General features: G+C 36.5%; 2 protein-coding genes across 2 annotated transcripts; both read left to right on the plus strand.

The window, feature by feature from the left end:
- Positions 1-6,263: 6,263 nt before the first annotated feature.
- Positions 6,264-28,201, plus strand: dusp3a (dual specificity phosphatase 3a). Its single transcript, XM_056470027.1, has 3 exons — positions 6,264-6,722; positions 17,486-17,712; positions 24,119-28,201. Exons 1-3 carry the CDS (start codon positions 6,556-6,558, stop codon positions 24,325-24,327), a joined length of 603 nt encoding a protein of 200 aa, XP_056326002.1. The 5' UTR covers positions 6,264-6,555; the 3' UTR covers positions 24,328-28,201.
- Positions 28,202-37,150: 8,949 nt separating this feature from the next.
- sost (sclerostin) lies at positions 37,151-53,555 on the plus strand. The gene is given in 4 exon segments (XM_056469004.1): positions 37,151-37,277; positions 49,273-49,304; positions 49,306-49,519; positions 51,691-53,555. Coding segments are annotated over 4 exon segments (765 nt in total). The 3' UTR covers positions 52,083-53,555.
- The last annotated feature ends 90,624 nt before the right edge of the window (positions 53,556-144,179 follow it).

Raw genomic sequence — 144,179 nt, forward strand, 5'->3', positions numbered from 1 at the left:
AACTATGAAAGTCGCATTCTTCAAAATATCTTCTTTTGTGTTCAACAGAAGAAAGAAACTCATAAAGGTTTAAAACCACATGAGTGAAGGTAAATGAGGAGTTAACTGATATTTTTTAAGGTGAACTAACCCTTTAAATCTCTGCATTTATTTGATCAAAAACTATTGTAAAGCAGAAATATTGTGAAATATGATTACAATTTATAAAATCATGCAATAATAAAAGATTAACTTATAATAATAACAACTATTTTTGTTGTAATATGATATTTGATTTATTCTTGTGATTCAACTAAAACTTGCTCCCTTTTTCAGTGTCACAAGATTCTTCAGAAATAATTTTGACATAACGATTTGGTGCTCTAGTAACATGTAATATCTTTCATCATTTATTCATTTTCTTTTCGGCTTAGTCCCTTTATTAATCCGGGGTCGCCACAGCGGAATGAACCGCCAACTTATCTAGCACATGTTTTACGCAGATGCCCTTTCAGCTGCAACCCATCACTGGGAAACATCCATACACACTCACTCACACTACGGACAATTTAGCCTACCCAATTCACCTGTCTTTGGACTGTGGGGGAAACCAGAGCACCCGGAGGAAACCCACGCGAACGCAGGGACAACATGCAAACTCCAGAAACGCCAACTGACCCAGCCGAGGCTTGAACCAGCGACCTTCCTGCTGTGAGGCGACAGCACTACCTACTGCGCCACTTAGTGTTTTTGTGAAAAAATATGGTTCCTCTAGGGCTGATGATTTTGAAGTTCAAAGAAATTGATACACAATACATTTATATTAGTTTATATAGAATATATAGATTTATGCACTGAAAATAGATGATCTAATAAATATGTAAAAAAACATTTATAAATATTAATACATTATTGTAAATGGCAAATAAATATGATCCATTGTGTGAGATCTTGAGGATATTAAGAGATTCTGTCCTGTATTTAGGTTAGAAAATGTCCTGCTGTTTAGCTATGCACCAGTGGAGCAGGAGAGGGAATGCAGGGGGTTCAGAGAAAGTGCAGATCTGCACAGATTAAAATTACAAATCATATAACCACATGTACTGGGGAGGGGACAAAAAAACCTTCTATGTTGGTTTTAAAAAATATTGACTGCTTTTGATTGGCTAGTCAAACACCAACACAAGCAAAAATATGCTTCAATTCCTGAAAAACTGTAAGCTCAAAAAAGCAAACAAACTAACAAAGCAAGCGTTATGATCCTCAGGTCTAATGCAGACAACAAAACAAAACGTCTGAGCTGCTGTGGAGCAGATGACCTCATCTCAATGACAAACATGAGTGTCATGACCTCATTTCTCAAGTCTTAGCCATTATACAGCCACCCACAACTGCTGACAATGGTCAAGGAGGTCAGTCCGAGTGTCTCTGAAACTCTGAACACCTCAGTTTCTTCTGTCATGATCCTGACTCTGCAGGTGCTTCAGCAAGCAGATGGTTAGATTATGCACGAGTCCCTATAGTGCAGCTCTGTCTCAAGAGGCTTTATTGTCTTGAAGGTCATTAGTCAAATGTTCTGCCATGAATATCTGACAGCGATGACGAACGCAAAATGCCATGGTCACAAGCAGAATGAGCGTTGTGTTATGCAGGTAATATTTATCCAAACATAATTTTCTATGATAATAACATGCTCAGTTCTTGTCCTCGGAGCTGTGGTGGCATCTGTTAAAAACATCTATTAGAAATGCAGAGCTGAGTGCCACCCACTGGCTCATATATGGTACTGATTACTGCAGTAAGATTTGATCTCAATTTTTGTATTTTTCTCTTTAAACAGCAGGGTCAGATACAATTCTGCAGGAGACAGAATGCTTTATAAATGTGCCTCCAAAATATCCATCGCTCCAACTAATCAGAATGCAAATTGTATAGGCACAAATTCCCTGTGGATATAGAGAAACATGCTGATTTGGTACATTGCTCCCTGGGGTAATGTGTATTTTATATCCCTCTAACAAACATGTACAGAACTCAACATATCATTAAAACTATACATTTTAATGTTTTTTTTGAAAAAAGATTGTAGCTGAATAATAAATACATAAGATTTAATTTGGCTCCATAACATTTGTTTTATTATTTATTATGAATTAGCAAGTAGTTTGGCATAACACAAGTTATAACTAACGGCAATAATTAATTTTCCTTCAGCTTAGTCCCCGATTATCATTATATTATTGCGACATACATTTTACGCAGCAGATGCCCTTCCAGCTGCAACCCAGTACTGAGAAACACACATACACTCGCACATTCACACACACTCATACACTATGGCCAATTTAGTTAATCTAGTTTACAGTATCTATAGCGCGTAGGGGAAACAGGAACACCCGCGCGAACACCTGCAGAACATTCAAACTGCACACAGAAATGCCAACTGGCCCAGGCGGGACTCGAACCAGCTACATTCATGCTCAGAGGTGAACGTGCTAACCACTGAGCCACTTTACCGCCTTAACTGCAAAATGTATAATTATTTTATACCTGATAGAAATAATGGTTTAATATATATTTCTAATGATTTTGTTCTTAAAAAAAGGAATTGAATAAAAAGCTTTGGCATTATACCACTTTAATATCCAGTAATTCCATATTTTACAAAATTAGGAAATGTAAAGAATTGAAAAATATGGCAAATCAAATTCTGTAGAGATTCAATTTAAAATTAAACATTAAAAACATCAAAAATTAAATAAAATTTACAATAACTGAACAAAAAACAAGCTGGGACTTGTATATAATTGATACAAAATTAGCAGTCAAAAAGTATACGCCACACACAATAACTGTATTATTGTATTCTCTTTTCAATACATTTGAAATGTACAAGTTGCTCTTTCTTGGCAATAAATATTATTTGTTTTCTTAGCTCTTACCGCTTTTTTTATTTTTTAAAGGGCTAGTTTATCCAAAAATGAAAATTGTCATCATTTACTCACCCTTGGCTTGTTTCAAACAGTTTGAGATTTTGTGTACTGCTTAACACAGAAGAAGACATTTTGAAGCATAACTTAGAAACTATAACCACTGGCTTCAATAATGTTTGTTTTTACTATTGATGTCAGTGGTTACAGGTTTCCAACATTTTTCAAAACAAAATACATTCTTTACACACACACAAACACGCAAGCACGCACGCACACACACAAAAATATTGTTTTATTTGCTAATTTCCTAAATAAATGAAAGGGTACATTTCTTTTATTTGGATTTGCTGTCAGGGTCTCAGGTGGTTTAGTTTGCTCCTGGATTAATTGCATGGACATACAGAGTCCCAAGTTGTCAATAAAAGGGCCATTAAACTGATGCAGCCCCCCCTCCAAGTCCATCTAACCCTACATGTCCTCCAGATATTCAAATCATGCCCTTGGCTACATTTAGAGAAATCCACATAAGCACTCTCTCAGTAAAAAGCAAAATAAATGAAAGAAATGGTAATTTCCGACTTCTTATTTTGATAATGTTATGGTCAGATAATAACATGCAGCTACCTTTTTCTTCCAATTATTACAATAACATGTCATTCAAAGAAGGTAACAAGTCACAAAGGGTGTGCAGACCAAACATTTGGGCTTGATATACAAATAAAGAAGCGTGTTTACTGCATCTTTAAGCTGTATAATCAGAGTAAGCAGTCAGATTGATTGTATGTATGCAACCGAGGAACAGAAGTCATAGCAGAGGTCAACTATTATTGGACACAAGAGCAGCTCTAATCACTCTTCTAGCATTGATCTGCTGTTCGCTCAAACTCATCAATGCGACAAGCTGAGTCTCTTACATAAAACAGCTGGAATAAGACTTCTGCTCAATAAAAAAAAGAAACGATTTTTGTTTAGTTTAATGTGATCGTTTTATTAAAGAAATGCCTTTAAAGAGTCACCAAAGAAGCTTAAAAAGAAGTTATTAAAATCATTAAAAAAGTAGTATAGTATTTTTAGAAAAAAATCATTCAACTGTGAGGAAAGCCTACATGGGCATTAGGGTAAAAATAACATGACTGAATGCTGTCAAACAAGCTAGAGTAAACATGCATGACCAAGCAGGCAGAGTAAACATCGTTTCTGTCATTGTGTTTTGACCTTTAATCCAATTTGCTTTTCAGAGATTTTTTTTTTTTTGGTAAACACGCTGTCTTGTACAGATTTGTTTACAATGGAATAAAATGTACTGTACCTCCCTCTAGTGGTTAAAGTGATAATTGCAAATTTGGGTTTATGATGTTTTGTTTGCGTGCTCATGAAACAGTCCATTAATATTTATTTTCATGTTACTGATACACCTGAATGTGTAGTATTTAGCTATATTAATAAACATAAATGAAACTGACATATGAGGTGAGGTGATAAACACTGAGAAGTACACATTTCTTTCATTTAAAAACTTACTAGTTATTATGGATTGGTCACACTATCGATACAAATCTGTGATATAGGCCAGGGATGGGCAGTATTTATGATACATGTATTTCAAATACAAAATTGTATTTTGTAGTTTGTATTTGATAGGGTTTATGAAAATATTTGTATCAAAATACTTTAGCGTCTTGTATTTTTTAAAATACTGTAAAATACTTTGTAAGAAATCTACATCAATTTTACATCATATAAATGCACCCTCTGATTGGTGCTTTGGATGTTATTGACTCTACCATTTAATGAAGAACTGAAAACATCTTAGGAGTAATAATGGTAATTTTGGATGGATTGCTGATGCCAAATGTTTGTTGTTGAAACAAACAATATAAAAATAAGTCCTACAGTGGTGATTCCAACAATACTTCTTTGGCTGTTTCAAATGCCAGTAGTTGATCAATAGGTCCACTATATAGTTAATGAAGAGGAAAGATGTAAGCCTTAAGATGTCACAAGAAACACAAATATTTAATAATCAAAAAGTCCTAGATATAGTTTTTACATTGAGGATTGAAGAGTTCAATAGCAAAAAAAATGTTTTCTGAAAAGTTCTGTGAACAAAATGTTTTAATTAACTCCTTATTTAACACCCTTTTAAAATATTACGAGGTTAAAAAATCATTGTACAGAGATGATGGCAGTTTTACTGGCCACATTCGCTATCAAACATTGTTTACTTCCCTAGATCAGTTTAATGGGGAAGGGATTGATCAAATAGGTCTATTGATGGAAGATTTTCAAAGAAATGCTCCTTTGTAAAAGTATTTTGTTGTATTTTTAAAATAAAAAATACTGTATTTTATTTTGATACATTTGTGGCTGCTGTATTTTGTAGTTTATTTTGATACAACTAAAATTAAGGTATTTAGTATTTTATTTTAAAATACATTTCAAAGTATTTTTGCCCAGCACTGATTTAGGCTATTTCGGAGACAAATTAGACCCATATAAAAAAAACAGCTTTGACTTTCTCCACTTGGCCAGAATCACTACCCTAAAAGCTCATAGACCACAAGTTTGTCTTTCAAATCATTATACAGCTCCAATAACATTCTGTTTATGTTTACTTTTGCAGAAATCGAAATGCCTACATACCTACATTTAATATTACGATCAATGAGTTTGTTTGGGTATGACATAATCAAGAACTAACCTCAATATGAATTCATTTATGAGTCAAGATCACCTTATTTCAGTAATTTTTTATTAATTTAGTAATTTATTATCCATTAAATGTTAATTAACACTTCATTCTTGTGTTTTCACCCATGAATTATTATAGTTAAGTTAGTTCTTGATAATGCATGCCATAACTCATCATTAGTTCATTAACAGTAACATTCAGGCATCACATTATAGTTTTCATATATTATTATTGTAAATCTTTTATTCTGTTTTACAGTAGGCCAAATACACATTTGACAAGATAAAAACAAATTCATTTATGAGAAATAATCACAAGTAGGTGGACTATTTAGAGAAGTTGAATTGAAATGGGAGAGAAAAGTAAAACAAACAAACAAACAAACAAACAAACAAACAAACAAGCAAACAAACAAACGTAATCACTTTCAATAAGCCTGCCTGTCACAACGTCAATTAACACACAAATCTACCCGTACGTGAAGGGAGGGGTTGATGCTCGGGAACAGGCTCGTGTTTCTAAATGAATGGTTATTATGAATCGGTTTCCGTGTACAGCCTAATCGTTGCGGATCATGTTTAATAAACAACAGTCGACAATAGTGCGTAAACGCTGTCTAACCTGACAAGAACCGTTCTTGCATCCGAGAAGCCAGAGCCTTTCCCTTTAACGCCTCCCATTGACTAGTGTCTCGGTCCGTTGTCGCCATCTTCCGCCAGTTCTGTTACCGAGCTCACCGGAGCATCGCATCAGACCGCCGGTGGGCGAGTCCGGGTGTGTCTGTCTGCCTGCAAAGAGAGAGAGCCTTCACGAAAACACGCAAAATAACACAGAGAGGAGAAGGAAATAAAATGCCGGGAAGCCGAAAGCCGTCGCATCTTCATCTCTAGACACTTGTTGTGTTTTTTTTTTTTTTTTTTGCTTTTGGAGGAGGAGGAGGAGGACTGAAGCATGAAGAAACACCACAGCCCCGCGAAGGCACCACTGGAAGTCACCGTAACAGACACCGAGGCGACTGTACAACAACTCAACAAGCTGCTGTCCAACGGCAGCGGTTTCTACAGCCTCCCTGCACAACATTTCAACGAGGTCTTTCCCAGGATTTACATCGGCAATGCGTAAGTTCAGCGACTTGTGTTTGTGATGGCAGGAAGACACTGACAGGTAGCGCCTTTCTGCTGGTTGTGGTGAATTGAGGTGGCTCAGGTAGGCTAATTGATTTGTAGCAGATCTGTCAAATGTCAATAAAACCTCACAGAAAATATTATTACCCGAAGCTTTTGCATTGCCCAGGTGGAAATGGGAACACGTGAATTGAGCACGTCACATCTCCATACAACGTTACGAGAACAATCCCGAAAGAACGGGAGAGAAATAGCGATCATTTTGAGTCAGACTGCAAGGGAAGCTGATTTTGTCCACGACCGTCCTCTGTCGGTAAAATCTCGCTATCTCTCCGAGATCACTGCTTACAAAATAGCTTCTTTTCGACATCTCTGACTTGTTTTATGTCTTAATTCACTGGAACCATATTAGGACTATATTTCCCGTTATACAAAGAGAAAATTACCAAAACGTGTTCTTCATCTTGAAAGTTGACTTTTGAAAACCCTTCACTCTCTTTTAAATAAAGATACAAAACCTGTCACTGGGGCGGTACTTTTTCTAAATATACACTTTGTACCAAAAAAAAAAAAATAAAATAAAAAAATGTGTACAAAAGTGTATGGTTAAAGTACCAATGTGGACCTGATAGGTACAAAAGTGTACATTTTGAAAAGGTACCGCCCCAGTGACAGATTTTGTACCTTTAATGTTTGTTTACAACTTCCTAATGTGAAAAGGCCCTTCCTCACTATTCTTGAGCTAATCAAATATTCTGTAGAGGTTTTCAGATTACATTACTTAATTACATGTTTTAATATTTGCATGAGATTTTTGATTAAAAGTTTTTTTTTTTTTTTAAGTAACTTGCATAAACATTTCATTTCATATTCGTGCTTTTCGCGTTGCTTTGTGTGTACTGTATTGCTGTAGTAAACTAGGAAATACATTCTAGTTTTTCATTGTCTAATAGAAGATAATACGAATTTAAATGTTCATCAAATTCATGTCAAATTCTGAGGAGAATTGAAGCACTCAACATTCAATCAAATTTCAGGGCATTCATGCTTGTGGTTTAATTCTATCCGAGCTCCCAAACAAAAACTAAAATAATGCATGTATTCTGTTTGTGAGCATTCATAACATCATTTTTTTTCAAACTGAACTTAAGGATTTAAAGAAAATTATATTTTTTAGCAAAAGAACTATAACTTAGCCAACGCAATGCTGGCTATGCTTGTTGTATGCACATGTGATGATATTTTAATTAGATAAGAGCTTACAAAATGTGTAAGGAGGTCAGAACAGTGTGAGGAACAGTGTCAGTTCTTCTGTTTCTCAAGAACAAAATCTCCTAATGCCTGAAATTTCCTGAATTTTTCCAGAAATATATGGCATGATTTTTCACACCAGAGATTTTTTAATGAATCCAAACCTGGCAAGTGTGAACACACACTTAATCATTGATGAAAAAAACAGTATACTTTTGAATCACTCAAATTTATCTTAAATTCAAATGAGTACGAACCAAAATGGTTCAAAAGTAATGTACCAAAATACTAGACAGATCCATACATTTTTTGACATTTGGCCATTTATAAACAAATTGTCAACATTAGCTGAGAGTTGTGCCTAACTGTCAGAAAGAGAATTCAATAATTACAACTGAAGGCAAAATTATATTATTAGCCCTCCTGAGAAAATTTTATTCTTTTTAAATGTTTCACGTGATGTTTAACAGAGCAAGCATATTTTCACAGCTTTTCCTATAATATTTTTCTTCTGGAGAAAGTCTTATTTTTTTAGTTGGTCTGAAATAAAAAGTTTTAACATAAAAAACTAAATTAATAGCCTCCAAAAAAAACAACTTTTTTTTTCTCTTATTGGCTAAAGAATAAATCATTTAAGTTCAAAAACTAATCCTAATGAGTACTGTGAACTTAATACATTTGAGTAGACGAAGCAATTTGAGCACAGTAAAACCCAATAAATAAAGAGAACTCAAACCAATTAAGTACTGTAAAACCCAATAAGTAAAGGCAACTCAAACCGTTTGAGGAAACTGATTGCTACAAACCATTTGAGTTAAAAAACTAATCTATATGAGTACTGTGAACTTACTCCATTTAAATTGAAGTAATGAGGTATTTAATTAACTCAATACCTTCAAAACTCTTTTCAAATGAGTAGAATTAACCTTCAGTAAGTTTTGAGTTAACTACACTCATTTCATTTGATAAAGTTGACAGTTGGGTTTTACAGTGTAACATTGCCTATTAACCAATTAACCTGAATACTAGTATATTGCAAAATCACTAGATTGTTAATAACTAGTCTAAATTATGTACTGTCATCACTGCATAAACAAAATAAATTATTCATTATAAATTAGTTATTAAAACTAATTAGTTTAAAAATGTGTTAAAACAAATACCTCATTAAATAGCACTTGGTAAATGTTTGAGTAAATCTTGGACAGTGGTTAGCACTTTTGCCTCACAGGAAGAAGGTCACTGGTTCCAGTCCCGGCTGGGCCAGTTGGCATTTTTGTGTGGAGTTCGCATGTTCTCCCTGTGTTTGTCTGGGTTTCCTTCGGGTGCTCCGGTTTCCCCCACAGTCCAAAGACATGCGCCATCGGTGAATTGAATAAAAACTAAATTGAGTTTGTGTGTGAATGTGAGAGTGTATGGGTGTTTCCCAATACTGGATTGCAGCTGGAAGGACATCCGATGCGTAAAACATATGCTGAAATAATCGGCGGTCATTCCGCTGTGGTGACACTGATAAATAAGGCACTAAGCTGAAGGAAAATGAATGAATGAGTGAATCTTTTTCTAACAGTGTCACTTTAAAAAAAAACTCAGCTCACACAAGCATCACTGTATTGGATAACTAGAACAAGCCCATTATCTCCATATAACAAGCAATCAATTTAAGCATAAAACCACAGCCTGATTTGCAAGGCTATGAACAGCAGGAATTTACACATGGTCATTTGTAGATATTGACAAAAAATTGGCACTGAGCTGCTTATGTGTGTGTACCCTCTCATTAGCTTCCAGATTACTTTATATATAATTCTGATATCACAGATAGATAGATATATGGGATCTAAGTCTAGATTTTAAAGACAATCAACATTTACAACAAATAGACAACTTTACAAGAATATACTTTTTATAAGTACACCCTGCACAACAACTTCTGCTCATATTCACACAGTATGCACTAAAAGTATTGCAGTTGTATTATATTGCATAGTGATTTACAAGGTATTGTATTCGGACTAATTTTACAATCTTATCCATAATTATTAGCCATTTAGATAAGATTGAATGTCCACATTGTGTTCAGCATGCACTGTTGTTGTTTGATCAGATTCTTGTCAGTACAGCAGAGCACATCAATAAACTAAATGCAGATATAACAGTGAGCCAGACCTTTGGGATTATTATTCAGCTCAGATAGGATATGAGACTGTCTTTAGTATACAAAGTCCTTCTGATTATTTGCCATAAACAAAATCTTGATTTTACAAGCACCGCTTTGTGGCATTTTCAATATTTATGCATTTTTGTCACCACTTAAAAATACTTCAAAAAATGTGTCAGTTTACATGAGAAGAAAGCTCCCAGAGCATTTTGGACTTTTTATTTCATGTAAAGGTGCAGTATGGGGCAATGGGCCACTTTCTTCATAGCACACCTCTCTTTGTAAGACTTGCATTAATAATGCATGTGAAGGGACTGCAGTGAACAGAGTCCAGGACAGGTGCACTTCTCTCTCTCTCTCTCTCACGCACATGCATACACATACACAAACACAGGGAGAAATATGACCACTCTCTGCAAAGGCTCCATATACTGTAGACAGGATCTTTGTGGTTGGGGGGTGGTGGGTGGGGTTGAATTATGGGTGTTGGGCGGCGCATCAGAGTCCATCAGTTCATCACCACGGAAGAGCCTCTGTGCTGGCAGACACAGAGACTGATGGGACACTACATCTTCCTGTTATAAACCAGAAGAGCTGCAGATTTGATCTTTATTTAGGGTTTTCTTAAATGTAAATAAATGAGCTTATTATTTATAGATAGGTATTTTAATTTCATACTATTATACTTGTGTACTGTCAGTAGTGGAAAGAGTACTGAAAAATCATACTCAAGTAAAAGTACCATTACTTGCCCAAAAATGTAGCGCAAGTAGAGTAAAAGTATCTGTTGTAAATATTACTCAAAGTATGAGTAAAAAGTAGCCCTTAAAAGAACTCAAGAGTACTGAGTAGTGAGTATTACAGTGTGAAAAGTTGATGCGTTTACATGCAGTTTGTGCAGGGATGTGTAAATGTAACATTCTGTATTGCATGAACAAGGAATGTTCGTTCCTTCCAACCTTCCTTCAATTGTTTGCTCGTTTCTTCCTTCATTCACTTGTTCGTTCCTTCGTTCCTCCCTTCACTGGTCCGTTCAGTCATTCATTTGTTAGTTCATATTTTTGTTTGACATTAGGTCTTTTGTTCATTCATTCGTTTGTTTGTTCGTTCCTTCCTTTCTTCCTTCCTTCCTTCGATTGTTCAGTCTTTCCTTGAATCCTTCCTTCATTTATTTAGTACTTCCTTCCTTCATTAGTTCGGTCCTTCCTTTCTTTGGTCCTTCCTTCCATTCCTTGTTCAGTCCTTCCTTCCATTCTTAATTCGTTCCATTTACTGATTGTTTAAGGCTGTTTGGTAATTTCAGTCATCATACAGTCGACATCCTTTATTTTTTCATCAGTGACTTGAATTCTATAAATAGTCTCTGGGTCAATGCGTGTAAAGATTTTGGACACTTTCTTGGACATTTTGATTGCTTCCAAAAGATTTGCTTCATTTATAAAGCACCCATGTCTTTAGGTAGTTCAGTTTGGTGCGATTTACTTTCAATGTGCGATTTGATTGGACAGGAATCGCAGGACTGATTTTTCTACTTCAGCCAATCACCATTGACAAGAAAGTAGTGACTGCAGTTTAAAGGAAAGTAGTGGAATAAAAGTACCGATACCGATAAAAGTACCGTACTAAAAATACTCAAAGGAAAGTAAAAGTAAAAATTTTTAAAACTACTTAGTAAATTACAATTCCTGAGAAAAACAGTAATTTGAGTATTTGCTATTTGTTACTTTACACCACTGTGTAGTGTATATTTTCCATTGCCCATATGTGCAGTCTTTCCTCTACTACTCCTCTACAAGAGATGGCGCTGAGAGGTGGACAAGAGAGACGTAAAGAGGTTGGATTTTTAGCAGACAGAGATGAAAGACTTCCAGGTGCTCAAGCAAAATAGAGACAATGCAACTACATGGCAGAGCATTCTGCTCAGCTCACTTCTCATCTCTTGTTTTCTCTCTCCGTGGACTCAAAGTCCTATTTTGGGCACTACGCTGGACGCCTATGGCTCTTTGTATGCCTCTGGGCAGCAGCCAAGATCTCCTTGGTGTGTCTGTTCTGGTTTAGAACACTGCTGTCCCCAGGGGCCCTCTGACATCAGCCAACATCCCTGCCAACTAAAAGCGGCTCCACAATTCACTCCAATCAATCTCAAACTAGACACAGCAGACCGATCCATAGCTGAGGCTTCTGGGTGGGGTTGGCAGGGTCTTGAGCTGGTTTGAACTATAAACTGAGAGCATTTCAGAAAGCATGTACCTAACACAAGCATTACATAACTTTATCAAGAATTAATGATTACAGGGTATTCAGGAGCGAGAGAAAAGAACTTGAGAAAACTTGTTCAATTTTAATTTACTTCAAGAGCTAACAGCAATTTAAGGAATGAGACTATTTCCATTACACACTTTTCCATGTAGTTTTATACTGGATTTATAGAAAGACACAAATTTGATAGAACAGTGTCTTCACTCTTATTGGTAGACACTCTGTGACGGGCACTGCTCATTTGTATAAAATTGTCCTATCATTGTCATATTGCTGAACACATCCACATTGCAACATCAACAGCAGCTGTCACTGATGTTCCTGTGGTCAGTAACTCACAATTGCAATCAGTCAGAGGTAACAGGTATTTAGCTTGGGCAACCTGAAAAAGATGTTGATTTTTTTTGTTCGATTTGAATGTTTAGATAGGGGTGGCTTGATGGCTCAGTGGTTAGCACTGTCGCCTCACAGCAAGAATGCCACTGGTTCGAGTCCCTGCTGGGCTAGGAGGTATTTCTGTTTGGAGTTTGCATGTTCTCCCCATCTCTGCTCTAGTTTCCCCCATAGTCTAAGAGTGTTTTCACACCTGCCTTATTTAGTTCGGTTGAATTGCACTAGAGTTTGTTTTCCCTCTTGGTGTGGTTCGTTTGACCAGGTGTGAATGTAGCAATCGTACTCGATTGTGCACCAAAAAAGCGTACCTCCTTGAAGAGTTGGTCTCGGTATGCTTTCAAATGAACCCTGGAGCGGTTTGTTTGTGGTGAGAACATAATCCGAACTAGAACAGACCCAAACCGCAAAAAGTACTGCACTTTTTTGGACTTATTCAGCTGCTGCAGTCTGATGCACTGTGCATTATGGGATGTGGAGGAAAAATATTTGTTGACAGCGCTTTACCAACAATTTTAAACAGAGAGAAAGAGAGGGAAAAACATTGCCTGATGGATCATTGGTAGTATTTCCAGAAGATGACCAATGTCACAGTTATTAAAAAAATAATTCACGCCTCATCCTGAAGTGACTTGTGATGCGCCTTCGCCTTTTGCAATGCATTAAAACATTGTTTTTCAGCTGCAGCCATGCTTCATTCTCGAAATGTATAGTTTGTCTAAAGGGATGTATACAAACTATAAAGTATACTATGACCAGGGATACAATCAGCCAGCGCAATTGAAGAGCAGTTTAGGAAATACGTTCAATAACATCTAGCCAATGAGTGATGTGGATTTTGTCACATGACTGCGTTTTTCTTCTTGTCAACTGGTTCGGACCAAAGCAATCAGTGTGGTATGAAAAGGATCCAACAACAGCAGATAAATGCTACAGTGTATCATTTGTTGCCCTTGGTCAGGACCAAATGAACTGAACCACAGATAAACCACGATTATAGGTGAATTGGGTACAGTAAATTTTCAATAGTGTATTGGATAAACAAAATTGGCTGTAGTGTATGGGTGTTTCTCAGCACTGGGGGTTCACGAGTTATAAGGTCATCTACTATATAAAAACATATTCCAGAGTAATTGGTGGTTCATTTTGCTGTGGCGACTCCTTATAAATCAGGGATTAAGTTGAAGGAGAGTGAGTGACTACAAAATTTAGACACTAATTTAAAAAAAACGTCCTCGGTAATTCCAAACATGAAATTTAATTGTAAGCTTGGCAAACAGTTTTGGATAATTTGATGTTTCCCTGTTCAAAAATAGAGAGGCACTTGCATGTTTAAGAGTGGCCACCGAGTGAAATGACTTGCCTTAAAGGTGAGGTAGGTGATCTGTCACAATGCTAGCCTGTTAGCATAAATCTCTGAAACACCGTCCCTCCCCTGCCGTCCAAAGCCACGCGAGCGTGCGTACCTTAAAGACGACAGCAGAACCCTCACTCATGTGTTGAGCTAAAGCTAAAGCTTGGCTGGCGGCGTGCAGAAATTACACTCATTATTACACTCATTTCTAAGCCATACTTAAATGCTATTTCTGACCGAAAATTCAGAGTTGCGGTAAACAATATAAGGAACGTGTCACAGGTTGTCATTGTTCAAAAATGAACCAATGTGAATATTAAACCATCTTCAGCTCAGTAAAGCAGGCTAGGTGGAATAGCGCTGTTTATTCATGTTTTGTTGTTAAACTAAATAAAAATCTACATTATCGATGCTGTAAAAGGACCTTATGAAATTGGAAATAGTCACATCATTCTTTCACGGGAAGATTTCAGTGGCTGAACAACACTTCTGTGCATATAACCCATTCATAACAACCCAATCTACATTAGCTCTGCGTGACAAAATTTTTTTTAAAACAACATTACCTGTCTAAGAGAAATACTTCCGCCATGGTGGCATCCTTCCTCCAGCATGCAAAAGTAACTCCAATATTGATTCAGGATTTGAAAAAGTTGATTCAGCATGTTTTACTATTCGCTCTCTCTCTCTCTCTCTTGTGAACGCGCAGCACGTGTATGCACAAACGGCAGAGCTGCATACAAACAGGTGCGCAGTAGCTCAAATCTGCATTTGCTGACAGACAGTTTGAGCTACGTATCAGAATTATGGGAGATGTTGGCCCGACACTATTTTAATTGAATGAACATTTTTTAGTCTTATGCCTTACCCAGAATATAAAAAGACATAAAATACATTTAGATCATTTACTAATCAGTACTATAGGAATGTGAAGAGACTTTTAACCAGAACAACAAAAAATGGGTCTGAAGACCATCCCCTACTGCACCCTTAAAGCGACTTCGGAATGAAGGCTCCGGCAACGTGTCACTTCACTGATTTTTATGGTTACTACTAATGTTTGGGGGTAGCACCTTTATTTAGAACTGTGAACAAACTGACTGGAACTACCTTTGTGTTAAACAATTTGATTACACGCCAGAATCAAGAAATTCAACAGACAATGGAATAAATCAAATTATGACTAAACATTTTTACATAACAATTTTATTTCTATTAATAACTTCTGTCTACATGTTGAAAACCACTGTAATCGATATTCCAGGAACAGGTTAGTACATTTTCTGAATGTAGTTGTGTTACTTAATATACCTACATCTACATATTACTAATCTAAAGTACGCTTTTGCAGTATAAAGAACCTTTTATTATGGAAATTGTACATGGAGCTTATTTATATAAAGAACCTTTCAATTTCAATGGCCAGTTCAACCTGCACTGACAGATGCTGACCAATGCACACAATCTCTAGATTGTAGTATGTCAGTTTGCAAACATTTCACAGTCCAACGAAAGCCAACTGAACATTTTCAGTCAGCAAAAAACATTGCTAGCCAATGCTAATAGATGCTAACAAAGATCTGACTATTGCTGTTTGTCATCTATGCAGTATGAATTGATCTTAAAATTGTAAAGAACAGATTTTAACAAGGCAACGCAGTGGTGCAGTAGGTAGTGCTGTTGCCTCACAGTTGGCATTGCTGTGTGGAGTTTGCATGTTCTCCCTGCGTTCGCGTGGGTTTCCTCCGGGTGCTCCGATTTCCCCCACAGTCCAAAGACATGAGGTACAGGTGAATTGGGTAGGCTAAATTGTCCGTAGTGTTTGAGTGTGTGTTTGGATGTTTCCCAGAGATGGGTTGTGGCTGGAAGGGCATCTGCTGCGTAAAAACGTGCTGAATAAGTTGGCGGTTCATTCCGCTGTGGCGACCCCGGATTAATAAAGGGACAAAGCCGACAAGAAAATAAATGAATGAATGAATTTATAACAAACTTTTGTCCATTAAAAAGATGCCATGAATGTTAAAGGTTGTTTTGATGCCAGTATAGAACATTGTATTTTTAAAGGCAGATTCAAATCACACAAATAAAATACGCAAAACAGCACAATCCTGGGTTAAAACAGTAGGTGAAAATAACTATCTAATGTCAACAAGAAAAGAACACTGATATGACCAAAACTGACTAAGTGTTTGATGTTGTTGGTCAGCATCTGCTGTTGTGGTGTGAATTTAATAATTGGGTTTAGGATGCTTTGTTACTCCAAATTTACTCAGTTGTTCCAATGATAAGATCAAAAAGATGAAAATATTTTGATGGTCTTTCTTTCACTTGCTTTGCTTCCACCCAACTATTTTTAATGCACATTTGGAATATCACAAGATATTCAAGATGATATACAAGATGTGCATCCATTTTGAAAATACACATAAGAATTTATAAGAACAACTGAGTAGGATAAACTTTTTATCCAATAAAAAAACAAGCATAAACTATGATGGACGTGTATTGAATAAATTCCAGAAAGCACATTACGTGATATCATCTGATAACAAAAATTGGTGTGATAAGACAGCATGGACAAACCAACGGACTGACCACATTGTAAAACATCTAAATTGTTGTTTGGTCATTCTACAATGCATTAGCCAAAGTCTGTCATCAAAGTGGTTCATTATTACCTGACCCGCTAACCTGATTTTGCCAAGTAGGACATGCTCATGGATTAACATCTATGTTGATCCTAGAACAACATTCCATTCAGCCAATCAGAAATAAGGGACATGTTTACTATTTATGTTAAGTTTAGTCTCACGGTTTAGTTTATGCACTTCAAGATGATCCCGCTAGTATCCAACTATTACCCTCTTCTGATTTTGGAAATAATTTACAGTTATGTATGGGTTTAGGGATAGGGAATAGGTATTGATTACATTTTCAAACAAAAATGATGTTCCAGGATCAACATAGATGTTAATCCAGGATCGCATCGTACTTGGCAAAATCATGACCTGCATTATTACCTCCTAAAACATCTTCTTGAGTGGCTGTACTCTTCTTGAGTTTCTTGCGCCTCTAAAACCTTCAGCGCTTTCATTGCATTTCATCTTTGTCTTCTGAGATGCAAGTAATTTATTATAGAAGAAAATAGTAGCTTCTCCTACATGTCTTTGCGCATAAATCAAATTCGCATCTTTGGATGGAAATCTTTGACTCACTCAACAGTCTTCTGGGCTCCCGCTTGACTTTAATGAGCTGATCTTGACAGCAACATTGCCTTAAGCCATTACAAAATTACTTAGTTTGGTCCAGGTGTCTCACAAGTGCTCTGCTTCTGCTCCCCAGGTTTGTGGCCCAGAATGTGATGCGTCTGCAGCGTCTGGGTGTGACACACATACTGAATGTCGCAGAGGGAAACTCTTTCATGCACGTGAACACCAACGCAGAGTTCTACGCAGGAACTGGGATCACATACCATGGCATACAGGCCAATGACACTGAGCAGTTCAACATCAGTGCCTTCTTTGAGGACGCAGCAGACTTCATAGACAAGGCGCTGGCACATGGAAAAGGTTGGCTGATCTTTTTGCTTTTGTTCCTAAATCAAATATCCATTCACAGACAGGAATATTCCAAGATATTAAATTCGAATCATGTAGCCAGAAGTATGTATGGCTGCATTTCGTCTTTAAAATGAATGGTACGGGGCGGTATGCCGTTCCTTTTTGCGCTTACCAGCTGACCGATTACCTCCGTGTGGACGGCTTTCCTGCTGTTACCAGTTTGTCCAGTTAGATTGCCATGTACGTCAGCGGACTTGAGACGCAGCGAGGAGTTGATCACGATGACGTGGTACGAATCTGGTGAAGAACGGTTCCAGAAAGCGGGTACGACAAAAACAGAAGCCAAACAATAAAATAAACAGGGTGAGAATGTAGTAAAATCTGAAAACGTGGTAAAAATCAGGCTTTTATTTTTCATGATTGCTTTTTAAAACTGTCGGTTGGGTTTAGGGAAGTGGATAGGTGGGTCAATCAGTGCTTTTGAAAACACTATTGGTTGGGTTTAGGCAGTGCTTAATTTGTAAATTGCAAGATCCCTGAACAGATCGGGGTAAACCTGTGTTATGAGAAATTGAGTCCCCCCTAAGAATTGAGTCCGCCTATGGACCCCGAGTGATCCTATTGTTTTACTGGGGTTGTAATAGGTAGTTTGGAGTGCCTTATAAATTAAAATATATGAAATCACGTTCATATAATGTAAAGCATGACAATTAAAATGGCATGTATAAGCGTTATATTGACCCTTTCGTATACTTATGTATAATTAAAGGCATGCATGGGTTATGAAATTGAGCATTTACCTTTTTTTTCTCCAATTCCTTTTAAATATATTTTAACATGTACATACACATTTCCATGTGTCAGATTTAACATAAACCAACAAACAAACAAATGAACAAACAAAACAAAAGGCTTCTTAGTATTTTACATCAGCATTCAATATCATCTCTGTTACTAATCTTCTAGTAAAAAAAATTCAAATCCACCACCTTTTAAAAACAGCAGAAAAGGTCCCCAAACTCTATCAAAAATTATTTCTTATCATATAAGTAATTTTTTTTCACTGACATGTTTGTTACCATCTCTTTAAGCCAACAGCCTATATTTGGTGCACATATACTATTCCAGTTTAAAGAAATAAGTCGTTTCGCTAGTAGAATACATATATTCATAAATGTTTGCTCCGTCTTTTTTAACTTGATCACCTTGTAAATTGGAAGCTTGGAGATTAGCTCTTAAGGAGGATATTTCTACAGAGGACTGGATGAAGGCATGCGAGGAAACTCAATCACTAACAATAAACATTCGTCTGAAACTGTTACAATATAAATGGTTGATGAGGATTTACATAACTCCAGTTTTATTGCATAAATATAACGAAAATATTTCCTATACTTATAAAGAAATTATAGAAAATATTCTTAAGGTTAATATACAAACGTCTCCTTTAATTTTTTTATTTCATTTATATCCCAAGGAGATCAAGCATTTACCTTTTTATAGATTTTAGACGCACAAATTAAGCCCTGGGTTTAGGGAAGGAGGGTGGGTCAGTCGATCGGTCAATCAGTCAAACAGTCAATCGACAGTGGCCTCTGGTGGATTTACGCAAGAACAGCAGGCGCGAATGGCACTCGCGAGAGAAATTTGAGATCTCAAAAAGCATACACAGTGGCCTCTGGTGGATTACGCAAGAACAGCAGGCGCGAATGGCACTCGCGAGAGACATTTGAGATCTCAAAAAGCATACACAGTGGCCTCTGGTGGATTTACGCAAGAACAGCAGGCGTGAATGGCACTTGGCAAATAGATTGAATGTAAATTGTGCTGTGGTTTTCAAAGCTTGACCTTTCTTTAACAAGCTAAGCTACTTATTTTTTACTACAACACAATTTCCCTTATGCCAGCTTTCTTAAATTCATTCCTTTTTAATGCTTTGCTTGCACAAACAACAAACACATGTCAGGATATAAAAACAAATACAGGGGATTTATTGAAATGCTATATATGTATCCATGGATAATAATATATTCCAAAATGGATCTGGTCGCCCCTACACACAAATTTTATCCCTAGATATCTCACACCAGTCGTTTTAATTGGATCATTGAAACCCATCTTTTATGGCATAGATTTTATGCCATCTCTAACACAGAGGAGCAATTATAAAGCATCTTAATTGCAAGTCATCTTGGCAGCAGGAGCCCAGTAAGCGGTAAATCAGACGCCAAGCCTGGGTCGAGGGAGGACACTAATCTTTTCAGCGAGAGCTTAAGCTGAAACAAAACCTCTAGAATATATGCTGCCACTTCACAGCCTGGCTGAGCTCAGCTGTGACATTTGCGACAGCCATGCTTACAGTGGGCTTGATGTCATCTGGTGAATTTGCAGGCTGAATCACAATGAGCAGTGGGAGGGATGAAGGTCTGAGTGCTCCCGCTGCCTCTGAGTCACACTAAATCTTTAAAAAATATGCTCTGCGTATGGATGGGTCACGATGGCTGATATGTCGACTGGTTTTAGATTAATTCTTCTATTCTTCTTTTATTATATATCTTTTATTCCACTGTGAAGGATTTAAAAATAATTGTTCTTTTGCAAGGATTTAAAGTATGTTTTTGAGATAAATTATTTTGAGCAATATGGTTGGATTTTGGGTAAAATGTCCAATTTAAATTCAATTCATCTTTATTTTTATAGCGCTTTTTAGTTCAGTTCAGTGTGGTTTAATTTTCACTGCTAAAACTCCAAACACTGAAGAGCAAATCCATCGATGCGCAGCTCCACAAGTCCCGCAAGCCAGTGAATTTCAAATATCAATGAAAATTCATTTCAGTTTGAGGTTTTAATCCAATCTAAAGCTGAAAGTAGAGCTAAAGTCCAAGTGTTAATGCTTCAAAACATGAGATGCAGAGTAGTGGAATAAAATAAAAAAGTTCAGTAAAAAAGTTTATTCTTCTTTAGCTGTACTATGAACATTTGTTTGGATAAAAATTTGATCCCCTTGATTTGATAACACGAGAATCCTCTGTTAGCCAAAAGAATCTCCCACCCATAGATTGACTACACTGCCCAATAAAAGATATTGGGTTGTCGTAACCCAAAGATGGGTTCATTTTTTATAATAAATTGAAATAACACTTTTGAACCCATCTGTTGGATTTGTCCTTAGCCCCTTTCACACTGTCATAGCAGTAAATATCCGGAAAATTTCCGGAATTACTTTACCGGTAAATTGAAATACGTGCTGTTCACACAGGCAAGGACATTCCAGAATTTTTCTGGAAAACACCATTCACACATCCATTCCAAAATACCAGTACATTCTGACATCATTAACCATAAATAAGCTCTAAACGGCTGCACTTAAAAACATTAAGGGAGTCACACGGTTAATGGTTTCGATTTTTATTTTAAACTTTAGCATTCATATACCTGCTTTTGCCACAGAGATGGAAAAAATAACTATAGAAAAAAATTTACCGTCCGAAGAGGTTCTAAACGCAGCTAAAAACAGCTTTGTTTACACATTTGATTACATTATAAGTGCTGATGATATAAAGGAACACTTTCACATGTCGACGTGTAGGCTACATTTGAGTGTGTGCTGCAGCTTGTGAGAAACGTTACCTGACTAAAGCCGCCTTTCCACTGCACACAACATTTGGACACGACTGTTGTTCTGATGTGCACAATGGAAGAAAAGCTGTTCTCGCAGTGTCCAAAATAAAGGAGTGCAAAAGCAAGAGCCATTATTCTCTGTGCGTTCACAGTGGTTGAATGAATGAATGAATACTAGAAACTCATAGACTGCTAAAAATATTGGAGGGAATGTAGAGACAAGATTAAAAAATGATATTTTTATTACTTTATTACTTACATTTATGAACAGAAGTTTTTTTTGTTAATAAAGACTTTCTAATTAAAAAAATAACCCCCCCAAAAATAGTATTTCTCATCTTGCACGCACGGACCTGCTTGTACAACACTGGAATACATCACATCTGGTCGGCTGGTCGAATACGGTCTAGTTGCAGGAGTTCAAATATTTCAACGCATTCGCAGCTCAGTTCAGATCCAAATTTTCCGCATACGGAGATGATCGGAACTGCACGGAGCTTCCGGACTACTCTCCATTGGAAAAGAATGACTTCCGGTCTGTAGTTTGTCATGTGCAGTGGAAAGGAGGCTTAACAAGCAGCAGCTAAATGTCTGGAGAAGTAAACAAAGGTATTTATTTTCATAAACAGCGCGGATGTGAATGCGTCTGATTGACCTCAGGTAGACATCTCACATCAGCGCGTTCTAAACGTGAACACGCTCTTTCCAGCAATTTTCCTTCTGTGTTCACACAGAGCCGCATTCTGGGAAACTACTGGTAACCTTCTTTTTCCGGAAAATTGCCGGAACGAATTTACCAGTATTTTCAAAAAGGACTTGTTCACACATGATCCCTTGATCCCAAATGAAAATTCTGTATGTGTGAAAGGGGCTTTTAACTGCCCCAACGTTGGGTTATAACAACCTAGTGTTGTTTAGAGTGTAGAGTTGGGACTTTTGTAGGGTTTGAATTTTATCTTATCCAATTCTGAGAAGCAGTGATTTTTGAGAGGTGGTGACAACTCAGAGAAATAAAGGGATTAAAGACTTTTAAGTGATAATTTATGTGTGTTACACATTGATTGGCTGTACACCTTTTATATCACTGGAGCACTCCCCACCATTACTTGTTCTTTTATAAGAAATAAAAGCCATTTAGTTGAGATGAATAATGGATGCTAAAACTCTAAACTAAATGGCCGTGTGGACATTGGACTACACACACACACACAAGTTCTATTCAAGATCGCCCTCCTCCCCCACCAGTGTTGAGTAATAATGGTGTCATTGCATGCATATGCATTGTATGTACTGTGACAGCTCTGTAAAGTGCATCTGTTTAGCTTATGCTTACATAGAAAACAATGGAAATCAGTGTAAAAAACAAAGAAATGCAAAAAATGCATTCTGTGTGGACCGCCAGATCCGTAGCTCTGCATTGATCCACAGGGAGCAGATATTTAGGAATCAATGAAGGTTATCTCCTTGACAAACAAACAGGACAAAGACTCGAGGGAGAACATAAGTAAGCAAGGCTGTTGGTTGGAAGGAGGCATCATGTTTCAGATCCTCTGCAGCATCTGCCAAATAAGCACAGAAGAGTCTGGCAAGGTGAATTCCTCCAGGAGAGCCGGCAGGTCAATAATGATTGTGTACGTGTGTGTATGCATGTTTGGAGGGAAGTTGATTTGAAAAGGTTGATTTGAAAAGATTTGAAATGAAAGGAGATGCATGTAGATTTATAAACAACTTGTTTCTCAAAATGCGTTCTTCAGCAATCTTGCGTCCTCGTATTCTTGTGTAACGTCATAAAACAATAAGTCATTGTATGAATGCTGTAATGTTTAAATAATTTTTAGTTAAAAATGCGTGAAGGTCATGTGACCATCAGGAAGAGCGCAGCGTCTCATTTCTCACAGGATGTGTTCTCCGTTTTTGCAGTCTTCCTAGGTAACTAGGAGCAAGGGAGTAAGGGAGCAAGACTGCTTTCAACGAGACCGCAAGTCCATTCTCAGCGTTTTTGCATTTAAGAAACAGCCATTATTTTTGGTAACACCAGTGGCCGTTAAGTGAACTGCAGCCAACAACTTATTGCTTTTAAGGGTGCTTTCACACCTGTGGATCGATTCTTTTGTTTCGAAACAGGGACTAAAACATACCTGCCAACACTCCCGTTTTTCCCAGGAGTCTGTATTTCAGACCCATCTCCCGGCCATCTCCCGTATTGTTCTATCTCCCGGAAAACTCCCGGAATTCCACAATACACTGTGATATAGCCTGGTTCGGGTCGTATTGCTTTCTCACTACAATCGACTCATTCACTACTCATTCAGGCTATCTCGGAGCGATTGTTTTGCCGCGGATCCGAGTGCGATTGCGGGTTTCACATATGCCAAACGGACCGCACCAACTGGGGAAATGCGCCAGGTTCTGAAACAACAGTCTACATGTGAAAGGACCCTAAGTGTGATTCAATGCCCCGATAAACTCACAGCAAAGATCTTTTGTTTGTTTTTTGAATAAAATAAAAAATGGAAATACCTTTACAGTGATTTACTTATAATGAACATTTAAATTGCATCCACGTTGACGAGAGCAACAGTTTGATGAATATTTAAATATGTGGTGTCTCTTTCCTCTCAATAAAAAAATAACACAAGAAAACACAAGAAAAATGAAATGATTGAGAAAACAGTAGTTAAGAAAGCATCTGATTATAATAGCAATTCAGCAGCGTCTTGTTGGAGTAATAACACTCTAATGCAAGTTTTATTATAAATTATATTTCAGACATTCTTTTTTATTTCCCTTCTAGGAAAGGTGTACGTTCACTGCCGTGAGGGCTACAGCCGCTCGCCCACTATTGTTATTGCTTACCTCATGCTCCGTCACAAGATGGATGTACGAGTTGCCACTGCTACAGTAAGACACAAGCGAGAGATCGGCCCAAATGATGGATTCCTGTGCCAGCTGTGCCAACTCAATGAAAAGCTGGCAAAGGAGGGCAAGTTGAAGACCAAATGATCTAGAGAATGTACTCTACCCCCACATATACTCACAAATGCATTATGCACATCATCAAACTAGTGTGCACAGTATTTCCCTTCCACGTATATAAACAGAATGTATGCATACAGTACATCCCAAGCATATGCATGGAGGCATACAAAGTGTATTCCGACACACACTTAATCACATACACGCTCACACGAGGTGTTGTCAGTGTACTGAATAATTACTCCTGCTTCCAGCTGGCTGGTAAAGGGAAATTTACTGGCATATCTGAATAATTAAGGCTGTAGAAGGAGCAAGGGCAGCGTTTTCTATGTCATCACAGGTATTTTGCTTTTGCATCATTTCCCATGACAATTGGAGTTTGTTTTTTCCATCAGGTGCACCTAAAGCATTCCAGTAGCCAACTGTTTGTGCAGTATCTCTCACATATTCCACTTTTGGAGCATATTGGCCCAATTGTCATGTGTAAAGATTGTAAAATAGAGCACAATCGTACTACGCTCCTGTTTGCCAGAAATATTACAATTGTTTCTTTCTATTTGTACGTGGAGGATAGTTATATTTAGGTATAAAAACACAAAGATATACCTTTTAACCCATTCACAGACAGCCAGATTTTTTGATGGCTTTCCAGCATTTTAAATCAGGACTAAACATGAGGACAAAACTGTTGTGTACCAGCACGCAATCCATTCGCTCACGTTACACGAGATAAATTAACATTCCACAATGTACCAAACGGTAGCATACAATCAACACGATATATCCACAACAAGCCAACCGTGTGTTGTAGCTCGGATTCATCAGACGCTACAAACAGGTTCAACCCGGTTCTATGCAGCAGTGATAATGCATCAGCCCCATTAGATGTCTTTACTCTGGAACCACTGTCTCTCACTGCCAAACGCCATACCACAGTTTGTCCACCACAAGATCACAGTCAGCCTTGACTAGAAAGACTCATCTGATAGGTGCCATGCTAACTGCCTAATGATGTGCCCTTACACAAGGTTTGTTACCCTGAGGCCCCTTCATAAAACTGCTGGTTCCGAGACCGCAGAATGGAGTGCAAAAATGTGTAAGTAGAGCATAGATTGGATAGTGAATTAGATGAGGTTTACTTCGGGTTCAGCTTTGTCCTTAAAACAGCATCACTTTAGCACTGGAATTAACTCATTTTGCTGCACTGCTGGCTTGTTTCAGGTTTTAAAGGGGTCATATTGTACATATTTTTATCATTTAATTATTTCCCCTGAGGTCCACTTATAATGTTAGTCCAATTAAACAGGCCATTTTTTTTTGCTGCTGTGCCTTTAAGACTTCTTGTCTTTGCATGTGGAATTAGCTAGATTGATGAGTTACTCAGCTTGTGCTGTTCATCATTTAATAGCAGCACCTTTATGGCAGGTACATAAAATGTTCAGATCAAACTGAAATACAGACAGCAACAGCATTTGTCCCACATTTTACTCTTAATGTTAGTTATTCTAGTGTTTAGGTATGACATAATCTATCCTACTTTCTCTTTTTAACTTCACTGGGACCAGTTTGGCCACATTGAAATGTAAGGGTATACTTACCCAACACTGTTTTCAACTAAAAGTGTAATGCTGTTTTGGCTATTATGAGAAAATGGTAGTATCAGAGTGCAATTTAAAAACAACAGGAACGTGTTCAGTCTATAGACATGCTCCCAACACAATCAAAACAACACTCATGGCCTACAGGACTGTTCAAGATACTACTGAAATCGCCAAATACTGGCATCCATGCTAATAGGGATCATTTTGAAATCATTGCCATCTGTATATGGAAGTTTTTTTTCCATTTATATAATATTGTTTTTGTGTAAACATGCCATAAATGTGGGTGCTCAATGTGTTTTTAGCACTAATACAATTCAGAAAGAGACATTTAGTAGCTTAGCTTCCGTAAATAGACTTTTTGGAACGTAGATGAAATGTAGATTTCTTAAAGTTAACCCCAAAAATCAGATTTCTCAGAATATGACCCTCTTAAAGGAAAACCAGCAGCGTTTCTTTTGGAATAAGTGCATGCGACAGTTTTTCAGAACACGTAGCTTTTTGAATAATCTAATTTCTCTTATCAGATTTGATTGACCTAATATTACTAGCCCCTGGGCCTCTGGATATTTATTACTGAGGGAATATACTATAGTACATAGGCTAGATTATAACAAAGCACTACTTATGCCTCTTTTTTATATTTCTATATTCCAGATATATATACTTGTATGTAAATATTTAGATGTTGACATATATGAATGTATATGAACTGTCCATAATATTTGTGTATGACCAGTATCTATTAACAATCGAAATAGCTATCACGTTGTAGTCAACATTCACTCATTTTGAAATGCCAAGAATGGCACATTTACCCAAAGACCACCTTTGTATCACACACGCACCTGTATTTCTTTTCACTGTGAAGTAGAGAGGCGTATTTTCCTAGTTTCTTCATGGTTTCAGAGGATCAAAGTCTGTTTTCACAGCTAACACTGTTTGCAGGCTACCTCACATTACCTTAGCTAATTATCAGATTCATAATCATTTCATCTTTAGGTTTTTTCAAACGTGAGTAAGGATATTTAAAATTGACAAAACCTATATGTATGAAAATATTCAAACTATAAACATTCCTTTATTATAATCTGGAGACCTAGGCTTTATACAACCTAACCAACTGTAGCTATGGAAACCTGTGTGCCGTCACAAAAACGTGAACCAATGAGGATGGTCTGTGCCACCGGCACCAAGTCTGGACTGAAATCTGCCTGTGCTTTTCAGAGTTTTTAATCGCAACTTTTAACCTCAAAAGCAACAACGCATTTTGAATAAGCATATTTGGAAACTGCGACGTGTTTTGCCGGCTCTAATATGCCTCAGATGAAGACGAACACACCCTTTTCTGAAAGAAGGAGAAACACTGCCATCTGCTGTTGATAACCCGTGTGGTTTGCACAAACTGTCCTGCTTTGTATTGCCTTTTATTCATACAGTATGTATCCGATTGTATGTAACACGGTGTATAGAAACTGTAAACGGTGTAATTATATACAGGGACGATTATATGAAAATGGTTGTACCACTTTATGGCTTAATGATGTCAATAGTATTTAACAATGAATCACAATGCTGCTTGGTCATTTTGTATTTATGTCTTGTCGTTATTATGTGTTTTTGTTTCAAATACACGGATGTTAAAGGGATGGTTACTCCAAAAATGAAGTTATACTAATTTACATGTGTTCCAAATGTCTCAGAACAAAATAAGACATATTGAAGAATGTTACTAACCAAAAAATAAATAAATAAAAATACTATTGAAGTCAATTAGGTTTGGTTATCAACATTCTAAAAAAAAAAGAAACTGAATGAGCAAACTGACTCACTATTTATTACAAGCTTCCATTAGCCTATTGTGGACGTTAATGGATTTACTAACATGAAATAAGAATAAACTTGTACAGCATTAAATAATCATAATTCCAACATTTTACTAATTCGTTATTAAAATCCAAAGTTGTGCTGGGTAAGTAGCCTAATGGAAAATACAGTACACATTTAGGCAGTTGTGCTCACAGAATAAAGCCTGACAACTTTTAAAGTATAATATCCTTATTACACAGCTACGGCTGAATGCAACTTAACTTTAACCAATGTAATATTCAGTCACAAGACCCTGCTGAAAAGAAACAGCCTAAACCAGCCTAAACTGGTTGGTTGATCGACCACTGATATTAACTGTAGTAACATAGTAACTGATATTAAAAAATATGAATAAATGCTGAATGGTAATGTTTGTAAGTAAGTACATTAATAACAACTAATGGAACCTTATTGTAAAATGTTAATAGAAAGGTGAGTAAATAATTATATTAATTATAATATATATATATATATATATATATATATATATATATATATATATATATATATATATATATATATATATATATATATATATATATATATATACTGTATATATTTCTGGGTGAACTATCTCTTTAAGCAAACACTACCCAAGACTAAACACATTTTGTCTAAGGTGTATATTTACATCTTCATATGCCTAATTAATGCAAATTTGCAGTGCGAAGTATTGCCCGTGCAATTTTTTTTATTTCAAATTAGTTTTGTCCTTGCGTACAAACACTTGCTGAAACACGGCTGACTACATGTTACTCTATATGGTCTCTTTCTCCTGTGTGCTTTGTGTTGTTGCTGTAATGTGAAACTGTAAATGATTGACTTGTTTGTTGTAAAGGACATGGAAACCTCAGCAGTTGTGAATTTGGCAGGAGGGTTTGGCACAAATGTTCACGCTCTCTAATTATGTTAAACATTTTGAGTTGGGGAGTTATCTGATGTGGCTAAATGACAGATTTTTATTCTTATTTTTAATCAGGAAAGGATTTACAGAATGCTTGAAACGCAGGTCAAATGAACGCGTTCACATGACACAGGCTGTCTGAACATCCCACCTTAAGCCTTATCCTGAAGATGGATTATATATTTTTGATTCATGTCTTCACTTCACAGAGCCAGGTGTACAGCTTCTACAGACACTTTGTTGAAGTGCACTTGATTAGATCACAGTTATTTTTCTTACATTGGAGAAATGTTCTTTTGCTTTATGATGTCAGCAAATAAATGGCTAAAATCTTGATTTTGTCTGTCATCTTGGTTAGTGATTCACAAACAAGATTAGATACTCTTAAAACTGAATTAAATGTGTGTGTGTGTGTGTGTGTGTGTGTGTGTGTGTGTGTGTGTGTGTGTGTGTGTGTGTTTGCATGTGTGTTTTTAAATAATAGAAATAATCATTCTTTATATAAATATTTTTATTGGCCACACAATTTGTTTCATTTTTTTTGTTTTATCACTTTAAATGTTTAGCAGTGTAATAGTGACTTAAGTAATATTTAATAGGTTTATACTTTGTACCTTAATGTCAGGACAGATCCACACATCGCCGCTAGATATCGCCACTAACTCGGTTAGATCTCTTGTGTCCACAGAATATAACTTTCCCTGTAATTTAGTGGATTTTTACTTCAACGTAATAAATAAACTACTAGTCAGTCAACACTTCGAACTGTAAAAATATTAAGTCCAGTTGAATTGAGTAGCCTAATATACTTCCACTCCTCACTAAAAACTGTTTATCACTTTTCTTCGGCTTAGTCCCTGTTTTTAATCAGTGGCAGTTCTAGACCACAGTAACTGGGGGGGCCGGGCAGATGCCACTTGTACTTTTAGGGGGCACACTTTAATATACATCACAAACTACTTAAACAATTATTCGAAGTCATTGATTTATGCATCACTCTGAAGTCTTCAAACATTCATTTTCTTTTCGGCTTAGTCCCTTAAATAATCTGGTGTCACCACAGCGGAATGAACCACCAACTTATCCGGCATATGTTTTACGCAGCTGCAACTCATCACTGGGAAAAACTCATACACCACGGACAATTTAGCTTACCCAATTCACCTATACCACATGTTTTTGGACTTGTGGGGAAAACCAGAGCACCAGGAGGAAACCTACGCAAACACGGGGAGAACATGCAAACTCCACACAGAAATGCCAACTGACCCAGCCGAGGCTCGAACCAGCGACCTTCTTGCTGTGAGGCGAATGTGCTACCCACTGCGCCACTGTGCTGCCCTATCTACATAAATAAGCTAATTAAATAACTTAGACAAGAATTTAGTTGTTTCAGCTCATTTTATACACGTTGTTTGAACAAGCAGCAATAATCATGTTTTTGAGTGTAATTGCAAACAGTTTTGTACAAAAATGTTACTTTAATTACATTAATATTAATTACATTAATAGTTTTTACTTTAAATAACATTTAAACCATGTACATATGTACATTTTATACATTTATAAATGTAAATTGTGTATATTTATATATTACACATATATATTTATATGTTTTATGTATATTAAAATGAAATCAAAACAAAAAATACTTATACAAATAAAAATAATAAACAAAACATAATGCAATGTTAAAAAACACTATTTTAAATGAAATACTGTTTTAGAAGCCTCGGCTTGGTCAGTTGGCCATTTCTGTGTGGTGTATGAGTCCGTAGTGTATGAAAGGGCATCCGCTGCCTAAAACATGTGCTGCATACGTTGGCGGTTCATTCCGCTGTGGCGACCCCAGATTAATAAACTAAGCTGAACAGAAAATGAATGTTTGATCAAATAAATGCAGTCTTGGTGAGACTTCATTCAAAAACATAAAAAGGTAAAGGTAAGGTTAAATGTTTATATTTAATCATAAAAATGTTCTAATCACATAAAAGTGTGTGTTTGTGTGTAAACAATATTACATTACAATAAAATGTGTCATATAATATAAATAAAATTAAATATAAACAGTATGAAGAGAAGCTTTCAAAAATATCCTCCATCTTAATTACATGACTTTTCCCTTCTCTTTTATAGCCAAGTTCATAATTCCAAATCCAGAAAAACAAAACTTTATTATTGCATTTCAATGTTTCATATTCCTCATGCTCAATGTTTCGTAATAAATGATTTAACATTTCCTCCTAGAAGCATGAGAGGGATTCATTTCTCATGTACAAGGGTAGTTTGCATGACAATACACTATTAGTTCTCCTTGTGTGTTGCAAGCAGTTCATGTCTGCGGTCTTTGATTACAACAGAACAGGGCACATGAAAAGTGCTTCTAACAAACGCTAATTACTCACGTTAGGTAACACAGATAAGTAGAGAAGAACGTTCAGCTGCGTACAGACTTGAATGCTACTTTTGCCTTGCCTCAGCAAATCTCCAGAGACTGAGGAGCAAATGGATGACCACTATAACCAAAAGATTAATGTGTACGCCAGCATATTTAATATAAAAAGAAAAACATTTTACAATACATTTTTTACTACATTAAATAATTTATAAAAATTCTGTTCTATATTAGTACTTTATTCAAGCTTGTAGAATTATTAAATGTTACACTTTTAAGTATATTTATATATTTTTAATTGCAATTGTTTGATTACAACACTGTAAAACCCAACAGTCAACTTTATCAAATGAAATGAGAGTATTTAACTCAAAATTTACTGAAAGTTAAATCTGAAAAGAGTTTTGAATTCAATGTTGAAGGTAATGAGTTAATTAAATATCTAATTAATTCAACTTAAATGGATTAAGTTCACAGTACTCATTAGGATTAGTTTTTGAACTTAAATTTTTTTGTTGCAATCGGTTTCCTCAAGCGGTTTGAGTTGCTTTAACTTATTGGGTTTTACATTGAATGATTCTGTGAGGAAAAATAGAGTAATAAATTTAAGCATACCCAATGCAACTTTCTGAGACTGCAGTTCCCATCATGCACTGGGGAATTTAGCTAAATATTTTGAGCCGTTTTTTAGTTGTATTAGCACCATTTTGTTGTTGCTAGGTGTAGTAACTTGCTGACATCTGGAGCTCATTTTCTACTCAAAATGACACATTCATACAACATTTTATCATTGTTGTGTATTTGAAGTCTTCTTGTTCAAATCACATTACCTCTGTTGTGTAAGTATATTATCATATAGATTATGACAAGAAATCTACTATTGTTTACTTAAAGGTTTTAAGTAAAGCATACACTTTAAAATCTATGTTGTTAAAGTGAAACTTATAAAGAGAGAGAGAGAGAGAGAGAGAGAGAGAGAGAGAGAGAGAGAGAGAGAGAGAGAGAGAGAGAGAGAGAGTATCATACTTGAATAAGAATACTGCAAAATAAACTACTTAAAAAGCTACTTAATGTAAAAAAATGATGGTATTAACAAATCATTAGCTAACACTACTAGCTTATTAAACTACTAATTAGCTGTTTACTAATAGTAAGATAGAAGTTGGCTTTAAGTATTGGGTAGAATTAGGGATGAAGAATAAGATAATACTTTATAACTACTACTGAACACTTAATATCTTAATAATAGGCAGGTAATAAGCCAGTAGATAATAGCATGGATTGTGACCTAAACTAAAGGTTTACCAAATAATCTTACTTTTACACAACTCAATTAGGGAAATTTTTGCAAAATTTCATAAATTACACTGTAAAAGATAACCAGAAATGAACAGTTTTTAAAAATCATTTTTAATTTTCCCTGTTTATTTGTGCTTTTGAATTACAGTATGAGACATTGATCTTTCTTCCAACAACTTTAAACATTGAAATATTAGAAAAAGTGACTTTTATTTCCATTTTAATAGTTTAAAGTGATATATTGTGTAGGTTTGTTTTGTATATTACGGTACAAAAACCTTGTAATAAACTGTAATACATTTTCTGTCATTTTACAGACTTCTTTACTTTCTATATTATTTGTGATACATTATATTATTTTAAACTACTAAAATGTCAATAAAAGTCACTTTGTTAAACTGTAGAGTTGAAATTTTAACATCAAAAGTCGACAGAGCTGAGGTGAAACTCCCATAATACAATTCACAACCGTAAATAAACAGAAAACACCCGTGAATCACAAAATACTGTTGTACGAAACTGTTAATAAACAGATATTTTTACAGTGTATATTTATTTTAAAAACCTAAGTGCAAAAACTTAAAAAAATACTGTGTATTTGCTGAAGAGATTGATATAAAATATGAGTGTCGTGTTAAGGTTTTGGTCAGAATATTTATGCAGAAGTACAGTTTGCACATTATTTATGCAGAAACATTTCCAAAAGATGCTTTATGGAAGGAGTTTATAGTCAGCTTCCAACAGATGGAGACAAACGCCTCCATAAATCTGTGTCTCTCCTGGGTCCTGTGCTGCTTGTGTTATGACCCGAACACTAACATAATACTCTCTTTTAAGACATCCACATACTCATATCCAGCACTCTGTCACAGAACCACAAACCACAATGGTCTTTGAGGCACTTCGGCACACCTGGCGCAGCGGGACGACCCGCTCAGACTTCATGCATCCACGAGGATCATTGAAAATGCTCAAATCAATTGCTCTGACACTGCAGCCGATCTCTTTCCATGAGTTTGCATGTGCACAGTGCAATTACCCGAGGCCAGCTGTGGGGTCCAGAGAGACCCTGTCCACCAGCTCCTCCCTGTCAAACCGAACACTGAACCAGACTACACACACCAGGAGGAAAACACACACCTTTAGACCCACAGGAGAAACAGCAGCTGTGGGACAGAGCAGACTGGGACATTCACTACTTCTGTTTATACACGGCTAGATAGATATATAAAATTGAAATATGAATGAAAATTATATCGAAAAAATATTATGCTGTTGAACTGTTGAACATCACATCTGTAGCAATGCGATATGGCTGTATATCAGCACTGCGTAGTAGCCGTGTGCCGCAGTAAATGACACCAGTGCTGATATACAGCCGGCCATATCACATTTCTAAGGGTGTGATATTGTGTTTATACAAAAGTTCAACAGCATAATAGTCTAACTAAAAATAACATCAATCCATGAAGTGCCACAAAAACCCTTCATAAATCTTTTGTTTAGCAGTTTAGTATAATATCCCTACAGGAAAACATTTACTAACTTAAAGACTGTAGGACTGCACAGATCACACCACATAGGTACCAATCACACCAAAAAGTTGGGACAGTATGGAAAGCACAAATAAAAAAGAAAGTAGTAATTTCCGAATTCTCTTGGACTTGTATTTCATTGAAGACAATATAAACCACAATTTAAACCACACTGAACTGAGCTAAACTGAACTGATTTTAAACACTAAAAACTGAACTACACTGTTCCTATTTACTATGACCTTTTATGTGAAGCTGCTTTGACACAATCTACATTGTAAAAGTGCTATACAAATAAAGGTGAATTGAATTGAGTTGAATATAAACACTAAATATTTCATGTTTTGTCTGGTCGACTTCATTTCATTTGTAAATATACACCCTTTCCTGTCATTCAGATCTGCAACACATTCCAAAATAAGTTGGGACAGGAGAAATTTAGGGTTGGTAATCAGGTAAAATAGTTGGCACTGTGTCTCAGTGGTTAACACTGTTGCCTCACAGCAGGAAGGTCACTGGTTTGAGTCCCGAATGGGCTAGTTGGCATTTCTATGTTCTCCCAGTGTCTGCGTGGGTTTCCTCAGGTTGGTTTCTTCCACAGTCTAAAGACATGCGCTATAGCTGAATTGGATAAGCTAAATTGGCTGTAGTGTATGAGTGGGTGAGTGTATGGGTGTTTCCCAGTACTGAAGTCTGGCTGGAAGGGCATCCACTGTGTAAAACATAAGCTGGAATAGTTGGCGGTTCATTCCGCTGTGGTGACCCCTGATAAATAAGGGACTAAGCTAAAGGAAAATGAATGAATAATCAGGTAAATTGGTTAAATAATGATGTGATTTGAAACAGGTGATGTCAACATGTGACTGTAATTATGATTTAGTACAAAAGCATCCAAGAAAGGTCTGGTCCTTTACGATCAAAGATAGGAGAAAGATCACCAGTTTACCAACAAATGTGTGAGAAAATTATTGAAGTGTTTAAAAACAATGTTCCTCAAAGAAAGATAGAAAGACATTTGGATATTTCATCTTCAACAGTGCATAAAACATCTGGAGGAATTTTACTGCGTAAAGGACAAGGGCGTAAGCCTAAGCTGAACAACCGTTTAGGTGGCACTGCATCAAGTATCATCATTCATCTATAAGCGATATCACCACATGGCTTTTGGACTACTTTGGCAAACCCTTGTCAAGTACCACAATACATAGTTACATCCTCAAATGCCAGTTAAAACTGTACTGTGCCAAAAAGAAGGCCTATGTTAACAGTGTCCAAAAGTGCATTGACTACTTTGGGCTCAGAGGCATCTGGGATGGACCATCATGCAGTGAAACATGTACTGTGGCAATATGAATCCGTATTTCAGGAATTATTGGGAGAAATGGATGCTGTGTGCTCTGAACCAAGAAAGAAAAGGATCATCCAGACTGTTACAGCAATAAGTCCAAAAGCCAGAATCTGTCATAGTTTGGGGTTGTGTCAGTGCCATTGGCAAAGGTAACTTTCACTTCTGTGATGGCACCATTACTGCTTTAAAGTACATAGAGATTTTGGAGCACAATATGCTGTCTATTTTTCCAGGGACGCCCATGCATATTTCAACAAGACAATGCAAAACCACATTCTACACACATTAAAAAGGTCTGGCTGCGAAGGAAGAGGATACAGGTAGTTGATTGGCCTGTCTGCAGTCCAGACCTTCCTCCAATAGAGAATGTGATTTGCATTTTGAAGAGCAAAATGCGGCAACGAAGACCCCATACTGTTACCCACCCTAAGACTTCTTTGCAGGAAGAATGGAACTAAATTACACCTGAAACACTTCATTACTTGGTGTCTTCAGTCCCTAAATGTCTTTTAAGTGTTGTGAAAAGGAATGGCAACATTACAAAGTGGTAAATGCTTTATTTTTCAAACTTTTTTAAATGTGTTGCAAGAAACAAGATTGGAATATGTGTTTACTTTGCAACCCCCCCCCCCCCCCCCCCCCAATAAAAATCACGAGGAACACATTAAATAGTGTTTGTTGTATTGTCTGCAATGAAATACAAGTCAAAATAAATTTAGAAATCGCTTCTTTCTTTTTTTATTGCGTTTTCCACACTTTTTCTGATTTGGGGTTATATATATATTTAAGCCAATTAAATGAATTTAGGTGTATAAAAATAAAATAAATATATTCTGTCCAATGGCAATAATAATATGCAACTGATATCCAAATAGTATGTATGTACGTATGTATGTACTTTATTTGTGTGTTTTATTTTAATAAGAAATATTGGGATATATTGAATATAACTAATATGTAAATTATCTTTTTTACAAATAAATAACAACCTAAAAATTATGTGTAGAATTTGTATATAAGAACTTTTAAATTACTTTTATGCATATAACAAACTGGAAGACACTTTACATGATAGAAAACAGACTGAAAAGTTTTTATTATATATACACTGTAAAACCAAATAAGTTTGAGTAAACAAAGCAATATGAGCACAGTAAAACCCAGTAAATGAAGATAACTCAAACCAACTGAGTACTGTAAAACCCAATAAGTTAAGGCAACTCAAACTGTTTGAGAAAACAGATTGCTACAAACCATTTGAGTTATAAAAACTAATCTATATGAGTACTATGAACTTACTTCATTTAAGTTGATGTAATGAGGTATTTAATTAACTCAATACCTTCAACACTGAGTTCAATTCTTTTAAAGGGTCTATGGTAATATCCATAGACTTCTGTTCTTGGAACATAAAAGGACTGAGATGATGTGAGTGGGAATAAATGATGACAGAATTAAACTGTTTTGAACTAATTCTTGAAGGTCATGCATGTTATGTCCATGTTAATTAGTCGAATTAATACATTACACGTTCAGCTAATTGTGTTTGATATTGTTAGAAACATCGCCTGACACATTTTATTATCACGAAAACACTGGAGAAAGTTTCTCAGATGGGCTCGACCACAATACGGCTAGATAATTTGGCAGAAGATCTCAATTGTAGTAACAACTAATTTAAGAAGGAATCTTTCACAAATGGCATTATTAATGGCACTTCTCGTGATTGATATCCTCCCTTTTTTCTTTGTCGTTTTCCTTAATGACCGGCTTAAATGAAAAGCACATGATGTTTCCCCTTTTCAACTTTTTTGTCCCATTTCACTGCATGCTCCCATAATGAAAACTTAAGACAAAAAAAGGAGAACATCTGCGGAGCAGCACTAATTATTGGGAAATATGGGAGAGAACATTCTTGGAATGGATGGGCTTCAGATCCTCTTCCAAGCACTTGTGCCCGCAGTGGTGTTGCTCGTTTCATCTTCCTGCGCTCTGCTGTTGTGTCGTTCCTGCAGGCCTTTGCCAAGTGCGTCTGATATTTATTAAAGAACTGTCATGTAAAGAACAGCAGAATATGGCTGTACGCCTCCTACGGGTTTTAGTCAGATTGCCGCTGAGATACTGGCGGGACTGTTTGAGTTGGAAGCAAAAAGGAAGGAAGTTATAGCTGGATGAGATGTTATGTTTTGAAAGCATTGTTTGATTTCCCTGTGAAATATGCACACAACACTTGTTTCTAGCTGTGAAGAACAACAAATTAGACACATCTAAAGCACAACTTTATTATTGTGAGAGATCAACCGTAATGATCTTTAATTATGCACAGACACAGAAACCACATGAAAAAGGAGCTTCAGCTGTGTTATTGATGCACAAATAAAGCAGAGCAAAGATAAAACAGAGAAATGCGAGCTAATGAAGGACAGGCTTTACTGTTGACCCGTATTCGCAAGGTCAATTATTCATCTTTTTGTTGGTGTTGGAAGTTTTTTCAGTCTCAGTGTGAGGAAAAAACTACAACATTTACAACTATAAATGTTGATTAAAGGGATAGTTCTAAAAGTTTACTCATCTTCTGGCCTTTAAAAGATGTAGTTGACTAGATGGCTCAGTAAAACATATATAAAAAAATATGTTAGCTAAAACTTTACTCTTTGGTGATTCATAAACTTCAAGTTGATGGCTACTGACACTTTGAGAGTCCAGTCAGGGAGAGTCTACAGTTATAAAGACTCACTGATTCAAATGACCCAGTCAGACCAAGTCTGAAGTTAAAACCTAACCTTCAAATGAAGTAGTTGAAGGTGCATTTAAAGAGATTATCCGGTCAGTATGAAACTGCAATTAAAGACTCAATAATTCAAATGATTAAGTCAGAGTGTGTCTGCAGTTAAACACTCACGGATTCTGATTCAGATGATCTAGTCAGAGCGAGTCTGCAGTTGAAGACTCACTGATTGTGATTCAGATGATCTAGTCAGAGTGAGTCTGCAGTTAAAGACTCACTGATTGTGATTCAGATAATCTAGTCAGAGCGAGTCTGCAGTTAAAGACTCACTGATTGTGATTCAGATAATCTAGTCAGAGCGAGTCTGCAGTTAAAGACTCACTGATTCTGATTCAGATGATCTAGTCAGAGCGAGTCTGCAGTTAAAGACTCACTGATTGTGATTCAGATAATCTAGTCAGAGCAAGTCTGCAGTTAAAGACTCACTGATTCTGATTCAGATGATCTAGTCAGAACGAGTGTGCAGTTAAATACTCACTGATTCTGATTTAGATGATCTAGTCAGAGCGAGTTTGCAGTTAAAGACTCAATGATTAAAATAATCTAGTCAGAGCAAGTCTGCAGTTAAAGACTTATTGATTTAAATGATTCAGTGAGAGCAAGTCTGCAGTTAAAGACTCACTGATTCAAATGATCAAGTCAGAGCGAGTCTGTAGTTAAAGACTCACTGATTCAAATGATCCAGTCAAAGTGAATCTCCGGTTAATGAGTCACTGATTCAAATGTTCCAGTGAGAGTTAGTCTTCAATTTAACACTCACTGATTCTGATTCAGATGATCTATTCAGAGCGAGTCTCCAGTTAATGACTCACTGATTCCAATAATCTATTAATAGTGAGTGTCCAGAAAACACTTCACTGTATTTGAGTTCAGATGGAGATGCTCTCAGCTTGAGTGCTCAAAACTGATGTGAAAATTGTAGGTTACTAATGCAGATTTTTGGATTTATTACTGTAACTGAAAAACACATGTAGATCATGACTGTCATTTGTTGGTGAAGTTGATCTGCTTAAGCCCATTCTATCAAATGCTGGAATGTGGACATGTCCATTGATTTAAATACTAAACATAATGTTAAAAGAGCATAAATAAAGCTCAAGTATCTTCCTCTTTGTTGTAGCACAGTCCTATACTGCTCTTTTTTAAATTGTATCAGGGCTATATGGTAGCCTCAGTAGCAGTTAGTATATATATATATGAGATGTTTTGGTAAGAAAATGAAACCAGGTGTATTAAATATTATCACTGCAGTAATGTTTTAATAGAATAGCTGCACTTTTACTCAAGTTTTTAACTTGCCTACTTTAGATTAACAGCCTGCATTTTTGTATAACACACTAAAATAACACTCTTGCATGAGCATTTTTAAATAATGCCGTATGATGACAGTAGAAATGACCTTTTCGAGTGACCTCTGACTTAAAGGAAACTGAAAGAAGAAGGTTGCAACAATATATGAGTGCAAAGCTAGATTTACGTACACATCTGTCGTCTTTGGCAGTCCATGACAAATGGACACCATGGACAAAAACAGACGGAAGGAAAGTCCACACTGTGAGGTGTCCGAAACCTGTCCCTTCCCAAAGCAGGTTTATTTTCTCTTCGGTGTGGGTGGCCAGAGGGAATATCTTTCCTGCTACTCCATCATCAGCTACCTTCACATGACAGCCAGTGGCATGACCCTGTTTATTAGTCCTGCTTATAATTAGTCTTTATTGGATTAGATACCAGAGAGCAAGATTATTTTCACATGCTTGTTATCTGGTTTTATTGATCCCATAAAAAAGCAAACTTGCGGAGCTTTTTGAAACGTCCTCTTGAAATAACTTCCTTTTTTTCCCCTCCCTCTCTTAGAAGCCAAATAAATTCCTGCATGCTCAGCAGCTGAGCCTTTTTATACGTTCATGGCCAATTAACGCACCTTCCTGAAGCATTCTGGGAAATGATGACGCTCAAGAGCACATTGTCGAACTGCATGTTCATGCACTTAAAGTCTGTTTTAGATTTCAACAGTCACTTGCAGTTTCCAAATAAATCCACAGACAATTTTACTCTGAAAATGAACACCTTATGAAAAAGTGATTCATGTACAAAGGAAATGGCAACAAAAACTTGCAAAATATCATGTAAATTACTGATCCACAATCTTTGGACATTCCAGAAAAAAAAAGATTAAAGCTGCAATCACACTAGAGTTTGAGCTTGCAAAAATCTGTCGTATGACAAAACAAAATGATTAGACACTGATAAAGCAAGCGATTGCTCCATATTTAACATTTCTGTACAGAGCGGTCATGTTTTGATCTTCTTTGTGTGTTTCAAGAAATCACATATTGTGATTTTGCAGGTCAGAGTACTTTCGCATGCGTATAAATGGAAGTCCACAGGGCAAAAAGTGCAGTGTGACTGCGGCTTTACATAGATTATGGGCCCATTCATACACCCAGCGCAATAAGGCACAAGACGTGTTTGGCATTATTTGTTGCTATTTTCAGACCAGCGCAACCGTAATTTTCACATTTTGCGCCATGTTGTTTAAAAAGCAAATCCATTTGTGCCACTTTGTGGACTCATGGGTGTTCTGGTCTAAAAAGGAGATGTGTTAAGGTGCATTGTTGACCCGTTGCTATTTTGAGGAACTGAATTGCGCCACTGACCAGCTAAACGTTGGTCTAAAGGCCAGGGCAGAGTGCGTTAGTTATGCACCTATGTGGGTTCAAACACTTACAAATTGCTTAATACACACAGGATGTACAGCAATACACAAATATCTTCACAAAGGAAAAAAAAAATAAGATTAAAATGTTACAAAAATGATTATTTTCCACATAAATATAAAAACACTGCCTCCATGCCTTTATGTGTTTTTTTTTCAGTTTCATTCATTTCTTTTTGGCTTACTGGCTTAATTAATCAGGGGTCGCCACAGCAAAATGAACCGTCAACTTATCCAGCGCATGTTTTACGCAGCAGATGCCCTTCCAGCTGCAACCCATCACTGGGAAACACTCTCATTCACACCCATACACTACTAACAATTTAGTACACCTGTACCGCATGTCTTTGGACTTATGAAGGAAACCGCAGCACCCGGAGGAAACCCCGCGTAAACGCAGGTAAAACATGCAAAACTCCAAACAGAAATGCCAACTGACCCAGCCGAGGCTCAAACCACCGACCTTCTTGCTGTGAGGCGAGAGCACTACCCTCTGCGCCGCCGCATCACCCTTTTTTCAGTTTATTAATGACAACTTGCATTTGTATGATGTTATTATTATATTAGTATTATTTATTATATGCAAATTTCTACTGGTTTTAATGAAACCAATTTTAGATTTGTCCACCTGTCAGTTTTGGAGATGTATGCGAGGTCCCGGAACAGATTGGGGGTAACGGATCCGGCTTGGGGGTGTATGGGGTGTTTGCCGCGGACGAAAGTGAAGAGTGGGGGGGATTTGTCGCAGACAAAAGTTTAGGGGGGGGGGTTGGGTTGTGGTTAAGAGGGCTGGGCGTTGGATGGCGGAGGGGTTTTGCGGATAAAAGTGAAGAGTGGGGGGATTTGTTGCAGATAAAAAGTAAAGAGGGTTGGGGGGTCACAGAAGAAAGTGAAAGTGAACAGCGGATGGCGGAGGAGGGCGGTTGAGGAGGGGGATCAGTAAAATGAGGTGCTGGATCAGATTTCAGATGTTGCGGATCCGGTGTGTTCCGACACAAATTAAGTTCTGCTCAAAGGGAATGGGAGATGGGACTGGTTTAATGGATGTTTTGCTCAAAACACACCCATAAATCATTAAGAAAATAAGCACAACCCTTTTAGACCATACGTCGTGGCGCAAACCATATTTTTCCATTATTAAATAGCAAAAGTGGATTCAATATGCCTTTGATGCTTTTGCACCATGAGCTTTAGATTCTTTCAAACAAAATCAAACAAAGTATGACCGCAAGTGTAATACTGTTGTAATATTCAATAAAATGAGATAACAAATTACCACAATAGCAACAATCCACAGCACGTGACAACTAAGGGGCTACCTACTGAAAAAAAATGACCATAGTTTCAAGAGTAAAAACTGTAATAATGCTACAGTAAATATCAAGTTAACATTATGATCCCTTATTATATACAGTTAATAACTGTTCATTGACTAGCCCAGAATTCCCTGCATGACACTTCACTTTTTATGCACTTTTGTTTACATTGCTGTTTTCTGGGTTTTGAGTAATGTACATTAGAGTTTGTGTTTACATTACATTTTGATAAACAATGTTTATAGCTTTAATTTTATGTGTTACCATGATGGTGTTTAGTAGTTGTGTGAATGACACAGAGCATCTTCTATATGTTATTGTGTTTGGGAAAAGTTGTTTGTGATGAGCTTTGGTTCAGCATATGACTTCTTCAGGAGATGAAGATGTTACAATTGAAAAAACACTGGTGTATAATCAGTGATGGGAATAACGTCGCTCTAAATAAACGGTGTTACAAACAGTAATACTTTTTAAAGTAACAAGCAATGAAATAAATTACTGTTTCCCCCATTACAATGCTGTTGCTCTTACTGACAATAAAATGTGTGTTACTTTAATTGAGAAAACTGAAACGGTTTTCATCTGAGCAGCATCTCTTTTGCCATAGGACCTCTCTTTCTCTTGGATGGATCTGTGTGTTCAGCGATAGTAATTAGTGTGTCTGTGAATGTGGTGTACCTGAGAACGTGATGATTGGCTTAGAGTACATTTCCGTCATTTGCCAATCAGAGGCAGAGTAGTGCAGGTGTTCACACACAAGCACAAGCAGTCAGTCGCGCACACCAGGAGTAAGAATGATGGCAAATCCAACAAGTTCAAAAATAGCTTTTGCAAACTGTAAATATAAGCACTACTTTACAACCTTAAAATAGTGTAGATTAGTGAACAATGTTTTATATTTATTTTATAGTCATTTCACTAATTAGATTTGTTTTAAAGAAACACAGTAGTTACTTTCCCTGGTAATTAGTTACTTTATAATTATGTAACTCGGTTACTGTTAATATATTACTATACATTAATGAATTATTATAGTTTACCATTAAATGTAGAAAATTATTTGTAAAGTTCAGGCAACTACAGCTGCTGTTTTTTTACTATCAATTTTACGTATTTATTCACAGTGTGGTCAGTGGAGGAAAATAAACATTTCATATTAGTCAGTATTCTTTTAGCTAAACATTTTTTTAATCTGACATCTAATAGGATTCATTTGGGACTTTTCAAACAAAGGCATGTTATACCTAATGAGAGAAACCTTTGAATGTCACAACAGCTACAATGGTGCAAGATTACGCCATACTGAACGGTCAAACCTAAAGTTTAAAACAAACATGGTATCTATAATTGCGCATTGTGCACATGACAAAGCCAAATCACTTGAAAATGTCAAGATGTGTGATGCTGTTCTGCTAAATCTCACTTCCAGTAATCCTGGACCTGATTTGATTATATAAATAAATAATTGAAATTTAGCAATCTGGATTGTAACAAATCACAGCACAATGACACACTACATTTCTCAATACAATTCTACTGAAGTTGTAAGCAATGTTCAATGTTCTCTCCAAATCCCTTTCCTTCATAACCTAGCTATAGTTTATTTTTCTCACCATACTACAGTGCACAGACCATCAATGGATAAATGGACTCATGAAGCACTAAGTGACGAATGTTTACAAGTGCCACTTGTGGCAGCACTGCTAATACTCTACAACTCCACATATAGTGGTTACAGAGTGGTTAACAACACATGAACCCAGCGGTCAGCAAAGTTTGCCGAGATGCACAGAGAAACCGCAGCTGAGGTTTTGCACGGCTCTTAACTCAAATGACTCTTAAAACACATGATTTGGACTTCAGAATGATTCAGCTAGTCATGGCTTATTTAACACCCTAATGTGCTTCTATTTCTGTTAAATCATCAGACTATTCTTTTCCAGTATGAAAAATGCGCTACTAATGACAAATGCAAATGACTGGGCAGACCGAGATGTGAGGTATGACTATAAGACTGCGGGTTCACATGCTACGGGGAGCTGTGCTTTATAAATATGATCCATAAAATTTTCTTTGGTAACACTGCGCAGATGCCTCATTTATAATAATATTTGCAGGGCTATATTTCTAAATGAGGCATTAGATCCCAGGACAGCTGAAATAATGTAATCTGCACATCTGAATGTAGAAATCACTGATGCTTTTAGAGCAAAGCTACAGTATCTCATTTTTTTTTTCAATCCAGAGACACTAATAATATACCATTAGCAAGCTTTTGTGAAATGTTATTATGACATTCTTAATAGATTATCACCTAAGCGGTTTGATGACTTAAATTCGGTCGGTAAAACAAAGTGCCCTGATTATCACAGACTCAAATTGTTAACAGTTTATTATGACATAAGTAAAATTGATTGGACTGTAAGCCTAAATATACGCTATTTAGATACTAGAGACACAAGTTACAATTTATACAAGGGCTAAATATGCATAGATTTTAGTTTTTACCTTGTTAATAGTGTTATTTACCTTGTGTAATAGTGTTTGTTAAGTGAACTGCAGTCAGCAAGTTATACTCAGGCTCGCACTAGTGCTCATGTAATGCACAACGTTTTAAAAATTATATTTTTTTGATTAGAAGTAAGCAGTTGTAAATACCTTTACCGGCGGTGGTATCTAACATCCAGATGCAGTCCCTTTTTTTCACAGTCCATGGTTTTCTATTAATAACAAAATAAACACACAAACAAAAAATGACAGTATTAGTGAGAAAACAGCAGTTAAGTAAACATCTCATCACAGTTGTGTTTCACTTTTCTGCCAATTTCATAATAATGTATATGTTAATATATGTATGTTTTTGACATTTTCTGGCATTATGTTGACAGATAAGGTAAAAAGTTGCCATTTATTACAGGGTTTCTACATTTTCATCAAGTCAAATTTAAGACTTTAAAGACCTTTTTAAGACCATAATGAATGAGATTTCAGACCTTACACAAGGCTAAACATTAAAGTTTTTTTATAGCCAAGTTAAAACCTTTAAAAAAGGTCACACTTTTTTTGATGGTCCGTTGAATTTAAATTACACTGCATCTAAATGCCAACTAATTTTCATTAGATAATAATACTTTGCAAGTACATGTCAACTTACACTAACCCTAACCCCAACCTAACAATTGGATTATCTAATGAAAAATTAGTCAGTTTAAATGTCAGTTAAACATAGTCTGTTAAATGTTTGTTGAACGAGCATATCAACAGATATAAAGCAGACAGTCTACTAATACTCAAATAAACCATCAAAATAAAGTGTTACCAACATTAAAACAAATGTTATTGCAAGGAAGATAATTAAACCATACTAATACGTAAATAGAGTTTCTTAAAACTTTTATTGAAATATATTGTGATTGGATGGATGTTGGCCCAATTGGGTATAGCTTTACATGGACATAGGGAAATTAAGACCCGTTTAAAATTATTTAAGACCTACAACACAATATTTCAGTAGATTTAAGAATTTAAGGCCTAAAATTTGGCTTTTGAAATTTAAGACTTTTTAAGACCATGTAGATACCCTAAATTATAAACTGCATTTGATTTTCTGAGACTAGTTTGAATCAGGCGCATATACAAACATCACACCATTTTTATTGTCCTGCAAAAATATTCTAATTATATTCACATAAATATTAGGGATGAACCAATATGGAAATTTTGACCAATACTGACACTGATAGGCTCATGAATACAAATTTTGATACAATATTTATGATACTGTTGCCTCACAGCAAAAAGGTCGCTGGTCAAAAAGACATGTGGTATAGTCCAAAGAAATGCGGTATAGGTGAATTGAATAAATTAAATTGGCCATGGTGAATGAGTGTGTCTGAGTGTGTATGGATGTTTCCCAGTACTGGGTTGCAGCTAGAAGGGCATCCGCTGTGTAAAACATATGCTGGATAAGTTGGTGGTTCATTCAAGCTGTGGCGACTGCTGATGTATAAGGAACTAAGCCGAAAAGAAAATAAATGAATGATTTTTTCTGAGCGTCATTACAAAAAAATGAAATGCAAACAATTTAGCAGATGACTGATATTATTTAAAAACTTTATGGAAGAGTTAAACTGAGTATAACAACATGAACTGAAAATTCTATCGTCATTTTTCACCTATTCGTCAATGTTCACCTGTTTCACCTGTTCAAACCTGTTTGAGTTTCATTTTCTGATGAACAGTACACAAAATAAGTTCTTATTTTAAGAAAAATGAAAAACTTAAGAAAATGAATGAATGGTTAACTGTTTCTAACATTCTTCTAAATATCTTCTTTTTGTGTTTAACAGAAAAAAAATAAAGGATAAAAAAATAAAGGAGTGGAAACTCAACTCATTTTTGGGTGAACTTAGCCTTTAAGAGTTTAAATCAAAGAAAACAACAAGCAGAGATTAAGACATTTCTCAAAATCATTTATAAATTGCATTTCTGAAAGCTTTTTCACAGTGACAATTTTTCAGAAGAGGCTCAGCCAGAGGAAATACTCTATAATTTATTAGATGATAATGTTTCATATTGATAAAAATATAATAAAAAAAATGTGATCAAGCCAATATATTGTGCATCACCAATAAACATCTGTGTCTGGTAGCAAAAAGTTGTTCGCAGGGCGATATCACTTTTTGTTTTTGCACGGGTAACTATTCTGCTCAACTTTGACCTAGTTCTTATCTTAAAACTTTTAATGCTCGGCTGCAAGTATGTTTGCATTTCATATGCATTAAGAGTCAAGGCCTGTCAGTCCACGATGAGTTAAACGCTTTGTTTATGTGGGTTTGACACAGTGTAACTTTTCTTATTCTTTATAAAAATATCTTTTGCTGGCAGCCCTTGTAAATCTGGAACACATCTAAGTGTTATTTATGCTCAGGCTGCTATCTTGATAAAGCAAGCCTGGAGACTGTGTTTTCTGTGCACAAACCCAAAGAGATATAAAAACAGCCAGTGAATGACAGGGAAAAGAGCGTAGGCTACAATCTGTGGTGGACATTGTGATCTTTCTTTTTCTTCATGATGACAGGACGAAGAGTTACAATAGATCTCAGAAGAATTCCATCTTTCCTGCTTTTTTTCTCTCTGCTGGTGGTTCTAAGCTTAAATGATCGGTGTACTCAACGTATAGCATTAGAAGATCTTTTCAGCCAGTCTCATGCTTGGCTATCCTAGTGTTTTGATGCAGAATTAAATAATGCAATAAAATAGACAGGAGGAGCACAGCCTTTAGTGCAGTATGCCAGAGGAGAAGACATTATAAGCTGTTCAATGTATTTGGTTGTTGAGCTCCCCTCAAGAGGGCAGTGTTTGTACAAGACGATTAATTTAATGCTGAAATGATGACATAAAGCATCAGCATCTTGTGTGGGTTCCACTTCTTATTTATAATAGTCCTTAATTGGCCGGACCAAATAAAAAAATAAATTAAATAAAATTAACACACACTCATTCAAAATGTTTTTAGTCACACTTTATTTTGCTGGTCCATTTGTTGAATTTAAGTTACATTGAAACTAATTCTCATTAGAATTTAAGTAGGCAGATGGGTTGGGGTTGGGGTTAGTGTAAGTTGACATGTACTTGCAAAGTTTTTTAAATAGGCAATAATGTCTGTTGAAAGAGCAGTATCAGCAGATATTAAGCAGACAGTCTACTAATACTCAATGGACCATCAAAACAAAGTGTTACCTGTTTATTTTACAGCCCCATAAAATATGTTTATTTTATTAATAACTAACAGTAAAACTGGGGAAAACATCATCTTTTTTTTCATTATACAATCAAATTGTGTTTATAATTAATTGTTATATTATTATTGTTGTTATTATTATATACACTGAAAAAAATTATTCAAAGATGATTCCTTGGATTTACTCAATTTTTTTTTACGTTAAGTGGTTGTAAACAATTTATTTGGGCTGAATTTAAACAAACAAATTAAATTGAACATTGCTCAATTTAATTTTTTTGTTTAAATTCAAACACAAATAATTGTTTGCAACCAGTTTGCATGCATCACTTTTTTCAGTGTAGTAGCAGCAGAAGTAACTATTATTAAGCATCATTATAATTGTTATTATTATTATATAGTAGCAGCAGAAGTTATTATTATTAAGCATTATTATTATTGTTATTAGTATTATTATATAGTAGCAGCAAAAGAAAGACTCGAAAGACTCACCCCCCACTGACAAAGGTCCTGAATTTGTCCCATACATGAGCTCATTTGTCCTATTTTGACTGCTATGCCATCATAAATTGTGTAAATAGCTCATCGAAGATTATTATTTGCCCAATAACTGACATTAGGCTACTTGACCTTAATAGGCAGTTTTCAATTACTTTAACAGATCATTTGTTTTTCTAATGATATATGATATGATAAATTTGTATTTTAAAAATAATACATATAAATAAGTTTTTTTTCATATTTCTTTATTCTAAATATTTAGGAAATGTTTTTGGTACATCAAAAAGTGTGTTTAAGATTATCATCCAACAGCTATCCAGCTAAAATGTCCTAAAATGCAGTATTTAAACTCAACTTCATATTTAAATACACAAATGAGTTAAATAACTGCAAAAGGTCCAGTGTTTTGAGAAAAAGAACCACCCCCTTTCACCAGCCAGGCTACAGGGGCCGGCACTGTATAATATGTTGAGAAAAAAAAAAAAGTTTTAAATTGTAACTTTTTAATTTTGTAATGTATTCATACATGTATTGATATAATGTATTCTGCTAACTGCTTTAGACTGCTAAAAAAACCTACAACAATCTGTTTAAAAGGACAAAATTCTTTAAAAAATTAAAAAGTAACTTTTTTCTAAAAAAGTCAGACATATGCTATACAAATAGCACTGCAATCATATCCTAACCTCTGATTATTAACACTTCATGTGATCCTCAGTATTTAACGACTCAAATAAATGATTTTCTCTCTCCAAATTGACTTCCACTTCTGCCGCGTGCCCTTCCTCCCTATCAGTTTCTAATGAGCTGCTCTGCCTAAATCCCTCCCACTTCGTGTAACGCTAAATTATCTGGGTTTTTTGCGAACCTGTGGTAGTTTAAAAAGGCAAGCCTCTCACGGAGAGAAGAAAAACCGGTCGAAGTTTGCCCGCTGAACGGCTCGTTCTTGGTGGTTAGTATTGCAGGTGTCTCTGGCGCTCGTGCACTGCCGGCGCGCGGCTGTTGCTGCTGCTGCTGCTGCTTCAGGAATGTTTCACAGCTGCGCACGGATGGAGGCCTTTAAAAAATGATGCCACAGAAATTATACCAGAATACACGGAGGACACAAACAAACCCGAGGAGCAGATACAACTGTCTGACAATAACACAATGAACCGGGCGAAAAACGGTGGAAGGCGGTCGTCAGCAAACTCACGGACTTATGGTAAGTAACGTGAAGCTGATAGATTTAATCATTAGAAGCGCAACGAAGTAGATCAACACCAGCACAAATAATGCTTTATGTACTTGTTTCAATTTTAGAACATGTTTTTTCTTTTTTAATATCATTCACTGGGTGGTTATAACACGCTATACATGCTTAGATTATTTTAAATCATTTTTTAATCAAACACAGTTATAAAGTTTATATTTTAAATTAATCTGGTGTTAGAAATTATATTATAAAAATGTTAAACTTACTTATTTGCACTTTTATACTTTAAATTATTCCAGGTATTAGATTATAACATTAATGTAAAACGTTTATGATTATATACTTTTGTTATGTACAGCTTGTAAACATCTCTGTTAAATTATATTTGATCACTTTTTAAAAGAAAATAGGCATTTGTGAGTTAAAGAAATAAGGGAAATGTGTTTAGATAAGAATGCAAAAGTGTGAAAATGTAATAAATTAATTTAAAAATCTGTGTCAAGTATAACACAAATATTACAAAAATGCCATTATACAGATCTTGAGACATACTTGTTATTAAAATAGGATAGACAGCAGCAAGTTATACATTTACAGGATAACTGAAACAATCAGTGTATAATAATAATAATAAAAAATTTGCTAAATTAACCAACAATGTTGCATATTTATCCTACTTTATAATGTGATGTAGGCTATATATGAAGGCTACACAAAATAATAATAAAAACAGGATATTGATTCGATTTAAAAGTTCTGAAATTCTGCCGTTCCATCTTTTCTACAGCCCAAGCGATGCACTAACTTTGATAAGCCTTTTTTTGTTGTTGCTGCATCCCCAATTTTATATAATTAGACAAGGTATGCCTTCCCATAACCATCTAATTGCAACAGTATGGTTTCAGGGTAGTTGAAAATGTGAGAAGTTATTCTAAGGGGTCATTTCTTCAGGGTATTGCCATGATAGGGAATGACTTCCACCTGTGGAAAGTAAAACTACTGTGAATTCTAATACTGCACAATGTGTGTGTGTGTGTGTGTGAGAGAGTGTTTATGTATGTCGGATTTAACAAAAAAGTAAACCACAGCATGTTTCCAGAACACAAATCAAGACTTTGTATGAAAGTCTTGGAAAGTGTGTTTGAGAAATTGCAACATCTAAATTTATTGCTAAGTAAATACACATAATACATCCAAAAATAATAACAACAAGTGTTCCTTCGTGAACAGAATAATGAAGTTATCACAAAAATAATAAACAGTAAAAATACTTAAGGCTTGAGCAATCCGAAGAAGATCATTTCCAACCTCTAATTATGTCACTGAACAGTCCTATGATGTTTCGTTTCTCCATAAGGAAACAGTTATCAAGCCAAGGATGTACATTTAACTGGCTCATTAGGGGGTGGAGAGAGATCTCACACCGTCCTGTGGTGCTCTGGAAGGGGTGACGTGTGTAGTTTCTCTGGTGGTCAGTGTGGGGTCATGTTGAGATATGTTCATCTTCCTCTGGCTCTCGCCCAGCTCCTCATAAAACATCAGATCAGGTTTTCTGAGAATCAGGGGAGGCAGAACCTGAACTCATCACACACATAAATCCTTTGTTCTCCTCTATGAGGGGAGCCCGTTCCACTCTCGGTTTCATCTCTTTAAATGACAATTAATGAAAACATTGTTGATGTAGTTTGGGGGAGTTAAGCGAGCGTGCGCTAAATTCAAAGCTTACAAAAACAACAAGCTTACCAAGACACCCAGAAGTCTCTCATTGTCTTTCAGGACATTCAGTGCTTTTTTGCACTTCTCAACTTATCAGAACAATCTGGTACATGGTTTAGCGTCTGTGGGTTTATAATGGATTGGCTTCTCATCGATTCCAGCCTCAATAAAGAGTTCATCTTCTACAAATTGTCGGCCAAATCCAAAGCAGATTTAAAATAAATAAATAAATAAAAAGCATATTTTGTGCTGATATAAAAAGATTTTATCATGCATTTCCTCTCTAGTTTGACATACAACATTTGTCTGGGAAACTTGTCAAAAGAACAACAAAGTCAAGTTCAGGAAATCTACTTAATGCCTGTGTATATATAACAAAACATGAAAAATTTGTTTCGTGCATGGTGGGTAGCTGTGTTTTATTAAAGATGCACTCCTTAAACCATTTCTGCTCTCTTTCCCAGGAGCCTCAGAACTCAGCTGTCGGGAGTTGCGTTCGACTCGCTATGTTACCGATGGATCTTGCCGCAGCGTCAAACCCGTGAAGGAACTTGTGTGTTCTGGTCAGTGCCTTCCAGCTCACCTGATGCCAAACTCAATTCTACGGGGAAAATGGTGGAGAAGCAGTTCCTCCGATTACCGTTGCATCCCTGCTCACTCTCGCACCCAGCGGATACAGCTCCAGTGTCCAAACGGACCAAATCGGACATACAAAATCAGAGTTGTCACATCTTGCAAGTGCAAACGCTACACTCGACAACACAACCAATCGGATGTCAAAGAGTCATCCAAGAAACCACGGCGCAATAAGAAGCACCGCAGCAAAGTGCCGTCCATCAACAGCAATTCATACTGAGAGGAAAGGACACAGATTCAGAAAACACTCTCTTGCACACATACAAAAAAAGAAAATACACCTATACATATGCACACATATTTCAGAAACCTACAAGGGAAGGAATAAACGCATTAGCATTTACCAAACTTGTTGGCATGCTAACAAGTTTCCAATGTATTTCAGATGTCTCGCTGTTTGTATGTGCTCTTGAGCCTAAATCGTCCCAGTTTGATCACAAAATGCCAGCGGACTGAGTGTAAAGACGTCTGCTGTTATGCGAGATTAGATCAGGCAATGTGATTTTTTGTGAGGGAGGAGGAATATTCCTGCTCAAGCGGTTCATTTCAAGTTCACTGAAGTTCATTGAAAGGCTAACTTACGGGCAGACATACTGAGCACTCCACCAATCCAGCAAGTGCTCATGTGAATGTTTGTGCACCAGATTTGTCCTCTTTTGGGACTTGGTTCAGTGTATGATTTGAGCGCTCAGCCATGTCGGGCCCAAAAGACACGCTGCCGCTGACAGACCACTGAGGCCCAGAATTCTTAACCTTGGTCACTTTTACCAGGCCACGAGTCCTTTTTGACAGGCTGGGGAGTCCATGTGTGTGTCTGCAAATTCACAATTCCACAAGAAACTGATCAACACTGGCAGCTAGAGCCGCCTTACGGAGAGTTCGGAAAGTTGTGTCAGCCCTCCACGGTCCAAGTCCCTGGAGGTCGAGAACCGCAAACGGTATTCCTGTGACTTGTCCTAATTACCAAATAGTTCCATTCCTGTGTTTAGGATTTGAGTCATAAAAAGCCATTTCCTCTAGACATGGTCAGTTCCTGTTTGTTCGAACACCCGAAAAAGAGGCCCACATGTGTGCACGAATCTGCAGCAATTCCTCGCGGGCAAATAACCTTTCCGCACCCTCCTTCAATGGAAACCATTTGGAGATATTCAGCTATCTGCAATCGCTAGCAGGTTACCTACATCCATTACTGAAGTCTTCAGCGAAGATGTCATCCATCCTGTCTCCACACGTGACCGGAAAAGAACAGACAAATAAGTGAACCAAACTCTGAAATCGTGGGCTGGATGTTGATTCTACACAGGATACAGAGATAAGAGAATGCCAATTGTTCAACTTTTTTTTTTCTGCCCACCTCGATGATATTTGCTCATTTTTTCAATTGTGTGTTTGAAATAGCAACTGGAAGAGATTTCTTATAATGTAAGCAGACTTGTCGTGAATAGTAACTTGTACATACTATACCTGTGTGGTCTCATTGAGCGGTATCCTCCTTCAACCAGTAGATCCTCTCTCAGACCAAAAGACTGTTACAAAGAATGAACTGTGTATTTATTTTTTTATTTTTATCATTTAAATTATTTATGCAATTTTTTTTGTAGAAAATAATAGCCATTATTGTACTATATGTAATTATAGTGAATTTCATACCGAAAAAGAGTACATGAATAAAGTTAAGCAACTTATATATGTGAAAAAAGAAGTGTGTTTTGTTATCATTCTTGTCAGACTGCCTTGACAGATCCTTTCTCCTTTTGGGCCGTGCCCGCACTCTAAATCCGTCCCTCAATGAGCCCTCTGTAAACAATATTCTGCAATTAGGAAGTAGAGGCTTTGTAACACTTCGGAATGTCTAAAACACCTTTACAAAAGGCGAGAAAAGGAAAGAATCCCCTCGTCAGACATGAACAGTACAGTCACAACAGAAACAGCTCTTTATGTCCGGTATGTTGAACTCAACCCACAGGCTTCCATTCATCTGTTTGTTTGTTTAAGCTTGCACAGTCTGAGCCATAGATTGACAAGGAAATGTGGACTGCTTGACTTGTTTTAGTCTTTCTAATCTTGTTTGTTGCACACTTGAGTGCTGGCTCATGATGAAACATATTACTATATTAGTCTAACTGGATCCAGGTTGCTGTAAACCAAACAAAATGATCATATACTCGTTCAATGTGACTAAAAAAATATTCATTTATTCATTTTCTTTTCGGCTTAGTCCCTTTATTCATCAGGGGTCGCCACAGTGGAATGAACCACCAATTTATCAGCATATGTTTTACACAGCGGATGCCCTTCCAGCCACAACCCAACACTGAGAAAACACCCATACACTCTGCATTCACACACATACACTACGGCCAATTTAGCTTATTCAATTTAATGTCTTTGGACTTGTGGGGAAAATCTGAGCACCCAGAGGAAACCCACACGAACACTGGGAGAACATGCAAACTCCACACAGAAAAGCCAACTGACCTAGCCGCAGCTTGAACCAGAGATCTACTTGCTGTGAGGCGATCGTGTTACCCATTGCGCCACCCTTAGAATACAATAGTGTTACAGATGTGAAAACTTACCTAATTTTCACAGATTTATTTTTTACAATAAAACCTCTGATAGCTTCAGTTGTAGAGGAAGTTGTTGATCCCATTTCCTTGCATCTATTCAACTTATTTTTTAAACCAATTGTGTTTATTGGTTGAATTGGTATTTTGTGTTTAATAGACATCTAAATGTAGACAGCTCGACTAAAACAAGACTAAACATTGGCTGTCAGTGAAAATCTTATAGTCATCTAAGAACTTTATTTGTGTACTTTATATGTGTAGTCATTCATTTCTGTTTACTTGAAGACTAGTTTGGGCCTATTTTTAGAAGTCTATTAGATTTTCACTGACAGCCCAAATTTAGCCTTGTTTTAGCCAAGACAAATATGTTTAGACGTCTATTAGACATCTATTAGACATCTTTTAAAAACAAAAAATGCTTGCTGGGAGATAAGAGGAGAGTCCCATGAAGCACTACCAATTATGTGATCAAGTTGATCTCTCTACTGTCTAAAAGTACTAAAATACTTGAATATACCAACCCAGGCTCATTCTAAAAACGTTCCTCTATATACAATCTTGAGAGAGCAAAATATGTCCCAGGAGCTAAGTTTGTGTTTGTTTTGATTTCGTGAAGCCGCTGTGTATGCTTTTTCAAATCTTAAATTTCTCTCGCGAGTGTCATTCTCACCTGCTGTTCTCGCATTAATTGAACTGAGACCACTGTAGACTGACTGACTTACTAGCTGACCAACCGACTGATCCCTCCACCCTCCCCCTTCCCCAAACCCAACCAATAGTATTTTAAAAAGCACAGATTGACCCGCCCACCCACTTCCTTACACCCAACCGCAGTGTTTTGAAAAGCAATCCAGAAAAAGAAACGCCCTCTGATTTTTACAAAGGTTTTAGATTTTACCACATTCTCACCCTGGTATTTACTTATTTTATTTTTTTGTTTTTGTCCTACCTGATTTCTAGAACTGTTTCTTCACCAAACTCAAACCCCGTTGTTGCGGTCAACTCTGCTCATCTCAACTCATCTCAAGTCTGCCGACATACGTGTCGAGCTACTAGACAAACTGTTAACAGTGGAAAAGTAGTCCATATGAAGGTAAGTGGTTAGCTGGTAAGTGCGAAAAGGAATGGCGTCATACCACCACGTAGTGTCGTTTTAAAGATGAAATGCAACCATACGTAGCTCCATAATTCATAATTCCTGGCTACATAATTCGCGATCTCCAGAAACGTGTATAGGGGTACGTTTTCAGAATGAGCCTATGTTGGTATATACACACATATTTTGCAATATACTTGAAATATAATGTTTCTAGATTTAACCAACGACTTTAAATAAATAGTTGAATTCTTTTGCTTAATGGGATTGTTTTCCTTTGCCCCACTCAAGCCACTGAGTTCACAGATTGCACTTTTTGTACTGTTTTGTCCAATTTTCCTAATACGTCCATGCTTCAAAACAAACTGTGTTATGTTGCGACTCTCCTCATAGCTGTTTGGTTTGGTTCATGGCTTATAACACTCTAAACAAGGACATTTTTTAAAATCCCTTTGGGTAAAATCAATTGCAAAAATACTTCCGGAACCAGTGCTGATGAAAAAGTGGACGGGCACTAATGCGCTCTATTAGGAACATATTTTCCCGTAATTCTAATGTAATCGTTCCAAATTCGTGGCCACTTGACATGCCATGCTTTTGTTCAAAAGTAGCTGGCAGGCAGAATCATTTCCAAGTAATTCAAGAACAAGTGCTTGAATGTGTCACATGAGCAGCTCCTATATAAATTGATGCTGACAAAGCATCTGACCTCAGTTATGGCCCCTGTTTGCAGTGGTTACTCGGCAGGGACCTGGCACAGACCTCCACAGCCACAGGGAAAGCAGGAGTGTGTGAGAGAGGTCAGCTGGGACTCACTCCTCAGTGTGTGTTTAACACTTTTGTGCCTGCTCCACAGTCTCTCAGACACACAACTCCTGCAGAGACCCTGTCAGCCAGAGCAGGCAATAGCTCAGTTAAGCTTAAAGGTATGTTTATGACTTTAGCTGATATCACATAACCCACATAACTAAAAGAGAAGATTGCATTATGGGACAACCTTTATCCAGCTACTTTTGATGTTACAAAATGTAACTTTTTTGGTATTTATAGTAGTTTTAAACAATATATTGTATAATTAATGATGGATATAGAAAAAAAACACAAAACAGAAAAAGTACTTACAACTCATTACCTGATTTTTGTATAGTAATTTAAATGACCAACCAGGCAATAAATCTAGATTTCAACAAAACATTAACAATAATTAATTATACATTGTAAAACCCAAAAAGTTAAAGTAACTCAAACCATTTGAGGAAACCGATTGCAACAAACCATTTAAGTTCAAAAGCTAATCCTAATGAGTACTGTGAACTCAATCCATTTGAGTAAACAAAGCAATTTAAGCACTGTAAAACCCAATAGATGTAGAAAACTCAAACCAGCTGAGTACTGTAAAAAAACCAATAAGTTAAAGCAACTCAAACCGTTTGAGGAAACCGATTGCTAAAACCATTTGAGTTAAAAAACTAATCAATATGAGTACTGTGAACTTACTCCATTTAAGTTGAAGTAATGAGATATTTAATTAACTCATTACCTTCAACACGGAGTTCAAAACTCCTTTCAAATAAGTAGAACTAACTTTCAGTAAACTTTGAGTTCACTACACTCATTTTATTTGATAAAGTTGACTGTTGGGTTTTACAGTATAACTAACCACTATGAGTAAATATTAAAAAAAGATTGGACCGAGGAGAAATTTTTAGATTTTTTAAAAATATACTTTGGGACAAAAATTAACAAACAAACAAACAAACAAACACAACAACAACAACAACAAAAAAAAAAACAACAACCTAAAATTTAGATCAGCTTCAATTTGGGCTAAATGTGTGGAGCCTTAGGAAAAAGAGGAGGCTGTAGGACTCTAAAAGCGTAATTTAACCCTGTTATCCACTTGACTTTTACCACAGTATATTAAAGGTAGTCACTGTTGAATAAGTCATAGCTTAACCTAAAATGACATATTTACCTTCCAGTGTCTAAGCACACAGGTTGACCTCTTCAATGGTACACAACGGACCTCCAACACATGACAGCGATTAAAGAAATCTCACTGAACCACTCCAGAATGTCACTTCCTTCTGGTCAGGCTATAAGCATCTAAAATTAAAGACACTGCCTTTGTAAATGAAAGGTTATGGAGCTGGTGTGCACTTTTCTATGAAACTCAGTTAGAATTGCTTAAGGTTTCATTGTAACAAATTCAATATATTGGAAACTATATCATCACTAAACTATTAGACATTAATATTAAATGTTGTTTTTTTTAATGTAGACTACAGAAAAAAAAGCACACACTGAAAACCCTAATAAGTTGACTGAACTAAATTAATTGAGTAAACTCGTTGCAGGAGTCTCACAAAACTTGCATATTTAAGTTTATTTAACTTGCCGGTTTTGTAGACTAGACCTAAGACTAGTCTTGTAGACTAGACTAGACTCAGTTCACCAAACTTAGTACTGAGTTTGTTGAACTGAACAATTTAAGTATAGTCTACAAAACAGGCAAGTTAAACAAACTTAAATATGCAAGTTTGGGAGACTCCATTACTTAGTTAAATTAAGGCAACAAGTTTACTCAATTAATTTAGTTCAGTCAACTTATTAGGGTTTTCAGTCTGTGTAATCATGTACTATGAAAAAATGTTTAAACAAATTTTAAACAAAAAATAAGCAGCCATTTATTCACATTATGATGAATAATTATACCTGAAGCCATTTGTTTTCTGATTTAAAAAAAGACCTTGCCCTTAAAAGGTTGCACATATTAGAAGTTTAGAGTCAAGACTACATTTGTGAAAATGACCTATTTTTCAAAGGATTAATTAGGATTTTAATCTCACTACACTTGAAATCTTAAGTTTATGCATTTTCATGGTACATAAGTTAAATTAACTCATATTTTTAAGTGATTGGAGCAAAATACAAAATTTTATGTTATGTTCAGTCACCTTTACTTAATTGTTTAAGTAAAGACAACATTAGGGTTTACATATGATCAGCTGATTTTTACATGGTATAGACTGATCCTCTTGCCAAAATGCATCATCATCCTGTGATGATTGCTCTGTTAGTTGGGAATATGCTGTATGTTTTGGCTCAGTCAAAAAAAAAGGAAAGGTCATATTCTCACAAATAATTGTTTGAATCTTAAGTTTCCTTCTCAACTTGCATAATGGCCCAACTATTGTCGTCAGCATCCAAGTTTTCCTAGGGTGTGTATGTTTACTGAGCGTGATGTTATACAAAAGAAGCAGGAGTTTGTCAGGAGCCCAAATTCATGAAACTTTACAAGATCTACAACATATCGTGAGTCCCAGAGGTTTAAGGAAACTGGGATTCAAAATCTAATTTAAGTCTGAAAATAAACACGAAATGTTAAAGCGAAGGGGAAGTGAAGTGTTTTCCGTTTTTCAAAATGCTTAAAAGAAATGTTTTGACTTCAGTGTCACGATAACATTATTAGAATAAGCTGATTTAGTGCTCACACAACATTTCGCGTCCATATTAAAGAGCCCCTATTAAGGGTTTTTGAAAATGACCTTCCATGCAGTGTGTAACACAGCACTAAGTGAATGGAAACATCCAGCTGAGGTTTAAATCTGATAGTGCACATTGTTTAAAATTATTAATTCTTTAATGAAACAGTCAAATCAGAGTTAAATAAATGAATCGTGCTGGGTTCAGATGTTTTGCCTGAATGCGTCAATGTCGATACGGTACATCACCAAATATGTAGTACCGGATCCGGTAAAACGTGAACAGGCCTTTCCCTTCAGACACTAGCAGAGCACGGAAGAACACGCGACTGATCATGACATGAAGATGACGTTCACTGACAGATGGAGATTTGGCTGTGGGGAATTAAAGATTTTCACAACAATACCACAGTACAGTCAACCGTGTTTTTTGATATAATAATCTACGCTGCAACGCAGGATTTGTCGGCCGCTTGCTATTAAAGGAAAGAGCAGCAGAGATTGTGTATAGGACTTTGTCAGACTTAGACAGGGACTTTGTTAGTAACTGTTACAGTTCATATGAACCAGCTTCTTCTTCCTCCAGATCATAACATGTAAGTGTAATTAAAATTGTTGCCTCGTTTTGTGTAGTTTGCAAAATATGTGTTTAATTATGTGAGTTGTAACTTGTAATCGCTCCATATGGCTTGTAATCACTTATCTATTCTAGATCAGTGCTTGTAATATATCTTTCAGGTTTAATCTTTATGGGGCTGTTCATGTATTGTGTTTCAAAACCACCGTGAAAACGTGACATGCATTTCTTCCTTTACTGATTTAAATGCGTTTCTGAACTCGCGATGCTTTGTTCTTTGTCTTTGCTATGACAAATGAATCGCTGACTAAATCATATGGGAGTCGTTGGGATAATTTGGTAGAAATAAATGCATATCATAAGACAATGAAAGTGTTTTTTACCTTGCATGCATATCAGCCTGTTGTTAAAGACCCCCAAAACCAAAATATGCCCTTTTATAATGCAAAATAGGGCATCTTTAATATTGAAAATAATTTTTCTGCTAAATACTTTTTGTGTAAAGCCTTAAAAATATTTTTGAGGATTCTATGATGAACAGAAAGTTAAAGTATACAACATTTATCTTTTGATATGAACTTTACTTACTAAAATACTTACTTTTTTGTGTGAAACTTATTACACTGTTACAGAATGAAAAAAAAAATGAATCCCAGACTTTTTATAGTGTATAAAAGTGCATCTGTACAAGACAACCAAACATAGGAAGTTAAACAATCAACAACATGACATATTAGTCCCAATAATGAAATTCCTTAACAAAACACACCTGGAAACGATAAAACCAACGGCAAATGAAACAAAGGACAGAACCCAAGACCATTATATAAAAGGGCACGGACACAATATACATGCTATTGAAGACAATACTGGAGATTATCTTAACTCAAAATGTTTAATGCACCAGTCAGTTTGCCTAAATACTCAATTCAAGCGCTCCAGACAAGAATCTAATTTCCGAAGTCAAACACACGTGGGCTTTGACGGATGCATTTGGATACGGATGTTTGTTCTCCATCAGCCACTCCCTTATCAGGTCATAACAACTAACGGCTTCTAACAAATCCAAAGCAGAGCAACACTTGGCCCAAACCTGGGAACATGGGAAGTGTTAAAGAGGACGGAGAGCGGGATCTGGAGGCGTCTGAAGGGAAAAACCAGGGTCAGTGTAGGAAAAAAAAAGCCACTCAGCATGTCCTCCATCACACCCCCCCTCTAAAAGGCTTTTAAGTGTCCACTGCTCACTGGATTCAAAGAACGGATCCTGGGACTAAGAGTGGAAAAAGGGCCACCTATCAATGATCCATGAAGGATGGCTCAGTGGGAAATTGGGGTCGGGGGGAAGAACGGATGTGTCCAGGGGTGGATGGTTGCATCATGGGTCAGCAGCGTTCGATGAGCCTTGACCGTCCAAACCAAGTGGCGGCATCCGATTTAGGCCAAAGATAAGCAGCGGGAAAGAAAACCGGATAGTCAATAAACATTTACAATACTAGCTCAAAACAAATATGCACCGGGAGACATTTATGCGCCTCAATTGTCACCAATATGGCAAAAAACCTGGATGCTTCTTGTAGAAACCCACCAAGTTGAGACTCTGTGCAGTGTAGTTTGTGTGGGAAGCGAGGTAACATTCGTATCAGTGTTAACCGCAGACCTTGCCAGCTGGGTGTCGAGTCTTGGCTCTGGTTTGCAGTTTGTTTGTTTAAAAGATTACAATCCATCCAAGTCAAACAGACACCTTGAACATAACCCAGCTCAGCCAATAAACACATGCCAAATGGTGTGAGTGCAGGCACTTGCATTAGAGGATAAAGGCCAGGTAAAGGCCATCGTCCGCATGTGTGACATCAACATATGATGTCATGGCTACCAATACACACAAAGCTGAACTGATTATACATAATAATTCCACAGCTTAGTCAGTTACATAAGCACAGTCTGATGTTTGTGGAAAGTCTCGTATAGTCTTCATCATGTTTGGATTTTTGCATGACATATTCTGGAATGGCAGGTCTTGTGAAGCAACATAGAATTGTGGTCAAAATTATTATGAGAAAAGGATGGGCTTTAAAACAGTGGTTCACCAGGGGGGCCTCGTCGAAGCTTTTAAAGGTACGTATGTGAAGTAATTGTGAATGCATGCAATTAATTCAAAACCCTTAACTTGTTAAACAATTTATTGCATCATTACCGCAATTTACGTCATGCAGTTGCAGGGTCTTGGGAGTCGTTCATCACACTGAACATTTACAAATGGTGCAAGTACCTGTAACCCTGGTAAATGGAAATGTAAGCCATTTCAAGTCATTTAAGCCATTTGAGATCATTTAAGCTTCTAAACTCCTGGAAAGTTCCAGTCAAGTATGATCCAGTAAATAAATACGTTTAAAGAATCAATCCAAAACAGCACTACAGAAAACCAGGCTGATTACCTCAGATGGCAGAGAAGAATGACTTAGTTTTCAGCAAAGTATTCTGTGTGTGCTTAGCTTTAAATAGAACTGCCTTTCATTTTGAATTGTTCGTTCAGGTCCACTTATAATGTAATCAAGATTTAGTAATGATTTAATATCAAGAATACAAAGTACATATTAAATTATCTTTGATAACAGGCAAAGCATTTGTTCACACTTTTGTGGTACAACATTCAATCTCTCTGAATATCAAGCCTCAAATTGTACCTTGTGAATGAATCTGTGGCAATATGAAGTAATCAAAGGATCAAGTTCTTACGGACATGCTCAGAACTACATTAAAAGTACAGTTCATCCACTCTTTCCTAATGTTATATTAGAAGAGTGTTTGGAAAATGTGCAGAGCTTCTGCTCATAGCTTCTTTTTCATTTGGTTTCTGCCTAGACCTGTGTTTGCTCTTGTGTGCATAATGTCAATCTAGGGCCATATATACTTGCAAAATAAAAAAGTTTTGCAAACAAAAAGTAAAGTATTGAGCAAAAAAAAAAAAAAATTTATCGAATAAAAAAAAAATAAAAAATCGTATTATTAATTTTTGAGAAATAGTAATGATTTTTGCAAAGAAAAATAAAAAGCTGCAAAGGGAAATTAAGTTTTAAAAAATAAAAATGAAATTTGCAAACAACTTTGTGATGCTGTTTTCACCTTGCACTTCACATGTCTGCCATTTCACTTTGTGGTCCTGATTTGACAAGGGGACGGAGTCAAAACTGCTGCATTTACGGCAGTTTACGGACTTAAGCTACGCTCACACCGGGCTTTGGGTGTGCGAAATTCTGCCGTGCGGTGCAGCGAAAAGAGGCGGGATTAAACAGGATGATTAGACATTAAAAAAAGCGAGCGATTGCTCCATTTCTGTCCAGAGAGGTCCTGTTTTGATCCTCGAATGGTCTCACGCAGTCAAGTGATGCGATTTTGCAGGTCAGAGTTCATCAAGCTTGAACTTTGCACCGCAGAGAACTGCCAAAACTCAACGCATGACCCTGCGTTTCCGTTCTGACGCATTCGCGTGCGGTTGAATGGAAGTCTATGGGAGGAAAAGCCCAGTGTGACCGCAGCTTCATTTATTGGAGGCTAGAATTCATCTGATTGGTCTATCAATGATATCTGATTGGACAAGCAAACATTATTAACGTGATGCCAGCCGTGATCAATCATATCATATTCTCCTTTGGAAATTAGTCTATAAATAATTTAAAAGACACAATACATTTTCTTGAAAAATATGAACGCTAGCAGAAAATTCAGTTTTGTGAGAATAATTACTCATTAATATACAAAACATAGCAAAACCAACATGTTAAAAAGATGGAATGTTAGATAAAATGTTTAATTAAAATAAGTTTGATTGTTATTGAAAAGACAGCCCTAATTTAAAAGTATTCATTTTAAACGGAACTCTAAGCTTGATGTTCCTCTTGGAAGCTAGTTAAGAACAAGTAATTAAATATTTGCAATCATAAAGTTTCTACAAATATGAAAAAACATAATTTGAGAAATATTTAAATAACAAAAACACAGAAAGATTCCTTTAATATTATGTTGGCGAACTTTGAATTAAAAAGTCAGAAAAACGATGTGCACAAAAACATCTAAATACACTCATGCCATAAATCATTTTCTTTCATCTTAGGAAACAAATACATACAATAAAATGCAGAGTGCAGAAAAACAAAATTCAAAATTGGATATTAAGCAAAATCTACAAGCAAACCCTTACTGTATCCATCCAGGCCCATGGTTTCAATTTGAAAATAGTTGGAAAAATCACTGTCTGCATAATGTCTATCCATTTGCTGACAAAGGAGAATCCGACTGGTCTATATAAAATATGGTACCAACCATAGAGTCTCATGTGAGTCACACCCACCTCTCATCACCCAGATGTGCACCACAGCGGGTTTTGATCATGATAGAGCTAGAGGCTTCTTTTTTTGCCATGAGCTTTCATATGTCTCTATAGCATTACCTCACCACTCAACACAGGGGCTGACAGCTCTAATGGTAGTTTCACTAGGTCTCTGTAAAAATGCCACTCCACTACTTCAACGTATCAAAAAAGGCTAAAGAAATGCAGAAACCTGGGAACCACAAATAAGACATCACCTTATCATTGCCATGTGGATTCCTTTTATTCACAACTTCATTATTTCCAATAGAGGTGCGTGGCTTGTGTGCGCATATTGGGAATGACGCGCGCTAGTGGCGCAACATGCCACTTCTTGCCACGAGTGCACTGTGAGTCACGTGACAAGAACTGATCAATCAGCTTCATATTTTGTATGGAATATACACATTTCCGCAGACAAACACTGCAGTGTTTTTTAATATCCTCCATTAATAAAACTTGTATCAGAGTTACAGCAATGTTTTGTCAGCTTGTCATCATCTGAGAAAACGGTCGCCTAACAATCTTCGTATACCCACCCCCCCCCGAGTCAGTAAATTTGTCAATCATCGACTAGTCCGTGGTGATAAAAAGGTTGGGGACCACTGATGTATAGTGATGTATAGCGAGTAAGTACAATTTCTGCTATGAAACTGTATGCGCACACAGGCTGATAGGTCACCTAATCTGTGGTCCTAAGTGTCCTGCGCTCTGCAGGAGATTGGTTGCTGTTGCCTTGGCAGCCAATGATCTCGCTCCTCAGCATTAATACTACGCTCTAGTGTTTTGTGCTATTCAACTCTGAGTTGTAGTATTTTGTCATTCTACACTGTTATGCTGCAGCTTGTTTTCGAAGTCGAAGTTCCCCCTTCACCCCAGCACCCATATTTTTTTTTTGCAGCAGCGAGTTATATTCTCAGACGGCATGTCTGTGAATATACTGGCAGTAGCAGGTTTCGATTCACTGAAAAAAAATATTCAAAGATAATTCCTTCCATTTACTTTTTGTTTTGTTCTTTTACATTAAATGATTGTAAACAATTTATTTAGGCTGCATTTAAACAAACAAATTAAGTTGAACAATATTACATTTAATTTGTTTGTTTAAATTCAACCCATATAAATTGTTTGCAAAACATTTGCAGAAATCAATTTTTTTCAGTGTACTTGCTGTCATAACCAAAGCAGCAGCAGCATAGCAGATCTATACCACCAAGACCAAACACATCAACATTGCCATATAATGTACAGATTCATTACCACTAAATCCTGAGAAAATGACATCCATCCATCCATCCATCCATCTATCATCTATCATCTATCTATCTATCTAGATAGCACTTGTATTTAAATTTGTTAGAAATGTTATTAGACCTTCATAAAATAGATCAAATCTATACCTAATAAATGTAGTAAATACAAAAAAACTGAGAATTTCCAAGTGGCGTTTTAATTAATGTCATAACTATAAATATATGGGTCTGGGATAAACATATGCACTGTAACTAATCAATTTTTACAGTGAAAACAAAAACATCTAAATATGATTGGGTTTTAAAAAGTACCATATTGAAAACACAGATTTAACGTCACCTTCATTTAACAAAAATATAAAGGCATAAAAAAAGTCAAATTCGTAAATCCACCCCAAGGACACGAAAAAGCACAAAAAACTAAAAAGATGTCATTGTTTGAGACATGTGCCCTCCGTTTGATTGTGTTACAGATGGGAACTGTTTTGATTTTTTGGTATTTTGAGTGCTCTGATTAATCAGCCTCTTTTGAATCCTTAAAAAAAGGGGAAAAAGCAATCAGTAAAAAGGCAGTGAAAATTGTTTCCTAGCCGTGTGGCCTGGTGAATAGCCCAAGAGGGGGTTAGCAGATATCTTTTGGATCTCTGAAGCTTAGAGGGATTTGAATGCAGTGATCAATTCAGCTTTCTAGTCTTATCAGATAACATAGAGCCTCTGGGAATAGCCACGCAAACACACTCACTTCAAATACCAAACAGAGGTGTGTAAACTTTGATTCAAAAACATCCAAATCCCTGTAAGAGAATAGCCAATACAGAATGTAGCAGGACTCAGAAGAGAAAAACGCTTTTAAGTTGACGAATATGTAATATGCATTGACATGGCCAGAGTTTGACTCTTCGGAGTTTGCCCTAAAGATATTCAAAGGTGATCTGATTCTCTTCGGAAGTACTCAGATAAGAGATATATAAATTGTTGTCCATTTTTCCACTCAGCTAAGCTTGTTTTTAAAGATGGATGGGCAAACAGCCTATTTTAACCTCCAACGGAGGAGACTTGCAGCGATATGATTTCAACAGATGCATATCCATCAATAAAAACTGTTTAGAAGAGAATCGTGCAGGAAAAACATAAAAAATATGGAAGTTGGCATGTCATTCTTCCACATAAATAAGCCTTGGTCCAAAGAATTGGAGCGGCTCAAACCCTAAACAAAATATTATGTACAAGAATCTGATTAAATTCACGTTATTTTTCACTAAACTTCAACGTCAAACGTCTTCCAGGGAACAAAGCAGACATACGCCCGATATTTCTTTCTAATAAGAAAATTTGTCAAAGCATCAAGCCAGACGGAAAAGAAATGTGGTGGAAATCACATGCATCCTAACTATGTGTTTTCAATATTTTTTCTTCAAGCATATGCAAAGCACATTATCAATCTGAGACCATCTGAGATTTCTGACAAGAGCGTGTAAGAGATGAAGACAGATGGAGAAGGGGGAGAGAGATTATTATAATTGCACAATAATACTTTTCTAGCCGCCAACAAATTGAATGTAAATGTTTATGCAGAAATAAAATTACATTTCATCATATAATGGCATGCAATTGTTTCCCACTATCTAATAAGCAGATGATAATAGTTTAGAATACGTGAGCGCAAGTAATTCAAGGGTCAGCTGCCTTATGATCTGTGAACTACATTACCAGACATTGGCTAAAATTACAGTTTGTAAATCCCACTAGATCCAGAGTGACGCTAAAGCTGAGTTCAGACTGACAGGTATCAAACACATCTACAAAGCTCGTAGCACAACATCTTCGGAAAAGTTGAATCGAAATACGTAAATCAGGAATGTCACTTTCTCCAATGACGCTCTGACTTGAAACCTCCATCGTCACCAAAACCTTAGAGAAATCATTATTAATCCCACCAGATGAGTGAAGGGAGACCTTTTTTTCTGTACTTCTCTCAAGCAGGATGTCAAGTTCTTTTTATTATTAAAGGCAAAAGCCTGTTTTCTTTTCTCACTTTGCCTGGGTTATCATCACTTTTCACTCATAAAATGCTTCATATGAAATTCCTGATATTAACGGACAACTTCAAAACAGCTTTAAGCCATTTCTAGCTTCATAAATGAGCATGCAAAATAACAATTGCTACATTATTGTTATTACTTGAATAGCAAATTTCCCAACTGTCTTATTTAAACCATTATTTTTCCCTTCATAAAAATTAATAGTTTAAATGCTTCAGTGTATTAGTACAGTTTTGAGGCCCTGCTGAAACATTAGGGTCTTGGTAAATCAAGTCAAGTCAAGTTGAGGTAATCTAACTATACATATACTATGAATAGATAACTATACACATAACCCAAGACAGACTATACAATTACTTTATGTAAAAAGAACTTGTTGACCGATTTGTCAGCTGTTTGCTATTAGAGTAAAGAGCAGCAGAAACTATCATGTATGGGACTTTGTCAGTAACTGTTACAGTTCATATAAACTAGTTTCTTCTACCTCCGGATCATAACATGTAAGTGTTATTAAAATTGTTTCTTCATTTTGTGTAGTTTGCAAAATATGTGTTTAATTGTGTGTTATAAGTTGTAATCGCCCTGCGTGGCTTGTAATCGCTTATCTACTATAGATCAGTGCTTGTACTGTATCTCACAGGTTAAACCTTCATAGGGCTATACACATATTGTGTCCAAAGCCACTTTGAAAACACACCGCGTGCTTCTTCCTTTACCGATTTAAATGGGTTTCTGAACTTACGATCCTCTGCCATTTCTTATTGCTATGGCCACCATCAGCTGTTCTTCACAAGCGCGACATGGTCAATTTTCAAAATAGTTCAACTTCAAGTTTTTCTTTTGGTTAACGTTTTGTTCCTGTTCTGTTTGTTTGCATTGGTAATTTGTTAAATTGGTTGAATAAAATACATAATTCTCAATAAAGTAAAAGAAACAAATGGTAAAATATTACATATATATTATCCATGCAATGATTTTATTACTAAGTTTAAGGAAGGTAAAATGGAATCTGAAACATTTCTTTTCAATTGCAGTTATACAAAACGGTTTTGGTCTCAAGTTTCCTTATTACTTTTTGAAGTGTGTTATAAAGAGATGATCCCAAGGTTTCCATATTCCCGGACAAGGCCGTAGCAACTGCTGTGGTGATCATGGAGGAGTAGAGAGCACGCGTTTGATTCCGGTGAGATGGACTGACGAGTCTTCGCTGAGCTCCAGAGTTCTCCAGGCTCTGGTGCCTAGACTGCAGCTCTGCACAAGCTCCTCTGTCGCCACTGGCTTGCATAGTTTGGGACTTGTAGAGCTGCGCATCGATGTATTACTCTTCAGTGTTTGGACTCAGCAGTGAATATTAAAACACACTGAACAGAACTAAACTAAACTGAACTTAAACTCTGAAAACTGAACTGACACTGTTTTAATTCACTATAATCTTCTATGTGAAGCTGCTTTGACACAATCTACATTGTAAAAGCGCTATAAAAATAAAAATGAATTTAATACATTTATCAATATAACTGATAAAATAGTTTTATTTATGGATTGCAACTCTGTATTATTGGAAATGGACAAAATAACAAAAATTCTAATTTTATTTGGAAAGTACCACATGCACAAAACTAAATGTATGTGTGAGTACCAAATTGTAAATAATTTTTTATATATATAAAAAAAAATAATAAAAAACATATATATATATATATTAATATTATGATTCCCTGACTTCTATACAGAGTAATCCCAAAGCTCTTAAGACATCCCAACTGCTGAAAAAAATACTTAATGCACATGATTAATTTTTGCTGTAAATTCCCTTGTATACTGTTTTATGTATTATTCTGTACCCTCCTGTTTAATCAATAATAATAATAATAATAATAAAAAAACCTCAACGGAAAAAAATAAATAAATTGGTTGAATAATTATGTTCACCAGTGTCTGGTTTGGTTTCACATTTAGTAATGTATTTATTCCCTCAGTTATCCCCCTTTGTCTTTTATTGTCTTTACATGTGTTGTAATTATTTAGACTGTACTATTTACAGTATTTACAGTAATTATAATTATTAGAGTAATTACTAATTATTTACAGTAATTATTTTTGTTGCAATTATTTAGGCTGTTAATTATTTATTTTTTGCTTTTATTTTTTCTCTTTTTCTGGCGTATCATCACTTTTCACTTGAAAAATTGTTCAGAGAAAATTCACAATATTTACAGACAACTTCAGACATACTAGTCTAGTGTAGTTTAGTCTGGCTCCTCATTAAGCCATGTACTATGTTTACTGTATGTTTATTTCACAATGCAGATTGTGTCAAAGCAGCTTAACATAAAAGTTCTAGTAGATTGAAACGGTGTCAGTCCAGTTTTACAGCTGAAGTTCAGTTTAGTTCAGTGTGGTTAAATTTCACTGCTGAAAGTCCAATCACTGAAGAGCAAATCCATCGATGTGCGGCTCCACAAGTCTAACCATGAAAGCCAGTGGCGACATTGGCGAAGAACAAACTTCACCAATTGATAAAAGTGAAGGGAAAAAACCTTGAGAGAAACCAGGCTCAATTGAGCACGACCATTTCTCTTATGGCTGCAGTCTAGGCTGTACCCTGTACGTCCATCGTGGAGAAGCTGCAGGTGATTTAGATTTATTTATTTAAATATTTAGATTTATATCAATGCAATTAGATTTTTTTCTGTTCGATTAGAGTGCCTGATCCCCTATCATGAAAAAACAACTCATGTTTTATGGTTTCTTTTTTGCACAACTCGCTATTCAAGTTCAAATGTGACAAAAGCCACAGCCTTGTATCACTCCGGTGAACACTCAATTTTTTAAATCCTTTCGTTTGTACTTTCTCTGTCCTGTATTGTTTTTACATGTGTGAAGCAGTTACTTTTTTATACATATTAAAGTTTTCTTTTCTCGCTTTCCCTTGGTTATCATCACATTCCAGCCATAAAACACTTCATATGAAATATTCCCAATGTTAACAGACGACTTCAAACATCTTTAAACTATTGCAAACATCAAAAGCAAGCTGACACATAATTATTATTTGAAAAGCAAAATTCCTAAATGCACAATTCCACTTTAAATCATTAAGTCATTCCTTTCAAAAAGTAAATAGTTTGAATGCTTCAGAATAGCTCTGAGGCGCCGCTGAAACATTAGAGTCCTCTGGAAAGCTCAGCAATGGTAAATCCTGGACATACAGTACACATGTACTGTTGAATATAAATTATCCTGAGACTCGTGAGACCCAGGGCTGGAGTCATCAGGGGAAGCATCAGCGCTCTACCCAACATCCCCTACGGTCACCTCTCTAAATGAGCTGTTTCACTTTTATGGGTGAACGCAAGTGTTGAAATCTGTGAAGCATGTTGCAGGTTCCCTTGGCGTCAGCGCATCCATCTGGACAATAAACTCCACAGCAGCAGACCAGGGAGACGTGCAAATAACAAACAAAGGGAGTGAGGCGATCGCTTACCACTTAATGAAAAATCGGATCATCTGAGCATAAAAGATACATCTGCAAGCGAGCACATTTTTCCCATAAAAGGACACATCCAGAAATGGCCCTGATATTTCTAACGGCCAAGATGGGAGATTACGGTTGTTTAATCTAGTTTGGGTCTGATAAACGATACCAGAAAGTGGTAAACTCACAGTTGCTGTGGAGATGAAGCAGTAATCGTTCAGCAGGTGCTTTTCCCCTAAAGCCAAAATGTGGATGGAGCAACACATATGCAGAAGAGGTGGCGGCGTTTTACACTCCCTTTAAACCACAACACACATACTTCACATTTTCCACACTAAAGAGGCACAAGCAAAGGGTGAAATCATACATGCCATGACCAACATTACATAATTCCTAAATATTTTGAGGGTCAACAAACGTCTCTATTTCATTAATCTTGCATAAGACATTTTGCTTGAAATAACAAAATCGATTCCAAAGACAAGTTAGCGAGCTCCATAGGTAGCATTTTAAGGGGTCATAGGCATGATGAAAACACAAAGACTTTTTGAGTCAAAGAATAATCTATTTTTGTACCCCTACCCCTACGCCCTTAAAACCGAGGGTGAAGGGATTCAAAATTTACCCCTAAGAATTGGGACAGCACTACAGCACCTGCACACGTCATCATATGTCATCACGATCTCTTGCTTCATATGAGATCAGACGATCGCGACTGCTCTAGTTATTCCAGTTGCTTTACTTCTTGGTATTTATCTTCAGGAAATCACTGAAGACATATATTATGTTATCATAACGATCTAATGTGGAAAAAGATCGTAGCTATACTGCGCATTTACACAGTGGCCATATTCATGTAAACACACGAACACAACATTAACATAGCAGACACTGAAAAGCTCATTCCCAGCCACTAGACTTTTCTGACAGGGTATTCGAGTGTCATTGAGTGTCAGTATGTTGTGGGACTGCTCTACAGGAGTTATTAATATGGATCATAGATCACAAAATTTTATGGGTTTTTTTTAGCGTTCTTTTTTAAAGACGATAAAAGACGAACGCAGTTATGAATATATTAAAACATGTGTTTGATGTTGTTAAAATTCGTAGTAATGACAAAACATACTAATTTGTGGATCTCCTTATATCCGGGTTCAGCAATACTGCCGTTGTGGCTGGTGTACCCCTTCTTACCCCTTGGTTTCGTGTGTTGTCCTGAAAAATCTTTGTTCAAAGGGCTATTCACCCCTTCTCCTTAGCCCTATGCCTTCAAGTTAAAGAGAATTGGGACACCCCTACCCCTTGACGTAAATGCGCAAAAAGAGGGCTAAGGGGTAGAATTGGGATTGGGCCATAAAGATATGAGAGCTGTCACTGGGGTGATAACTTTACAAAAGATCCCTACAGAAACTTCAAAAGTACATAAAAAGTCAAATTTGAAAAGTTAAACCTGACATATACTTTTGAGCTACCAATATGGACTCTTAAGATACATGTTGACCTTTTGAAAAATGTACTGCATCAGTGATTGCTGATATAACTTTCTTCATTTTTGCAAAATGCTAATGCTGTTTTCTACACAATTCTCCCAGCTACTGCTTACAATTAATGACTGGATTAACTTGTGTAGTCAAATGGGTGAGTTCTGTAATTCTCAAAATGCCAAAAAGTCAACCTTTCTTTTGTTAATTAATTTTAAGATTATGTATGATTTTCCATTCAAGAAACACCTGTTACGGTGGCCGAGAGAGCTTAACGTGCTGCAATTTAAGAAAACAACTGCAATTACGAAAAAAAAAAAAAAAACGGCAGCAAATTGAGAAAATATCTTCATCCATTTGACATCTGCAAATCCATCTGCAAATCCTCACAACACAAACATTTTTATTAAATAAACTTGGTGCATTTTCTCACAATGCAAACAAATGAATAAAGCATGCTGCATTTTCTCACAAGACTTTCAAATAGCACGGAACACAATGGAAATGTTTCAAGGGCACTGTATAACGTGACAGACCTGGCTATTTAGGTTTTGGTTATTTAGACTAATAAAATACAAGACAGGAGAATCAGGATGTTAAAATAAACTTACAAAAATCTCACTTTTCAAAGATAACCTACAACTTCACTGAGCAATTGTAATGACACAGCAGCGTCTGTCATGTTTTAGGGTCCACTTAAAAACATTTCCATTGTGTTCCTAAGTGTTGTGAGAAAATGCAGTGTTTTTGAAAATTGTTTGTGTTGTGAGAAAATGCAGTGCATTTTTTTTTTGTGTATGGATTGTGAGGATTTGCAGCATGTTGTCAGGATTCTGCCACTTTGGTCTTGATAATTCTTGTGTTGGTGGTAGAGTCCAGACACTAGTCCTGTCATGTCTTGTATGCTGTGCTCAGCTCGATTTTTCTCAGGTCGAGCACTAATTTTCTGTCATTGTGTGTCTTTTTATGAGCGCCACCTTGGCCGCGCTTGGGCTGTGCGCACTCCCGCTTAATGCAGGTGTGTGAGGCCTGGGCGTGCTTGGGATGCTTGCTCTTGTCCTGGTGTTGTGTTTGTTCTGTCTGCAGGATGGTGTTTCATTCTTAGCGTCTCAGTCTAGTTAGTAGGCGCTGGGATGAAACATGCACATTTCATGTGTGAGTGCACGTTAAAAGTTTTTATTTATCATGTACTCGTGTCTTGCGTCCTGTTTGTGTTGGTGTTGTTAAAGCATCTGGTCTGGTGTTTACATTGTGGCCGCGTGCTTTAGTGTCAGGTTCATGTGAACACAGTTAATGAGTTCTCTCATTGGGTGTGTGTTCTAGTCTCATTTTATGTGAGCACATGGCTTGTGTTGTTTGTTTGTGTCATGTACTTACCTGTCTATTGTCTAGTCCAGGGGTGCGCAAACTCTGTCCTGGAGGGCCAGTGTCCTGCACAGTTTACCTACAACTCTAATCAAACACACCTGCTTATAGATTTCTTGGGATCTTGAAGACACTGATTAGCATGTTCAGGTGTGTTTAATTAGTGTTGCAGCTAAACTATGCAGGACACCGACCCTCCAGGACCGTGTTTGCCCACCCCTGGTCTAGTCCCCCCCTCCTTGTTAAGCCATTATTAGTTTATTATGTTCACCTGTTTGTTTGTTAATTATTTCTGCTTATATTCTCCCCATACCTGCTGTCCTGTGTCAGTTCGTCGTTGTATGTTGCCTTGTTCCATCCTGTCATGTTTAGCTCTGTCCAGCCCTGCTCTTCCCTGCCAGCCCAATTTGTTTGTTTATTTGTTTTTTTAATGTTTCCCACCTCAGGGTTGTTTTTGTTGCCTTTTTGCTTTATTTTTATAATGAATAAACTCATCTGAGTTCCTGCACTTGAGTCACATGTGACCGGTGTGCTGTCAAACGGATGAAGAGCTTTTCTTAACTTGCTGGTGTTTTTTGTAATTGCATGTGATTTCTCAAATTGCAGCATGGTAAGCTTTCTCGGCCATTGTAAAATGTAGATAATACCCATGTAAGAATTTTTTTCAATAGCTGGATACATAATAATATATTAATGCATTTATATTATATTCATGTCAAAAAGACATTTGACACCAAATTGGTTCAACTCTAAAATACCTAAGAATCACCTTATCTAACACCACCATATCTAGATGGCAAACCTTGATGACCTACAAAGTGTTATCATTGTAAAAAAATAAATAAATAAATTGGAAGGGAAATAAATAAGCTTTCCATTGATTTGTTAGGATAGGAAAAGATTTGGCCGAGATACAACCTTTAGAAAATTTTGAATCTGAGGGTTAAAGAAATACTGAGAAAAATGCCTTTAGAGTTGTTTAAATGAAGAGCAAAGCAGTTTACGTCGCTAATCAAAAATTTAGTTTTAGTTTATTTATATTTATATTAGAACATGTACTGTGGAACATGACCTTCACGTCATCATTTTGACCAATACAATGCATTTTTGGCTATTGTAAGTCAAAAGTGAAAACCAGGACACCAAAAGAAATTCTCCTCTAAACAATCATGTCTGCTAACGTTCTAGGAGACAAGCAGCACAGGAAAAATCCTGCTGACCCAACCTGAAGTTCACACAAATCATCCTTGTGAACCTGGCCAAGCTCATGGGGGTCGGTCGCCCGAGAGCCGGACAGCCTCATTTGGTTCCCTCGTCCTGGGATCCATCAGGATACGTGACAGACGGATTGTGGCCCCACTGTTCTGACAGCACCAATAAGTCCAGATGAAGGGAAAGCCCTTGACTAGCCCTGCCCCCACTTGCCTTGCCTCATTACCCTCCACAGGTGCCTCCTGCGTCAGGACGGATTCAATCTCCCAAAAACTTGGACTCAACCTGCGGACCATTACTGTAACGCTCCCCAGAGCCCAGGTTCTCCGCTCTTACATGCTGTGGAAGTGTCATACAATTCAAGAGTGATTAAATGAAATAGGTGTTCAAAGTATATCAGGTGTCACAACAAATGAAAGCCAAGTCAAAGAGAACAGACCAGACAGAGGCATCGTCAGTGTTGATCTGAGCACCATATTTAGGCATCTGCCAAGTTACACAAACGCTCTCATTTTTTATTAGGGAGTCTGAGAGATGTGTCATCTTTCATCACACACTACGGACGTGCTCGAGATAAAGATGGTTTCATGTGTTCCGTGTTGTCATGCATTCTTTCCAATTTCAGAAAAACAGGTTCGCTCGTTCCAAATGAACGTACCGTGCGCATATTTTTTCATCACGAGGCCTGGAAGGCCCAATCCTCCAGACTGTAGAATGAATTCTGTATGAACTTCATATGACAGAGGAAAAACAGCCTCCAGTCTAAACAGTCAGAACACCTCTATGGGCCGCGGTAGAGATCAGCCTTTCAAAAGCAATGTTTTCACAATGAGACACATCCGGTGCTATCAAACATCGCTAAAATCAGAGGAATAAAGGCTTTTTCTTCCTATTTATTGTTGTTATTGTAGATAAACGAATACCTAGTGTGTGTATTTCATGCGCATTGATATCATCTGTTGGTTCCCTGAAATGTTAGCACATATTTTAAGTTAAATATCTGGTATGTCGGTTTTGCATGCTGATAGTGTATATTCTCCTGTGATACACTGCCAGAGCGCAGCCATCAGGGATGAGTAACTGGATATTGCATGCTGGGATGTATTTGATAACCAGACAGGCTTCTTTCTGTTGCCTTTTTTTCTTAGTATGCAGTTCACTCGTGGTTTTCATGAAATTCAGCTATTTTTTTTTGGTTAGAATTTGCTACAGATCAAAGTCTCTTTAAGGCCAGTCATTTCACTTGAACGCCTCTCAGGCAGTATGCTCGGGCATTCTGTCTGAATGCGGAAACATCAAATTCTTCAAAATTGCTTCCCAAGCCTATCAATAAATTTCATTTTAGGAATCACCAATAAAATTAAACAACAATTGTCTTTAGTTTCACTTCTAAACGTTTTTATCACACAAAATCTGTGGAAACTCAAGGCTGGTCTGAGCCTCTCCACCGGAGATTCGTCAGTCTATAGCGATCGCTGACTGGCTGCTGTACTAGAAGGTGGGGCTTCATTCACCATGTTGAGTTACACTTTTCAAAACTATATGAGCGACACATCTTGTGCATTTCATAGTCCTTGTACATATTTGTTTTTAATTTAAAAATCAACATTTAATTCAAATGTGTTTTTTTTTTTAAATTTTTAACCAATGGCTAGGCCCACACGGAATCAGATTTTCCACAGAATTTCGCAGATTTTTAGTCCATCATTAATTCTGTTTATTTCCTTGTGTAAATGTGTGTAAATCTATATTTATTCAGTTTTTAAATTATTTACAGCAATATTATTGACTAAAATATTTATCTGATTTATTTATAATGCAGTTTGTACAGTAATATTTTCTGTCTTTTAGTAGATCTATTATATGAGACTTGCTTTGTTTACCAAATGAAGTGAATCTAATTGGATTTGCATTTTAAACATTAAATAAAAGTTAAAAAGATATTATTTTTTATTTCACATATTAAGTTTTTAGTTATGATACTCCCAAAATAATTCCACAGAAATCCGCAGATTTTTAGCAAAATTCTCCACATAAATAGCAAAAAATGTCCGCAGATTCCATCTGGTCCTACCAATGGCTTATTTGAACAGTCAACATGATAAACTATGTTCCTTCACTACAACAGCACAGGCAAGGGCAAAGATGTATATAACTCAGAACTTTTCACCTGAACCCCACCACACTTTTCCAAATCATATTTAAATAAAAATAGAGTATTTAGAAAGTGTAAATAAAATGCCTGATGGATATTAATTATGAACGTGTTTCTGGTCAAGGGCTTTCACTATTTGCACGACTGCCTTTTTATACATATTTTGCACAAGGTGAAACAGAAAAGTGCATTATAGTTATACTAAAAATATCCAATAAATGTTAATAATTTCATTCATTTTCCTTTGGTTTAGTCTCTTATTTATCAGTGATCACCACAGTGGAATGAACCGCAAACTATTCTGGCATATTTTTTTATGCAGCGGATGCCATTCCAGCCACAATCCAGTACTGGTAAACATCCCTACACACTCATACACTACGACCAATTTAGTTTAATCGATTCATTTATATTGCATATCTTTGGACTGTGGGGAAAACCAGAGCACCCAGAGGAAACCCACAGGAACAAGGTGAAAACCTGCAAACTCCACACAGAAATGCCAGCCGGGACTTAAACCAGCAACCTTCTTGCTGTTAGCCGACAGTGCTAACAACTGAGCCACCGTGACACCCCCCTCCCCCCATAAATAATTATCACATTTATTTTCAACTATTTTGTCAGATACTAAAATAAGATACTGTTTTAGTCAGTCTACAGCTAATTCTTTACAACTTAATTTATCGAGTAATTAATTATTATTCTTTACAACTAAATGATTGGAAATGACAACAAAACACAACCAAGTGCACTTTTATATGACACCATACTACAAAATGACAGAAAAGAAGCACAAAAATGACTAATCATGATTGCTTGGTCATTAGTTGGCAATGCCACTTTGTAAAGAAACGCTAGTCCTAGACGCTTCCATTGACATCAAGTCAACATCAAGCATGGTGGAATGTGAAAAATTATATTTTTGTCGTTTACCTAAATAAAATCCGCTTTGAACCTTGATTTTAAGTGAAGTAATATAAAACAGTCAAAAACATATTTTTTTGTTTAAAACTAAAGCTGCTTAGACACCTCCCCATCCCACCCCCCATTTTAAAACGAAAGGAATTAACGTAGGTTGATTTTAATAGTCATTTGTGAGTTGCGCAAGATAGTACAGTAAATCTAAACGAAACGAGAAATATGCATGCGCTATAAATACAACAGCACAAAATGTCTCAAGATAATCCTCCCTGAAATTACTATCAGTAGGTCACTAAAACTTTCTATGTGCTCTTTGTTAGCAGTGCTGGGAAGTAATTGTTAAGTGCTGTGATATCCATTAAGATTGAAGGCACTTGTGGAGAGTTACAGCTCTGTGTCTCTGAGGTGCTGATTGAGCAGACAGATGGTACATAAATTATGATGAAAAGGCATCAGCAGGTTGACCCACCCCATCGGATGCTTAATCTGCCGCCAGAAGAGATTTTATTTTCCTTGAAAGGCTAGGGAAATAGGCACAGACTGGACCGAAAAAGAAAAAGAAAAACACCAAAAAATTGTGAGAGTCACTGCAAATAAACCAGCGGTTGGCAATCACGCATCTGGAAAGCTTCAGCATCTGTTGCTTGATTTTCCAAAAGAGAGTTCTGATTTTCCAGAATGCTCACATGAATCACGATAAATCATTTAACCTCTGTAGGTGGTTAAGAGGGATCATGCACTCCTACGTCCGGTTCACTTGTCGACTTTGAAATGCAGCATAAAAATTTACATACTCTGTCTTCCTAACAACCGTCGTGGCCAGAAAGAGCATCTCAGATCTTACGTCAAAGGCAAACAGTGAATTTAGAGACTGACTGAGCAGATAAAACATTCCTCTCGTCAATGGCGAACGCAGAGCTCGTTCAGCCTGAATGAACTCCCAGAACCTGTTCGCACACTCGTTCTGCAAGGATCCCCAGGAGTCGTTGAGAGGGGGGCTTGTGTGTGTAACCCTTTACCCCACTTGTCCCGGATACACATCTGCACCTGCACTTTACGCAGGTCCCCATTAGCCTCACGCGGTCACTCTCTGTCCTGTCTCTGCAGTCTCAGAACTTTTTAAGTGTCTCTGTGTCTCGTTGCGCCTCTTCCTCCAGGGAGGCGATTAGAACAGGCCGCTCTCTCAGCTGTGTTCTCCGCATGTCAGAACGGGCCTGCTTTATTGTTTCATTATGAGGGGGGGGGTGACATTCGGGGAGTGTGTTTTACTGCCACTGGCTGTTTGTTAAGTCCAGGGATCACGACTCGTCCAACACTCACTAAATCATAAAAAAGCTGATTGCTTTCAGAAACACAACTGCAAGCCAGACTGATACACAGCCGAAACTGTGAAAACAGCTTTTGCAGATCATAGTGACTGAGTTCTTCTTTAAGGACCAAAAAGTTGATCGATACACTTTTTTCTGTGGGTCATACTTTGAAGAACATCAGTTCAAGTCAAGTGAAATTTCATTGTCACACTGAGGACATAAAGTAGAACAAAATGTCACATCCAAGTGCAGCAAACTAATTAATTACTATCACAAAGAAACTCTATTGTTTATATACAATTATAAACCTACTGTATAAGCATGTAATAACAATTTAACTGTATACACACTGTTAAAAATATACTAATCTAAATTCATACAATTTTTGGAGAAAATCAGCAGCTGTTGTTACAGAACTTTCTCATTAAACATACTATAGAATACATAACACATTTTCAAGAGTTCACACTTAGATAATGCTTGACTATGTTAGCAGGTTTGGCATGCAGTCCGGTGAGAGAACCCTGAAGCTCCAAGGCTCCCTCCTGATCAATTAACATTAGGAGGGATATTAGGACAAGTATTTCTCCATAGCTCTCCCAATTCGTTTAGCCTATACCTTAATTAATAAGATGGCTCTATGGGAATAGACCGCCAACCACACCAGTGTGTATGCATTAAGTGCTTGTGATTATTACTATTATTTAATTCACTTGTGTCACATGTCTTTAGGCTGTGGGAGGAAACCGGAGTACCTGGGGAAAATCCACGCGAACAGGGGGAGAACATGTAAACTCCGCACAGAAAGTGCCGACTGGTTCAGATAAGACTAGAACCAGCTACCTTCTTGCTGTGAGGCGGCAGTGCTAGCCACTGAGCCCCCGTGTTGCCCGATCCTAGAATTGAGGAGGGCGGAGAAGGGATGGATGCGAGGAGGTCTTCCAAAACGAAGATATGGAAAGGAGTTAAGCTATGGTCACACTAGGCTTTGTGTGTGCGAAATTCTGTCGTACGGCGCTGCGAAAAGGGGCAGGATTAAACAAGATTATTAGACCAGTGTTTCCCAACCCTGTTACTGAAGGCACAGCAACAGTACACATTTTCAATATCTCCCTAATCACCTAATTAGAACACAAGAAGAGACTCCAAAACCTGAAGTTAATTAGTCAGGTAAGGGAGACATTCAAAATATGTACTGTTGGTGTGCCTCCAGGAAAAGGGTTGGGAAACACTGGATTAGACATTAAAAAAGCCAGCGATTTGCTCCATGTTTTAAATTTCTGTCCAAAGAGGTCCTGTTTTGATCCTCGATTGGTCTCACACAGTCAAGTGATGCGATTTCGCAGGTCAGAGTTTACCAAGCTTGAACAGCGAACTGCGAAACTTAACGCATGACCCCGCGTTTCCGGTCTGACAGATTCGTGTGCGTATGAATGGAAGTCTATAGGAGGAAAAGCCCAGTGTGACTGCAGCTTTAGGCTGGATATTTGTTAATTTTGGAATAATCCGATTAGCTAGCTAATGATTAGCAATAGGGATCAGCTGCAGTCGATCATATCACGTGCTCCTCTCGAAATTAGATTGTGAAACTTCACTTAAAATTTTATGGTAAACTTACTGAACTACCGCATTTCATTCATTTACACTAACATCTACCACATTGTACCTTTGCAACAGACTCAAACACAACCATGTGGTAATGAGAGCCATGATACCACAATCAATGTAATACATGAAACTAAAGTTACGCAATTAACACTATTTATTAACATTCCCAGCAGGCACATAACATTATAAAACATTAATATTAGGTTAGATTTAGGTTGGATGTCAGGTGACCGAAATTCTATATCTAGTCAGCATCTAAGGACAACATTATTTTGATGTCTAATAACGATGTCAAATGACGTTGATATTTGGTTGATTTTATGGTGTGTTGGAAAGTGACCTAAATCCAACATCGAGCCAACATCTTAAACCAACGTCATATTGACGACAAATGCTGATATTAATTCGTCAGGTATGGCAACCAAATTTCAACATCTGATAGACATCATATTGGTAATGTCCACACAATGTCAAGCTGTCACATATTTAGATGTTGATATTTGGTTGTGGTTAGGTTGCTTTGGAAAGTGACCAAAATTAAACATCTGTCTGACGTTGGACACTGACATCGGTCTGACGCTGGATTCTGCATCAACCCAATTTTCATTTCCACTAAAAATGTAACATTCCACGATGTTGGGCTACAACATCAATCTGGCGTCATGTTGACGTCCTGTGCCTGCTGGGTTAAATGTAATTTAAAACTGTAATGTACAAAACTGGGCGACGCAGTAGGTAGTGCTGTCGCCTCACAGCAAGAAGGTCGCTGGTTCGAGCCTCGGCTAGGTCTGTTGGCGTTTTTGTGTGGAGTTTGCATGTTTTCCCTGCGTTCGCGTGGGTTTCCTCCGGGTGCTCCAGTTTCCACCACAGTCCAAAGACATGCGGTACAGGTGAATTGGGAAGACTAAATTGTCTGTAGTGTATTAGTGTGAGTGAGCGTGTATGGATGTTTCCCAGAGATGGGTTGCGGCTGGAAGGGCATCCGCTGCGTAAAACATGTGCTGGATAAGTTGGCGGTTCATTCTGCTGTGGCAACCCCAGTATAATAAAGGGACTAAGCCAAAAAGAAAATGAATGAATGTACAAAACTGATTATGGGAAAGTCAATGTATGTTATTTCCCATATATTAAGGATTTTTTACAATTAAAATCACTGCCATTCTTTCAGTGTACTGTGTGTAATACATGAGGTTTACATACATAATATATAGGAGATTGCACAAAAGAGATATTTGAGGGTGAGTAGTGTAAAGTGCAAGATAACTTGTTGAGTAAGAGTACAGTGTGTACTTATTATTGAGTCTTTGCAATCTTTGGTAATTGTCGTGTTCTCACCAGCCATTGCATATAAGCTCTGTTAAGCTTATTCAAATTGGTTTCCAGCTCTTGAAGGACATCGAACACTCCTGAGCTTTAACCAAGGCTGTCTCTCGATCCCGGCCTACGTAAGTCTCCAGCATGCCAACGAGTGACTACATGAGAGCATATAAATTTATGTTTTATTGGGGATTTGGTAAGCGTAACACTATACTTTGAGCTGTTTGCTTAGGAGGAGAATGGAGGTAAGGAAAGGGAGAAGATGGGTAATGGAAGATTAAACTTTCGAGGCCCCCACCAGGACGCAGTCTTGGCTCTGACAGAGAGGATGTGTGTAAGCTGCCAAATGTAATGTTCAAATCAGTCAAAGTGAACTAGTTGTGCTTTAATTTGACATTTTTCACATTTGGATGATGCTTTTATCCAAAATGACTTACAATGCACTCAAGGTTTACATTTACCAAGATGTGTTCTCTGGGAATCAAACCCACAACTGTGCAACAGAGCCAAACTCTGATAGTTACAGAAACATTTTCTGAAATTATTATATCAAAATGAGGTAAGAGAAGGACAAAATTGGACATATTTCTTACAAAGCAAACAGCAAATGTAAACTACAGCATTAAAAAAAGAAAAAATGTTGTTTCTTCCAACAAACAATAAAATTAATAAGTTGCACATTGCACAGTGTTAAAGAAGACATTTAAATGTACAGTAAAAAAACAGTACTAAACATTTATATTTTATATACAATATACATTTGGCTATAAATCAAAAATGTATGTCTGACCAAATTAAGTACATTATTATATATTATTTTCAACACAAATTAATACATTTCTGTTGCAAAAATAGAAAATAAAATAGTAAATTCTATAATATGAAACTTGACACGGTACTGTATATAGTGTTAGGAGTTTGCTAAACAATCATTTATTCATTCAGTCATTCATTCATTTCCTTCAGCTTAGTCGCTTAAATATCAGGGGTTTCCACAGTGGAATGAATCACCAACTATTCTGGCATATGTTTTACAAAGTGGATGACCTTCCAGCCACAACTCAGGACTGGGAAACACCCATACACTCTTACATCCACACACATTCATACACTATGGCCAATTTAGCTCATACAATTCACCTATAGCACATGTCTTGGGACCGTGGGGGACACCAGAGCACCCGGAGGAAACCCATGCCAACACGAAAGAACATGCAAATTCCACACAGAAATGCCAACGGGACCAGCCGGGACTCAAACCAGCGACCTTCTTGCTGTGAGGTGACAGTGCTAACCACTGAGCTACCATGCCATCATGCTGAATAATTAAGAAAACCTAAATTTACCTACTCAAGACATCTTTATTTTTATAGTGCTTTTTACAATGTAGATTGTGTCAAAGCTGCTTTAACATAGATTAAATAAATGGTCAATTTCCACTGAGTGGTACGGTACGGTACGATTTTATGGCGTTTCCACCATGCAAAGTTACCAAAAACAAACCGAACTGTACCACTTTTTGGGTACCCTTTCGGAAGGGTACATAGCACAACAAAAGGGTACCAAAATGCGGAGCAAGACGCACAGCTAAACACTAATGGTTTGCAGAGAAATGTTACCAGCGCGTTCACAAGCAGGAGAATGAAAACAAAGGAAGCGCCATATTTAAACACAAAGCAGAGACATTACATCGTAATTCTATATGCATATAATAATGAGCCATGGTTGACCAGAGCTCAAACAAACCTTGTCGTTGTCTTGATGAACAGCAGAATCCACCCTGTGCCCTGTAGTAGTTTACAAGGCTGTCTAAAGGGCAGCGGGTTCACTTTTTTTGCGTATACAAGCCGCGCATATACATTTTAAATATAGAACTTCTTGAGCTGTTGATAATAGTGTGCGTGTTATTATTGAGGTGCTTCTGACATCCGATCCTTTCAGAAACAGACAAATGCAAGAGTGAAGTGTGAAAAAACAAAGGAGAAGCCAGAAAAAACAAAGGTGCCAATGATTCTTTCAGCAAACTAAAACATGAACAAACTGCCATGTTTAACTATTATCATCACCTTTTGGACTATTACGAACTCGGAATGACCGAAGTACTGTTTAACAGAGATTACATGTGCTGGCGAAGATTAAGATACAGATGAGAGGTTACCATTGGTACCCTTTTGGCAGTGGAAACACAAGCCTCATAAAGACACCCTGTACAGTACCTTACTGTACCACTCGGTGGAAACGGGCCAAAAGAGAATGAAAAGCCATGACAATATTTCAGATTTCAATTGAACTTCATGGTAAACATGTAGCGCTCAATGTGACGACTAGCTGCAGTCTCCCTTATACTAGCCTGTACAACTCACACAAAGGTAATTGCATGAACTTCTCATCTGTTTTTGCAGTCAGGTTTATCCAAGGTCTCCTTAACAGATGAGTCTACAGGGACAGAGTAACGAGAGTTTGATTAAACTACAGTTAATTTGGCTATTGTAATTTTTCAGAAACGCTGTATGAACACCTTACTGACAGCACAACATCTGCGTCCAGGTGTCCTATAAAAGACTGCAGACTATTCTGTCTCTTATCCCTCTCTTCTCCTGCCTCTTTTGTATTCCACTCCCTAATAAAAGTGTCTGCGTTTCCCCACCAGCAGATGTGTGGCGCTGAATTATGCATTGCAGCTAAAGGATACATTCCCGTCATGCCGCTGTTCTATAAAAACAAATCCCATAAGAGCATCATACTGACAGCGGCTGTACTCACCTGGGCCTCTTTTAAGTCCCGTCCGTCAACCTCAAACATCCGAAAGTATCTCCTCTCAAAGATAAAACTTTATCCTGTGTGAGCAGTGAGAGTTTTTACCCTGAACTTTACTATAAGTGTGCAATGTGGACTCAACTTTAAACTTTATAGGAGAGAAAAGTGCATATTCTCAGTGATCTTTTTATAGCAAAATAATAAATGAAAAAAGTAATATGCGGCATATTGGTGTTTTGAAACTTTAATGCTGCTATATTTATACTGTTTAGGGTGCAAAACAGTAAAAGATAGGTGACTTTTAGTAAATATATGGTTGTACTTTACTAGGGGCGATTTTAGGATTTTCATTTTAGGGGGGCTCAGCTCCATATGAGGAGGAAAGAAAAAAATATATATATATACACATACTGTATAAGCCTAATGTATTTATAGGTAATAATTTAATAGTAATACACTTAAAAATGTTTAACTAATATGGTAGGGTTGTATGCTAAACTAGCAGTATTCCACTGTATTGTATAGACATGCATAGTCATTTGAGTTCTGAATGAGCCAACTAGGCTCAACAAACCTGTTTATTGTAGTAGAAGTCACTTAATATGTTAAAGTATAATTTTTGTTTCCATGTATTTAATAAATAAAACAGCCACTTTTTTTAAATGGCATTCAAAAAAAAAAAACAAAAAACAAAAATAAAATAAATAAATAAATAAATAAATAAATAATATATATATATATATATATATATATATATATATATATATATATATATATATATATATATATATATATATATATATTTTTTTTTTTTTTTTACCTACAGGCTAATTCTCTTACTTCACAAACTAAATCATAATATTACAATAGGAAATATTTTTAATACAGGACAACACATGATGTTTCTATCTCTTGTCAGTGATTCTGACAGTTAAAATTAGTACATTCACTAAGTGCTTTTGTCACTGTGTTCAGTAGTTTCTGTGAATGACTGTGGTATAGATAATGCCACATGTACTGTAATGTGTTTTATAATGGTTGTTCATTTTGAAATAAAAATATTAAAATGTTCATTAAGAGTTACATTTTGCTGGAGGAAACAGCTGTGATTATGAGGTGAGCACTAAGGAAACAGTAGATTGGAAACCCGATTGCTCCTATCTGACTTTGGGGTATAAGTGATACACGTACATCCATAGCAAAGAACTGCAAATAAGCATATTTTATAACAATATCGATAAACACACACTTTTTTCTCTCGCTCCGCACAGCTGTAGTTTACTGATCAAATGAAAAACATACCGCCGTCTTCAAATCATATTTAAAGGGGGCAGAGACGATAATTTGGTCTACAGTTTATGAGCTAATCGGAAAAGTTTTAGGGGGGCTGAGTAGAAATATAGGGGGGCTACAGCCTCCCTAAAATAGGCCTAGCGATGGTCATGTACTTTACTATCAATCAAGGAATCATACAGCTAAGCTTAAGGTCATGCAATTTCAAAGTTGAAGTACATTTATGATTTATTAATATATGATTTATTTAACGCTGTGTCCCAGAGAACACAAGTAATCTCATATAAACCATGTCTTGCAAATGGTATATAAATCAGAACACCCATAACGTTATTCTAAATTACTAGAAAATTATATATTTATATACAAATGTCAACATCCCAAATCACTGGACTATTAACATTTTTTTTATAAATGGCCTTAAAGGGATAGTTGACCCTAAAATGAATATGTACTTGTGATTTACTGACTCATACATTGTTCCAAACCTGCATGAGTTGTGTTCTGCTGAACACAAAAGAATATACAGTACACTGAAGAATGCTGGTAGCCAAACAGCTGATGGTCCCCAATGACTTACATAGTATTTTTTCTACTATGGAAGTGGTCTGAAACAACCTAAAGGTTAGTAAATGGTGGCTAAAGTTACACTTTTAAGCGAGCTATCCGTTTCATATAATGCCACATGGAACATCTTTAGGTTCTGCAAACAACCTTTCAGTGGTTATTTCTTGAACCAAACTTTTTATATTAAGGTTACTGCACACTGAATCAGAAATTGTGTTTATAATTTTTTTGATTTGATGTCACGTTGTGTTAATGTCATCATTGCTTCCTTGTCCTCATTTGTAAGTCGCTTTGGATAAAAGCGTCTGCTAAATGACTAAATGTAAATGTATATTGACACACTAACTTCAAACATCCTAAAAATATTCAAACTGGATAAGATTTTTTCAGTTTTTCCCATCCAAAAAGGTGTTTTGAGAGTGTTTTGACAATTTAGGGCCGTCTATAATAATTACATTGTAATATAATACACTTATAATATACACGCACTAGCCACTTTATTGGGTACACCTTAGTAGTACTGAGTTGGACCCCCTTTTGCTTCAGAACTGCCTTAATTCTTCGTGGCATAGATTCAAAAAGCTACTGGAAATATTCCTGAGATTTTGGTCAATATTGACATGATAGCATCATATAGTTGCTGCAGACTTGTTGGCTGCATATCCATTAGGCAAATCTCCTGTTCCTCCACATCCCAAAGGTGCTCTACTGGATTGAGATCTGGTGACTGTGGAGGCCATTTGAGTACTGTGAACTCATTGTCATGTTCAAGAAACCAGTCTGAGATGATTCACGCTTTATGACATGGCGCATTATCCTGCTGGAAGTAGCCATCAGAAGATGTGTACACTGTGGTCATAAAGGAATGGACATGGTCCGCAACAATATTCAGATAGGCTGTGGAGTTGACACAATGCTCAATTGGTACTAATGGGCCAAGAAAATATCCCCACACCATTACACCACCACCAGCAGCCTGAACCGTTGATACAAGGCAAGATGGATCCTTGCTTTCATGTTGTTGATGCCAAATTCTGACCCTACCATCCGAATGTCACTGCAGAAATCAAGACTCATCAGACCAGGCAACATTTTTCCAATCTTCTTTTGTCCACTTTTGGTGAGCCTGTGCAAGTTGTAGCCTCAGTTTTGTTCTTAGCTGACAGGAGTGGCACCTGGTGTGGTCTTCTGCTGCTGTAGCCCATCTGCCTCAAGGTTGGACATGTTGTGTGTTCAGAGATGCTCTTCTGCATACCTTGGTTGTAACAAGCGGTTATTTGAATTACAGTTGCCTTTCTATCAGCTTCTCCTCTGACATCAAGGCATCTGTGCCCACAGAACTGCTGCTCTCTGGACATTTTCTCTTTTTCGGACCATTCTCTGTAAACCCTAGAGATGGTTGTGCATGAAAATCCCAGTAGATCAGCAGTTTCTGAAATACTCAGACCAGCCCGTCTGGCACCAACAACCATGCCATGTTTAACGTCACTTAAATCACCTTTCTTCCCCATTCTGATGCTCGCTTTGAACTGCAGCAGATCGTCTTGACCATGTATACATACCTAAATGCATTGAGTTGCTGCTATGTGATTGCCTGATTAGAAATTTGCGTTAACGAGCAGTTGGACAGGTGTGTCTAATAAAGTGGCTGGTGAGTGTAAAATGCTTTGTGTTTTAATGTATGCTAGTTTGTTGGCACCGTTTGGTGTGTGGGCACGCATGTGTCTGTCTGTATCTCCATACATTTGACCAACTGGCAGGCTCAGTTCTAAAAAAACAAAAAAAACATTTGAATAATCTAAAGAACCATTTTACACCATAAGAACTGTAACATAAAGGTTCTTTATGGAACCACAAATGTCATTAAAAGCCTTTATTTTTAAGACAAAAAAGTGACTTAATATTAGACCATTATTGTGGAGAAAAACATTTACAGGAATATAAAAATGGTTGCCAATCTAGTAGGCAGAGAGTTAAATCAACAACTTGAAGTAATGAACAGGAATCAGACAAAAAGGTTTTCATTTGGAGCATTTAAAAGTTACAATAAAAAAAAAAGAGTGACATTTTAACTTTCTGAACATCCATAAATGTTACTTTCATTTGTTTCAAATGTTTCATTTTACAACAGTAATTGTTTACAGATCAATTGTGTTACTTAGAATTTGAAATCTGTTTGAAGTCTTATGGTACTTCGCACTGCAGCTGGTGAACACAAAAGGTTTCCTCCATAAAAACAAAATAAGAACCAGTGTATGGAAGTCATATACCAAATCTCACAAAAAGAGAGAAGAGGTCCCAACTTCTTTATGTTAACCTGACTGTTTTACAATTCTTTGACAAAAACAGTATGACCTTTCCTTTTTTGTCTTTCCAAGCCAGGCTTCATTAAAGTGAAGGGGCCTGGCTCCAGATACTAGATGGCAGGTGACAAAAGATTTCACTTGGAACCATTGATAAAAGAGATATAAAATAATGGTTGACAATCTACGGTGACATCAAAGAAAACAGTCAAGCTTATGTAAAAGTACAAGTAATGTAGCTGAAGGTTTCAAGAGTTCACACTGATTGTAAAATGTGTTTGGCATGCTGTCCCAGGAGAGACCCAGGGCTCCCTCCCGTTTGCAGGGTGAGAGGGGAGTTTGAGCTCAGGTAGGTCTCGAGAACTCCCCTGCTTGTTAATGGCGAATACAAATTATGAATAGCTATGGAGAGAAATTTTGCTGATTAATCGTTCATCTATGGTGTAAATTTGGTTTGGTCAATTTACTTATGTTACATGTCTTTGGCCTGTGGGAGGAAACCGAAGAGCCCAGGGGAAACCAGCGCAAACACGGGGAGAACATGTAAACTCTGCACAAAAACATCTACTGGCCAGGTAAAGACTTAAACCAGTGATATTCTTGCTTTGAAGCAACAGTGCTAACCTCTGGGCTTCCGTGCCGCCCTGTCATGGAAAGAGGAGGAGTAGGGGTGGAAGGAGGGACTCTTCAAGACGAAGATGGCTAAGGTAAGATACTCTAGTTATTTATAGCAATTTCGGAATCATCTGATTGGTGAATCATGCATTAGCTAATGCGGGACCAGGCACAGTCAATCATAAGCACGTGCTTCTCTTAAAATTAGTTTATAAATAAACTTCACTTAGTTACTTCACCTCTGAGAAAGAAATATATATGGGTTATATAGGGGTCTGATATGGATAGAACTGGGGAATCTAATCATACAGTACAAATCTAATTGAGTGTATATTGCAGAATAGAAAGGAATTAGACACATTTTTGACAAATAAAAAATGTTCAGAAAATTTTCTGTTGAATTAAAATGCTGTTGAATTGATTATTTCAATAAATTGGATTGATCTGATTGTAAAAATATATTTGAACAATTAAGCCAAGACACCACAGAGAACAAAATAAATGCCATTAGAACACAAGCATGTGCTGTAGAGTCAAGTAGATTCAGACTGACTGCCAATATTTGCCAAGTTCTACAATACTGTTCTTACTTTTTGTCATAATCATAACTGTGGGGTGAACTTTTCAATTTGCACAAAATTTGAATCATTATTAAAAACTTTGTATTAAAATTTTATTTATTTATAATTATTGTTAGTTACAAAAATGAGCCGAGTTAAGTTGACTTTATTGGTACCCGTAGGTAGATTCTTTTTGCAGCAAAGTTTGGCATTTGATACAAACAATTAAATCACACCCATATACGCAAACCTACATTATAAAATATTAAAATTTATTCAGAGCGACAATAGATGATGGGACAAATCTATTCCTATAACATTTTTTCCTACTAAAAACATATGAAACCTTCGACCCGAAGGAAGTAGGTTAAACTCCTCAGACAGAGGATGAGAGCTACAGCTACTAATATTCTAAGCAATCCATAAAAGCTGCCTACTATACAGGGATTCTATAGGGTATATGCAGAGCTAGTGCTTCTTCCCATTCTGATAAACTTCTGGTGAACGGTTAATGTGACTTTTTTCCATTTAATAAGGTTCCTTTTACAGCATCAATGTTGTAATGTAATTAAAATATAATCAGTTAAACAGACTTTGGCATTCATTCAGTTGCTCAAGCAAGAAATAAGATGAAAAGCAGTTTACTCTCACGCGCCCGACAGGATTAGGAGGCTAACACAGAAGCTCCATTGAATACTGGAGTAAAATGTTCATATTTTAAAGACATGGTGGAGAAAAATGTAATTTAATTCAGTGCTTCTTGTACATTCTGAGATCCACTTTATATCGGATATCACTCAGCCAGTGAAGACCACTGATTTATAAAGAAAGCAGACCTTAAACGTGCCGATTTTGTAACAGCACGCAATTCACCGGAAGCGCTTGACCCAGGTTACTGACAAATTAAAAGTCCTTTTGCATAGTTCTGCATTCACTGTATACTCAGCTGTGATTCACCAAACCTGCTAGACCACCTAATTTTGCAGCTAATTCTTTTTAAAGGACAGACTGCCAAACCATGCCACCTGAGCAAAGAATAGAATAGGCTCAACAAAAGCATGATAGCAAAGAGTAAGCATATTGGGGCCAATGTCAAATCCTGATTGTTCCCTGATACAAAAAAGGCGGTGATGCCCTTTCAAATCACAAAGCATTACAAAGTTAAAGTCCTTGGTGAGAATGGGCTTTAAAACCCTAACACACAATTCGCAACCTACCAAAGGAGATTCTGTATTTCTGCACACTGTTTATTTTTTCCTATGGTCTTTCCAGCATTTCTATCTCTTATTACATGCATTTGCAGCTAAAGTGCAATATTGTTTTTTTATTTAAATCTTATTATTCAGAAACCCCACCAACGTCATTCAATTGCAGTAAATAAAACTGCTCTGCTTTCAAAATCTTAGAAACAACAGGACATGCCTCAAGCAAACCAAACAGTTGCTAACTTTGGCTTAGCCAAATTATAAACTATACTCAAGGCTCTTCCAAAGAATATCTGAGACATGTACATGCAGAGACATGGTATGTTTACTTCTTAACAAATAATCCCTTTCAAAAGCTTCTGAGGAAAAGCAGGACGGTAGATGTATTTACAAAAGGGCATATTATGGTAATTCAACTGGCAGTGGCCCATGTTCCCATAACCATACGTCTAAAATGGTCGGCATGACTGGAGACAGATATGTGATTTATTATAAACCGCTGCTTCCATTTATGGCCAAGGCCTGCACACAAGCCTACGGGTGTGAAATAAGGCTTTTACAGGCATATAAAAGCATGCCGGCTTATTGTTACATAGTGCGCGAAATGATGGACCCACACTCGTCTTAATGGCAGATTTCCACCAAACCCCTGAAACCTCAGCCCATAATGCCTGTTCTTGTTCACACAAAAAGGCAGCGTGCCACGGAGCCCATGAGGATTGCTGGCTGAACATGATCTGTGGAGCTTGTTTGATTCACCAGGCGGGGTATCATTTATTAAAATCAATACCAGGTGAGGGCAAAAATGAAACCAGACAAACGGCAAATGATACAAGACGTCTCAATATAAATGTGCAAACACTAGTGAACGATAATGGCGTATTAGGGCCCACCCAAAAAACAAAAAATGCAATCAGCTGAATGTGAATGATATCATGGCACATGTGTGTGTGTGTGTCATGTTTTCTTTTGAATGGCACGCCCTAATCATGCCCGACACGTCCAGCGTGTTGGCATGCCTCTGATCTTTGTTCCAGCTGAGCTCTGATTAGATCCGCCGAGTGCTCTCTCTTAATTGTCCTGGGTTTAACTACTTTCATGTGTCGTGTGGAGGGAGAGCAGGTACAGCCTTAATCTAATAAAGGCCAAAGAGACTTTAGGAAGTGGTAGGCGTGGATGGGATGAGCTCGGCCTCTCCATATGTGAGAGTTAAACTCATGCCGCTTTGACAACATCATAATGAAAACATGTGTAGAGCCTGGGATGGTATAAAACAATAAAACAGGATAGATGGAGTTGGGAGATAGTAATGTGATAGCATTATAGAGGTACGTGGTGATTAATCCCCATATTGCCGCAATATTTTTTAGGAAACCAAATCACATGTTCAGTGTGAATATGATATGCTAGCATGTAACTATGCTTACTTGCATGGGATTTCCTTCCCTTTGATTGTAAACGGTCGCTTTGAAGAGTCTGAATCATTTACAGCGGATCACAGCTTTGAGTCATTCCTCCTTGTAGTGATTGTGGGTTTACTGGGATCCCTTGGCCCCCTACAGGCATGGGAATCTGGGAAGAGGAATATGACTCTGGAGTGGCATATGAATACAGGCTGGACTATCCGAATTGACCCAGGGTGAAGGGTGAGTGCCAAATATGCACTGGTCACTGAAAGTAACAGTGACCAGTGCCTATCTGTAACATCAACTGCTACGATACTACTTGCGCACTAGTAAATATGTGAACTGTGCACCTTTCAACTGAAAGTGTAACTCTTTAGATTTAAAATAAGAATAATAATAATACAATAATTATGGTAGTGGCAGTTCATTCCATTGTGGCAACCCCTGATAAAGCACGGACTAAGCTACTGACCAAAAATGACAGTGGGAATAAAATGAGTCACTATTTAATTAATAATTTAACAGCAAATATCTCATGTTTGTGCATGTTGATTCAGAGACATGATGCTCTGATCTATTCACATTTACCCACACTGTGTAAACCTTCATTTTATTTGTCAAGTAAGGAAACAAGGCTTTCAATGGAACGTATAAATGTCCTAAGTCTTTAACATAAAAATAATTTGATATGCTTTCATAGACCTTTAAATAAAACAGGAAGGCAATATATAAAGCAGGGATAAATACATGGGAATTTATGCATAAAGTCCCTTTAAACAGTAGTTGCCAAAAATTACTTAGCAGATGCTGTAACTTTTTTCCCTCTCATAATTACTATGTATTTATTGTTCACACTTTTATTTCCGCTTTTTAGAAAATAATCTGATTACAGTTTGATTGTGTGTAGAGGCTGAGCTTTAAAATTAAATACTGATTTAAGTGATGAATGATTTTTGAAGGTCTGACAGTAATCAGTGTTGAGTCCTGCTGTAAGCTTAAACCTGCCTGCCTTAAAAGTTTGAAAACTTTGAACACTTTAAAACATTTGTTAGAAATTTAGAAAAGTCATCAAAAATGATCACATTAATAAAGTAATTGAAATAGATACGCTTATTACATTACATTGAAATATATTACATTACATTTCATATCATTTATTCATTTATTTTCTTTTTGGCTTAGTCCCTTTATTAATCTTGGGTCGCCACAGTGCAATGAACCGCTAACTTATCCAGCATATGTTCTACGCAGCAGCGTATATTCTTTCAGCTGCAACCCATCACTGGGTAAACACCTATACACTCTCATTCACACACATACACTAGGGACAATTTAGCTTACCCAATTCACCTATGCCGCATGTCTTTGGACTTGTGGGGGAAACCGGAGCATCCGGAGGAAACCCACACGGACACAGTGAGAACGTGCAAACTCCACACAGAAACTCCACCGAGCTGCCCTCATTTAATTTAGTAATTAAAATCAAATATCGAAACTTGTGTATTAAATAAATCCAATGCACAGACTGAAGTAGTTTAAGTCAAATTAGAATAAATAAATTAGTTTATGATTACATGCCAATAAGCTAATCGACTCTAATCAACTGTTGCATCAAAGCATGTTAACAGAATGTTTCGTGTAAGAAAAAGTGTGGAAGAAAAAGATGCATAACCAACTGAGAGAACTGCCGCCTTATGAGGACTGTCAAGCAAAGTCAACTCAAGAATTGGGTGAACTTCAGATAGACTGAGGCTAGGATCAAGGCATCAATAGCCACAAGGAATTTGCCTAGAGTGGTCGTTTTCCTCTTAAGCCACTCCTGAACAGCAGACAATGTCTTATCTGGGCTAAGAGGAAGAACTGGACTGTTGCTCAGTGGTCCAAAGTCCTCTTTTCAGATCAGAGCAAATTTTTTATTTCATATGGAAACCAAGGTCCTAGAGTCTGTAGGAAGGGTGGATAAGTTTATAGAACAAGTTGCATGAAGTTCAGTGTTAGGTTTCCAGTCAATGATGATTTAGTGTGCAATATCATCTGCAGTTGAAATCACTGTACCCACTTAGCAAAAAATTTTGGAGCACTTCATGCATTATTCTACTGACCAGCATTGCAAAGATGCAGATTTCATTTCTCCAGCAGGATTTGGCTTCTGCTTCACTGCCAAAAGCAGCAAATGTTGATTAAATGGTGTTGGTGTGCGTGACTGGCCAGCAAGCTCACCAGATCTGAAGCCCATAGAGAATGTGTGGGCATTGTCAAGAGAAAAATGAGAAATAAGAGTGCAAAAAATGCAGATAAGCTGAACCTGGTCTTCCATACGACCTCAACAGTGCCACAAACTCACCACGTCCATGCCATTCCACACTGAGGCAGTAATTAAAGCAAAAGGAGCCTCTACCAAGTACTGAGTACAAACAACAATTCAACACACTAGTTTCACAATTAGAGTTGAAATATTGAAATAAATAAAACTTTTCCGGCGATGCACCTGTACCTATTCATCTCATCAACAATATTGTTTTTGTGACACTATTAGAGCTTGCTATTACATTAAATCTGTTATTTAAATCTTAATGATTTATTAATTCCAATTAAAAATATAAAATTCTAACCTAAGAAACAAAAATCTACATGGAAATAATCAGCGTTATTATTGATAATTATCATAAGATATTTAATATAAATTGTTATATCTACATTAAGTATATTTAATATGATTGCATTTTGTGGTATTATTATTACTACTAGGCATGTGCCAGTATAAGAACGTTATGATAACCTCGGATAAAAATATCACGGTTTCCCTGTATTGTGATCACTGCTCTAAAATATAGTGTTTTCAAATGTCTGGGTTAAAAACAAGAACTTTTTTTTGCTACTTTGAACACAATGGCTGCATCCCAAAACACATTCATCCATACTATATAGTCCGCTAAATACAGTATGTGAGCCAAATAGTACGCCTGAACTTATTAAATTAAAAAAAACAGTACGCGAGAATTACCCGGATGATCAGCTACTTCCGGTGTCATGAGAAATCGGGTCCTATCTGACAATTGGGTCCACCTTGGATCCTATTGGGTCACTGGAGTTGTAATGGGTATAGTTTGAAGCACTATTAAAAAAAAAAAAAAATGAAATATATAAATAAATGCAGTGAAATCTCGTATAAATTTAATTTAAAAGAACATTATAATGACATTAAACTATTTTAAATGAGGTATTTCGTATACCGATGTACAACTAAAGGCATGTGTAAAGCTTTTATTTTAGATATTATTTTATTTTAGCACCTACGACGTGCTACAACTTCTTTTGTAAATATATAATGTTACATATAAATACATACAAACAAAATTCTTAAGTGTGCATCCCATGATGCACCGCGAGAGAATTTATGAACGGGAGTGAAGCGGGTATGTCACGTGATGATAACAAAATGCCATTCGTAGTATGTTTGATCTCATTCATACTACTCAAATTCATACTGTATAGAACATACTTTTCTCTTGATCAAATAGTAAATTCAAATTTAAATGCTGTACCTACTGAGTAGTAACCAATATATTTTATTTTGAGAAACATTTATAATATTTTAGAATAATAAACATGTCAGGCTAAACAATTCAAATGAATCATTGACTTCTGGTTTCTTGATTTGTTTCAAATGCGCCGATTTCTTCACAATTTAAAATGCAATCTTTGGATACGTTTTCTGCAGGAGAAAAAAGTCAAATTAAATGTTAAATGTAGCGTAGAAACGGTATAACAGAACAGTCGGTTTTAAATCCTTGACTATTCCAAATTGCCGAATACCTTGAAAACGGTTATAGTCCCATGCCTAATTACTACTACAACTGTATGAAATATTACAACTTCTTAAGAAAAGGATTTTATAGCATTCTACTTCTTTTTACAAATCTGAAGACACTTCACTGGTAAAAAGACAGTTCATGAAGGTAAATATAATTTTATGCAACTGAACTTTACTTCAAAGAGATCTTCACCAACTTGTAAAGCCCGTCCTTAAAATCTAAATATAGGGTTATTTCTAAACCAGCTCGCATTTCCTAAGCCCCTAGTGTGAATATTACATTCCTATTTAATTAATACCTCATGAACGGCTGGTGCAACTACACCATCAACTCTGAAATCTCACCACTGATCTTTGCATTTAAAAAAAAAAACAAAAGGAGGGTGGTGGGCATAGCAGAGTCATAAAACTCCTTATCACAGCCTGATCTCTGACCTCTTGTGGGAATCACGGGACCCTGGAAACATGGAGGTCAAGGGCAAATCAATAAACCTTGTCTATCTGTCAGCTCCCCACATCCCTTCTCTCTTTCTCACACTCGCACTGCTTTCCTAAATATGGGCATGTTGAGACTATCTCTATTCAGGAATATTCAAGTCTGTAAATCAGGGGAGCGAGGAAAGTATTCCTGGCAAGCGGTTTTATCTGATAAAAGGAAGTGCAACTGAAATTCCTCCATGATTTGTTTTTCGAGTGCACAGGCAGTTTACAGTCTGCCGACACCAGAGCAATGCCCATAAGTCAGAGCCTACTGAAACAGCATAAGGAGATCTGCGTTGCCATCTCCTCTTTTTGTTTCCTCCTGCATTTATCTCAATGTCTTTGTGACGCTTTAGTTAGAGACGTGTTAAAGTAATGGCATGCTAACAGGGCCAAAAGCTCTTTAATGTCTATCAGTACAACTGCAGGGCCAATGCTGGCCATCAATCTCACAGCATTTCTTCCCAGAGGGCCATCGCTCATGTGGTGCTTTGATGAGTGATAGATGAGCTGCTAAAGTGCTTAGATTCCTCTAGTAATGATTGTAATTGACATGGCAACCCTGGAGCTTTCTCACCCGACTCTCTCTCCTTAGCATCAGTAAATACTTTATCATTAAAGATGACCACTGAGGCTAGTGATACAGACTTGCAGAACATCACTAAATGTCTCGTCTCTTTTTTATTTAACACAAAAATGCAATATTGATAAATAATATTACCCCCTGGATGAATTCATGTGGTTATTAAGTGCTCAAAAAATTCTGTACAGTAATGTGTTGTGCAGAGAAAGTGATTCAAACTGTAATCTCACATAATCAGACGTATATAGCATATAGTCTAAAATAAACATTGTATATCATAACAGTGAGTGCGACTCAAGCTGCTAAGCTAGCTCAAGCTCCCTAGTCACTAATAGAAGAGTCAGCTAAAAAAAAACTTCCAGTGTACAGAAATATTCACTCCCAGAAAAATCCCACATTGCACTCTGAAAATCTTAACACACTTTCTAGAGCCTGAAACATGAATCACACTAACCAATTCACCAAATATAGTGACGTATATAATACATATTCATATTGTGGTGGACATTTTACATTGATGATTGACAATTATATATTGATTAGGGTTAAGGTTAAGTAGTTTTCTGGTGGCACTAAAATATTGTTTTTATTGTTTGTCACACTGCACAATCTCTAATATAAACGAACACACAAAATGAGAAGATACTGTGGACAGTGTTTCAGTGCTGGCAGTGTGACTTCTTCATGAATGCGTGAAAAATAAACACAGAAATACTCAAACACAAAAATACACAATTTACAAATATACAATGGCAATGAACAGACACTATAAGTCACTGTTTTTCTCCACAAAATAATATACATTACCACAAATCAATAGCAGTTATAAAACTCATACTGTATAAACAATAAACACAGTAACTAATCATTTTAAATTACTATTATTACTTTTTTGACATTGTCATTATGAAAATGTCATAACCCACAGTACTATCTCAAACTGTATACTCCCACTAGATAAATGTTATATTAGGTTATATGAATATATAATTTATATAATCACACGCGGCCTCTGTCACCGCGACGTCGGCGGCCTTCACTCACACGTGCGCGCGCTCCGCATTTCAGCCGCGAGTACGCTGAAACGGTTATTTCGTTCATATGAACATACATACGACCCTCAAACACATTATTTACACTGTTAAACACATACTAAACCTGACACTCGATTCCACGTCATCCATCTTACCTGTAATATAAACAAACTCACACAATGAGAAGATACCGTGGACGTTTCAGTGCTGGCAGTGTGACTTCTTCATGAATGCGTGAAACCTCCTGCGGCTCACGTATCGCTCACTAATCGCCCCCTAGCGTCACTCGCCAGGACATACATGTTGATATGATGAGCATCAACACATTATAACTAACCTGAACTTATAGGAACACTAATACTAAGTGATGACTAATCAATGCATAACAGCTATAAAGAATAGAATAAAACACAGGACTGTCATGACTCTATGCCTCTACATAAATTTAAAATGCTTTATAATCATAGGGCTATTACAACCATGTGTAATCTACTGGTTGTTTTAGCAACCCAGACTCACTCTGAAAACGTACCTCTATATGCATTTCTGGAGAGTGCCAAATACATCCCAGGAGCTATGTTTTTTTTTGCAGTCTTTGTTTTCACGAATCCACCAGAGGTCACTATGTACGGTTTTACAGATCTCAAATTTACCATTCGCAAGTGCTTTTCTCGGTCAAATCCACCAGAGGCCACTGTTTATTGACTTATTTTAAAAACCAATCCAGAAAAACAAAAGCCCTCATCTGATTTTTACCCAAGCGGCAACCTGACGCTCTCCCTCGTGAAACAAATACAGAAGTAACTGAAACTGCAATTCATCGAAATTCCGCTAGTCCACAATAAAGCACATTTATATTGAGCCCAGTGTTAAAATGGACAACTTAACAGCAGAAAAAAAGGTGTTTACAGCCTGGTACAAAGAACGATTTTGGTTCATATAGCTTATATTAGCCTTCTTGACAACTGTGAGGTGGTGAATTTTTTTTATAACTCATTTGTTTCCTTTATATTAAGTTTTATTAATTCTGCATAATTAAGGGCGTGGCCTCTTGAGTGACAGCTAGGTCTTGCTGGTCGCCATCGCTCCACCTCAGCTGATTCCGGCTGATTAGCCACTGAACTCGCTATATACATCGTATTTCTGTTTTGTTTATGTGGCTTTACACAGTCAATTGCCTTTTGGAACTATTTCTTACAATTATCAGGTAATATGGCTTGATTTGTGCACTTAATTGCGCTCACACCATTCACGTGGCCTCCATTTACCAGGTGAGTAAAATTATACACTTATGTACCTATAAATATCTATAAATGTATTTATTTTATTTAAGATCATTTATCTTTTTTATTTTTCTTTAGACCTGTAATGCACTTCAGAATCTGACAGATTGATTAGCTGTAGCTATAAAACCGAAACTACATATAGCTGTAGCTATATCATCTGAAACGTTGTCACACAGTGTAATGCCTGGATTTAGCCTTGCGTTTACTAACACAGACTATATTTGAGGTATTTGGAAGTAATTTGCGTTTTCCTTCTGTAGAGAAATGTCATAAGAACAATGCTTAGTGGCCCAATGTATTACAACAGTGTTTTTAAAAGACTAAACACTTTATTGATATGGTGTACAACCAAGCACATGTGAACATGTCAGAGCACAAACGAGTCACAGGTAATAAAATATTAAATATTCTCCCAAAGAAAAGCCTGTCTAAGCAAAATACTCGCAGGCATTTGTAGCGCCGCTCACGCTCCGCCTCTTTGCCCTTGTTTGGTATCCCCCGGTCAGTGCAATGACCCGAACAAAATGGCGACAGTTGGCCACGCCTACTTGTAGCTTCTTTTGCCTTCTTCAGAAACCTATGGGTGATGTCACAGATACTACGTCTATACCTTTTACAGTCTATGTTTTTACCATGTATTCAGATTTTACCACATTCTCATTCAGTTATTTACTTGTTTATTTTATTTTTTTAGATATTTTTTGTCTTACCCACTTTCATGAACCGTTCTTCACCGAACTCAAATCCCGTCATCGTGGTCAAATCCTCTCTCCGTCTCAAGTTTGCCGACGTACATGGCGAGCTAACTGGTCAAACTGGTAACATCGGGAAAGTAACCAATCAGAAAGCAAGTTCATTTAATTAGTGGCGGGTTTTAAAAGGTCCATTGTCCATTACTGTTCCTATTTACACTTAACAAAACCTACTCTTACACATTTGGCAGAGATTTTGACACATGGTTTACAATACGTTTAAAGTGATCCCAGGTATTGAAACTATTATTGTTGCAATATAATAACAAGATATTCCATAAATCAGGCTAGGTTGATCCTGATTTCTTACATCAATGAAAGAGCACAATGCATTATGTCTGACTTATTTTATTCTTTTAGAAAATTCTCCTATGGTTTGTATTTCAGCAAAGTGATAAATGACGTACGGTCAGTGGTTTGAGGAAAGGTAGTCACATTCATCTAAACACCATTTACCGCAACGTGGGTGATGTCTTTATGTTGGAGAGTATTATGTTGCTGTATAGTGTTCTTTTTATTTCTGATCAAAGAATGAAAAATAACCTTGCCATGAGCATATGGCAATGAACCATGTCATTGTGAGTTGAGTTTGACTCATTGATTGGGTTTGTCCATATTTTACCCAAAATTATGTTGAAACAAACAACCCATGTAGGGTTTTATAATGTGGTGAAACTGTGTGAAGCATAGTTTACACCATAAACAGAGATAACTTTTGCATATACCTGTACATTAAATAAAATTGACAACCTAACTGAAACACACCTAAATGAATCCGAATTAAAGCAAATTGAATCAAGAAACCCGTACTGATACTCAGCCTCAGTGTACAGTATGTGCATTCTGGTAATCAGTCCAAGCTGTGTTTTCATTTAAAGCTATAACCACTAAAAGCTTGCATATCACATATCCCTATAGAGTAACACAACATCACCAGTGTCTTTCATCTGAATAATTATAACGTGACTCAACTCTGGACCGGGCTTATATTCTACTCTCGTTTGTTTTAAAGTTTAATTACTGAAATCCCAGGCCAAATTAGAAACATTACCTGGGGTGATCTCCAGCTTTACTTCACAAGAAACCCACCAATACCAATGCACACTAATATACTGATCACTTACAGAAATCAGCTTATTGAAATAAACTGTTTTCCTGGTTTACATGCAAGCCAGTAACCTATCAGTTTTTACCTCTAGCAGATGTTTTAATCTCCTGATCTCCTGCTCTACTGTATATCTAATAAATTATAGAGTGCGGACCATCTTTGTTATTTGTAATGTGAAGACATTTGGTCAGAGCACCAAGCCTACCTTGAAGAGCTCAGTCATTTATATTTGTCTCTTAAAATACACACTAGTAGGTAAGGATTAATACAATTGTTAGTTGTTCATGTTTTTAGCTGCATTTTGAATGTTGTCAGGGATTCATTTGTCAGTATGGGATTGGGGATATAATTCCACCACAGAGGAACATTAAATGAAAAGGTTCTGGAAAGTAATTTAGAGCCTCTTTGGAATGAGGTAGCACCCACTTCCTAACAAAGGCTTTTATTGGGCATGTAGAATTGTAGAACTAGAGTCTGTGGCTCTTCTGCATGCAAGCATAGGAGTTTTGAAATTGATGCAAACTGGTAGAGATAAAGAGAGGTGTGACATGAGCTTCGATTGGGCTCATTGAAGATCATACAAGCTTTAGCGTTTTGGATCAGTTGGAGAGGTTTCAAAGCGGCTGATGGAAGTCCAGCTAGAAGAGCATTTCAGTAGTTTAGTCTAGAAATGACAAGTGCTTGGACCAGAAGCGGTGCCAACTGCCGTGAAGAAGGGCCTGGTTTTTCTAATGTTGTATAAAACAAACCTGCACGGTTGTGCACAATTGTAGACGACTCCAGTTTGATCGTGGAATTATCATGTATACTTGGGAGTTGCGAGAAGGACAAGAAGTTCTGTTTCAGCCAGATTGAGCTGCAGGATGAACATTTCATCAATGCCGAGATAGAGTTGTGTGTCATCAGCGTAACAATTGGACATTTCAGAATAATATGACCCAGTGAAGTGGTGTAAATGGAGAAGCGGAAGGTCCAAGAACTGATCCTTGAGGAACCTCTGTGACTAACTGGTATGCTTTGTATAGCTCTCCCCTCCAGGCAATGCTGAAAGATCTGCCAGTGTGGGAAGACTCAGAGTGGGATCCAGTATTGCCCACTGAGGAGAGGGTAGTTAGGAGAATTGTTGAAACCTGGCTGAAGACAACCATTTCAGGTGTTTTGCCAATGAATGGGAGAAGGGAGACAGGATTATTCTTTTAAGACTTTATTAATATATATATATATATATATATATATATATATATATATATATATATATATATATATATATATATATATATATATATATATATATATATATATATTGTAGTCACAGTGTTATGTGTAATTAGTTACAACGTACTGAACTCAAGTAATTCAATTATTTATCCACCGAAAAAGCAAGGCATTAGTGTTCATATTTAGGCCATTTAATTAACTGTTCTATATAAATCAGTGCAGATAAGTAGAGTATTTGTATTTACAAAATGTAAACAAATATATTTTGTTCAACACAATCTCACGGCAATTAGTAACTTTTTGATTTAGTGGTTAATTAGTATAAATTCGCACGATCTAATTCGTACATTTTCATACGATTTGCTCATCCCCCAATGACGGTTGGGTTAAGGGGTGGGGTTAGGTGCCACGCCTCCTTTTTAAAATCGTACAATTTTGTACGACTGAACTCGTACGAATTCGTAGGAATTAGCCACTAAACTTACAAAACGTAAAATACTTACGTTTTCTCGTGAGATCAGGCTGATTTTGGTAAATAATTATATTTTTCAACTTAAGGAGGTTACATTAATCAAGGCGAAAACACGTTTAGGAAATAATAAACTGAATAAGACATTAGTCAATGACTAATATTTTGTCATTACTTTGAAATGTAAAATATTTTAATGCAGTGTTAAAAAACACTATAAAAATGTATAATAATTTTGTTAATTGAAAAATATTATGTTTGTTATTAAAATGTGTTAATATGTACATTTTTTACCAAAGCTAAACAGCCAAGTCTGACTCAAATGTAAAGAATTAAAGAAAAAGTTGAATTTATATTAAGTTGAGATTTATGTGGACTATTAAATCAAGAAATACAATTCCTTATTAAGCAATTAAATTATTTTTCAGGCATAGTAATTAGAGATGTAATGTTAATACAGTTTTAATGATGTAATAAGAAATGAATGTCATTTAGACTTACCCAACATTGCATTTGTACAAGTTTGATGTCAAACTAATTTGCATATTTTATTAGTTACATCAGATTTTAATGTTGAATAAATCATTAAAAAAGCAAAGAAAATAAACTTAAACAAATTTATGTTCTCCTAACATCTTTTGCTGCACAAGATGAGACCATGTTTTTATAATTCTTCTCTGGATCACGCATGCTCACTTCAAAAAGCTAACAGAAATGTCCTTAAGAAGCATAATCAGGTTAAGAAAGTGTGCGCAAGTGCATTTTCTGAATTTATGCAAGCAAACAGCACTGCTGTTTAACCACTGAAGTTTCTGAAGTTTTCACATTTCCAGGCAGTACTGGCCAGTGCATCAGTTACAATCTTAGTAACCACCACAACATGCTGGAATTTATTTAAGCCCAAAGCCCAGCGGATTGAGGCAGGAGATGTCTTCTGCAGGATCCATAAGTGCTTATGGGGTGGGGGGGTGGGAAGCAAAGAAGTGAACATCATGTATTTTGTACATCAGGTAAATGCTGTAGTAACTGCTGAGAGCTTTGACATGTCAGAATGATTTGCTGATGAAGAGCTCTATTAATCCCCAGACAAGATTTGTGTTTTTGAATGCGTCTGCTTATGGTTTCTCATCCGACTACTGTTATTCCTTGGCAATGCAACTGGATTCCTCATGCTTAAAATTCATTTAAATAATCAGAGCCTCACAATCTGCTTTTTACAGTGAGACACAAACAGCTTTATTTTGCACCCTTTCAGACAAAGAGCAACTGAAGTGCTTTTCTGAAGTCAGCTAGAAATCTGCTGACAGCTAGAAATAATTAAAGTATAAAACCACTGGGGCTTGTGGGAGAAGCAGGCACTCTTTGAAGTTGAGTTTTGAATTAATTTGAAAACAGGTGTCCCGGAATGTGCCGTACCAGCGGCTTTTCAAGGGTTTGCACCTACAGGCCCGGTCAGATGGCATTCCCAGTGGCCACTCATTCAGAGTTCAAGATGAATGCTGAATGCTCAGAATGCATTCCAGGTACTTCAAATCTGTTCCTTTACAGTAGCATGAAGACCTGTTCTAAATAGAAAAGATGCATTTGTTTTCAGACAATAATCAATATTGTTTTTTCAATTTATGATTATAAACAAGCATTGATTTTAAATAGTTTTAATTCAAATACATTTTAATATCATTTTTGTAACTATCATTAATATCATTTAATATCCTTTTGTATCATTTAGTGTTACAATTTAATTGTTGGATGTTTGCAGCAAATCTCAAAATATTTCTTATATACAGTTGAAGACAAAATGAAATTGTGAAAATATCTGTGAAATGTTTCATTTAATGTTAAATGTTGCTTAACAGACAGATTTTTAACACATTTTAAAGAAAATAGTTTTAATATTAATTTATAATAACTTTTTTTTAAATTCATGAATGAAAATATACAACCACAATCAGAAGATGAATATAAGAGAGATAAAAGAAAGGGAAAATACAAGTTACATTAACTGCAGAAAGAAAAAAGACTAACAAAACAAAGAATACAATTACAGTTGTATAAAAGTCTATGAAAATAAATAAATTAAGAAGAGCATAACAGAAAAGCTATCTAACTCAAATCAGAGTCAATAGACAACAGTTATTCATATAGTACTAAAAATCTGACACATTTTTTGTTGTTACACATTCAAAAAGATTGGAGCAGTGAGTCAACTTCAATCAGAAAATGTTGAAAAGTAGGAATTAAAGTCATGAATTTATATTGTATACAGGTATAAAAAAATCCAAACAAAATAAAACAGTTGGAGATAAATTCTTTAGATTTATGTGCAGATTCTGAGTAATAATAAAATATTTCTTTTAAACTGAAAGATTGTGCAAAGGTAGGTGGTATCATTTAAATAATGATACAAGTCGAACCAAAACTAATTTCTTGTAACTCATTTCTTTTGTCTTTGCCAACAGTACACTAAAAAAAATTATTCAAAGATGATTCCTTGGAATTACTCAGTTTTCTATGTTAAGTGGTTGTAAACAATTTATTTGGGCTAAATTTAAACAAACAAATTAAGTTGAACATTGTTAAATTTAATTTGTTTGTTTAAATTCAACACAAATAAATAGTTTGCAACAGTTTTGCATGCAACACTTTTTTCAGTGTGCCTAATATTTTACTAGTTGTTTTGCTAGATGCTAAAGTGCAATTTAAAGGCTTAATAATTAGGTTAACTAAGCAAGTTAGGTTAATTAGGCAAGTCATTGGAAATTCCAGCTAAACTAAAATAAATAAGTCTTCCTTATTTAGAAGAAAAACTGGAAATACCTTGATCTGAAACAGCACTTGGAAAATGTTTGAAAATTCACAGAAATTTCATAGAGGGCTAATAATTTCATCTTTAACTATTATTATTATTATTATTTATTTAGTTATTTAATTTTTTCATACACTGTAAAACCCAAAAAGTTAAGGTAACTCAAATCATTTAAGGAAACAGATTGTTTTAAGTCGAAGAACCATTTTAGTTCAAAAACGAATCCTAATGAGTACTGAGAACTTAATCTACTTGAGTAAACAAAGCAATTTGAGCACAGTAAAAACCCAATAAATCAAGAGAACTCAAACCGACTGAGTACTGTAAAACCCAATAAGTTAAGGCAACTCAAACTGTTTGAGGAAACCGATTGCTACAAACCATTTGAGTTCTATCTAGTCTATATGAGTACTGAGAACTTACTCCATTTAAGTTGAAGTAATGAGGTATTTAATTAACTCATTACCTTCAACACAGAGTTCAAAACTCTTTTCAAATGAGGAGAATTAACTTTCAGTAAATTTTGAGTTAACAACACTCATTTCATTTGATAAAGTTGACTATTGGGTTTTACAGTGTACTCTTCATTAAATGATGCTATACCCAACTTCACTTGTGGAACTTAAAAATATTTAATACTTTAAATTATTTATTTTTATCATTAGCCATTTATTGATTATTAGTCACCTGTCATTAAAAAAAAAACTAATTAAAATATTTGTTTTGTTTTTCATTTTATAACTGACAAAACAATAAGAGCAAACACATTTTAACATTGACATTGCTGTCAGTCTGTCTCTATTTAAACTTAAGCTATTTCAAACTGAAAACGTTTAAAACATCAAACCTCCATAAGATTAAAATTTTTCTCAAGGCACATTACACCTTTCTGAAGGCTCATCTCACAACCATCACTGGGGGATAAGCAAATACTACTAAATTGTATGAATGAGATCGCACAAATTCATATGAATTAGCCAAATCAAAATCAAATCAAAAAGTTACCAATTGCTGTGAGATTGTGTTTATAATAAATCTATTTGAAACTTTAGACATCACATGATCAAATGAATAGTCTATTAACAAACAGAAATACTCAGTAGATCAGATGGAAAACACATAGCTCAAAGATAATAACAAGGGGACACATAGGACAAATAAAAACACAGGCACTCAGCAGAGACCAAAAACAGAGAACAGAGATAATAATACAGGTCCAAAGAACAGAGCATCAAACTGAATTGGCTAGTGGTTAAAACAATAAAAGTTGTTTTCACTGGAAGTACCAGCACATGCGTACGATGATCAGAATGCAGTAAAAGCGCTAAAATTACAGAAACAACTAGAACCTGATGTGCATTTTGCATTTGAAGCAAGCAAATAAACTGTAACATTTAACATACATACCGGACATTCTGTACTGTGAGCTGAGTAAAAAAACTGAGCAGCAGCAAAAAAAAAAAAAGCTATGAAACCCCATTTCATATCGAATAATCCAAATAAAGTAGCACGAGAAAGGGATTAAAGAGGTTTGCTCATATAATGTAAACACCTTAATTCGAGTAATTCCTTATTCTGACTGTTGATAATAATCAGACTATTTGAGCAGATGTAAACGTAGCCATTGATTTATTTAATATCTGTCAGTGCCAAGACTTTTGACATGCCCCACAAGCTCCTTACATTGTGTTGCAATAAAGCACCTCTTGCTACAAACCAGGAATCGGATTTAAGAAGCCAAATTCATTTCCAGGAATGTGCAGTGTGTTTAGTAACATGAGAGATTTCACTTAAGGTAGTGGAGAAAGAAAGGCACTGTTGCTTATCTCACAAGAAACAAGACCAGCACCACTGGTTAAAGTAAACTGTCAATACCTATAACGAACCCTTAAGTTCCCAATTATAGAAACCTGGAGCTTTTCCAATGTAAATAACAGGTTGATGGGGAATCGATCATGGTTGCTGCACTGCGTACGGTTTCATTGAGCATATGGGTTTGTTTTGGCTGATGTTCGTTGCTAGTTGTGTCTGAGAGCGTTGACTGTAAAACACTTGTTCTGCATCTCTTTTACCCGTCCTGTTTCCACCAGCATGTTGCTAGTTTTGCACTCATGCATTGCCGTTCAAATCAACACCTCATCCCGAGGGATTCACTGCCACCTCCTCCTCTATTTTCTGCAGCTGAAAACACTGTATTTATTCACAGGGGGTTTTGTTATGCAGGTGGTACATGGATATCAACTGAAGTATAGGTTTGCAAATAGATGTGCTTGATACTTTAGCTTATATTTGGGTGTAATAAATCTCACTTGACTGTGAAGGTTTATTATTGTTGAAACTTTTTAGCAGGGATGAAGAAATGTTAAAATTCTGTACAATTCTTTACAATTTTATGGATTAGTTGATGCTTTTTTTTGCATATTCCGGCTACATATTATTCTCTTACTGTTTTTTGGTTTGTTTAAAATACAGGATTCATGAATGCTGGATTACCACACAGTATGATATGAAGTTTTTATTTAGTATTTGTTAATAATTGTATTATTATTACAATTCAAAGAGTTTTACGGTAATTGAAATTAAGTTCAAATAATATTTAAAGATTGTAATAACGTTAAAGTAAACCAAAGTTTCCAAAACTGAAATTTATTCATTCATTTTCCTTCGGCTTAGTCTCTTTATTCATCAGGGGTCGCCACAGCGGAACCACCAACTTGTCCAGCATATGTTTTACACAGCGGATGCCTTTCCAGCTGCAACCCAGTACTGGAAAATGCCCATACACACTCAGACACACGCATACACTACAACCAATTTAGTTTATTCAATTCACCTATAGTAAATATCTTTGGACTTTGGGGGAAACCGGAGCACCCGAAGGAAACCCACGCGATCTCGGGAAGCCCACGCGGATGACTTTCTTGCTGTGAGGTGACAGTGCTAACCACTGAGCCACCATGTTGCCCTCCAAAACTGAATTTAAAGTTTCAAAATAAACTGAAATGCCAGCCTGATCTCACGACACAATAATAACATATAAAAATGACTTATAAAACATTTGCCGACTGTCCATCCTAATGGGAAGCAAAACTTTGCAAGTTGCAAAATAAATTTTTATTATTTTTATGAATATTGCACTAAAACAGTGTACAGAGCAACCAGTGAGGTGATTCTTGAGTGAATGACTTATTCATCATATACGTACAAGTTTTCACTGTCCTACAATTTTTAGGACTGTGATTTTGCAGAAAACAGATGGATTTGCAGGAAGAATTAGACAGAATTAACAACAGAATTAGCTATACAACATACTATTTTATTGACTCTAAAGTAGTACACCACATCTGATCAAATGGCAATGTGAATTACGCCACTGTCACCACTGGCTTGCTTGGTTTGGGATTGTGCATCGATGGATTTGCTTTTCAGTTTTTGGACTTTCAGCAATGCAAATTAAACCACACTGAACTGAACTAAACTGAACTTCAACTTTGAAAACTGGACTGACACAGTTTCAATTTACTAGAACTTCATGCTAAGCTGCTTTGACACAATCTACATTGTAAAAGCGCTATAGAAATAAAGATGAATTGAACTAAATTAATGCCTGTAAATCTTACACTAATGCATTTGATCACTATTTTTAGGGAATAATATTAAACTTTTCTTCCATACTTTCATTTTAGCAGGAATAAAATGGAATTAGAAAAGAGTATTATTAAAATAAAATTGATTTAAATAATGTTAATTTATGTTAAACTCGTAAGAATTCAATCTATCATCAAAATAAAATCAAAAAGGCAATTAAATAAGACAAATACAAAACTTCTGGGTAACACTTTATAATAACTACACACTATGTACCATTTATTAAGCATGAGCAAAGAGTAAATTCGTTATCTGTTAAGCATTAACACCACATTAATAAACCTTAGTAAGAAGTTTATAACTGCAGCTACAAATGCTGTATTCTTGACTTAGAACCACATTTACAATGTGCTTAATTGTGTTTTCATACGTTGTTAAAGATTCAGTTTTCATTACTAAATTAAGTATTACATTATTTACAAACCAGTTATTATTGGTATATAGTTGGTGGTTTTTAAAGATCATTCAGAATGAGTTAGTAAATGATTAATAAACTATTCAAATTAACATTTAGAATTCTTATTATACAGGCGTATACTAATAGTTAATTTGTCTGTTAATAAATGCTTTATTAACTCAACTTCATCCAGTTTTGTGACCTAATCCAAAGTGAAGACTATTAATGCTTTATAAATCCCTTTAACATGACAATTAAAGGCTCAGTTATATTCTAAACAGGAAAAAAGAAAAAAATTACTTTATTCATTTCTATACGTTTGATAATACACAAATGAAACTGTATCAAATGAAAAATAAATCTTTCCAACCTTATCTAAAATAAAATTACTGTACAGCTTAAACATTGCATCTTATTATACTGTTTTTGTTTTATCCAATTATATGTCATATTTTGACACTCCTGTTTTTCAGCAATGTTTAAACTTTATTTTTTTATTTTTTTACTTTATTCTTTATTTTTTTATTTTACTTTTTAGATAAGATTGCAAAGATTTATTGTTCATTTGATACCAAGCATTTAAATGTCATTTATAAAGGATTTTATAAAGCATTAATAGTCCTCACTTTACATTAGGTCACAAAATTGGATGAAGTTGAGTTAATAAAGCATTTATTAACATACATAGTAATGTTTACTATATACCTGAATAATAAGATATAAAAATGTTAATTTCAATAGTTTATTAATCATTTACTAACTCATTCTGAATGATCTTAAAAACCTCCAACTACTCTTAAATACAAAAGGTTTGTAAATAATGCAATACTTCATTTAGTAATGAAAAATCAACCAGTCACAAATTATAAAAGTATAATTATTAAGCACATTGTAAATGTGGTTATAAGTCAAGATAAGAGCATTTGTAGCTGCAGTTATAAACTGCTTACTAACGTTTATTAAGGTAGAGTTAATGCTTAACAGATAATGAACTCACTAGATGCTAATGCTTAATAAATGATTCACAGTGTGTAGTTATTATAAAGTGTTACCAACTTCTGAAATTGAAATAAAACACACATCTTGGAGGTAAAATACATTAATAAAATGAATGACAAGTTGGCATATTGTATGTTCGTTTTGTACTGTTAGGTAGATAGTTAAAGCCAATAATTGACAGTATTTAAGCTGCCTATGAACACACCTTTAGAATCATTTACAGTATGTGCTGTTTCACCAAGTTTTTGAACTTGCGCAACATGTCTGTAACTAGTACATACGCACTTTGGTCAAGAGAACAATACATGCGATTAACTGTGATTAAACATCTATAATGTGCAATTAAAACCATAGTACTTCACATATTTCACTGCAATTATGGTTATGCTAATAGTGACAGAATCACGTAAACAGTCGCAGCATTCTGTTTACACAAGCCACGACTTAATCGCATTATAAGAGCGCATGTAAACGCAACCAATGTGCAGGAATCAAGCAATGTGGGAAGAACTCGATTATGGCAGCTTTGTTGAAACAAGATGTGTCCTTTCACGAAACAAAAATCTTCCCCCTTCGCATTTGCTGTGATTAATGCACAACATTAAGCAATTCAGATGAACTACACTCCCTCCAGCCTGAGACAAAAGTGTGGTTTTATTTGGTCTTTGATCAGCTTTCAAAGCAAGATATTTATTATTGATGTGGTGAGATAGAGTCATCTCAAGCAAGCCTGCATCAAAGTTATGGGAGTGAAATTTGAGGAAAAGGGCTGTGGATTCTATGTTTGCACCCCACAGATGGAATGTGAGATGCTTAATTAGGTGCCTGTGAGTGGTCTCATGGGAAGGTACTTTTAATTTCTCTGGCCGTGGTCTGTCGCTGCAGACGGAGCGGCGCAGGTCAAACGCAGAGGAGGACGGTGGAGGCAGATTGACAAAGGGTTGCTGGGAGAAAGTCCAATGCTGTGAATACCCACAAGCCCCTCCTCCCCCTGAGTACAATCACAGCATCTGTCCTGACAAAACACACTGCATCTTATTAAGGCAAGACACTGCAGGTGAACATGGGTACAAAAACACTAGTAGTTATAACTATATTTCCACTGTTGATTACATTAGGCATTACAAACTTTTTTGTATATTTAAATATGCAAATCAAATCACTTTTATTTGAATAAAAGTGATTTGATTTGCATTTTTAAATATACCAAAAACATTTTTGTAATCCCTACTGTAATCAACAGTGGAAATATGGTTATAACTGAGGAATTAATTATATATGGTTATAAATGAGGCATTGCTTATTAAATATAGATGAATTTGCATACATTTCTAGAGCAAAGATCTGAACATTGGAGAAAATCACCATCAATTGTTTTTGACATTAGAGTCAAACATTTTACAGTATCTATGAGATTTTGAGTATGTATTTGTTTGTCACCTAAAATTCAGAAAATATTGTGGAAAAAATCACTTAAAAATGATCACACTTTTTGGTAGAATAAAATGTTTAAAAACATTAAATTATTAATTATTTAAAATAATTAGGGAAATTGTGTATAAATATAAACACCTTTAAAAAAAGATATGAATAAAACAGTTTTGTGTACACAAGTGATGTTAAAAAAAAAATAATAAAAAATTATATGTATATATATATATATATATATAAATATTCGGAAAGTATTCATAGCAATTCACCTTTTTCATATTTTTTGTGATACAGCCATATTCCAAAATGGATTAAATTCACTTATTTCCTCAAAATTCTTGTTTATGCACCGTTGGCAACAATTACAGCCTCAAGTCTTTTTGAATATGATGCCACACGCTTGTCTTTGGGAATTTTTGCCCATTCCTCTTTGCATTACCTCTCAAGCTCTATCAGGTTGGATGGGAAGTGACAGTGTACAGCCATTTTCAGATCTCTCCAGAGATGTTCAATAGGATTTAGGTCTGGGCTCTGGCTAGGCCACTCAAGCACATTCACAGAGTTGTTGTGAAGCCACTCCATTGATATTTTGGCGGTGTGCTTTGGGTCATTGACCTGCTGGAAGATGAACCGTCGCCCCAGTATAAGGTCAGGAGCACTCTGTAGCAGGTTTTCATTCAGGATTTCTCTGTACATTGCTGCATTCATCTTTTTCTCTATCCTGACTAGTCATCTAGTTCCTGCTGCTGAAAAACATCCCCACAGCATGATGCTGCCACCACCATGCTTCACTGTAGGGATGGTGTTAGCCTGGTGATGAGCGGTGCCTGGTTTTCTCCAAACGTAACGCCTGGCATTCACTTCAAAGAGTTCACTTTTAGTCTCATCAGACCAGAGAATTTTGTTCCTTATGGTCTGAGAGTCCTTCAGATGCCTTTTGGCAAATTCCAGGTGGGGAGTCTGGCCACTCTACCATACAGGCCTGATTGGTGGATTGCTACACAGATGGTTGTCCTTCTGTAAGGTTACACAGAAGAATGCTGAACTCAGACAGAGTGACCATCGGGTTATTGATCACCTACCTGACTAAGGCCCTTCTCCCCCGATCACTCTCTGGCTTAGATGCCAGCTTTAGGAAGAGTCCTGGTGGTTCCAAACATCTTCCACTTACTGATCATTGAAACTTTCAGAGCAGCAGAAATTTTTTTGTAACCTTCCCCAGCCTTTTTCCTCAAGACAATCCTGTCTCAGAGGTCTGCAATTCCTTTGTCTTCATGCTTGGTTTGTGCTTTGACATGCACTGTCAGCCCGGAGACCTTATATAGACAGGTGTATGCCTTTTTAAATCACGTCCAATCAACTGAATTTGCCACAGGTGAACTCCAATTAAGCTGCTGAAACATCTCATGAATGGTCAGTGGAAACAGAATGTACATGAGCTCTATTTAGAGCTTCATGGCAAAGTCTGTGAATACTTTTGTACATGTGATATTTCAGGTTTTGTATTTTTAATAAATTTCAAAAAAATCTTTTTTCACATTGTCATTACGCAGTATTGTGTGTAGAATTTTGAGGAAATAAATGAATTTAATACATTTTGGATTAAGGCTGTAACATAAAAAATGTGGAAAAAGTGAAGCGCTATGAATACTTTCTGGATGCACTGTAAAAACTTAAAAAAAAAACCAAATTAACAGCTGCATGACAAAAAAACAGCATGCAGTGTCTTACTTTAAAGACCACAATAGTCATCTACTGTAACATCGCATGGCTCGCAAGATCACTGAGGAACAGTGAAATATGAATTACCCCCAACACAAACTACTGTGGAATCCAAAAAACCCATCTTGCAACTCAATCCGCCCCTGAAACCCTCAGCCCAGAGCGTGCTTCCCAGCATCCCTAGAGAACACTGCCTGCTTATTTGTGGAAAAAAACAGCCTTAATTCTTCATACGACTTGACTGATGCCATTAGAGGTGCTTCCTCCCTAGGGGCCGATATGTGACTCTTTTGAAACAGAGGACAAGAAAGAGTGAGAGAAATCATTGCCACCACGTCTCAGTAACCGCACGCACGCACACTAACGAAAGCCGTTGACCTTCTGCGATAAATAGAAAACACAAACAAGACATCAATAACCTGAAAGCGATACACTGAAGAGGAAGCAGTCCTGCGCATGGTCCAGGTCTGTAGGCAATCAACAAATAACGTGAAAGAAGGCTTGTGCGCTGTCTTTGTGAAAGCAACAATAGCAGACTGTAAACTCCGGGTGATACCAAATAAAAGACACACCAAACTATGGATATAATTTTTCGGTGAATGATCCTATTGTTCCAGTGAAACACCTTTTTTGGAAGACAACCGAAGTGTGTCAGGTAACAGGTTGTTTGTGGAGAAATGTGTGGCGAAACAGGAGTTGAGAGGAATAGACAGAAAATGATAGAATGGATTTCAATGCTTATTTTGGGCAGAGAAGGGTTATTTTTGTAACTTGAACTTTTTTTTAAAACTGATATCTGTTTCCAGTAGTGACCAAACTGGAAATATAGACTAAAATCTAAATTGCTTTGAACTTTGAGTTTGTAAATATGGTTCAGATGGTTGTAGACTTTAAAATTAGGCTTTAGTCAAGAGTTTTAGTTAATTTAATTGAACTAAATATTCTCTTCAGGGTGACACAGTGGTGCAGTGGGTAGCGTTGTCGCTTCACAGCAAGAAAGTCGCTGATTCAAGCCCCGGCTGGGTCAGTTGGCATTTCTGTGTGGAGTTTGCACGTTCATCCTGTGTTGCTGTGGGTTTCGTCCGGGTGCTCCGGTTTCCCCCACAAGTCCAAAGACATGTGCTGTAGGTGAATTGGGTATGCTAGATTGTCTGTAGTGTTGGGCTAATGACCCAACTCGTAAAAATGTGATGTTACAATAACCAACATGGTGTGGCTAAATATGAACTTCAGTTTAAACGGCCCTGGGAGTAAGTAAATATTCTCTTCATTTAAGTCATTGTTTAGTTTGTAAAAAATTGGTTTTATTATGTGGAAATATTTCAGTTTCATTTTGATTTGATTGAAAGTTCGACTGAAACTAACAAACCACTTAATGAAATAAACCCAAACTTATTTGAAAAGTTACAGCTATACTAAATTAAGGTTAGACTTAAATTTGATGCTTTGCAAATAAATATCAGCTAACTCTTTGTCTAATAAATTGTAGTGATGAGTTGTTCTTAAACAATTCGTTCATTTTGAACGAATCTTTTGTATGATTCGAGAACGCATAAACACATTAAGGGTATTTATTTGCTGAAATTTGTATTGAAATCTGTTTTATTTGTATTGTGCAATGTATATTTGTAATGTTTTTGTGCATGTTATATATGTTGAAAAGCAGAAAAACAATAAATCGCTGTATGAGTGCTGTAATGCTTAAATAATTTTCCGTTAAAAACACATGAAGGTCATGTGACCATCAGGAAGAACTCAGCATCTCATTTCTCAGAGGACGCGTTCACTGTTCTCGCGGTCTTACAAGTTCATTCTTCCGAGGTGACCTGGCTAGACCGGTCTTCACAAGAACAAGTTGGTTCTCTGCGTTCTTGGAATTGAGAAACAGCCAATGAGTGCTCTCAGGGAATGATTTGTTCATTTGCGCATGTGCACATTTTTGCAGGCGGAGGAGAAGATTAGTTCCTTTTTCAAGTCTTCTATCGGGTTTGAGTCGTTCGTTTATCACGTGACAGACAAAAGCCAGTCATATGCATTTAAAACAGGAAAAAGATTTGATCCGTTCATCTCTCGAGCCCTCAATTTGAGTCTTTCGTTCATCATGTGAAAGATAGAAGCCAATCATCTGCATTTAGAGCCAGAAAAAGATTTGATCCATTCATTTCTCGAGTCCTCAGGTTTGAGTCATCTCTCTTTACATGCTGTCATGTGATGAACAAAGAACTCAAAAACCAGGACACTCGAAAGGTGAACTAATCGTGGCTCCTTTCGGCTCAGACTGTGTGCTTTGGTTAAGCTTATATGAGACTGTCTGTGTGACATGAATGAAACACTCAAATTTGAAGACCTGTCAGAAGAGGTGAGCTGACATAACCATAGACAAAAGACAAGGTAAACAATAAATTATTATTTTATCTTAAAGTATTCTAGTTATGACTTGTTTGTAGTGTGATCAACGTTAGGTGTAGTTGTAGATGAGTTTGGAAGCAACTCGTAACATTTTAATAATATTTTGGCAACTTGAACAAAAATGAACGAAATGACTCGAAAAAAGATTCATCTCAATGAACGAGACTCAAAGGTCTGAGTCAGTAAATAGATCCAAACTTCCAATCACTAATAAAGTGTTAGGATAACGTTTTAACTACTACATGTGAGCTGGCAGTGATAACTGCAATGTTATTAGACTGTTAGCTTAATATCTGTGAACACTTCAACTGATAATGCTTTACTTAGAGGGGTGTTCATAAAACCTTTATAATCATGACATGACACGTCATAAATGTGAATGAGTTTTTATGCATGCTTATGACAAGTGTTATTAAGTGTCATTTGCTCAGTTATGTCATTTAAAATGCAAAGATGACATTGTTTGTCATGACAACTTGACATTACCAAGACAAAATAACTTGTCATAAATCTGCCATAAACATAATTGTCTTGAGGCCATTATAATTTTTCATGACTATTTTTCCAATCATGTTTTCAGTGGAACTGACTGTATTTGTCAATAAAATCTCCCATTAAAAGTTTCATTACTCTGTAGTACATATTTATATTGACTTCATGCCAATCATGTTTATGACAGATTTATGACAAGTTTTGTTGTCTTGGTAATGTCAAGTTGTCATGACAAATACGAAAGCAGGTTGTGATGTATTTGTGAATGTCATGTTGTCTTCTTTGCATTTAAAATGTCATATCTGAACAAATGACACTTAATGACAGTTGTTATAAGCATGCATAATATCCATTATTCAATTATAAAGGTTTAATGACAGTTTTATGAACACCCCTTCAAGTAAAGTGTTACCGTTCATTCTGACATTGTAATGACTACAAGCAACTTTATAAGTGCATCAGCTTATTCTATTAACCCCAGCAGTCCACTAATTCTCTACTATTATTCTTGCAAGCATTATTAGACATGCTCCAAATAGTAAACAGCATGTTGAAGGAGAACCATTAAAATAAACAGTTCCCTAAATGCAAAAAATATAACAACCTTATGTCAGAACATAATCTATTCCTTTCCATGAGAAAACGTCTGTCAGAGCATTGTGATACCTAGCTGGGCCTGGCAACAATGAAACCTTCGCTGGACTGGAAAATCTCACGGCAGGCAGGCTTCAAAACCAAAGAGGTACAACCATCATGCACATGTTCCCAGTATAACTTACACATGAGAACCGGTCCATTCCGTGGCACCTTATAAGTCAGAGTAATACACTGGGACTTTGGCGCAACCCTTTGGCACAACCGATGCCTGAAACAATTTAGGTGAGTTCATTTCATGGACCTAAACCCTTATTTCCCATGACAGAATTACATTCAGATTAATGGAATTACTATATAAATGCACAGCAGGGTCTTAGAGGCAAATACGCACAGATGTGATTCATCCTCAAAGTCCATCTGCGAATGCCGACAAGTGATGGATCCGTATCACAGGGAGCAGAGATCTCACGCGTGCACTGCCTCGAACAGCTGCTCTGAGCAGGGTTAGGATCCGCAGAGTCGCTTCCAAAGAGTTCAGCATCCAAAGAGAGGAGTTCAGAGAAGATTAGAGATGTCATGGAATGAAATACTAGATGATTTTGTACTCCCTATAGCTCTCTTGTGCTCTACTTGTTTTCTTTTGCTTGTATGTATTTGAATAAGGCCTGGGCGGAATCATTTGAATTAGTAATTTTAGATAAAAAGATTATACTGTACTTCAAAGCGAAGATAAAAGGCGATGCTTGATTGCGGTACACTGACAGCTTATCTTTTTTTTGTAAATTGAGTCCAATAAGTGCACTAAGTGAGTTTGTTTATTTACATATGGGTGTAGGTCCCTAATCGATAACATAACAAAGCTCCAAAAAGAAAAGCATAAATTAAAAAGAATATATATATACATATACATATATTCGCAGGGGAGAGATCACACGGACACAGAGGCAATGAAAATCCCCGTAGGGGTGTTTATTGAGAGAGTGGAGCAAGGAAAAGGAAGGTGCGTGGGGATGTGCAGGGCGGTGAGTTACGGGTCCAAAGGGGTCCGGTGAGCTCGTGCAGTGAAGTGCCGGTCAGGGTGTCCAGTGGAAGAGAGAGACATCAGCATGGTTCCTGCTGTCATCCTAGTCATGCTCTGCCGTTGATGTCGACGGCGTGTGTTACATAGCCCTCTTTCAATGGGCCACAGCTGTGCCTGATCAGCACGTGATGAGTCGTGATTACGGTAAGGGAGACGTTTCCATGGTGACACTGAAGCTACACTTGCAGGTCTGCCACAATATATAGATGCTGTTGTAAAGAAATCAATGTTTTTGAAACTAATGAAATAATATTTTAAATAAATAAATATTTTAAACGTTTCTCAAAATAAAATATATTGAAAAAAGTTTTTCTTTTTTACCCAGACATTTAAAAAGGCATATTTTAGAGCAGTATTCACAATACCATGATATTTTTATCCAAGGTCATCATACCGTCATTATCTTATACTATGCCTAATGTGTGTATATATTCTTTTCTTTTTCAAGTATTTCCCAAATGATGATTTCACAGTATTTCCTATAATATTTAAGAGAAAGTCTTATTTATTTTATATCATCTAGAATAAAAGCAGTTTTTAATTGTTTTAAACCCATTTTAAGGTCAATATTATTAAGCTATATTTCTTTTGATTGTCTACAGAACAAACCATCATTAATGATTTGCCTAATTACCCTAACTTTACCCTAACTTGTCGAATTAAACTGGTTAAGCCTTAAAATGTCACTTGAAAAATATCTAGTGTCATAAAATGGCACACACACACACACACACACACACACACACACACACACACACACACACACACACACACACACACACACACGCACACACATTTATATATATATATAAAATTGTATGTTAAAAAAATTATGTTTAAATGTTATATTTGTAACAGCAGATTCTAGATTCTTTAGTTATTCCATAGTTGTCATTAATAAGGTTCAAATTGGGATAATGTTGCCACTTACCACTATGTTTTGTTTTCAGGTTGCAGCTGTCATTCATGTATATGTTGCGATGTCAGCATTATGAAACTATTGTTGGAGTAAAAACATAGACTGAACTTGAGGCCAGGTGACCTGATCCGATAAACTCACTGCACAGACAGCGTGACTGTTTTAGATGCATTTATGATTATGTTTACCCTAAAGGTTTCCTGTAAAGAAAATCTGGGTATATCTAGGCATAGTTAAAGAATAAGAGATCAGTATTTGGAAATGGCAATACCGTGAAACTTAAATACCACTGTTTCCATGTTCTCATGTAAATGCAAGTGTAAAATCCTGGTCAAAAACTGGTCAATCAGAACAAAATACAGACCGTTTCATTGCTCACGGAGCTATTCATTTTCACACCCTCAGCATTCGCATGTAGCTACTTGGGTAACGGGTACAAAATACAATTTCAGAAAGCAGGTAAAACAAAAACAAAAGGCAAACAATTAAATAAACCAGTAAATAATAGGGTAAGAATGTGGTAAGAATGTCAGAGCAAAACTCATTAATATTCATGATCCTTCCAAATATGGTCAATGTAGAGCTTCTGATCTTAGGGGCATTTTATGGAGTAATAAGAGATTTTTTTACTTTTTTATTTATTTCAGAGAACAAATAAACTTATTTAATCAATGCAGTATATGGCACCCTAATGTATGATATTATAGTTGACAATGTTTAACTTTCATCAGCCTTGTGTCCTCAAATTCAGGAAAAAACTATTTTCATGATTTAATATCACATGCAGGAATTAAGAAATTAATTTCTCTGTTAAGAATTTTTTTATGTTAAGAAATTTTCAAGTTTTATAAACATTTATCGCTATAAATATTATATCTCAGATTTGTAAAGTGTTGATCTAGTTTACGTGTTTTCTGAGTTTTGACAGTAAAATTTTAGTTCAAATAATAACAATTAACTGCACTGTAAAAATGCAGGGTTCCACACAATTCATCAACCCAGGCTTATTCCGAAAACGTAGTCCCAAGGACGTTTCTGGAGACCGCAAAATACGTCCCAGGAGGAAATATTTTTGCAGTTTTTGGTTTTCGCGAATTCGCGAGAGGCCGTTGTGTGCGCCTTTTTGGCTTCTCAGACGTCTTCCGCAAGTGCCGTTCGCGCACACGCTGTTCTCGCGTAAACCCACCAGAGGCCGCTGTCGAACGAACGTCTGTCTGTCCGACTGGCTGAATGATTGACTGGGCGACCGGCCAATCGGCCGGCCGACCCACCCTCCTCCTTCCCCGAACCCAACCAGTTTTACCGATTGACCCGCCCGCCCTGAACCCAACCAACGATTTACAAAAGCCGTCCGGAAAAAGATTTTTTTTTTTTTTACCACGTTTTCGTATTTTACCACATTCTCACCCTGTTATGAACCTCTTTGCTTTATTTGTTGGATTCTGTTTTAGTCTTACATGATTTCTGGAACCGCTCTTCCCCGGATTTGAACCCGCTCGTCGTCGTGGTCAGCTCCTCTCTGCGTCTCGAGTCCGCCGACGCACAGGACGAGCTAACTGGACAAACTGGTTGCAGCGGGAAAGCCCTCCACACGAAGGCAAGCGGTCAGCCGGCGAGCGCTAAAAGGAACGACATCATACCGCCCCGCAGCGTTCGCTTAAAAAACGAAATGCAGCCATACGTACCTCCGGCTACATAATTCGCGGTCTCTAGAAACGTCCTCGGTACTACGTTTTCGGAATGAGCCTGGGTTGCAATTCATTCATGTTGTCCCAACACAAATCAATTAAGTTAACTTAACACTTTTAACAAATTTAAGTGGATTGAACATAAAAAAATTGTCCCAATGAAATCTTAAGAATTGTGTTGTTTTAGCTCATTTTAATTAAATAGTTTGAACAAGTAAAAAAATATATTTTTTTTTGAGTATTTCTGGTTTCTACAACTTTCACACAAGGGCAAAAATCAGCTTTTAAGCTAGTAAGTATATAACATTGACTTTTTTTGTAATAATAAGTATCAATATCTACTTGTAACATGTAACTCAGCCTCAGTTCGAACAAAGAGAATCATATCCACACAAATTTTGGCCTTTTAAAGAGTTCAACCATGTTAATCATATCTCCCTAGATATAAAATCTTTCACGCATATATGGCCTTTTCAAAATGTGTGCACCACTCATACTTTACAAGCTATTTTAAGATTAAAATAACACTGCAGAGGAGTTACAAAAATATACAAAATATTCATGATGAAAAGCCCCTTTTACATTTGTTCCTCTCACAGACGGCTTTTTTGTGACCATTAAATCAAAGTTTGAATCACCAAAATGCCTGAGTAACAGTCCAACAATGCGTCTTGCCCACTTAATCCACCTTCCTTCCAGCATTCTGCATCTTTTGTTAGCTGAGTAAACGCCACCAACAAAGAAGCAGAAGTCAGCCAGAGCTTCTTATTGCCTTTAGACAGTGATCCCTCAAAGAATAAGGGTGTATGGTGTTCGGAAACACAAGTAGCGGCTGGTTAAATTTAATATCGAATGTATCTGGGCCAGTATCACACAGTGCATCTGCCCTGAGGGGTGACAAACACAAACAAACACTGAAGGGCAAGACAAACAAAATGCACTTAACTCAAAAAAGGATGTCCAAATCGCAGCGTGTAATGAGTTTTATAAGCTTAATAATTTAGTGCTGTCATAACAGCTCACAAAAACAACAAGTGTGATCACATGGCTATCAAACTAAGCCTCTGCATATTGAGTTTCGTCTGGAGGAAGTGCATGAAAGACTATACCAGCAGTCCTTTATGGCTTTTAAACACAAAGCAAAGCCCATACTTTCAAAATATGTCATGAAACGGAAGGACCCACCCAGGTCTTACCTGAACTCCCATTCACAAATGAGAAGGTGAGCGGGTGCAGAGGATATCATTACAATTAAATAGGAAACATGGTTGAACAAATCCCAAGAACCATCAATTAATATCTCAATGCTTTATTGTGTTGGTGGTCGGAGGTTTGGCATTTTTAAATGACACCTTTCTGAGAGTAAAAATCCTGTAGGCCGCACATAAACATTAAAGGATTTAAGTGTTTTATGCAACATCCAGCTCTTTAACAACAGACATCCAAATGAAACATAACGCAACACACCCTCTCCTCATCCTTAAATTAGTATGTAATGACTCAGTCAACAGGAGGCTGGTGCTGAGTTAATTGTATGATTTAATGCGCTTCAGGTCCAGCGCCTCAAGTAGGAAAAGCTGGCGAACTCGCAGAGCTGGAACCCTGAATGCTATTATTCATAAACATGTACTGTTACCGCATGTCCTCACCCTAACCCTCTAATACAGCCCTCAACCCTGAGGAGACAGGCACCGAGTACAGAGTCTTTATCACCCTGCGCTTTCACCTGAGGGAGCAGGTTAGAGGAGGAGGAAAAAAATGACTTACGGTAATGCGGTGTGAGCCAAACTAGACTGGCAGCCAAAGAGGTTTTCAATACCATGAATATGGATGATTCAAAACCTGACAGCACAGCTGGGGTTTTCATTTCTCTATTTGTTGGGTTGCCAAAAGTTTGATTTCGTGGAGATTTCATGGATGTGTCTGTTCAGTGTGAGTAGTGACAGGTCTGAAACTTTACTGGCACGGTGGTCTGCAGTCAAAATGAATAACTCAAATTCTGCATGTAAATATATATATATATATATATATATATATATATATATATATATATATATATATATATATATATATATATATATATATATATATAAAGTTGCACTTCAGGATTGTAGTCTTTTAACTGTTATGTTTATGATGTTAATAATGACACTCTTGCGTCCAGTTTTAGTGTTGTTGAGAAATAAACGTTTCATAACCATCTGCTCATGACAGATCTCATAAATGTATGACATGTGGCCGCGCTGCACCCTCAGATTAGACTTGAAGCATTTTCATTTTGTGGGTGCTTATTTTTCTATTATATTGAGGATATTCATTTCAAACTTGTCCTCAAAATGTCAAAACCTATCGATCTAATAGGCTAATACATGTGATATAAACAGCCTTTCGGGTTCTTCAAACAATGTTCGCAGATGTCTTGGCTATCCAATTGCCAAATTTATTTGTAAGTGCATATTTAGAAATGTAGTGTGCTATGAAAGGTAAATAATGTTTTTCTCAATTAAATAGTTCCTGCTTAAGAAAATAGGTATACTTTATTTTGTCTGATACCAATAATTATTTTCAAACTTTCACTAATAACACATTTTTCCTTTATTCTGATTAGAAATATTATGTCTGGAATAGACACCATGTCATGGTAATAATGTACAGCAAGACTGGCTAAAGATTAGAGTTGTTGGTCCCACTTTATATTAAGTGACCTAAACTATGATGTACTCGCATCAAAAAATAAATACAATGAACTTAATGTGTTCATAATGGTTTGCAGAATACTTTTGGTGCTCTTAAGGTGGGATTAGGGACAGGTTTGGTGGTATGAGTAGGTTTAAGGGTTGGTAAAGATGTAAGGCATGGTCAACAGTGTAATTAATGCTGTAATTACAGAAATGAAGTATAGCTGTATACACGTGTTTACACAATAAATCAGAGATGCCCAAATTATGGTCTGCGGGCCAAGGTTAAGCCATGGTAACCTTTGATTTGGCCCGCCATCCCATCTGAGAAGGAGAATGGTTTATGGAGATGGAGATGGTTTAGAGATTATAATTTCAAATTTAATTGAACCTTTTATTTGTTTGTTGTATTGTTAAGCTACAAAAAGCTAATTGAAATGAAATGTTTCAGTTCAAATGGTTTTATTTCATTTAGATTTAATTTAAAATGTACATATACTGTCACCCGACGGATAGAGAACTTTGGTGAACGAATCAAGGCAAAGGCAGATTCTGCTTGACTGTATTCTGCATTGAACTGCACTGTGTTATACATGTGATTGTTTATGTGTTTATTGCAATAAGTTATCATTTAAAAAGTTATACTGCGTTAGTTAATACGATTCAAAGTAATATTTTCTACACTGTAAAACTTTATCAAATGAAATGACTGTAGTTACTTCAAAATTTACAGAAAGTTAATTCTACTCATTTGAAATGAGTTTTGAACTCAGTGTTGAAGGTAATTAGTTAATTAAATACCTCATTTCTTCAACTTAAATGAAGTAAGTTTAAAGTACTTATATAGATTAGTTTTTAACTCAACTAGTTTGAAGCAACGGTTTGAGTTACAGTACCTTAACTTAGTAGGTACATTAAGGCCGCTTAATATAAAGTGGAATTGATTTGTTTTTACTTGTACTGCATATTGTTAATTGGTACTGTGTATTCCTATTATAACTCAATTGATAGTTTCAGCTTATGAAGTCTAAAGCTTTGGTTTTTAATTTTTAATAAATTTCCAAAAATCTTTTTTCACATTGTCATTATGGGGTATTGTGTGTAGAATTATGAGGAAAGAAATGAATTTAAACCATTTTGGAAAAATGCTGTAACATAAAAATGTGGAAAAAGTGAAGCGTTATGAATACTTTCCGGATGCACTGTATATTGCATCACCAAAAATGATTGAGGTAATATCCATGTGTTGTGCAATAAGTCAATATATTGATTATTGTAACAGGCCTAGTCTAACTCACTAGTTTAAATGTAGAAAATAATAACCACAAATTAAATCAAGAATGGCAATTTAAAATGTTCCCTCAAACACATAAAGCAGAAGTGTGTGAAGTTTGTTTGTTTGTATGTTTGGAGTGCGAGAAGGAATGATGAAAGACCCGGGACATTCCACGGCACCCCTCCCTCTATATGACTTCATCAGCGCTGGAACATCAGACGTCCACCGGAATGCCAGCCAAACCTCAAGATCTCACATGAAAATGCCTTGCCCTCGCTCTGGAACACACATCACGACACACACAACACTCAACGCACAAATCTACAGCTACATCAGAGAGGACTAAACAAAAAGGTCAGCTACCTTGATCTGGCCTTGTAAACCGTTCTGTCATGTGTCACTCACACAGGGTTAGCATGCACTTCACACATGGCAGATCTCCACATGCGTGTGATGTTTACAGAGCATTCTTTATACAAGTGTGAGATCTCACAGGAATTTAACTGCTACATTTGACAGGCTCTGTGTATAATGCGACATGAAGTCTGAACATATGATCTCAATCGAAGCCTACATTGCTGGTGAAGGACAAGATGAGCACAAACGAAGGACAACTCTTTAAGTGGTTGAGCTAAAAATACAAAATCATTTATATAAATTTACACTACCTGTCAAAAGTTTGGGAGCAGTAGGAATTTAAATGTTTTAAAATAAGCTTCTCCTGCTCACCAAGGCTGCATTTATTTAATTAAAAATACAGTAAAAATTGCACTATAAAATAACTGTTTAAAAGTAGTTCATCATTTAATTTAGTAATTTATCACATAATACGTCACATGATCCTTCAGAAATCAATCTAATAATAATAATAATAATAACAACAACAATAATAATAATAATAATAATAATAATAATAATAATAATAATAATAACAATAATAATAATAATCATAATTATTATTATTGTTAATGGTAATAGTAATAAAAGCAATAATGACTGGAATAATAATTTTATTTCAAACTACATACAATAAGAAAGCAGTTATTTAAAATTGTAATAAATATTTAACCATTTTTTTTTACATTTAATAAATGCCACCTTAACGAACAGAATCATTTTCTAAAGAAAAAAGTATATGAAAAAAAAAACTGACCCCAAACTTTTGACCGGTAGTGTTCTTGCTCCAGGTTATACATTTTTAACAGTATCTTAAGTTGAGAGTAGAAGGAACTTGTGTTGGGATCTAGATGGACATTTATTTTCATTAACAAAAGCCTCTTCTGTACATTTATTATCATGTACAGGTATAATAACCTTAATATCTTAGCAAAAACCTAGCCAAACTTTATGCTTTTTATCATTATATAAAAATAAAAAACCTAAAGACACTCAGTACAAATACAATACCAAAACTAATATGATTTGTGAAAAAAAAAATTACATATTAAATATACTTAATAGATTGAAAGGATTATTGATAATTAATTCTCCTTCAGCTTAGTCTCTTACTGTATATATCAGGGGTGGCCACAGCAGAATGAACCACCAACTGTTTTAGCATATTTTTTGTTTTAATTTTTTACACCGTGGATGCCCTTCCAGCTGCAACCCAACACTGGGAAACACCCATACACTCTCACATTCACACACACACACACACACACACACACACACACACACACACACACACACACACACACACACACACACACACACACACACAACCAATTTAGTTTATTAAATTCACCTATACTGCATGTTTTTGAACTGTGGGGGAAACCGGAGGAAACCCACGCCAACACAGGGAGAACATGCAAACTCCTCATAGAAATTCCAACTGGGCCAGTCAGGACTCGAACCAGGACCTTCTTGCTGTGAGGCAACAGTACTCACCACTGAGCCACCGTGCTGCCTTGAAAGGATTAGTTCACCCAAAAATGAAAATTCTGTTATTAATTACTCACCCTGATGTCGTTTCAATCCCTTGAGACCTTTGTTCATCTCGTAACACATATGATTAAATCTAAAAGATTAAATGAACCCTCCATAGCCAACAAGGGTTATGACACATTCAGTGTCCAAAGGAACCAATACCATTGTCAAAACATTCTATGTTACTTCAGTGGTTCAACTGTAATCATAAAAAACCCTATAATAGGGCTGCACAATATATCTTTTCAGCATTGGTATTGCAATGTGCACATCCACAATAGTCTGATTGCCATCTCAAGATCGTCAATGTTGAGTTGAGTTGATTATTTATAAATTTTCCTTTGGCTTAGTCCTTTTATTCATCAGGGGTCACCACAGCGGAATGAACTGACAACTTATCCAGCATATGTTTTACACAGCGGATGCCCTTCCAACTGCAATCCAGCACTGGGAAACACACATACACATTCATTCACACACTATGGCCAATTTAGCTTATTCAATTCATTTATAGCGCATGTGTTTGCACTGTGGGGCAAACTGGAGCACCCGGAGGAAACCCACACCAACACAGGAAGAACATGCAAACTCCACGCAGAAATGCCAACTGGCCCAGCTGGGACTCGAAACAGTGACCTTCGTGTTGTGAGGCGACAGTGCTAACCACTGAGCCACTTTTCGCCCCTGAGCTGGGATTATGTAGTGTACATATTATATTGGGATTATAGCTACAGTTCAAAATGCACAAAATTTATGAAGTAACTGCAGAGTTTAACCATAATAGAGTAAAAGTTTGTCATTTGTAGGTTTTTAAGTGCTAAGAGAGTTTAAATAATTCAGACAAGCAATTTTACCACTTTTTTTAAACTATTTAAACAGTAAAGTCTTTACAGTGTTATTTTTATGTTTGATTTTTTCAATTTCTGTACCTGACTTGATTTGACTATACAGTGAAAACCATAAAGCACTGTTTATTTAACTTTTATATTGGCATTTAGCTGCTTGTAATTTGGTTAATACATTTCATGCATGATTTGTTCCCGAAAGTTAATAAATTGTTTCCATATAGAGCTATTCAATTCATCTGGTGAAATTGTATCTACGGTACATTGGAATATACTGTATATTGCAGAAATACAAAATATCTCAATGCTGGATTTTTCCAATATTGTGCAGCCCTATACTATAAACACTTTTTTACACCAAACAATTTGTAAAAAAAACATTTTCTTTAACCTATGTCCACTTCAGAATCATCAGATCTCAGTGTGTTTTTACTATGGGCAATATGGTACTTGTACTGTATGTTGTGCTTCAGACTCTAATGACGATGTGTTTTATTGCCCATAGTAAACAGACACCCTGACGACCTGAATATGTTGGTGTTTTTACTTTTTTTATGCACAAAAGAGTTCTTGGAGCTTCGTATGATTACAGTTGAACAACTAAAGTCACAGAGGATGTTTTGACAATGTTTTGGTTCCTTTGCTGGACTTTGATTGTCTCATGACTAGGGCCAGACAGAATCTGCTGACATTTTTTGCTATTACTGGGCAGAATTTTGTATACAAATTATTTTGGGAGTTTCATAAGTAAAAACCTTTTTTTTTTACTTTTGTTTAATGTTTACTGTGCAAATCCTATTAGATTCACTTATTTGGTAAACAAAGAAAGTTTCTCAGATAACAGATCTACTAAAAAACTGAAAATATTACTTTACAAACTGCATGGCGAATAAATCATATCAACATTTTTATATTAGTCAATAAATAATACTGAAATTAATTTAAAAACGGAAAAAAATTATAAACTTACATACATTTACACAAGTAAATAAATAAACTCAATGATGAGCTAAATATCTGCGGAAATCTGCAGATTTCTGCGCACACTGATTCCGTGTGGGCCTACTCATGACCCTTGCTGTCTAATGAGGGAGTTTTCTTAACAAAATATGTTCATTTGTGTTCCAAAGATGAACAAAGATCTTTGAAGAAGATTGAAATGACATGAGGATATAAAAAATGGATGAATTTCAGATATTCTGAATTAAACTGAACCTGCTCTGACAAACAGCAATACAACGTAGAATGTGGTGGGTCTGAGTTGTTTATTTGAGTCTTTCTAACTTTAGTAAATGGGTTTTATGAATGGGTTTTAGAATCATTTGCTCACTTGATTAATCCAGTATTCATTTTAAGTGAAATACTGCTGTGTGTTGAGCAGAGACTCAGTCCTGCAGTAGTTTAATATTTTAGTTTGCAAAACTGACAAAAAAATGACTTTATCATGTGTAAAATTTGAAAGTTACTGAGCTGTCCTAAGGAATCAGTATTCAATATATGTATAATTCATTAAGAATATCCCACATTTTTGATGACATGGGCTTTGGCACCGCTGGGGTGGTTGGGTGCATTTGGTTGAGGAGTGAATCTTGTTTTATTTACTGGAAGGAATATTTTAAAGATGCTGTGATCCCTCACATGTAAAATCAATAAAAAAAAAATTATTACAAAAAAATTAAGTGACGCCCTCAATTCAGCATGCAAAAAAAAAGTAAATAAAATATCCCACACTTCTGTCAATTGTTCCACTAAGAACTACTATAGTAAAACTAAGTATTCTAACCTGATCATTGTTCAAGTATTTTCCTCATCAGTGTTGTGGAAAATGGCTGCCATTTCATTGTTTAACTAGTTTATCTTGTGGTCTGCATTCACACACAAAAAAGTAGCGCTGTTTCTTTCTGCTTTTGGTGTGTTCTGCCATGTATGACGTACATTATATGACATTGTTTATCAGTTCAGCAGATTGGTAGTGGCATCAGCATAACCTCCTGCAAAATCTAGTCACACTGACAGGAAAAAATCTTGCAAAATGCAATCATTTCTTTCCAATATGTAGCCCTGGGATATTTCATTAAATGTCAGTAGGGTCCAATGTTCCTTTGACTTTTATTATATGAAAAAAAGGGTGAGTTTTCATTTTATTGTGTCAGCCTTGGCTTCTGTGGATGCGGGCGACACAATATGGTCTTCAAATATTGTTCCATTACAATTGAGCCCAAATCTGCAAAACCATGAAGTCTGACAGTGGCCAAAATGTCCAGAGACCAGTGGAGCCGCATACAGTACACAAAATGAGGGAGTGTTGCAAATAAAGTGGTGTGCCGGCTGATCGTTATCATCCTTGCACAAATAAAGTAATTCAACGGACTGTTTGCTTTTTTTTATTTTCATATGATTAGTTTTTTTTTTCAGGGAGGAAATGGATTATTATTATTTTGGGCCAAATATTTAATGTTCCCATTATTCGAGCAAGTGTATAAACAAATGCGTCAGGAGCAATTCATCGTACATACAATAACATTCTGACATTTTCCCACAGTGTGGCCAGGGCTGGCAGCAGGGCCAAGGCTTCCTCTGCACTCCTGAGAGCTGTCAGACCCCAAGACCACCACGGTGCAGAAAGGTACAGAGACAGAGGGGACACTGTCAGTACCACACGCATCTGTTTAACTAGCAGCACAGAACATTAGTGTTACATGCAGTAAAGCGAATATGTGAGCATATGGTAGTCAAGAGCATGGAGCTACTAATGCCAAGGTCATGCTCAGGCATTGGATTTCAGGGGCACTGGGTTGATTTCATACATACAAGTTTATAGATTTACTTTAGATAAATGTATCTGACAAATGGTTTAAAAAAGGAAAACCATGCTGATAAATGGTTCGTTCGGCGTTCAATTCAAACAAGTAGCGTTGTTTTAATCCACGTTGGTGTCCTTGCCAATGTATCACAACAATGTTATTATAATTGACCCAAACTTAATATAAAAATAAAATATTTTGGCTAATTAAAACAAAAACATAAACTCGAATCACTGAAACTACACTGTAAAAAAGCTGGGTTCCACACAATTCTTTCATGTTGACTTAACACAAATCAATTAAGTTAACTTAATTATTTTTACAAATTTAAGCTGATTGAACATTAAACAATTAAGTTATCCTACAAAAGCCCTTAAGATTTTTCTTGATTCAGCTTATTATAAATAAGTAGTTTGAAGAGGCAGCAAAAATATGTAGTGTGTACTGTAAAGTCAGATTTCATGTCTAAAATTATCTATTAAAAACAGCCAAAGATAAAGTTACAGTTAAAAACCTGTCTACATATCGTCACCTTATTATAAGGTTCTATCTGCTTTGTAAATGATTTTGAGATTTTGAGCTTCAAAGTTTTTGCATTCCATTTAGCAAACAATATGTGTGCGACAGTTCTCTTTCATACATTAACATGACAGAGACCCTAAATGTACTCTAAATGTAAATGATCAAAGTTTTACATTTGCAAATTGGAGTAAAAAAAAAAACGGTAAATGCAGATAAAACCTTCTAGTTTTTGAAAAGTTTCTGAATAGTCACTTTCCGCTTGGAATTATAAGGTTCTATCTGGCAGATCATTCATTAAAGCTTTACTTTTCAAGAAATACAATCCAAAAATATATAATTTGGAGTTGTAACAATATGTTGATGCGTGCGAAAGTTGAATTTTTGCTTTCTATAACATTTATTTCATGTTTTAGGATGAATATTATTTCTTGTTCAAATTAAGCATACAAGACTGTGCTAAATATTTTGTCCAGTGCAGATGGTAATTTTATGTAATTAATATGTTAATATTTATAATGCTTTATATGAATTATCGAATTATATTTATTGACATATTTCCAATTAATTAAATTAAGTATTTGCCTTTCAAGGCTTAATATTAAATTTAAAGACTTTAATAGAAAACAGACAATCGACTCTGATTTTGTGTGATTTTGTCTTTCTGATCTTTCCCGCCGTCAATGGAGCAGTCCTGCAAAATGACAAAGAAAGCTGATCCTGATTGGTCCTTGTGCATGCATTAAAAATGCTGATTGGCTCATAGAAAGAACCTTATAGAGCCAAGCTAGAGTTCAACTTTGTAGAGAAACCGTTTTTGTTTTTTAAATAAAAAGTCTTAAAATGTAAACAACTTATATAAAAAATATCCCATAATGTAAATAAGTTGTCATTTAATAAGAATATGTGAATATCTCAATTTTGACAAAAATGTCAGATAGAACCTTATAATTCTCAGGTGACGATAACAAAAATGAACATGCCATTAGACAATTCCATAGTAAACTAAACACTGGTTAACATTTTTAAATGATGGTTTGCTGAAAAAGATGGTTTGCCATCTCCAGGTTGGAGGAAAGTCCATACCCCAGGTGGAGGAGCTCAAGTATCATGGGGTTTTGTTCATGAGTGAGGGAAGGATGGAATGTAAGATTGACAGGCAGATTGGTGCAGCGGCAGCAGTAATGCGGTCGATGTACCGGTCCGTTGCGGTAAAGAAGGAGCTCAGCTGAAAGGCAAAGCTCTTGATTTAGCGGTCAGTCTACGTTCCTACTCTCACCTTTAGTCATGAGCTTTGGGTCATGACTGAAAGGACAAAATCATGGATACAAGCAGGCAAAATGAGTTTACTTCGCAGGGTGGCAAGGCGCACCCTTATAGATGGGGTAAGAAGCTCTGTCACCCGAGAGGAGCTCAAAGTAGAGCTGCTGCACCTCCACATCGAGAGAAATCAGCTGAGGTGGTTCGGGCATCTGTTTCGGATGCCTCCTAGGGAGGTGTTCTAGGCATGTCCCACTGGGAGGAGGTCTCAGGGAAGACCCAGGGCATGCTGGAGGGACTATGTTTCTCGGCTGGCCTGGGAACGGCTCAGGGATTGGCTCAGCCTGGAGAAGCTGGAGGAAGTGTTTGAGGAGAGGGAAGTCTGGAGTTCTATCCTGAGTCTGCTGCCTCCGTGACCCGGCCCCGGCCCCGGAAAAGCAGATGAATGTGAATGATGAATGAATAATTAAAAAAAATATCTCATCAATAAAACATATTCAGCAAAAGAGTTGAGTTTGTTATATATACAGTGAAGATGGCGGCCATATAAGTATGTAGCTACACAACGGCTCAACATTTTTGGTGTCTGTTAAGCTAATATCAAAATGAAAATGGACAATTCCTTAGCTATTTTGTTGTTAAGAAAGTGAAACAATGTACCAGGGTGATGTGAATGACATTATAAAGTACACTGTTCCCTTTGAAGATTTACCCGACGTGTCCTCTGGAGTTTGTTTCCCATATCAAACTTGTGAAGTCTGAACTTATAAGGAGAGGATGCAAGACTGAACTTTGCACACTTAATATTGAGGGAAAAGCCGCAATCAGAAAGGCGAATGTCTGCAGCCATCTTCAGTTTTTTTGATGTCTCCGTTTTCCCCCATCCACACTGACACGGAGCAGTGACTAAACTAAAACTAAAATTTATTAGTGTAATCAGGGCCTTAGACAGCCTTTTTTTTTCTAAATGTCACAATTCACTCACGATTGCAGTCATGTGGCTAAATACAAGGTAATAGTGTTTTATGCCAATTTAGTTCAACTTGGACGTGTTTATTTTTTGCCAATAAAAACCCTAACCCTAACTATGGCAGAAGAATAGTTCAAGAACATTGTGTCGTGTCTCAGTATAGTATCATCTCAGTGCTTTTACCCAACCACGCTAATATAATTTGAGTGTTTCATGACATTTATAGATATTAGTGTAGACGGGGAACATTCTGAAAGCACTGTTTTCATTTGTATCTAGATTAATGTAGACATAGCCTTTAAGTAACTGTGCAACTATATGCCATTTAGCAGCTATTAGAGTATTAGTAGACTGTCTGCTTCATATCTGCTAATGCCTGTTTTGATGGTCTCCCAACAGACATGGTAATGACTGCAAGTACATGTGAACTTATTCAACTAACCCTAACTTTAACCTAACAGTTTACAAATACCCTACTACTGCTCTAATGACTGGTAGTTGACATGTAGTGGCAACCTTTATGGCCATCAGATTAGTTAAAAGGAAGGAAAAAAACTGAATTAAAATTAACAGAAACTAAAAAAAAAAAAAAAAAGGCAAACAGAAAATAAAATAACCAATGAAAGTTTAAAGCTACACAAGTTAAATAAAAATGTAAAACTATAAAACTATAGCAACATGTAAAGTTTTCCCAAACTATCCAAAAATTGTACTGGGAATCAAGTGCAAGATATGAATATAATAATCCACAAATTGACATCCTCCTCTTACAGTACAGTGCATTGTTATAATAATTTTATCCTTTCTTTTGCCAAATGCAGAATTGAGCGTGGCACTTCTCCCACTGGAAGCAGTTAAAAGAGCATAATATTGACAAAAGCCAAAGCACTTAACACAGGGAGGACATATGAAAGCACTTTTATCATAAGCAAATTCCTTTGCAGTTACATCCTCAATCACGGGGGACGCAAGGCATGACGTAACCGGCGAACATGAGTCGAACATAAATCGCCAGCGCTGATAGAAAACCTCCTCACATGCTGCACTTCATCACGCGACAAGCTTCTCGAGACCCATCTGAAAACTTGTCTTATTAACGGAGTATGAAACATCTTTTGCTCCCTGCCATTCGTCATATCAGAGGCTCGGAAATCTCCAAACGGAAACGGCAATGCATCACGGAGAAACCCATCTGAGTCGTTTTAGGAAACCATTAGTGAAACGAGCGATGGTGCAGATTGTGTCAAGGCCGTTTCCTTGTTCCAACTCAGCCCGCTGCTATTTACAGAGTTCTGATAATTGTTCAGAGGCCAAACACCAGCCAACAGATACATATCAACAAACAACCCAGTTGGGATCGAGTTCAGCCCCGTTCCTTGTGATTACAGCGAGTGACAAAGGAGCACATGTTAAAAAAACAGGCAAACATATATATTTAGGCACGCGTATGACAGAAATGACGACGCACACACCTACAGTACATCCTAACTATTATCCACACAAGCAGGGCCTCATCAATCACACTTTCTCTGGGGGGTCTGCATGGCCAAAAGCAAATGTACATTGTGCAATTGGTCCTGTGTAGAACTTGAATAATAGTTCACAGTCCCAGAGCCTCAGCTTTGGTTGGGACTGTGCCTAAATGTTCTTGAAATCAAGCGTGGTACGGACATTTCCTCTCCATGCGGTTCTCACCTTAGCCTAACCCAAGACTTTCATCCTCACAGTCGGTTCGTGAGATTAAAAAACCTGCCCAGTTGACATCCCAACAGGCTCATCGGATTGCATTTTATTAGCTGCTCGTCTTAGCTGGAGATCTAAACAATAAAAGCGTTCGGTTTCTGAACAGACGACTGAACCGTACGTGTGGACATGTAACAATCGCAATGTTTTTCAAAGGTGGAGAACATTTGCGAATGTCATCTTGCGGTGGTGGATTTGTTGATTCACCAAGACAACACTGCAAATCTTCTGTTTTCAATGAAGAGAGAGAAAATAATGTGCGCTAGTCTATGAGTGTGTGTGAGATGTTCATCCATTCCTGCATTAAGCTCTTTAACCTCGGCTCCCTAAAGACTGTCCTGCTTAAAGCACCCCTTTAAAAAAGCCAGCTATTTAACTTTACAGATGAAACGCTCCACTTTAAGAGCACTGAGAATCACTTGGGCTTTGTGATTGTTACATGTGCAAGCCATGACCTTTTTTCTTCATCTATATTGTATATGACAGTCCACAATAAATGTCTTTATGGAAACAAAGAAAAGTAGAAACAGACATTTGGAGTTAAAGGGATGAAGATGTAATCAGAATAATTATAATTGTAACCTTTAGATCTGAAAACATGTTTATATAGAGATTTAAAGTCCCAATGAAATGGAAGCAGCGACAGATCTTTTCCTTAGTACTGTGATGTACATCTGAGTGAAACAGATGACTGAAAAAAAAAATATATATATAGGGCAGGGTCTTGATGCAGTCTAGTTGGTGATTGGATGCAGGCAGATATCAATGTAAGCGTAAAGTCAAATGTAAGAAAGTTGCAGATTTAAGATGAATAAAAATGAACAGAGAAGCCTGGCATACATAACATAACAATTTCAAATCGATTAAAACATTTAATTATGCACACATGGTGACGCAGTGGCGCAGTAGGTAGTGTTGTCACCTCACAGCAAGAAGGTCGCTGGTTTGAGCTTCAGCTGGGTCAGTTGGCGTTTCTGTGTGGAGTTTGCATGTTCTACCCTTGTTGGCATGGGTTTTCTCCAGGTGCTCTGGTTTCCCCCACAAGTCCAAAGACATGGGTAAATTGTCTGTATTGTATGTGTGTGAATGGATGTTTCCCAGTGATGGGTTGCGGCCGGAAGGGCATCTGCTGCTTAAAAACATGCTGGATAAGTTGACGGTTCATTCCGATGTGACGACCCCGGATTAATAAAGGGACTAAGCCGAAAAGAAAATGAATGAATGAATTTTGCACACTTGGGTCCTCCTCATTAAAATCAATAACATTAATGTGAACCGGTTCTTATTTCTCATCAGCGGACGTCTTCATACTTCTATTTTTTTTACCTCTACCCCTACCTCTTGGCCTTTGAAACAGAAAGTGAAGGGGAAGGGCTTCAAATTTTACCCCTAAGAAATGGGACAGCACTACAACACCTGCAAACGTCATCATATGTCATCGCGAGCTCATACTTCATATGAGATCGATGATGGGAACTGCTGTAGTTATTCCAGTTGCGTTATTTTTTGTTTTTTATTTTCAAGAAATCACTGAAGGCATCGATATCATGTTATTATTACAAAATAAATGTGGCAATAATCTTGTAACTGTACTGTGTATTTACACCGTGGCCATATTCATCTATACAAAAACTACATTAACATTAACGTTATACCAGACTCTGCAAAAAGGTCATTCCCAGCCACTAGACTTTTCTGACAGGGTATTCGAGTGTCTTTAAATGACAGAATGTTGTGGGACTGCTATACAGGAGTTATTAATATGGATTATAGACAGTGAAATTTAGCGTTTTTTTAATAATTAAAAAAAAAAGCATGACGGTAAAACATGAACGCTGTTATAAATTTATTGAAACGTATGTTTGCTTGTTGTTAAACTTCGGATTAATGACAAAAAATACTAATTTGTGCATCTCCTGACTTCCATGTACAGCCATGCTGCTGTTGTAGCCGGTGTATTGTAGGAAATTTTCATACCCCTTGGTTTCGAGTGTGGTGCCGAAAAAATCTTTGTTTCGAGGGCTATCTAGCCCTTCCCCCTAGGCCTACGCTTTCAAGCTAAAGAGAATTGGGACACTCCTACCCCTTCATGTGAACGCGCAAAACAAGTGGTAGGGGTAAGGGGAACTACTAAGGGGTAGAATTGGGACTGGACCTTAGAGCACAGTAAATGGGAGGATACATTCCTGTTTACTCAAATAATAAAAGAAAAACTCAACGATAGTGAAAAAATGATATGATAAAAATTATATGTGTGAGACAGATAATGATAGACAGAAGAAAAAACTACTTAAAATTTAATGTCCGCCCATAAACGCTGCATTAGAAACATCATACCTGATTTGATGCAAAGATGATATCATACAAAAAATTGCTTTATAAATGTGCTGGTCATATGTTTTTAGAATCTAAATATTCAAAACTGTTAAGGATTTAAGATGCTGATAACCGTTGAACATGTTATAACCGTCTTGTGAAAAGGGTCCATAAGAAAATAGGTGAATTTTAAATTAATGTCAACTTTAACTGAAAAACCTCCAAATAAGAAAATGCAGGAATATTATAAGGACAGCAAATCAGACATTTGAATGCATTTGTCAGAAGTAAAAACAATAAATATGCTGACTGTAATCCTATACATTGAACAGGGACAATTCTGTTTTTGAAAAAGTCTTTTGCTATGGTCACCAAGTAAGGATCTATAATTTATGATACCCTTATGATTCATGATTTGAAATATGTTATCTGAACATAATCTTATCAACAGTTTTCTTTTTTCCTCAATTATGTAGATTGACCAAAACAAAGATTATAAAAGGATTATATCCGATCATGTATATATTTTTCTTTTACGTTCTGGTAATGTAATTAGGAGACCGCTACGTTTGTGCCAATTTCTACACCTGGATAAACCCTTGAGCTTTTCTTTTGGTGAAATAAATTGCTAAAAATGCAAGTTGTTCAAAACTGTATGATTTAATTTCTTTTGATTAACGCAATGGAAGATATTTTGAACAATTTTGGCAAACAGACAGTTGATGTTAACCACTGATGTCCATAGTTAAAAACAGTGGTTACCAGCATGGTGCACATTTTTAAGAGAAAAAAGAAACGTCTACAGGTTTGGAACAAATGAAAGCTGTGTAAATGATTACAGTATCATTTCTGGGTTAACTATCCTGTTGAATATGTCACAGAATTTAGCAATTTGGTTAGGCGTTTAAGCCAAATTATGCTTTCAAATATGATGCGCTTTAATTTAAAGACATTATGTTATAATGAGTTTCAGTTTATTATGACTCAGTGGTGGAGCAGATTGTACTATGACTTCAATATTATCCTACACGATTCTCTTTGATACATGGGCCCACATAAATCCACAATTTATTTAAGCTGGGATGTTTAGAAATCCTTTAGCCATGTAAACTCGTAAATAAACTCTTACACATGGACTTGCCAAACACGGTCTCATCACATCCGCGTAAATGTTCCTCTCCTTCATCTTCCACTGACTCACAGGCCTGGAACTGAATGTGGTTTATTTACTGAAGCTTATTAATGTGTGCCTAAGCGATTAAGGAAATGAGTGTGTTACTGCACACACAATTACACAACGCCGGGTCCTTGTCTTCAACGGTAGATGCCTTGAGGATTTAGTTGAGTTGACATTGGCTCCTTCTAGGCTGAGATTGCGCGCCATGCATGCTTTTGTGGCTCCAAGGTCTGACTCCTGCCTTAAACGCTCCCATGCATCACTGCCTGGAGACTCAGACGCCATACGAGTATACAGTAAACACTGAAGTGCATAGGAAGACACCTGATGCAATGGATCACTGAATCTAGCCATGAATGTTGTTGGGAGTGTGATGAAATATCAAAGCCTGTGAAGCTAAATGAACACTACTGTTTTTTAACCAATAAAGCAAAACGTTAGTAACATAAGACTAAACTTCTAACACACAGAGTAGAAAATTTATTGATATTAAAACACTGAGGTTATAAAACTGACATGCAAGTAACTTTTAAATAAGATGGAGCACTTTTCGGGTTCAAATATTCCTTTTATGTGAGCTCAACAAAGAGTCCAAGCACAACTCACAGCATGAGGACTTGGAGCTTGCGCTTGAAATCTTTGACAGCTCACCTCTGCGACCCACTTTATGAGCAGCAGCATTCCTGTGTCCTTTGCGTAACAATTCTCCACTTCCAGCGACTCTGTTAAGAAAACATACAGGTTATCAGCGTGTGCTGCATCGGTCTACACCCCCGCATTTTGGGCAATCAGGAAAACCACGGATTGACTGGCACTGAACCTTAATTGAAATAATGGCGGTGGTATATCTAAATGAGCAGACTACAGCCATGAGGGCCATTGTTTATGTCTGCGGTGCAGGGTAAATAGCCCGTCATTTATCGCAGCTCTTGTTTGTTATAAAACGCAGCTCTGTTGTTGATCGTATCAGAGCAGACGGGGCCCATTCACTGCTGGTACTCACAGTTTAAACAACCCTCTGATGCTAATAAGTCACTGCCTGTGTTTTATGTACTGTCCTGCTGATAAAGGTAAATGCAAGATTAAACAGATTTACATCTTTTTTTACCATGTAACTCTTTTAGCTTATTTATTTAGTATATTTGGAAGTTGGTACGGGTCAGCCTCAATATGAAGATATGGGTAACACTTTACAATAACAATACATGAATAATGATGTACTAATATGTAAACTAATCATTACTATATTATGAACTAAAGATGAGTTAAGGCGTGCATTAATCAAGAACTAACTTTAACAACAACATGAGTCAAGAATTCATGTGTGAATAATTTGTACCTTAAAACCTCCCTTACTCTGCGTACTTGGTACCGTGTCCGTTACGTCATTTACTTCCACGTTCTTTAAATTTTAAAGGCCTGTACTGGCCCAATACCCCATATGTGGTTCCGTTCTCTAATCAGTTGGAATAGAATAACATTTGCATAGATTATGAGACATTTTTCTTTTTTCCTATGATTACTGACATGTGCAGGAACCAACAAAATAATTACAGCGACCTATCCACACAGAACCTAAAAGGTACAATTTCAAATTTGAGTTTACAACATATACAATTATTTGAATCACTTTTAACAGTGTTTTATATATATATAAAAAAATAGAAATAAAAGAGAATTGATCCGTTCATCTCTCGAGTCCTCTATCGGGTTTGAGTCATTCGTTCCTCATGGGCCAATCATATGCGTTTAGAGCCGGAAAGAGAATTGATCCGTTCATCTCTCGAGCCCTCTATCGGGTTTGAGTCATTCGTTCCTCATGGGCCAATCATATGCGTTTAGAGCCGGAAAGAGAATTGATCCGTTCACCTCTCGAGTCCTCGGTCTGAGTTGTTCATCACGTGAAACACAGAAGCCAATCGTATGCATTTAGAGCCGCAAAGAGATTTGATCTGTTCACCTCTCGAGTCCTCGGGTTTGAGTCATTCTATCACATGATGAACGAACGACTCAAGAACCAGAAGACTGGAAAGTCTGTTACATGTGACTGTCAGTGTAAGGTGAACGAACCACTGACATTTGCAGACATGAAGAGGTGAGCTGAGCAAAGAGACAAAACTACCTTCATAGACAAAAGAGCAGGTAAACATTGAATATTATTTTCTCATTCTTATAGTATACTATTTATGACTTATTTGTAGTGTGATCAACCTTTTGGGCTCGTTGTAGATGTGTTTGGAAGCAATTCGTAATATTTTAATAAAATGTTGGTAAATTGAACCAAATGAACGAAATTACTCTATGAACGAGACTCAAAGATCCGAGTCAGTAAAATGATCCGAACTTCCCATCACTAATGTCTATTTAAAATATACATTGATATATATATATATATATATATATATATATATATATATTTTTTTTTTTTTTTTTTTTTTTTTTTTTTTTAGGATCATATAAGGAATTCAAATAATATATAAATTTAGTTGTGCTAAAAAATGGTTAATTTTTACACATTTAACTGGTTAATTACTAAGCCTACAGTGAATCTGCATGCACAGAAATCTGCAGATTTATAGGCTCGTCATTGAGTCTATTTGTTTACTTATATAAATGTGTGTAAAAACATTATTTTGACTCCACAGGAATCACATCATGGAATATATTATATTATAATGATAATATTCTTTGAAGTGTATCGTGCTCACAAAGATTTGAGCTCTTGTGGGAGACTCTGTCAGCTTCTGTCAACAGGAAATGTGTCCACCTCACGCAATAAACCCTGCTGAGAAAACTGAGGGCAGAGGGGTCATCCACAGCAATGCTCATGTTCATTTCCTAAAATCTAAAACATATTGATCTGAAAATCAAAAATGTTCATGTTAAGAACAGAACAATAGTACAGGGAGGTGTCCATTGGATGATGGAGCATCTAGCAAATCCAGCTGGAGAAGATGATAGATTTGGGTGGTGGCTCTGTTGACAGAACTGCTCACTGGACCCCTATAAGCAAACAGTGTTTTAGTGTTTTATCCAGAAGTTAACCTCTCCTGATGTGCAGACCTCTGACCCAGAGCGACCTTCTCTGCTGTAGAGAAGCTACAACGACCCGACCACAAACGGCTTATCGGGAAATCACAGCCTTACACAAAACGGTCCGTTCCGAAACAGTGACAGAGAATAGAGAGCGTCATTGTTTGTGTTCCATCTCTCCAACAGCTTAGCTCTTCCTCTTCTAGCTGAGAGCCCAAGCACACACGGAGAGAGCAAACACTCATGTCTGAGTGAGGAATATTTTATACGAATGAAAAGATCAGGCTGTTGCATCACAAAAATCATACATTTTACAGTAAAAAATAAATAAATAAAAAAAAACAGCAGCTGCCAGAATTTTACAGTAAAAAATTAATTAGAAACTGTAAAATAAATTTCTAAATGTAGTCATGAACTACCATAATTCATTAATTTATACTGTTACTTGTTACAGTATATTACAGTATGTAACAGTAATTACGTACTTTATAGAAGGTGCTTAGTCTCATTCACACAATTGCAAACACCATCATGGTAACACATATGAAACTAAAGTGATGCAAATACTCTCGTCTGAGTGATAAATATTTTATATAAGTAAAAAGATCATGCCCTATAGTGTCACAGAGTGCAATCACAACAACAAAAAAATCATAAAATTTCCTGTAAAAAAAATCTAGTGGCCAGAATTTCATTCAATTTCTTTTCGGCTTAGTCCCTTTATTAATCTGGGGTCGCTACAGCGGAATGAACCGCCAACTTGTCCAGCACGTTTTTACACAGCGGATGCCTTTGCAGCTGCAACCCATCACTGGGAAACATCCATTCACACTCATACACTATAGACAAGCTTACCCAATTCACCTATATCACAAGTCTTTGGACTTGTGGGGGAAACCAGAGCACTCAAAGGAAACCCACACCAACACAGGGAGAACATGCAAACTCCACACAGGAATGCCAACTGACCCAGCCGAGGCTCGAACCAGCGACCTTCTTGCCGTGAGGCGACAGCACTACCTACTGTCCACCACGTTGCCGGTTGCCAGAATTTTTCAGTCAAAAAACAATTAGAAACAGTAAATGAAGTAGAAAATGTAAAGGATGTTTTTTTACATTTTGCTATAAACTACAATATTTCATTAATTTACTAAATATACTAATATACAGAAGGTGCTTAGTCATTCACACAACTACTGAACACCATCATTGTTACATACATGAAAACAAAGCAACATATATGTAAAGATATGTTGCATTATTTACTGTACATTCACCGGCCACTTTATTAGGTACAGCTTATTAGTACCGGGTTGGACCCCTTTTTGCCTTCAGAACTGCCTAATCTTTCATGTTATAGTTTCAACAAGCTACTGGAAATATTCCTCAGAGATTTTGGTCCACACTGACATGATAGCATCAAGCTGTTGCTGCAGATTTGTCAGCTGCAGATCTATGATGTAAATCTCCCGTTGCACCACATCCCCTATTGGATTGAGCTCTGGTGACTGTGCAGGCCATTTTTGTACAGTGAACTCATTGTCATGTTCAAGAAACCAGTCTGAGATAATTTATGCTTCATGACATGGCGTGTTATCCTGCTGGAAGTAGCCATCAGAAGATGGGTCCACTGTGGTCATAAAGAGATGGACATGGTCAGCAACAAAACTCAGGTAGGCTGTGGCGTTGACACGATGATCAATTGGAACTAATGGGCCCAAAGTGTGCCAAGTGGTATCCCCCACACCATTACACCCCCACCACCACACTGAAAAAAGTGTTGCATGCAAAACTGTAGCAAACAATTTATTTGTGTTGAATTTAAACAAACAAATTAAATTGAGCAATGTTCAACTTAATTTGTTTGTTTAAATTCAGCCCAAATAAAT

Source organism: Danio aesculapii, chromosome 12 (assembly GCF_903798145.1).
Source record: "Danio aesculapii chromosome 12, fDanAes4.1, whole genome shotgun sequence".
Classification (NCBI taxonomy): Eukaryota; Metazoa; Chordata; class Actinopteri; order Cypriniformes; family Danionidae; genus Danio; species Danio aesculapii.

What these genes read in the sequence shown, in the direction of transcription:
- dusp3a (XM_056470027.1), top strand. Translation starts at nt 6,556, where the DNA reads ATGAAGAAACACCACAGCCCCGCGAAGGCACCACTGGAAGTCACCGTA. An exon ending in AGGATTTACATCGGCAATGC is followed by an intron (nt 6,723 to 17,485) that starts GTAAGTTCAGCG and finishes TCTGCTCCCCAG; the next exon opens with GTTTGTGGCCCAGAATGTGA. An exon ending in GGCGCTGGCACATGGAAAAG is followed by an intron (nt 17,713 to 24,118) that starts GTTGGCTGATCT and finishes TTTCCCTTCTAG; the next exon opens with GAAAGGTGTACGTTCACTGC.